The 144,179-nt window shown below is 41.3% G+C and overlaps 4 protein-coding genes across 7 annotated transcripts; all 4 read left to right on the top strand.

The window, feature by feature from the left end:
• The first annotated feature begins 9,680 nt into the window (after window positions 1-9,680).
• Window positions 9,681-17,987, top strand: LOC121876772 (histone H2A.V). Its single transcript, XM_042382156.1, has 4 exons — window positions 9,681-9,758; window positions 9,906-9,983; window positions 10,160-10,273; window positions 16,651-17,987. The coding sequence occupies exons 1-4, from the start codon at window positions 9,756-9,758 to the stop codon at window positions 16,840-16,842; spliced, it is 387 nt and encodes a 128-aa protein (XP_042238090.1). The 5' UTR covers window positions 9,681-9,755; the 3' UTR covers window positions 16,843-17,987.
• Window positions 17,988-29,796: 11,809 nt separating this feature from the next.
• Window positions 29,797-82,721, top strand: LOC121876760. Of its 2 annotated transcripts, XM_042382135.1 has the most exons (7): window positions 29,797-30,196; window positions 49,553-50,202; window positions 51,940-51,957; window positions 78,173-78,271; window positions 79,128-79,292; window positions 79,780-79,889; window positions 80,281-82,721. In XM_042382135.1, the coding sequence occupies exons 2-7, from the start codon at window positions 50,088-50,090 to the stop codon at window positions 80,773-80,775; spliced, it is 1,002 nt and encodes a 333-aa protein (XP_042238069.1). In that variant the 5' UTR covers window positions 29,797-30,196; window positions 49,553-50,087; the 3' UTR covers window positions 80,776-82,721. The 2 variants fall into 2 exon arrangements, with proteins under 2 accessions (XP_042238069.1, XP_042238077.1); XM_042382143.1 differs by lacking the exon at window positions 51,940-51,957 and having other exon boundaries at window positions 29,798-30,196.
• Window positions 82,722-96,186: 13,465 nt separating this feature from the next.
• Window positions 96,187-105,345, top strand: LOC121876749 (4-galactosyl-N-acetylglucosaminide 3-alpha-L-fucosyltransferase FUT6-like). The gene is made up of 7 exons (XM_042382124.1): window positions 96,187-96,220; window positions 97,816-98,182; window positions 100,979-101,075; window positions 101,542-101,677; window positions 103,088-103,804; window positions 103,923-104,162; window positions 104,359-105,345. Exons 2-6 carry the CDS (start codon window positions 98,086-98,088, stop codon window positions 104,109-104,111), a joined length of 1,236 nt encoding a protein of 411 aa, XP_042238058.1. The 5' UTR covers window positions 96,187-96,220; window positions 97,816-98,085; the 3' UTR covers window positions 104,112-104,162; window positions 104,359-105,345.
• Window positions 105,346-106,471: 1,126 nt separating this feature from the next.
• Window positions 106,472-114,886, top strand: LOC121876733. 3 transcript variants are annotated; one of them, XM_042382095.1, is made up of 6 exons: window positions 106,472-106,572; window positions 109,388-109,617; window positions 109,898-110,115; window positions 111,543-111,584; window positions 112,041-112,151; window positions 113,953-114,886. In XM_042382095.1, exons 1-6 carry the CDS (start codon window positions 106,556-106,558, stop codon window positions 114,046-114,048), a joined length of 714 nt encoding a protein of 237 aa, XP_042238029.1. In that variant the 5' UTR covers window positions 106,472-106,555; the 3' UTR covers window positions 114,049-114,886. The 3 variants fall into 3 exon arrangements, with proteins under 3 accessions (XP_042238029.1, XP_042238036.1, XP_042238047.1); XM_042382102.1 differs by having other exon boundaries at window positions 106,498-106,572; window positions 109,391-109,617; XM_042382113.1 differs by having other exon boundaries at window positions 106,500-106,639.
• Window positions 114,887-144,179: the final 29,293 nt, after the last annotated feature.

Genomic DNA, 144,179 nt, shown 5'->3' with positions numbered 1-144,179 from the left:
CATTTGTCCTGCGGCCTAGTGTTTGTTTACGAGGTCGCTGGTACAAAAAAATCCACTATCGCTCCGGAGCGGGTGCAAGCGCAAACGTTTTACTCTACTTCATGTAGAAATGTTAGCGAGCTGCTGGTACAAACACATTTCCTCTTCAAGGGAGTGTTGGTATAAAAACATATGTAATAATAATAATGATAATAATAATAATAATAATATATTTTTCACAAAATATAGATAGTTCTTCTGTATGATTTAGGTGCGTGTGTGGGGGGTATGTGTGTATGTGTATTGGTAAGGCTTCAGGGGCGGATCCAGGAATATCAAAAGTGGGGTCCAAGAAGTTGTGGGTGAGAGAACATGGCCAGCACAGTGTGCCCACCCAGCCGGGGGATTTGTGGTGGGGAGCTACTGTAAGCTCCCAGAAAAAAAAATATATATATATATATATATATATATATATATATATATATATATATATATATATATATATATATATATATATACATATATATATATATATATATGTGTGTGTGTGTGTGTGTGCGCGCGTACATATTTATGTGATATAAAACGCAATAAGTATGGAAACTCATTATTCAGACCTATAAATACATAAACATATTTTAAATAGATGACACTTTCGAAATGAAAAAATAAACTTGTACAATACACTAATCATGTCTGGTATAGCATTGTTGGTGTCTTCAACTAACCGTTTTCACTCACACAAACAACGTGGTGAGGATTATTGGTGTAAGCGACCTTGGACCGTAAACGCACGGGGATTCGAACTAAACAATCGGATTAGGGGCCAATTGCAAGAACAGTTATGGGTGTACGACGCCATTTACGATGACCTCATTGCCCTGATCTCTTTTCAGCAATATCGCCTTTAACACATGGAATTCTGCACTTTTCGAAGATTTGGAGGAGTGTCGAAGCAAGTTTCCTGTTGGGAATTATTAGCTTGTACTGTACTCAAAATATTGAAACTTCGAGATCTCTCCAGAGCTTCTAAAAGGTGTCTCAAATGTTTCATTGTTTTCATTATTATCATTTATTGTGCAATTTTATTTACCATGTTGATGAATTGAATTACAGAAGACATGGTGATTCGTATGTGCAGATAAACAAACACTAGCAGTTATTCCTCTTAACGATCTAGGTATGGGTAAGGGGGTACAGTATAACGTAATTTGACTGTATTGTGTAGTACAGTATATGATACGAACCTAACCTAACCGGCATCGTTAGGTCATGTTAGGTTGGTTCGTGTGTCGTATGCAGTTACAAATAATAAATAATTCAAACTTTCTATTCACCCCCCTCCCCTGATGAATTCCCCCTAAATACGAAGGGGTAATATTGGTTACGGAAAGCCTCGCAGATCTTGCTGGGTTACATGCATAGTGTACCAAGTTATATCGAATTCAACTCATGTTTGTTCAAGATAACACGTTCACAAAATGGCCAGATGAGCACAGACACACACAATCGTCTTTATGCGTACTAGTACATACATAAATAATCTTTTATCTTGTCATGTATTTGAAGACAGTAAAAGAGATTACACTATGAGACGACAAGACTGGGATCATGTGACGGATTAGTCATCCCAGCTTATTTTACCTGATGATTAAACACCCTAACATTGTGTTCTGACCTCACTAGGGGAAAGGTCACGGCAAGGTTAGCTCCCGAGGGATAATTATCAGATATGGCCAGTGTTATGTGCGGTCTTGGGTGTGCGAGTTTGTTGACCAAACTGGAGTGGCCCATGGAAGAATTGGCGAGGGCCAAGGAAGAAATTGAGAGGGCCACGTTGGAGAACCTGAAATTAAAGGAAGAGCTGGCGAGGTTAAAAGGGGAGACGGGACAGGGAAAGCCAGTGTCTGACAAAAACTCAAGCGAGTGGAAGGTTGTGAGGAGTGGGAAGACGAAGCTGGTGGTGAAGAAATACACCAAGGATACGACAACAACGTCAACAACAGCTAAGTGTACCAACTCGTTCAGTTCCTTGATAGACGAATTGGACGTTAGTACAGTCAGGGACAGGGATGACAGGGAAGGTATAAAAACTTTACTTGTTGGTGACTCACAGGTAAGGTACATGGACAGGGCCTTTTGTGGTAAAATCAAAAATAGGATGAGGGTGTGTTTGCCAGGAGCTGGGGTGGGGGATATAATTGACAGGATGGACAATATCTTGTCTGGTAATGGGAACAAACCCATTATCTGCCTCAGTGCAGGAGGCAATGATATTGGCCGGTGTAGGAGAGAGGAGCTTCTTGATAAGTTCAAGGCAGCTATAGATCGTATTAGGTCTAAGGGAGGGATCCCTATCATATGCCGTGTCCTGCCTAGAAGGAGAGTTGGCAGTGAATGGTTGTCAAGGGCGGTTGGTGTCAACGACCGTCTTGACAGATATTGCAAGTCAATATCTGTCCCATTCATTGACAACTGGGACAACTTCTACGGCAGAAGGGACTTTTATGCTAGGGATGGGGTGCACCTGTCTCAGGATGGGGTGGCAACCCTGGCTGGGTCTCTAGAGGGGGCAGTTCAAAGGATATCGAAGTCTTTAAACTGCTAGGGGAACATATGGGCGCGGGGGTGGGGGAAACTGCAGTGGGAGCGGGTAAACAAAGTAAAAGATTACAGGGAAATAGTGTTAGGAATGATGACAAAACTAAATTAAACAGGGAGTTTAAAACTAAACGCGGTAAAGGGAGGACTCAGAACAGTAGAAGTATGAGAAACAAAATGGATGATATTAGGGCCTTGGTATGTACCGAAAAAATCGATATAATAGCATTCACTGAAACATGGATCAACCTAGACTCACGTGAGTTGCCGGTCGAATACCAAATTGCGGGTTACAAATTGTTCCATACCGATAGGCAGGCCAGGAAAGGAGGCGGAGTAGCAATCTATGTTAGGGATAATCTGAAGTGTGAAATAAATAAAGAAATAAAAACCGAGTGGAATACAGAAACAATTTGGATAGAATTAAGCGACGGTCGGGAAAAATTAATCACAGGAGTAATATATAGACCTCCCAATCTTGATAGAGTCAATGAGCGACTTATCTGGGATGAAATGCGCAGGGCTTCCATACACAACAAAGTCTGTAAAGTAGGCGACTTTAACCTTGGCCAAATAGATTGGACTGACCTTACGGGTAACTCAGAATCAGAGGATTTTCTCGAGACGATCCAGGACTGTTTCCTAAGTCAACATATAACCGAACCCACACTGGGTAATAATATACTCGATTTAGTTCTGTCGAACAGAGAAAACCTCATTAGCAATGTCGAGGTAGGGAACGAACTTGCAAACAGAGATCACAAAGAAATTAGATTCCAGTTAGATTTTCAGGGCAGAAGTAAGGAAAATTCCACTGAAGTACCAGATTTCAGAAGGGCAAACTTTGACAGTTTAAAGAGGCAGCTGAGAGAGGGGGTGTCGCGCTTGGCCGTGAACCTGACAGATGACTCAGACCTGATAACGAGATCTGTGATTGCCGAGTTCCACGACAATTTAAATAATGAGTTACTTAATGCACAAAGGCAGAACGTACCATACAAAAAACTCAGATCAGACAACAATTATTTAAAGAACATCATTGGCCAAAGGAAGGCTATAGGTAGAAGGATAAAGCGTGGCGAAATTTACCTCCAGGATTATTATAAGATATTGGCGAGTAGGGTTAAAACCGAGATAAGGAAAGCCAAGAGGAATAATGAGGTAAGGATAGCAAGGGAGGCGAAGACAAACCCCAAAGGATTCTACCAAATGTATCAAACTAAAACACGAGAAAAGATTGGACCAATACGGTCAGATACCGGCGAGCTCACTGATAATGACGGAGAAATTAGCAATAATTTAAATAAATATTTATCAACAGTTTTCACCACTGAAAATTTAAACATGATACCCGAGGCACCGACTCTATTCAGAGATAGTGAAGAAAACAAATTAAGCGAGATATTAGTGACTAGTAACGATGTTAGTAAGCAAATAGACAAACTATAGCCTAATAAGTCACCTGGTCCCGATGACATATTTGCCAGAGTATTAAAGGAATGTAAGGAAGAGCTTAGTATGCCCTTAGCAAAGTTGTTTAACATGTCCTTAAAAACAGGTGTAGTACCAGAATCCTGGAGGATAGCGAATGTAATACCGATTTTCAAGAAGGGGGATAGATCACTATCCTCTAACTACCGCCCAATCAGTCTAACATCAGTAGTAGGCAAATTACTGGAAGCATTCATTTCAAACTCTATACGAAATCACCTGGAGAAGCACCTATTGATCAATGATTCCCAGCATGGCTTCACAAGCGGGCGTTCTTGTCTAACTAGTCTATTAACATTCTTTTCATCAGTTTTCGAATCGGTGGACGAGGGGCACAATTATGATGTGGTATATCTCGTCTTTAGCAAAGCCTTCGACAGAGTCCCCCACGAAAGACTAATTAGAAAGGTAGAAGCACATGGCATCAAAGGTGACATCCTTAAATGGATTAGGGCTTGGTTACAGGACAGGAAACAGCGAGTGAGCATTAACCGCACTAAGTCCCACTGGAGCAAAGTCACAAGTGGAGTTCCCCAAGGCTCAGTACTTGGACCATTATTATTTATTATATACATAAACGACATAGATATCGGCATAGACAGCAACATAAGTAAATTTGCTGATGACACTAAAATAGGACGTGTTATTAAATCTGACGAGGACTCCGCAAAACTACAGGAAGATCTAAAAAAAATTTTCGAATGGTCTGAAAAATGGCAGATGAAATTCAACGTGGACAAATGTAAAGTACTCAGTATAGGAGATGTAAACAGGGAAACCAGATACCAGATGAACAACGATGCCATAGACAAATCCGACTGCGAGAGAGATTTAGGAGTAATGATAAGTAGGAACCTTAAGCCAAGTAAACAATGTGTTTTTGCTCGTAACAAGGCTAGCGAGGTCATCCTAAAACTGTATCTTGCGCTTGTGAGACCACACCTGGATTACGCAGTTCAGTTCTGGTCACCGTATTACAGGATGGATATAGAATCATTGGAAAGAATTCAGAGGAGAATGACAAGACTAATCCCGGGCATTAGGAACCTTGAGTATAGAGACAGGTTAAAGCATCTTAATTTGCACTCCCTCGAGAGACGTCGAGCGAGGGGCGACCTGATAGAGGTGTATAAGTGGAAGTCAGGGTTAAACAAAGGGGACATTACAAAGGTACTCAAACTATCCAACCAGGAGCGAACTCTTAACAATAGTTTTAAATTAGACAAATTTAGATTTAGGCGTGAAATAGGTAAACACTGGTTTGGAAACAGAGTAGTGGATGAATGGAACAAGTTACCAAATATCATCATTAACTCGAATACGCTGAATAGCTTCAAACATAGGTTGGATGCTTATATGAGCAATAGGGGTTGGGTGTAAACGGGACTGCCCAGTATGGGCCAATTGGGCCGCTGCAGTTTCCTCCATTCTTATGTTCTTACCTGAGAGGATTTGGTTAGGTTAGGCGAGGTTAAGTTTGGTAAGGGTAAGTTAGGTTAATTTGGTTAGATTATGTTAGGTTAACGTAAGGGTATTTAATCATCAGGTCAGGTGAAATGAACTAGGGTGCCTAATTTTCAGGTGGTCCTAGGAAAGATGGGGGTACATACAAAAATCCCGTACCCTCGTGTACTTCATAATGCGATAAAATAACTGGTCAACACGTCTCAGAGGAAATGACGCTGAGTGAAGGTGGCCATTGTGAACTCTACATCACTGTACCACGTTAGCCACCTTGGGGGGTAGGTTGTGTTACATTAGGTTAGGTTAGACTAGTTTACTATAGGTATGGTTAGCGTTAGGGTTTTTGATTCATCAGGTGAAATCGCAACGTACCTGACCTGACCTTACCCTCCTAGGAGTCACGGTCAAGTTCTTATGGGTGTGTGATCCGCTTGTGTTACGTCAGCTGTCTCTCAGTGAGTCAGGTCTCACTATTGCCCCACATAGGTTAACCCCCCCGTACCCTCACCCTCAGCTGTGTGGACTACTTGTTTGTTGCCTCAGGTTATAAATCTTACTACTCTTCAACAACAAATGGCTTTAAGCGCTGATTCTAGGTTATGATGTATTACATACTGTGCTTCATCAACTTTGGCTTTAAGCGCTGATTCTAGGTTATGATGTATTACATACTGTGCTTCATCAACTTTGGCTTTAAGCGCTGATTCTAGGTTATAATGTATTACATACTGTGCTTCATCAACTTTGGCTTTAAGCGCTGATTCTAGGTTATAATGTATTACATACTGTGTTTCATCAACTTTGGCTTTAAGCGCTGATTCCAATTTATGATATATTACATACTGTGCTTCATCAACTTTGGCTTTAAGCGCTAATTCTAGGTTACTACATAAACGAGACTGCTTACTTTGTACCTTGTATTTGTTGATACCAGTGTTTGGTCGCCTTGCTTTTCTTAAAGATAGGCAAATAAATACAGAAGATAGATAAATCGATTGATTGGTAGGTAGAGACTTTGATCAAAAGATATAGATAACTAGAATCTGTAGATTGCTCGATAGATAAATAAGAAATGCATCATTCTCGTAGTCATGTTGACTCTCGTGCTCGGCTAAGCACTCCCGCGTCTCCCTGGCACCGATGTGACCTTAGTGCGACACTACGAGGTGATCTAGTCAAAACTTTACTTAACATTGCATCCTCTCTACGCCACTGATCGGCTCGTTAGCCGCTTGGGCAGTCGGTCACGTCTCTTAAATGTAGCTGGCAGTAACTTTCCAGTCCACTGTGCGCACGGCCTCTGGGACAAGTCTATTGGTTGTCATTGATCCGATCCGCAACTCATGGTGAACGACAGGGAAACCTTTTCGTTGTGCTATGTATTTGTACTTAAATATTATTATTCCTTCGTTTTTCTTATTACTCATCCCCCTTCTCCTTCCTTTCTTCCTCCGCCTGCTATTTATCTCCGCGTTCCTCCACTTTCCTCTGCGTCATCTCTCCAATAGCACAATAATAGACACTGCATGAATGTTTTAATGGTGCTATTTTATTTGGTAACTTATTCCACCCATGTACATACATCTGTTTCCGAACCAGTGTTTATCTACTGCATTTGCTTCCTTTATATAAATTTATCTAATTAAAGTTCAAATTTACTTATTCTTTTTTGATACGATAGTTTAACAACTTTATTCATTTTACATTTACTTAATCGTATCTTTCATTTCTACAGATCATGTTGCCTATGAGCAGCCCTCAAGAGAATTATGTTACAGTGTTTAGACAGTCTAACTGTTTATGCCCACGTCGTCTACTCCCATTTGGTTCATATTAAATGGTGTAAAGCTGTAGCCATCACCATCGCTCTTACTGAAGATCTGAAGAGAGTATATTCCCTTAGGAATATAATTATCTTTTGCTGCAAAATAATCATTATGTTGATTTGATAAATTATCCCTAGATATTTAAAGTTGGATGTCAGTAACCTACTGACTATAATTATATAAATTGTTTTCTTGAATAATCTGGTGTTATCGAATTTATCGCACGATATCGTGTAAGGCACAATGGGCTTTATGTGTATTTTACTTTCCGGCCGCTTCGTTACGCCACCGTCGCGGGAGGCTAAACAATTTAACATTGATTAAACTATCCTTCTGTAGTCTCACACTCCTTGATCATACTCAGTCGTCCAAAACAATTCTCTATAGCCTTACTTTAATTCACGTGTATTGTATATTTTTTACATATAAAAATACAACCAATTTGCTCTTTTTAGTGTGTATATAATTTTTTAGACTATTTTCTTACGTTCAGACCCGGTGACCGTGGTACATTTAACAAGTCCACAAGTTGTGGGTAATTTCACTGTCTTATTTAAGATGTATTTTTTTTTATTGTTTAAGCCTCCTCTAATAAGCCTAAATTCCTGCCTTTTCTGAAAGCAGATCATGTCTTCTGTAAACGAGGGGTGTCTCCCCCAAGTGTTCCACAACACTGCCGATGTCCAATTCTGGCTTACCATCAATAAATTATATTTCACTAAGCCGTGGCTGACTCTCTTGTGGGGTAAATTATATGATTCTTGGATTACTTTTTCCCCCTTTCTCCTCTTCCTCGTTTACTTTCTATTAATGGTGAACGACGTCTCCCGTGTTACTTTCCTCCTTCGTCTGCTCCATGATAAACAGTTTCTTAAGAGCGCATTTCTCTCCTTCAAATCAGCAACAGTCTGCTTTCCTAACTATTGTTCCTTTCGGCTTATCTAATCTTGATACAGGGTATTTTCTCCTGTGCTGCCAGTCTTTACCAATCTTTACTTCCATGCGACAAACCTCATGTTGTGTTTGGTAATCAGCGTTACGTTACTGCGATACAGCTGCTATTGAAGTGAATTTAGCCGAGTTTGGTGTTCATCTACTTTCATTCTTCTTACAGGGAGCATACACACACCGTAAGCGGCTTCTTTACACGCATATATGCACACTGCAAACGTCTTCTTTACACACATATACACCCATGCTGTAAACGTCTTTTTTACACACATACAGTATATGCACATACACTGTAAACATCTTTACATACATACAGGTTTGAAGAAGTTTTTGTATTACTGAAATTGCCTGTTTTTTATATTCTTCATAAGTACCAGGTATACGTGTTCTACCAACTTGTTAGTACAAGTATACAGACTTTGTGATGCCTGTTAACATTATCTTCATAAATAATTTTCCTATATTTATTCTTTATTGCTGTTTTATATTAGGTCAAGGGTATGTCATATTCATTTGTATTAATTCTTCACTTATAGAAGTGCCATCTCCAGGTTACTGCTGTGAATGGACAAATGGCATGCGCCATTATATATCATAATTACTCACGTGTCAGTTTATTGTTTTCTTTGTGAACTTTGTTTTTCATGTTCATTCTCTATTATGTGAAGCCATACATAAAAATAAGTAAAACCCCAGCTTTCTTGGGTTCTCAGCGATTTATATCGAGTTTTTGTTCATTGCATGTGCATTAGGCACTGCCTATGTACATGCCGAATCAATGTGAACTTGTATGATTTTACCGAATAAATATCTTTATATCTCTACTCATGACCCATAACGTGTAGATAATGTTTGTAAGGGTTGTTAACTATAATGCTATCCATCTTGGGTTACACATGCATTGCCATTTGGATAGAAACCTGTATTTTTTTATACCATGTATTCCATATTATTGTCATTTGACTGCGCAGTCTATGACTGGATGTTAATCATACAAGGCTAAAAAGTTTATTGAACCCTATAATACTGACAAATCAAATATGGTAAATAAGTTGACATGTGAAATACACGATTATTAGACGGTAACGTAACTGAAATCCCGTGTATTTTTATTGTGTGAAACTTAGATCACCTTAAATCACCTTTTGGCTCATACTTCAACATTACTGGATGAATAAGTAAAGTAAGAATTACTATTTAGTAAATTTGGCGGGAATATTAAGCCCATTTGGCGGGGAAACTTGGGAGTGTTGTACGGATACCCAGCAGCGGGTTATTCAAAGTTTCCCCGGGAGTGTATCTGATTGGTCAAACTCATCAAACTCGCTCCGCTGATTGGCGCATTTAAACCTGACGTCATAGCGCCGGGCCAGTAAAAAAAGACGCTCTGCGCGCGCCATCGGTAACAGTTGTGATAGTGCAGTGGTAGTGAGTACAGGCATCATGGTGAGTCCTTGCGAGTTTTTATGAGAGATACAAGTGTTATTGGGATAAAACCTTCACTGTGCTGTAGAAGGAAGTGTGGTGCGTACACTGGCAAAGTTTGAAGGCTCAACTCGAGGTTTTAACTGGTAAAATGTTGGTTTGTTTCAGGCTGGTGGTAAGGCAGGCAAGGACTCCGGCAAAGCGAAAGCCAAGGCAGTGTCACGCTCTGCCCGGGCGGGTCTTCAGGTTAGTTATCGATTTTTGCCAGCCGTCTCGTCCAAATTAACTTAAAATTTATATTTATATTATATATGTTGTGGAGAAATTGGCTTGATCTAAGATAAATCAGGCGAGTGACGTTTAACATGGCGGCATGGAACATGTTTACCAACATGGTGTTTAACCCTGACCCTTCGTTTCAGTTCCCTGTGGGCCGTATCCACAGGCATCTCAAGAACAGGACGACGAGCCATGGCCGCGTCGGTGCTACTGCCGCAGTCTATAGCGCTGCCATCCTCGAGTACCTGACTGCTGAGGTACAGTAACCCTAGCTCTAGTAGTGTTGGTACTCCTGAAGGGCGCCCATGGTACCGGCATCTTAAAATTTAAATAATTGTATTATAAAACTCTTGTTCTAATTACTACTTCACTTCAAGAATAATTGACATGTGATTTTTCCTCCTGTAGGAGTATGGTAGCGTTGATTGTAGTTATTTTAAACGGCGCGGTCGTTGATGTGGAGGACGAGTCCATTGTCCCTGAGTGGTGTGGCGCGACGTTGCCGTCTCTGCCTCCATAAATGCGCGGGAAAATATAAAATGCTTCCCGCCAGAAATACATGGGATCAGATAATTGTCTCCCTCCAGTAACGTGCGGAAACATTAAATTGTTTAAAGTGCCATATTTCTCCACGTTTGGGCGGGGAACTATATGGTAAACAAGTATTAAATAGTTGGGTTATACTGTATGCAGTAATGTGTGGTTTGAATTCGAACTGTTGTGTATCGTCAAAACTTAACCTATTCTGGCCAAAGAAAAAGTACATGCAACCACATGTAAACCTTAGAGTAACGGGCGACCTTGTTATTTTTTGCCAAGTTCCAAATATTTGCTGCCAAAATGGTTTGGCATTCACCTTCCCATACGAATCCTATAGTTTCATAATCCTTTTGCTTTGTAGGCATATGTATTATTCAAACGGGGTGGCTGCTTTGATGATCTTAAGCAAATGTCGGTAGATGCTAGATTTGTTTTTAAAATAGGCAATCTTAAGGGCAAGAGGCAGGAAATCCCCTCATATACAGTATTGTATATTATTAACCGCTCAAAAACGGTAAAATTATCGTTTCGGTCATGCACCTATTTGGAATTCCTTCAATGCACGTATAAGACCCTTGGAAAACCATAATTTCAACCTACCTAAACTAAAAATTCAAAATTTTGCTGCATGACCAAACTATAATAATACCTCAAAAACCCCAATTCATTGTATCATGAATTGTTGCTACTATGCATGAGGAATCAAAGAAAATATTTTGGCAATTTATCCTATATATGCTAGACTACATTGGGTTAATATGTAGGACTAACCCGCCGGGGCTGCATAACGCCGATGCAGCCATATCGTCTGTCCAGAAATGCCTCAAATTTCACCATATAAAAGTAAGTTCTTTCTGATTAATGTACTGGGGAAGTTAGGTAAGTTTGGCTGGTTAGGTCTGTTCTTCATAATCACAAATGTTAAGCAGCGTTTATTTAAAAAATATCCACTTTTTACACATATTTCACAAACTACAATATAATAATGAAAATCTGGCATTTTTATGATTGTTTTCAATCAAATTCGCCGGTGGGTTAGTCCTATATAATTACCCTACATTGATTAGTCCTTGGTTATATTATGACACTAATGAACATGACTATTATCTTGTGTTAACCTCTAAAAATTCGTTTTTATCCCAATTTCCCTAATTTGTATCGAGATATTTTTCTGGTGTTTTTTAATTGCCCCAACCTAAAGGAGAATTTATTTACAATGTAGTACCTTCATGGTAAAGAAGTGACCAATCGACTCAGATTAGACAAAATTGTATTACAGTCTTGCCATTGAAGGTGTTAAACTGAAAAGAGTAGTTGGTTTATTACAAGGAAATGTATACCGAAGTTTCTTTCCTATTAGAATCCATTACAGGGTTAATATTTACGACTAACCTGCGGCTGAGTTATTTTTATTACTGTTTATTTTCTTTATTTTTATAAGCGAGTTCTGATATGATGACCATTTCTTGTGCAAATTTTTTGTTTCATAGACAATTAGGCGTCCAGGTGAGCACTATTTTGTCTTCCTGGCGGTAATGAGGCTGCACTCTGGTGCTGTACTAAAGGCAGTTTCATTTTCAGCGTGACATGTGAAGGTTGTCGCCAGTCTTATATGGACGTAATTTGCGAATTTAGGGAGAGACAGCAAGACCCTTCAATTATTCAAAAACCACGGCATTGTTCCTTTAAATGAAGACTGTCCACTGTCGGAATTCCTGTGCTTTCAGACTGGGAAAAAATTTATTCATCACTTCCTCAACGCCGTGGCTCAACGTTTCCTGCCATCACAATAAATAACATTGCCGCCCGGGCTTCATAAGCATTGGTGCGCCTGCATCATCACCCGTCCAGAAAATGTCTCAAATTTCACCATATCATAGTACGTAAGTTCTTTCTGCTTAATATACCAGGGACTCCAGGGTGCAGAGCCCCCGGTGAGAAAGTTGGGCAAGGTTAGGTAGGTTTGTTTGGTTAGGTCTGTTCTTCATGCCCACAAATGTTAAGTAACGTTTATTTTAAAAATGTAAATTATTTAACACATTTGCACAAACTGCAACAGTGTCCACTATAAAATAACAGTGAAAATCTGGTGTTTTTATAATCGCTTTCGATCAATTTCGGCTGCGGGTTAGTCATAAATAATTACCCCATTACAATGCCAGCTTCCAGCTGCAAATGGAATTTTGGTAATTGTTGATGCCTGACCTGCCGGCAATTATTCATAGAAAACTGGAAAAAAGCTGCAATTTCACTGTTTTATGGTGGACACTCGTAGTTTGTGTAAATGTGTTAAAAAGTGGTTACTTATAATTTTAACCTAACCTAACCTTAGTTGAAAAGAAAAACGAGCAGCAGAAGCCACGTTAGAAGACCTCCCCAACCTAACCAAAGAAACCTTGCTTAACTTAGTAACCATGGGGCCCCACTGCCAGCATATTAAACAGAAAGAACTTGCTATGGTATGGTGTAATTTTAATTTTTTTGTGGACGTGAAAGCAGCCGCGTGCACCTTGCAGCGCATGAAGTATACTGAGCTTAGGCCTCAATCAGTGTGCAGCACTAGGGTGTTTTGAAATACTATGTCAGTATAATTGGCTGTACATCCTTGGATGAGACATCATTGCCACATTACCACAGAAGACAAAGTAGTGTGCACCTAATTATCTATCAAGCAAAGCATTTGCATAAGTGTCACACCAGAACTCTCAGATGAAGAATATAGTAAGAAAATAAACAAAATTAAATATTGCGTCGATGGGTCAGTCATCAATTTAGCCAGATTATTTCTCCAGAATTAGAAGTCGGGATTTTTAGTGTAATGGTTTGGAGGTTTTGCTTTAGGTTAATATTCTGGCATGTTAACCTCATTGTAAGGTATATATTGTTTGAATGTTGGTATCATTCTTGTAAGTTTAAAACCAAATATACTGCACAGATATTGACACAAAATCTGGTTGATCTAACTTGGAAATTAAATTTCTATCCATAATTCAGTGCTATTTAGCAGATATTGCTGATACTGTTAAATTCATCAGTCTTCATGTACACGAGGTAGTCAAGGACTAAAGTTTTGGACAGCTGCTCTGATCCTACAGTAGTGACCTCCGCCAATGGGGAAAATCATGAGTTAAAGCAAGATGATATAAATAAAATAAGTTAAAAAAATAAGATCAAATTAAATAATTTGAAAATCACATGCACAGGTCACAGTGTGCAGGGGGTCCCCGACTTATGAACGGGGTTAAAATTTACAGTACAGTATTTTATTTACGTGATGACTTATTTTTTACTTCCATTTACTCTATTTTGTCATTTTATTCTTTTGTCTTAAATTGTGTGATTTTAGATTTACTGTATATAAGGACTTAGGCTATGATATTGTGGGATTTTAAAGATTGTTCTGTAAGTACAGTATGCACATGTGTTCCGATTTACGTACAAATCTGACTTAGGAACGGAACTTGTTCGTAACCCGGGGACCCCCTGTACTGTAGGTTGTGTGGCTGTTCATAACTTAGTCCTAGAGTGTAAAGTAATGGTACGGTACTTGGATGTTGGCATATGTTTTACTGTACTGATACATAAAAAATGATATATCAGTGACGTGTGAAGTGCATATACCTTCTACGTCTGTAAATCTTTAAATATAATAACTTGAAATGATGAAAATTGGATCATGTATACATCTGTAATTTTTTTGTACTGTAGTAATTGTGAAACATGCTTAAATTTTTTGAGTACAAATGCATGCAGCGATGCTGGACAACTCGTACTCGTCAGAACATGTCAAGCTGTACCCAATTTACGAGACAGTTTGTACCCATGTATATAGTGTATTGCATGTTGTGGATTTCTCTTTATATATATAGTATAAAGAGAAATCCACAATATGCAAGAAGGAAATTAATTCCATAAGATCAAAATTAGAATGTTCTTATACACTGATGAACTGGATATAGTAAGCAACAACACCCAAGAAGTAGATACGTTGGCAACAACCTTTAAGGAAAAGGCAAATTCAACAGCACTTTAGATAAATGTAGGTAAGACCAAAATAATGATCATGGAAAGAAACCAAAGGCAAAACCAATGTAAATTATAGCCAGGATTGGAGCCAGTAATAGATGCCACTAGTCTTCTGGTCATACTAAACGAAGATCCTTAAGAAAAACAAAGCCGAGAATTTACAACACAATAATATCCCCAGCTCTTAGTAACGGTTGTTAATCATGGGATACATTTCTGCAAATTTGTGAGGATCATTTCTAATGCCATCATCCATTTGGCAGCATTCTATCACTACTCTGAACCGATTGTGTAAATTTTTATATGCAACCATTCTAGCCTGCAGCCCGCATAATATAGACTTTGTCATCAACATGCTGCTTTTGTTGTCTAATTGTGGTTACTTTGTATTCTGCAGTACAATTTATCTTGGGTACGAGATGACCCGAACCCCTTAGGGCAGTATGCGATCACTTATGTAAAGATGTGTACTGGTAAATTTGTTACCACAGTGATTTGGTGGCAGTTATGGGGTAGGATCTATACAAAATCAGTCACAGTGGGAATACCTAACATTCTATTTGCTGTACATTACTATACAGGTACTCGAAATTTACTCAAGTGGCATAATGTCACTAATACCATCCATTCTGGTGAATAAAATTTTTAATTAGTTTTAGCCGGATTGGACCAAAGTTTAAAAAAGAAATAGGACCTGCTAAAATTTGACTGGTTTTTCATTCAAAGCACCCAGAGGCCTGTTTACTGTTATTAAATTTAATGGAAATTGTAAATCAGATCTTGAAGTTGATTGTTGATTGTTTGCTTACAGTACAGTGTATATTATGGTTTAAGTTAAATTTCTGCCCTAAAACTAGATTTACCCACAGCTCTGTTCTTAGAATTGTGGATGCAAAAATGGGTTTTTAAGAGTGAATGGTAAAGCTATTCCATATGTATAGGTCATTACATGTAAAAAAATTGTATTCTTTAACCATATCATTTTTATGCCAATAAATGTCAGTGGTCAAATCTGAAAAGTTGGTAAGAAGCTTTGTTTTCTGACAATGTGTGCCTGCCTTCAATGAGAAGCAGTTGTCAATACAGTATTAACTTTACAGTGAAAGCAAAAGTTGGCCTTTGTTTTACAGGGATACGTAACAGGTCATGTATTTTGTTTCCCTGTGATAGAGGCTGGGGATATTAGCAAGTTAGTCTGTCCACAATAAGTCTCACAAGTTTGCCAAATCGGGTTACTTCAGTGTGTGCAATCTTTTGTTGTGGCTGGCTTGGTAGGTTGGGGGTCGCAGGGTTTGGTCGTGTACTTTTAGTTGCCAGTTAAGTTAATTTCTTCAGAAGTAATTGTGGTGGTCAGATCTGAGTTTTGAAGTTTAGTTGGGTAACTCAACAAGATTTTATTATCCTGCATTATTTATATACCTGGAACAGTACAGTACAGTATACTGGATCTGCTTATGTCCTTTTTAACCTGAATTTCATGGTAACACATTTAAGGAAAGATTTTGTTATCAGGAAATACTAGGATAATGTACCATGGTATCATTTGGGGGGAGGCATTACTTTTCAAATTTTGGGTTACAGTACTGTATTAAAAATATAAATATTTTACAAACTGTCAGTGTGAAGAATATTTGTTCCTATTGTATAATGTATCTAATAGATCTGAATTATTGTGGTTGATTTTTTGGTAACATTGATTACAACAGTGTGTGGTCTATCATAAGTTATATTAATCAATGGCTAGAAAGAAATTTTAATTCCCATGCAGATTTTGGGGCCAAAAAAAGTACCAAAGGTCATAGGCGTATTGAATGATTTTCTGTGCAAATTGTTGAATTCTCCCAAACAAAGGTTATTATTTTTTAATTTTACCAAACAGGTACAGGTATAATTTTTCTTGAGTTTGTTTTTGATGTGGAATTCTCTAGTTTCACTTTTGGTTCCATACAGCTGTTGCATAGTTTTGTTTTTATAAGGTGGTTGCTTTATAAGTAGTTTTCATGGGTGTTTGGCTGAACATGTGTGTGTGTGTGGTGAGTCACATCTCTAATATCCTTGTTATTTGCAGGTTTTGGAGTTGGCTGGTAATGCATCCAAAGATCTGAAGGTCAAGCGTATCACGCCCCGCCATCTGCAGCTGGCTATTCGTGGTGATGAAGAATTGGATTCACTCATCAAGGCGACCATTGCCGGTGGGGGCGTCATTCCTCACATCCATAAGTCTCTCATTGGAAAGAAGGGCTCGCAGAAACCTGTATAAATAAGCTAGTTATTAAATGTGCCCACATTTGCTTTGGCCCAGGGACTTTACTACCATGGATGTGCAATTACTGTACTGTGTTTGACAATGCTTGTTTGTGCGTCTGTGGCCAAGAAGGTCCCTGATTAAGGGGGAAGGCCATTAACCCATTTGTTAGTGGTGGCCCGTGAATGTGTCAGCAGTGAGACGGTCATGGATATGGCCTTGTGTGCGTGTGCGATCATTAACAATCATTGGCTTCCCCAATGTTAAATATCCCTAAAATCTTCATCTTCTGTCTGACAGGAAATGGGATAGGTGTTTATGGGAACCAAGGAATGAAAATTCTAAACTTTGAACTTGGTGTTCAATAATGTATTACAGTAATTTGTTATTACTGCAAATTTTATTTAATGTACTGTACAATATATTTTGTCATGTTGCTTCTTTGTACTGTACTTGCAAATCAGTATATTCTGCATTCATCTGCTAAGTAAATTAAGGAAATGATAATGAGATTATCAATACTATAGTGAAAGAATTTGCTTGCTCTTTCTTAGTTTTTGTAGTTTTTATAATAACATTACACCATTTAATAAGGACATATTGTCCAAGTCAAGAAAACTTGACTCCAGGCAGACTGGCTAATTGTTACGCAAGTCACTAATGAATGGGTTAAGATTGTCTGCAATCCAAGTGGCCTACCTCCTGACCCTCTCCCCCATTACCCATCCCCAAAAGACTTTGAGAGTTGCTCTACCTCTTAAGAAAGAACTTTTTTTTTGGACACTGCCTGAAGGATGTGAAGCTTGGTTGCAAGGGATCAAGTGGGGGTTGTTGCATTGCTCAATAGTTTAGCCAGAAATGGTTGTTCAGAGTTTTGCAACTAAAAGGTTTTCCATATTTTTCAAATATTGCTCTTAATACTTTTAAATATTATTCAATATGATTTGTTTTTATCAGAGCTTTTTATTGTGTTCAGTTTTGATCAGAACCCAAGGAAGTGAAAGGGAAATCCATTCCTCATTTCCTAGGATCTAAAAAGGTGTCGTGTATTACTTGATAAAGTACAATTTTCAATGTTTTGATAAAATGTAGAGTAAGTATCACTATACATATTGTAATAAGTGCATTCTCTACAATATAATGTATATTCATTTTTTAAAGGTTGTATTTTTTTTAATCCTTGGTCCATTTATTTTTACCCTTTTTCTTTCTTTTTTTTAAGCATACAGTAGTTATGTAAAAGTGCACTCCAAAATGTAGAATATTTATATTTTGAATCGAAACCTTTAATTAATATAACTATAAATACTGTACATGTTGGAAGAAAATTTAGTGCACTTAGAGGTGTGTGGAATACTTTTTATTCCAGTGCCATAAAATGTAGGAGATTTGGTACCTGTCTATGCAAATCAATGTTTTAATAACTTAAAGGTTAACACATGGAAATTGGGTTGTATTTGTATTTCATAAAACTGATAATCAGCATTTTCAACTTCGTCAACCATATTTATAGTCCCATTGACTAAAACTTGAGTGTAATGGGAGCTAAGTATGTTTCAGCGCTAAATTCAGGAAGATTGTGATCGCATTAGAAGTGAAGTGCTAGTTTTGCAACTAAATCAAATTATTTACAAAGATTTGGTGAAAACTTGATATTTAGAAGGGAATTATGAGATGCTGTACAGTTCATAAAATTCAAGTGATGAACATTTGGACAAGTACTGTAGCAGTTGTCTAGATTACTGAAAGGGTGCAGTATTACCAGATGGTACAGGTAGTAGATATGTAAAGATGAGATGGTAGATAAAGTTACTGTAAGGGTTTTTAAGGAGTTGGTGAAAATGACTATTAGACTGATTCATTTTGAGAATATTTGGTCAGGTTGGAGGGATAGAGAAGTGTTTTTGTCAAACTGGGCTGAAAGACCATTGGATGCAGATTTTAAAATCCCAGTTAAGGAGGCAGTGAGTGACAACCTGTGTTTACCAGTATTGTACAGCACAAGTAGTATTACCACATTCCCCCCAAAAAATTTAAGAAAAATTTCAACCACGGAGATGCAGTACTGCATAGTATTCCTATCTTAAGTCTGAAAATACCGTTCTCAGGTAGGTAAATGACCTACCTGGGTAGAATTGCTGGTGTAATAGGCAAGTCAAGCTTGCATAGGAATTTTGATTGTTCATTATAAAATACAGTGAAGGAACTCTGCATCCTTGGAGGGGAATGCAGTACTGTACAGAAATGCGAATGTGTCTTAAAATGGAATTTTTCCATTATACAAGATAACCGTTAACGGATCATCTAAAGAATCATCGCCCCCAGCTTATTTCACCTGAAGATTAACTACCTTAATGCTAAGTTAACCAAACTTAAACCTATTCTATCCTAACCTAACCTCATCCTCCCAAAATAGTTTTAGGGTGGTCTAATCTTTAGGTGAAATAAGCTGGGGGCAATGATTCTTTAGATGATCCCCTTTAACAAATGATTATATTTTAAAGGGTGAAATTTATTTATATAGTTTTCTGCATCTGAGTTACAATGACATTGTTCCCTTGATATGCAATTTAAGTATCAAAGTGAATATAAATGGGTATTTATCTTTGGCGGCTACTATGTGTGCAATACATCAATGCCTATACTGTAGTGGTACTGTATTATTAAGGAAGGTTGGTGAATATCCTTGATTTAAATAATTTTTCCAGGGATATCGCATTTATTTGAAACCGGAACTTAATGTGACTGACATGTATGATGAAATCACAAATACTGTCAAGATAATATGTAACAAGCAGTTTTGTTTTTCTCATGTAGGAGAATAATTTGAGTTGGCTGTACAGTGAAGAAGTGTGTAGGAGAGGGACATTGATGTGAGAGCTACAGTAAAGCTTGTACTTGACTGTTATAATGTTGATTTAAAAGGATAGAGTAGAATGAATTTAATTAAATCATCAGAATTTAGTCAAAGAAAAGATTCATTGGTTTTGCATGATGAGCTGCTGTAAGTAAAACAATACAGTATTAATTGTGGAAAACGGCCACAAAAATGTTGAAGGTGGAGTGCTGTATAACTTCAATATTAATTTGGATTCTTTTTTGTGCCTCCAAGTGTTAGATGAAGGGTGAGGTAAGTAAAAAAAAATTGTTCTCTGCGTACTATTGTTATTCTTTTATAATAAAATATTAAATGCATAGGGGAATGTATTTATTGCACAGTATGCAGGCAAACCCCGGTATTCGTAACCCCGTTTATCTGCAATAAATTTATTGTTACCACGTTTATTCGCAAATTCTTGGAAGAAAAAAATTTGAACCGGGCGCCTCAACCGTAGCGTAGGACAGCATGTGCACATGTATACACATTCCTCCGCCATACGCTCCCGCTCGCCTCGGTCTCATGTTTTGTGTGATCTCGCAAAGCCTAAGCGACCAGTTACTAAAACTCCCAGCAATGTTGCTAAGAGATCACTTGTGGCATTTACGTTGGACTTGAAATTGGATATCGTAAAAAGACATGAAAACTCCAGTGAGAGGAGGCTCTCCCCTAATGCTAACTTCAGCAAGCAAGCAACACAGCACATGAGAGGTAAATTAACAGTCTACGTTTAAAACTTGCCTCGCATACCTATGCACATAAACATTCAAACACACTCAGACATGTAAAGTATACTGTACTTGTAAACATACACGTCTAATAAATTCCATGTTTGTTATTGATGTTTATTTGATATGCCCTTGTTTCTTGATTTATTTTATTATCCCCCCTATTTACATTTATTTCTTGTGGGCGAAATTGCTCCGCTATTCGCAACGAGTTTCATGCCCGTAACCTTTGCGATAAGTGAGACAGCCCTGTACTGTATAAAAAAGGGGGGGGGGGGTTGGGTGAAAATTAGTCAGATTTTGGATAATGCCAACCATATACGTACTGTAATTTAACCTAACAGTTTGAAAGTTATAGGTGTTTTATAACACTAATACACTCGTATCATTTTCTAGTTTCTCTTCAACCACTAACTATTTTCTTTTATTTTGTGATAACACTTTGCTTTGATACAGCTCATGCAAAGTGAAAGGAAGGTAGGTGACATAGATTAACACAGGGAAAGTAGCAGGGACAAACGGATGATGATACTTGCAAGGCTTCATGAATTGGAAGTATGATATTGTATAGTGTTTGGAAGATACTGTAAGGGAGTGCTAATTCTGATTACAGTGTGGTACCTCAAGTTTTAATTGTTACAGTATTGATAAACCTCCTCTAGATACATGTACTGTACCTTAAACTATATTTATATTAGATATGAAATTTACAAATACATTATCAAAACCGATATACAGTACAGTAGGTTTTTTTTTTCTCAAATTCATGTAGAGAAAATTCTGTAGTTTCAGACTTTACAATAATCCTTAATTTTTATCCTAATGCAGTGATTCATAAACTTTTTTTGCCCCTAACCCCTGCCGCTCAGTCGAAGAAAGTGACAACATCCCGTTCAGAGTGAGAGAAGCGTGAGGCAATGACGGCGCGTGCCTCCCTCGAACCATACCCCCTGAGGCAGCGAATCACAATGAATTTCCCATTGCTATGTCACAGCTCCTCGGCCAATCCGCGCTCCCAGATGCTGCCTCCTTAGTTTTGGCGCGTATTATAGCATAAGGAGGTTTAGTGTACGTTCTGCTATGTTTGATAACTTTTCGGCGTAACATTGACATTATTTGTGTTCCACGGGTGTGAGAAGTGCTATGCAATATCTGCCCGATATTAGAGCAAGACTCGAGTGAGGCCAAGCTTTCTGGTGTGGGTTCAGGAGCCCATTATTCCTGAGCGTGTTTAGTGGTGCCAGTGCTCACGTGGACACCCCAGTAATGCTTGGTGATAGTGATTTTGCTGCTGAATTTAGTGTTGATTGTGGTGATACAAGTGCTACTGGCGATGGTGCAGGTGACGTGCATGAGAATGTTGGGGAGCCTAGTGTTGGTGGAGCACCACATGATGCAGATTGCAGGGGTCAGGAGCATACCCCCAAGGCCCCATAGAAAAAAAAAGGCAGGACAAGACAGCGTAGGGTTGATGAGTGGGCACAGGAGTTGCCAAGCGTAAATGTAATTTGATTATGACGAGGTCATTAAAGTTATACGCACTCCTCAGGATTTATGTAACTTTAACTTAATATGATCTTCAGGGATAATAAAACGAAGAAACTAAACAAAGTAAGATTGTAATACTATTATCATAATACTTTTTACCAAAGATTATGCAAACTTTCTCCGACTTTGTATTCGTATGTTAATTATGTTGGGGGGGAGGGGTGAGTGTAGTGGTGTTTCCTTATTATTACACACTATTATACTTAATATTATAAATCTTTGGCTAATAATAGGGACGGAAAGATAAATACTGATAGGCAAATGAGTTTTATTAATTCATTTTATGGGGGGAGGAGGTGGGTGTAAGACGAGTGCTGTTTTTGGTGATCATTAACTTGCTTTACAGTATTAGCTTACAATAATAATATAAAATTTGCAGAAAAACGCAATTATTGTAGGTTTGAAGATCAAACAATTATACATCACGGGTAGTTATTCTCATTCAACTCGTGAATAAATAATAACTTAACAGTTTTCACTGTTCACTAGGAGAGGGATTGAGCTGCACGATAAAAAAATGAACCCTCTAGCTTAAAAAAACAAAAAAGTTATGGTTGTTTGAGCTTCGAAAAAAACAATTCTCGGCTTCTTGAATTGGTGCTTCACCCCCTTCTAATGCGGAGCGCCCCATATACAATATTGTAATACACAGAGGGGATATTTGGATAAAGAGTCACACAGTTGTTTACATTAAATTATACCTCATATAATATATAATTTGATCTCCCAGACCATTGAGGGGCATCGGGGACAGGAACCACTTTGTTGATGGTGTAGGCTGTTTGGATTTTTTATTTTTTTTTTTACTACTGGTGCAAACACTAATTTTACTTTTATATACAAATTTCAAATACAGCCATTTAAATTTATCCATTAATGTCATCAAATATCTGTAGTCAGAAAAATTACACTAGAACCTCACTCATTCAAAGTACCAGCTAAATTGTAATTTTTTTGTGGGCAAAAATACTGTACAGTACGTGTACAGGCAGTCCCTGAGTTAAGACCGTTCGACTTACCATCACCCGCACTTATGAACGGGATCCCAATACATTCAACTCAAAAACTTGTAATTAAAATCCCATTTTTTACATTATTTTCATCATTATATAATGTTTAACATCACTTTATTTACATTATTTGTTATGTATTAACCTAACCTAAACTATGGGTCCAGGAACTTATCCCTGTTGTAAGTTGGGGACAGCCTGTACTTGAAAATTTCAGTTTTTTACCTGATGAACAGATTACTGTACTAAAATTTGTACAAAATCTCTCCCAGCAGGTTGGAACAGGCATTTCCCCTTTGTGGGCCTTCTAGGGTACCATATAACCCTAACTGTACTGTTCTACTTGCCTCTTACACTCTACATCTTAGTCTTTCTTTTTGTTAATTTTAACTCAACACCATTTCTAGTGACATTTATTACAATTTCACTAATTTCTACCTAATTTTTAGAAAAGGTGATTTTTAACACATACTGAAATAACTTAGTAACCATTAGCACTGGCATAGCAGTCATATGGAACTTTTCCATGGTGCAACAAGATGGAAACACACCTGAATATTTTGGCATCAGTACTGTCTAGGCCTACAATGAAAGCAATAGCTGGTTGTACAGTTGCATACAAGACATAAAGTATTTTTAGTGTTAATATAACTTCACACGCACCGGTTGTATGTTACCTGAAAAAAAAATCATTGGGGCTTGCATGGCAGTCTGTGCTTTACCACGACATCATGTGCCTACAAAGTAAAATTTGGTTTTTATGAATACTATTACTGTTAGCATAGCTCTACATGTACCATTTCTATGTTAAGGAAAATAATGTTTATTGACAAAATGTTGGCTCAAATTAAACATGGCACTGAAGTTAATTCATATTCTACGGGTAATATGAATGGGGTAGAGCTCCGAGGATGTCGAATTAGCATGGTTTGAGTGTAATCAGAAACAAATATAAAAAAATATTGAAAATGTTATTGTCCTTCATTATTTTAATCTTATTAGACTTTGTATATTTGTCTAGAGCTATAATTATTTTTTTTTCTATACTGTATCAGGTTTATGCTCAACATTAAAATACATCTTTCCCAAAAGGCATACACATTTAGTAAAATAGAAACCCATACAAATCAGAAATAAAGAATAGACTGAACTTGTGATCATTATTTGTCTGGGGTTTATGAGGACATGGTTTGTGAGATTGTCTTCACTGATGGATTATGCCTGTACAGATAGTACAGCATAGCCATATAAGGACCGCTTCACACTACGCTCACCTCACTTCTGCACTTCCAAACGGAGGCGTGAAAAAACACGCCACATGTTCTAAAATTCTTCCTTTGACAATGGAGTACTTCAGATGAGCATGTTTTCCCTGCGCGTCAGTCTGTTAGGTGCTGGAATTGCCTGTGATTATTTTTGTCAGGTATGTATTTTTAAGTACGTACTGTATTTGAGTATTTTGGTTATATAGAAATATATATTGTATTAAACCATATACTGTACTGTACTACTGTATTATACCAAAACATTTTATATATTGGAGAATATTACAGGACGTCATGGCAGTCCATCTTGATACAGAATAGACTCACTTTTTATAAGATTCTTGAGAAAATTCTTTGGCTTGTTCATGCCATAAATCCTCAAAGTGAAGGATGATCCCTATTTTGATAAATCCAGAGTAAGAATTGTTCCTATACTGTACTTTATCTTATATTGCAGGGACCAGAGACTCACTTGTAAATTATCTGAAATTAATGTGTGCATTCTAAAGCAGTTTGTTAGGTGGTTAGTATGATTACTGTACAACTAATAGGAAAAGGAATGGATATGGATTTTTTTATACTGTGGTATTAAACCATTTTGTTACATCTTGAATGGTATCGCTAAAGCTCAAATGAGCCTACATGTTTAACCAGATACCATTTTATTACAGACCCAACTGTGTATGTTGATATAGGCTCTAGATATGCTAAATAAGTTCCTAATATTGTCATACCTTCTTGTAATTAAATATGGTCTTATCATCTGTGAGACAGGATTTTGTATGAGTAATGTTTTTTGTTAGTGTGATAGTACGATAGTTAATAAAGGACACTTTAACGAAAATGTAAATACTAAGGACTCGGCTGTGATATGAAGTTAAACTTACCATTCATAAGAATAAGTACATTACTGTATCAGGTCCCAAGTCATTCATCAAACAAATGTCTAGAAGTGACCTGGCACAAAAGTGGGTGTGCACCTGTTTGAGCCTAGTGTGAGCTTTTGTGACTAACTTTTATGTGGATATCTTACCCAGGTTCCAAATTTAGTTTTAAGACTCGAGAGAGAATTTGCTAGAAACTACTGTTTTGCATGAAATATGGTCTTTTTTTTTTTTTTTAGCTATTTGAGTTATTCCCATTAATTTGTTAGCGTTAATCAAGTTTATGGTCATAATTAGTATTATGAGTTACTGTAATGTGGAAATTTGGGGCACCATCAAAATCACTAAATTGGGATCTGGGATAAACAATAATAAATTACCTAGTAAGGCACCTCATGGGGCACCCTTATTTCAAACAAATTTAATTCAAATTTCTACTCAGCATGTGCTACAGTCCTTGTAGTTGTAAAGTGCTTGGTGCTTCCCCCCGTTTATGTATTACAGGTATTCAGGTTTTAAGGAAAATTATTGGAGCTAGTTATTAGACTTGTTGAACTATACCGTATTCTGAATTTGAGATCTTTTACTGGACATTGAAACAGTGAGGATTAAAGGACCTGTGAATTATGTGCTTTATAAGCCATTCAGTAATTAGAAAAATGACCATGCAGTCCTTGGCATTGTCACACCTGTAGGAGTAAATTTTGAAATATTTTCCTCCAGCCCAGTAAGACTAGTGCATCGAAATTTGCACTAACCTGTCTTACAAATTGGTGTATTTTGGATGTTATGAAAGCATTTAACCATTTATAAAGTTTTGATCACTGGCTACCCCGCATATGCCACACTACTGTACTGATAACATAACAATGTTTGAATTTAGTGTCAGTGTAATGAAAGTAATTTATGCATGTAAAATGGCTAGGTTCCCTAAAATATCACACGAGCCAAACCAATACCATATACACTTGAACTGTTCCCTTGTTCCACACATACAACAGGTCAGCCAATCAGACACCATCATCCTGTTTGTGGATATTTGGTGTGAGTACCGTACAGTACAGGTATACGATAAGTAGCTGAGACATGATTAGGAGATGGACCAGAGTCTTAGGACTGTACTGTACAACACACCCCAATATAAGTGACAAAATTAGCTTTTTCAACACTAACAAATTATTAATCCATTGGGTGTTCATACAAACTTTCACTGACCATAGTCTTCACATACAGGTACCATGTAATATTAATTTCAATCCCATTTAAGATAACTGCATACTGAATATCGAATTGACAGGATTCATTTGTACCAGAGATAAGGAATATTTTACCTTTTTACTTTTATCCTCTTCATCACCGATTGGCTTGTTAGCCGCTTGGGCGATCGGGCACGTCTGTTACGCACTGTTGGCAAGTACTGGGCATGCACTGGCTCCTGAATGTATCTGAACCTGCTCCAGTGCTTATAAGTCTGGTCTTGAAAGAGCTCACATTCGGTGCCGTCACAAAACTCTCTGGCAGATTGTTCCAAGAATTCATAACTCTCACTCCGAAAAAGTTACCCCTCACAGTTTTCTGGACTTGTGGCTTCTTCAACCATGAGCTGTGACCCCTTGTGGGGCGAGCGTCCGCCAGCTCCAGGTAAGGGCACTGGACTGAGTAGTGCCCTTTGAGATGCTTATACACCTCGATAAAGTCTTCTCTTGCCCGTCTGTTGTTTAAGCTAGGCAATTTCAGGTGTTCTAATCTCTCTGGGTAGCTGAGGTGCTGTAGTGCAGGCACCAGTCTGGTGGCCCTTCATTGGACATTTTCAATCAACTGACAGTCTCTAGCATATCTCGCAATGGCCCGAGAACTTCAGCTCATTGTCAACGCACACGCCTAGGTCCTTTTCACATTCAGTCTCCATTAATGCAGTTTTATTTCTCCTGATGATTGAATACCCAAGTCTCTAATGCTGACCTCACCTTATAATATGACCTAACTAGCCTAACCAAACCTGCAGTAATGTAACCTAACAATCTAATCTAACATAATCTGACCAAGCATAACCTAACCTAATCCCCCCAGGTATCGTTAGGATGTTTAATCATCTGGTGAAATAAACATGGGTTCCCAATCTTCATGGGCTCTTCACTGAGAATAAAGTTATGAACTTACGTATTTGAACGATTATACATTATAATGAAAGGTATTTTATGAGCGTGTAGGTCTTAACTTATTTTTCTTTCATAATCAACAAAGATATTTAGTTTTAAATAATAATGTAGCTTTGATATTTACGAATCTTTGCACTACATACTACATCATATTACAGATAAAAAGTTTGTTAAAACCGGACATGATGTTCATTATCTAAGTTTTCAAAGCGGGACATTCTTGCAGTAGGTTGTGTACAGCTCAAAAGCAGGAGAGTAGTTGGGACGTCTTTGTTTAAGTGATTTTCTATGTGGTTTCGTTGAAGATCGATCACAGTCTTTGTTGTTGTTATCCATAGAATATCGACTGTTAGTAAACTTAGGAGACGAATATATTGGCAAATTTTCTTACATATTCATAATTCTATACATATACATGAATATACACCTGAGAATAGATTAGGAGGTGAGTGACACGTAGATGTGAGAATATCTCTTTACAGACCAGTTAGTCTCAGGTGTGTGGGAATAACTTGGTGAGCCGGTCATCGTGCAGTGTGGGTCCGCGTCACCTGATACACTTACAATATTCCTAGTGCCCCTTCATACCCAGACAACCATCCCTAGTGCCCGAGTGAATAAACGTTACCTCCCTAGTAACGTTAATGTCTCCTAATACAGTATCTCTCCTCTAGATGGGACCCTCTAGTACTGGTGATTTCTCCTGTCTAGATTAGATCCGTGTTGGCATAATATTTATACTGAAGGATACAGTCTGTAGCTATATACGCAACCTCGTTCTCGTACCATTTCTCTTCTAGACTGGACCCTTTGTGCCATAGTACAGTACTTGTTGGCATAGTACCGATATACAAGTAGCCTCATATTATTTACTGGTGGCGTCCCTTGACTCGACTGCACACTCGTTCGGTAAGTATTGTGGTAGGATGTTGTAATCTGGTGGTTATGTCATGTCATTTGGTATGTATGTGGCGTTTGGTTGGCATATGGTATTATGTGGTAGATAATGTGGTCTGATTTCTTGGATATGTGGTATTTGCTGTGCATGTGGTGCTATTTAGTTTCTTTGTGGTGTTATTTGTTGGGTATGTGGTGTTATTTGTTGGGTATGTGGTGTTATTTGTTGGGTATGTGGTGTTATGTGATTGGTATGTGATCGTGTGTGGTTACCCCCCATCCCTACCCCCCTAATTTGATTGGTTCCTCACTGCCTCCGTAAATAACGTTGGAAATTCCATCCTCCAGGTTTTCACGTTTATGTTGTTTTTTGTATTAGGTAGATTTCCGGGGAGTGTTTGTAGTGAGTCACACATGCACTAGTGGTCAGTAGCTGGGCCAGTGACACCTCAACCTCACCCCCTCTGTTGTTCTGTACTGTATGTATGTAGTTAGATTTGGTTTGACTGAAAGAAAAGCTAGGTTAGGTTAAAGTTATATTGAAAAAAAAATGTTTTTGGTTAGAAAGGTTAGTTGAATCAAATAAGGTTGGGTTAGGAAAGGATAGTAAGTATTGGTGAAGGTTAGTTAGAAGTTAGTTAACCTTCGTTGAATTTGGTTAAGTTGGTAACATAAGATGGAAGTAAATTGGGTTAGGTTAAGTTTAGAATGGTTAAGTATATATACTGTATATTTATTAAATTTTGAAAGGTTAGGTGAAGTTCACTTTAGTATGGTGAAAGAATTATTTAGATTTAGGCGTGAAATAGGTAAACACTGGTTTGGAAACAGAGTAGTGGATGAATGGAACAAGTTACCAAACGTCATCATTAACTCGAATACGCTGGATAGCTTCAAACATAGGTTGGATGCTTATATGAGCAATAGGGGTTGGTTGTAAACGGGACTGGCCAGTATGGGCCAATAGGCCCGCTGCATTTTCATCCATTCTTATAAGAACATAAGAACATGTTCTTATGTATGGTGAAGAGATAATGTGTGTATGGTGTAGTCTTGAAGGTGCGTGGTCAAGTGAGGTCTGTTTTCCTCTGTTTTATTGAATCTGAATTAATTTCTACCCATTTTGTAGTGTGACACTAACAAAGTTAATAAACTCCCCATAAGTTTATTTACACCCGTTTACGTTGAGATGACTGTGTTACCATGTATATTATTAATGTATGGTATTATTTCACTTGAAAATGTTGTTGTTGTGAAAGACAGGCAGCAAAAGACCACACTCAGCGTGCATCAACCGTAGACTAACTATTATTTCTCATTCTCAGTCGTGGGCGCGGTAGTTTCCAAACTTTCGGATCGTAATTCAGTATGACACTCTTTCCGCCTCCGGCAACACAGGTGTACTAAGACTAACTAATCATAGGTTGCTCTGGAAATGTCAGTCATTTGCAATACTGTATCTGTGTTTGGGGCATCAAGGTGAAAGTTCGGTGCGAAGTGGAAGAATTGTAGTCTTTGTCAGAGAATGTTGAAAAGGCAAAGCGAGGAAGGGCATTGAGCGTTGTGCGCGGGGGTCTGGCAGCGGGGCGCTTCACCTGGACGGCCACAGGTAGTGTTGGTGACGGCGTCGCTAGCAGTCAGTGTTGCCTCTGTGATGTCCGCCTGGTGCATGGTGAAAGTTGTCCAGGGTTCCTCCTTACCTGCTGGAGTGTTCTGTGTGTGTGTTTAAGTAAGAGTGCCTGATGCTCAAGGGTTCAGCTGGTTGAAAGTGCAGCTTTAGAGACGTGCCGTGGTGTCCAGATCAAATGTGTGCGAATTTGAAGGAGTCGAGCAAACTACGTAATTTTTAAGAGGAAGTTGTGAGGGTAGTGGTGGCCTCGCCTGCCATTGTTGAGGCAACGATAATATCCCTTCTCTAACTCCACGGGATACCCAGAGAAGAGGACCAAGACGACGGCATAAACTCTTCATTATTGACGAAGGAGCGCTTGTAGTGGCAGGTGAGTTAGCGTGGTGGTGGGTGTTGCAAGTCCGGCCACACACACACACAAACTCACACCAGCGCTTCTGGCAACTTCCCCCAGACACAGTTGAACATCTCGACCGCTCTGGACACCCCGAGACAACCTGTACCACCCCTGCCTGTACCCCCCTGTGTGTGTGTGTAAAAACAGCCCTCTGTGTGTGTATGTAACAACACCCTATGTGTGTGTGTGTAAACGGCTACCTGTGGATGTATGTGTGAACGACCCCTTGTGTGTATGTAACGACACCCTATGTGTGTGTGTGTGTGTGTGTGCGTAAACGGCTACAAGGTTCCCAGGGGCATTAAGGGGATTGTAATTTACAGTCAGGAAATTTTGTTCCATAGCCCAAACGTCCGAATACCGTGTATGACCCCGTGTGTGGATGTTCAGTACTCCTTGTGTATGTGTGTTTTCTGGTTATCTTGAAAACGTCCACAATGAATTGTGGTATTTTTTTTTTCGCGCAGTGAGCGAATTTCGATCTTTGAGCCTAACACACATCGTGTCAAGGGGTGTAGAGATTGTGGCAGTGTATGTATACCCTGAGTTGAGGAAGAGGGGGTGGGGGAGGTCACACATATTACTCCATGTACAGTATATTGGGACAAGAAGGAGGGGGAATTCCAGTTTTTAGGGCACCATGACCTTTCGAGTATCGCTGATGGCAAACCCTTCTCGTGTTGAGATTTGCTACGGGGCAATGTTTTACCTATTGTGTGTGTGTTATCAAAGTTCAACGTGGCCTCCACACAACACACACTTCTCTACATATAATCAATCTCACAACCCCACACCCACCCGACCTAACTCGCGCTCTTGCCCACTCAATCCCACTCACGTTCTCAGTCACTCAAACCCCACGCAACACCACCACCTCACCACTGCACTTCTAACCCTCCTCTCACCTAGCATCCTTCCTCATATCACACCCAGCACCCCTCCCCACACCCAGCACTCCTCCCCCTACACCCAGCACTCCTCCCCCCACACCCAGCACTCCTCCCCCCACACCCAGCACTCCTCCCCACACCACACCTAGCTCCCCTCTTCACCCCAGCACCTCTCTTACACTACACCTCCACACCCATTCCAGCACACGTGTTCGTTTCACTTAATGATTTTTGACACGTGCTGGTGTAGTGACGGTGTACATGATGAGGCCTGGTGAGGCCTCACTCAACGCTCTCTCTACCAGAACGTCCTAAGGCCCGTACCTCTACCGTATCCCTACTTGGGATGTGAATGTCTGTCTGGCTGACTCCTTTAAGCTACGGTATAAAGGTGGATTCTAAAAATATTAAAATTTCTTCTTAACTGTAGATTTGAGATGATATATAAATTGCCATATAGATTCTCAGTGCATCTTACAATAAGTTTTTTAAAAATAAAGAATGAATCTACTTACCTCACTCACTCGAACCGAGACTACATACTGTGCTTAGTGTTCTCTTGTCTTATGTATAGGGATAGAACTACTGACTGCTACTACGCAACTATCGACCATGAGTGATTGGGTTTAACATTATCAAGTTCATTAATCATGAACATTAAAACGACTAAAATATTTTGAGTCACAATGAAGTGACGTGTGTGTGCAGGCGTGTATACCCGTGTTTTACTGGAAATTGTCGTGTCAAGGTTATCGTGTCGGGTTTGAAGTGAGGTAGAGTTGTCATGACCTCGTACTCAAAAGTTTAAAATGATGTACTCAAGAGTTAAGACATCATACTCAAGGGATTAACACATCGTTCTCAAGGGATTAACACATCGTTCTCAAGGGATTAACACATCGTTCTCAAGGAATTAACACATCGTTCTCAAGGGATTAACACATCGTTTTTATTGGGTTGACAAATCACATGAAAAGAGTTAAGCCATACTAAAATGAGTTAAACTATCGTGTTCAAAGGCTTAAGAATGTACTAAAAGGGTTAATATATCACACTAAAATAAGAGTATCGTTCTTAAAGAGTTAATATATCGCTCTCTAAAGATGAAAGCATTGTACTCTAAAGGGCAAAGGCATCATAAACAAGGGATAAGATATAATACTCAAAGGGTTAAGGCACCGTGGTCGAAGGGTTAAACTCTCCTATTGGTATAATTAATAGTACTCAATAGGGTTGGTCTCGTACTCAAAGGATTTAGTACAAAATGCGTTTGGTGTTTATTATCTCAAGAGTTCTGTCGACACGAACCAAACAAACGTATCCTAATACTATACCAACATGATTCTTGTTTCAGAGTTGTGTTTACAGATGAGTCACGTACTGTACTGCCAGCTAGTGGTCGTAATGCTAAACAATTATGGAGTTTCTTGGTACACGAAGGGTTGTTTTGGTTTCGTGAGGTCGTCGTACCCAAGCGGATGTTATTGGGGGAGGATGTTATTGTACTTAAGGGAATATCGTACTCCGGGGGATGTTATTGTACGTAAGGGATTATCGTACTCCGGGGAATGTTATTGTACGTAAGGGATTATCGTACTCCGGGGGATGTTATTGTACGTAAGGGATTATCGTACTCCGGGGGATGTTATTGTACTTAAGGGATTATCGTACTCCGGGGGATGTTATTGTACGTAAGGGATTATCGTACTCCGGGGAATGTTAATGCACTCGTGAGGATATTATGATGCAGTGAAGTTGTTATCGTCGTAGCTGTAATAATAATAACAATAATAATGGTATGCCATTTATTACCGTATATAGTAATTAATAATGAGGGAGACATGAGCGTATAGGAGAAACCAGGCCAGATGTTGAGACACGTGGAGGTCACAGGTGTATACAGGTGAGGCAACATATGTGTAGGTCACAGGTGTACGGAGGTGTGGGCGAGTCATCATAACACTCCCCCTCCCCCCTTTACATGCCAACACAAGCCTCTGGACAAGTGTTGTATGTAGTGGTCGATAGGTGTTACGAGCGGCACGTGATAGCTAATGTTTTTGACAGCTTAGTCATGTGTAGCGCTAGAATAACACATACGTAATTGGTGAAGGTGAATTTATTTTGAGTACATTATATATAAAATGTAATGTAGTGAAAGTGAGTATATATTATGCCCATGGTGTATATTAAAGTATATTTATATCATGTGCCTTGACCTGTTGTTTCTGAGTGTGTGTGTGTGTGTGTGTGTGTGTGTGTGCGAGAGAGTGCATAACATGTACACTCAACATGTCATTCTACTCAATGATCATCAAGAGTGTAGCAGTGAGAATGGCCGGAAGAAACCTCGCTGCTACGCGACCATTACTGCCGAGGAATTGTTCGTGTAATTGAGGGAAAACTTTAAAACTTGAATATTGTTCCACTTACAGCGGGGAAGGTGGTTATGAGTGACTGTGGGTGAGGGGTGGTCTCCTGGTGGGGGTGAGGAGTGAGGGCTGGTTTCCTGGTGGTGGGGGAGTGGGCCACCTTGGTGTGGGAGGCAGCCAACAATTACCGCGATTCTGCTGCCTTCTGGAAAGGGATCAAGCGACTGATGGGTTCCACCTCTAGCACGGTCCCTTACCTGCTCAACCAAAACAACGTGAAAATATTCGAGGAGGAAAACCAAGAACAACTACATCGGCGATATTTACGGAAGGTCTTTACCATTAGGGAACAGGAGAACGAGGACTTCGACAGGGAGTTTGAGGAGGACATTTTAAGTCAGTTGCAAGACCACCAGCACCTGCTCCAGTCGCTCACATGGACTGACTTCATTAGACTGGTGGACCATAGCTCCTACAGATGTGTCAGCCGTCATAAAAGGATTTAAAAACAAATCACCTGGGCAAAGCCATATTAACAAGAAGATCCTGGCGCAACTCCCCGACAACATGATAGAGAGGCTTGGTCATACCTATATATGCAATGCCTGCCTCGCCTCTGGATACTTCCCTAAGAAGTTCAAAATTGCCGTTATCCGCCGCATACCAAAGGCAGGGACGCCTCCAAACAAAGTTGAAAACTTTCGACCAATATCGCTCCTAGAGGTACCTGCCAAAATCCTTGCAAAAATAGTAAACACGCGGTTGCGGATGTATCTAGAGGACGAAGACGTGCATAAACTCCGCCAGTTCGGCTTCCGCCAGTACCGAGGCACATCCACCGCCATAGCCCAGACCTTCGAGCAGATTGCCAACGCCATGACTGGCCGCCTGCAGTGCAACGTAGTACTGAGGGACGCCAGCAAGGCGTTTGATAAAGCTTGGCACGCGGAGCTGCAGTATAAGATCATACAACTGGGGCTAACCGAAAACCTGACGCGCCTGCTGTGCAACTTCATTACGGACCGCAGAGCCAAAATCAAGATGCAAGAACATTTTGGAGGTGAATTCTCACTCTCGAGCGGCGTGCCTCAGTCATTGTCTACCAATGTAACCATTGTGCAACCTCATCCTAAATCCTAAGTTAGTTTATTTAGCCAACAAACTCTGTAATATGTAAACCAAGGGGTGTCGTCCCCCTCTGTTTAACTCATTAAACTTCTTTTCCAACCTTTCCTCCCACGACTATCTGCCGTGACTTCTCTATCCTTCATGTCTGGCTGTGCCTTGAACCCCAGCATACCTTCCATCCTTAACCCCACCTTAAAAAAAAGGGTGGGGGGGGGGTCTCCTGTTGGTGGGGGAGGGGTGGTCTACTAGTGGTGGGGGTGAAACTAGGATGTGGTGCAGGAAGGTTGGTCCATGGCAGCCTCAAGGCAAACCCTGTGAAAATGTTACCAGCGGCTGATGGTGGTGATAGTTAAGTAGAGGTGGTGGTTATATGGTGATATAGTGGTGTTAAATGGTGGTGGTAGTAGCACTTACGTATAGTAGATAATAGTGGTGGCAGCAGTCAATAGGTGTTAAGCAGATACTGTATATGTCTTAATGAGTGATGGGTATAGTGGTTAGTGTTGTGATGGTGGTAATGGTGATTATAATTTTGGTGGTGGTGTTTATGGCGGTAGTTATGATGATGGTAGTGATGGTGATTATGTGGTGTTGGTAGTGATGGTAATAGTATTGTTTATTATGGTGTTGGTAGTGATTAGTGTTTCTTGTTTTGGGGGTTTCTTAGCATCCCAGGATTCTGGGACAAACCAGGATATTTCCCGGGATCCCGGGATTTCCCGCATCAGGTGATATTTGTACTAACTAATGCTATATGCTAACCCTATACTTCATTAGTGTAGTATCTGTAGATTATTTGATGGGCAAATGATTTGATAAATTATATTACACTAAAGCAAAGTTCTCTTTATTAACTTGCATACTGGTGTAAAAATAGGTACATAATATGGTTAAACAAGCAAAATTTTGATTAATCTCATTCCGTTAGCCATAAAAGAAACTCGCAGACATTTGGAATGGCATTCAAAGTTAGCTATTATAAAAAATAAGAATTCTATATTTAATGCCATTTGGAAGCCACATTCTACAAAAACCTAAAGCGAACACTTGAATGACCTGTGAAAAAAATAATAGCATAAAATCATTTGTGCACACAAGCCACACAGTCGTGCACACATCAAAAGTTGTTCATGAAATAACTCTTCAAGAAGCACAAACAGTCAATCTCATTCTTTTAGCCACAAAAGAAACTCAATAATATTTGGAATGACATTCAGAGTTAGCCATTATAAAAAAAGAATTATTCTATGCTGTTTGGAAGCCCTACTCTACAAAAAAAAATTAAAGACAACACTTGAATGACCTGCGAAAAAAAAGGAATAGAATCATTTGCACACACAAAGCCATGCACACACTAATAGTTGTTCATGAAATAACTCCTCAAGAAGCACAAACAGAACAAGGCTCACTGATTGCAGTATTGACTTAGTTTTGTAATAAATAGGCCAGCAGCTGAAAGTGCCCTTTCGGCTTCGACTGAAGTTGGTGGTACTGAGATGAGGGCCTGGAATAGTTTCTCTAAATTATGTGATCTCTCTCCTGTTGCCTCAAACACATCGAACTCTTTCCTAATTTTACATGGTGCAAATCAGAGATAAGGAATAACAATAAGAATCCCGGGATTTGAACCAAATTCCCGGGAAAAAACATAACCACTTACGCCCTGGATTCATCCCGGGAAGGAAACCCTAGTAGTGATGGTGTTGGTTATGGTGGGAGTGGACATCAAAGAACCCTTGTCTTTGCTTTTTCATGACATGAGGAAGAACGACCAGTTAGGGTGAGGAGACAGTCTCTCTCTCTCTCTCTCTCTCTCTCTCTCACCTGAAGTAAACCTGTTGAGTCACTTGTCTCTCTCTCTCTTTTTAGATGAGCGATAAGTCAGGTGTGTGACTGCAACGAGAAAGTTATAATTACTATCTTGTGGTTGGATAGGATATGACACGAAAATGGAGGGAATATGGAAGGTTAACTGTCTGAATGATAAAATTAATAATAATATTAATAACCTAACTCTCGCTTCAGGTTAGGTTAGGTTTCTCAAGAATCATTCACTTATCGGCCATCACAAATGATGATGTGACGAGATTTGGCCAGACGGTTCGGTTTTTTATTTTTTTGTCAGCTGAGGACTAGAGGGTGATGGGGGCTGACCTTAGACTACCAGAGGATGGTGGGGGCTGACCTTGGACTACTAGATGATGGTAGGGACTGACCTTGGACTACTAGATGATGGTGGTGACTAACCTCGGACCAAGATCAGCCAAACTAAACAGGTTCTCTTGGGGTTAATTATTTGGATCAATAGCCATGCAAGTCTTAGGTGTAGTGAACGTTCCCTAACAACTAACCTCAAGATAAAACACAGACCGAACATAAGACATTAACGTTACACACTGAGAGACTTATTATAACCAGAAACATTCACTTAAAACCTGTTCGGGAGACAAATTTATGGGTGTGGAATTTCTTGAAACATTTCCCAATCTTTTTATTATCCTCTAATGAACAACGTATCTAATTAAGGTAAATTTTCAGTTTTGGTGTACGTTCTTAAACAACTTTAATTATTGGGTATGTTCGTCTTTAGAATGTGTGTGGGGGTTTTGGACTCCATGGTGGTGATGTGATGAAGGAGGAGGTGCAGTGTTGGGGGATTGGTGGTGGAGGAGGAGGTGCAGTGTTGGGGGGTTTATGGTGGTTGCGGTGAGGGAGGAGGCGCGGAAGAGGGGGGGGGGGAGAGAGTTATCTGACCTTCTCGACAACATCACTCTTGCAAAAATTACGTGTTTGTACGATGAACTACGTGACAGAAGTGCATTTTGGTGAACTGGATGCAGTGAGAGATGAAAGAGTGTGTTAATTTCACTACATCATCCCACGTCATTGAAGCACCATTACGTGATAGTGTGTGTTATATGGGTGCGAATAGGGTGAGAGATTCGAGTGTGTTGGGATATTTGTTTCATATCACTCTTGGAAAAATACACAAGTACTGGATGAATTTTACAGGTGAAATAAGTGAACTTTCTTCCACTTAACATTCCTTCAAAAATCCGTGAGGTGTTGTAGGTGCTGGTGGTGTGTTGGTGATGCTGGTATGTTATAGGTGTGGTGCTGGTGGTGTGTTGTAGGTGTGGTAGTGTGTCGTAGCCTTGTAGGCGTGGTGGTGGTGTGGGAGAGAAGAAGAAGCAGCTGACAGCAGAACCAGAGTGCCTAATGCCTAAGAGACATCACAGAGAGCATAATAATTACTCCTGGCCGTAGTGTATAGAACAGTACCTACCACCACAGTATACTTACCTATGAATAAGGTGACCCGAATATGGTATAATTAAATAGTAAATTATAGACCTTTGTTATGTTGAATCTCTCTCCTTTTGTGCTTAATATGGTGACCGCCTATCCTTATCTGGCTGATGGATAAATTCTTGGCATGTTGGAGGGATGTGTTTGTTTGTTTTGTGCGGCATAACATTTCTAGGTTACCCTTAGGTAGTATGTGGTGGGGATGTTGCAGGCGGGCGGGGGGTCACATGTTGCCGAGGTACACCGTCCACACACCTTGTTTCGCATACATATTAAGGACATACTATTGTTATTGGTAGCTTAACCTGTGTCGTCGAGGGTCCAGGTTGTCAGTGGTTAAGTGAGATGATTATTATATTGCTTGTGACTGAAGGCGGAAGAATGCATCGGTGCACCTGAAGATTAGACACCCACAACTTAATTCACTTGATGAATTGACACCCCCCCAACGCTAACCAAACCTAATTTAACCCATATCCTCAGCTCAATTTAGGTCAGGTTAATCAAGTGAAATAACCTGGGGTGTCTAATCTTCAGGTGATCAAATGCACCTAACAAAACATCAGGGGGGGGGGGGTGTAAATAGATGTTTGATGAGTCTTGGTCTAAATGTGTGGTTATTGCAGGAGTTACAATACCCTAAACATCGTAAATAGTTTTCAGTGTGGGATGTTCACACTGTTGTTAGCAGTTTTTAAGTTTGAACTGTAAACAACGGAAAATGTCAGTCTCATTCAGTGTCGCAAGCCAGTGATAAGTCAGTCTTTTTCTCTCTGTCTATATACCTATCTGCCTGTCTATCTATCTGTCTGTCTAATACTATTGCCGACCTATCTATCTATCTATCTATCAAGATTATAGAAGCCTCAGCGAAAGGGGGAATAATCTGGGACTGATACAAGTGTAGAAAGTAACAAACAGGAAGTGCTTGTAGTGTAGAACTAGTAGAAATACCCACAAACACACACTGTAGAAGATGGACATTTAACAAGTACTGAGACAACTAGTAGGGAACTCCACATACTGAGTACTTGTTGGTATTAAACAAAGTGAATTTTAAGACACACATTGAGTCATAAGTGTTCACATTAATTCACTGTTCGTATTGGGTAGTGGTTATTAATAGAGACAGTATACACTTAAGGAGTAGCAGTAGAGGGCGTGGATTGGGCGCGCCTAGTGACGCAGCAGTAGAGGCTGTACGCAGTTGTATACGCCACACCTGGAGCGGGGGGGTACAAATGAGTTAAATCCGGCTGGCATTAGTGGACGTGGCCATGGTGCGGGTGTGGGCGTGCGTGTGTACAGTTATTAAAATGAATTTGTCGGGATCACGTGAAGGTTAAGCACTCCAACTTATTTCACCTGATTATTTAAAACCCCAACGCCACCTGGGGTTTAGGTGAGCGATACGGTGGATAATATAATCGTCACGTGATCCAATTGTCGCACCTCGCACTAACCTCCCAGAAATAACAAATAAGCAGTAAAGTGAGACCTCGCTGATTCGAAACTCTTATTAAATTTTCATGGTAATTTTGGTCGTTTTTATTTTTAAGTCAACGTCAGGCACAATCATACATCATCTATTATGTGGAATATACGATGGGTGAAACATTGTGTCTCAGCATCTCACCAACACAGGACTCGGGGATTTTGTGCACGCGTCAACATATATTAAGCTACAGCATAAGAATAACGGAGAGAACTTTAAGAAATTATTATGTACTTAATTTGTCTTTTTAGTTGATGTTAAGTGATTGAACCTAGTCAGGTCAAGGAGTAATTTTGATGTAGTTTTCGGACGTTATATTTGTGTTTTATCTTAAGTCTGCCATTTATGTGTTCTCGCACGTCCTCAGTTACGAGAAATGTTCACCATGCGAACCTCTATGGCTGAACCCTGGCTGTCACATGTCATGACTACTGAACACTCCGACAAAGACGTACAAATATAGGTATAGAGAAGGCAAAGGTAAAGAGAAAGTACGAGTATACAGGTATATTGATTTTTAATTGTTGACATTTAAAAAGTTTGGAGACAGTGAGACAGTATCACCTTCAGTTGTTCTTCTCACCGATTAATATTGTGAACTGAGGAGATAGTGAGACAGTGGTCGCCCCAGGTGCTAGGCTAACTCCAGTCGTTACCCTCCCATGACATTTAAGCATTTACTAGTAACACACACTGTGTTGAGGAAGATGGACTCCATGAGGCAGCTCTTCAACTTAGACGTAGGTAAATTATGTTGTTAATTTAGGTTCTTCAACTGCCAGGGTTATTAAGTACCAGACACAGGTGATGGAGTCTTACAATGTACCTCTTAGAAATTAAAGAAATTGAGTGTGTCAGGACCGTAGGCTGGGGGAGGTGAGGAAGACCTCAAGGCCAAAACAGTTTCACTCTGGACCCTCATGTTGTCGTGCAAGCTGTCAAGCTTTGTCTTTGCCGAGGGACTTGGATTTTGTGAGGAGTTTTGGATACTGTGGTTAGCAGTGATGCAGAAGTAACAACTCGAGGCGCCAATTCAGGGGGTCGATGCTGTCTCTAGGGCCTGAAGTCCAATAGCAGCCACGAAACACGCCACAAGGAAGATTAAAAAGAACTCAACAATAAAAGGGAAAAGTGGCCAGTTCTGAGACAGCCTTGAACAATAAGTGAAATTTACCGAGTAAGAACGGACCTAACAAGTGGATCTAAGCTTAAAATAACGTCCAAAATGGCATAAAATTTATGTTAACTCCATGACTTTACCTAGTGCCTGTTAGGAGACAAATTTAATATACAGAATCTCAGTGAATCCCGATCCTGTTTAGTCATGATTCCAGTATCAGAATTCTAAAACACCGTTCACTGAGCCACACTGCCTGCAGCTCCAAGGGTTCACACGTGTTCAGTGTTGCAACCACTACATCGTCTAGCCGAGTCGCCATCTACAAGAGTGTGCTTCTACTGTTTACACTTTCACGCTTTGTAATTCTCGCTAGTATTATGTCCTTCAGTATATTAACTTTTATGGACAGGCAACCTGGGGAACTGAACATCAAGACTACCGAACGTCTCGTACACAATACACAGGTGTGAAGAGATGGTCTCTCACAAACGCGTAGAAGGGAAGATAGTCAACTGCTCTTTCATACACACTGTCGGGAAAGCGATATGGTGGACCTCTCCTCAACACACACACACACACACGGTCACACCACAACCATTAGTCTGCTGCCTGCAACGTCATTCAACACTGAGGCGAGGAAGAAGCAGTTAGGTGACCGCGCTAAATAAGCTTTTGGAGTGTAGTACTGGTGGAGGAGGAGCGGTGGTAGTGATCACTTATGGCATGATTACCCCTCGTTTGTGACCACTTTCTGAAGCGTTATATCCGCTGTTCTTCCCTGTGTGTGACCGCTCACCTTGTTTGTGAAGTTCTCCCTTTCCCCAAGTCTGTGACCGCTCTTGCCTGGCGTGACTGATTCTGCCTCGCTTTATGACCAGCGAAGAAGTTTATTATACATGCGATTTGGGACCGACGCGTGCCTTGTCCTCATTAATAATTCGGGGTTTAGGGTCCACGAGCCTGGAAGTGTAATATTTTTATTAAACCTTTCTGTCAGCAACGAGAAATCATTTGCTAGTTTATGTAGAGAAAGAAAGATAATTTTTGTTCGTGTGTGTGTGTGTGTGTGTGTGTGTGTGTGTGTGTGTGTGTGTGTGTGAATGCCATAACTCGAACAATCAGATATGAATATTCATGAGAACTGGTTATGGATGTTACCCAACAATATACGGGACGAGATAATATTTTCTTTCCGTGCTTTATGAATTGAAGACTCGTTTTGTCTATGGCTGTGAAGGGAATCAGCACCCATACCCTCAACTTCTTCTTCTGTTATTATTAGTATTCACGACTATGAGGGAGGGCCACTTACAGTTACACAGGCAGCCTCGTATCTTGTGGTCTGGCGCCGTTGGGTTGCCTAGACTGTGGTTTTCACTGCAGGTTACATACATACAGTCAGCTATTGTGCCGCCTAGACAAATGCAACAATCATGCCGAGGAGCGACCATGATGGGCCGGAAATCAGACGTAATTACAGGTTCCTTTGCGATTTTTTCCCATCGGAATTCACCAATGGTCAGTTCGTGAGGTTTCTGAAGAGGAAGCAGCAAACTTTGTCGAAGTTGTTGAATTATTTTACTTTTATTATAGAATTCAAAGATTGTGTATCCAGTTCTTTCCAGCTAACTATAATAGCTATATGAGGCACAATAGGAGTGTGTTGATTCACGGATGTTGTGTCACAGGAACATAATTGTAATGATACTGTGGTGTGTTTCTCCTTCCTTTGGTCCTTTGTGTTTCTCATTGTTCACTTCATAATGTCTTGTTTATTGTTCTGCCAAGACTCCTGCTATTATGGTATATTTTGTCTTTAATTGTCCGTGTTTCCTGTATGTTTTGTATTTGTTGTACCAGCGTGTGTTTATTTATTGGTTCATTTTAGCTCCTTACTGCATATCTTTTACGATGTGACTAGTGGCTGTGTTTCCTTCGTGTGTGAGGGATCTTTGTCAAATGCAACTGAATGAATCCTATCACAGGTTCAAAGTGTGTGTGTGTGTGTGTGTGTGTGTGTGTGTGTGTGTGTGTTCTCCAGCAGCCACCCACCCCTGACATATATCAAAGGGCGCTCGCGTGTACAGACGTTTGAGTGAATGTGCTTGGATGCCTGATAAAGATTAAAACCAATATCTAGTTCACCACATCACTCACAGGAGGCTCACAGCATCCACAGGAAACTCACTCTTACTAAGAAAAAAATAGGTAAATTGAGGTAAACGCCATTTAAATAGATTTGGAGACATTTAAACCACCAAACAATGGATGACCCAGATATCTCAAGGTCGTGTGACGTCACCGCCCAACCGGATGTGACGTCACGGGGCCCATGCGAGTGCCGGACCTATGAGAGGGTGTAGCCATGGAGTGTAGCGGGGCGTGCTGTTGTGTGTAAGGGTGTACTGTCACTATTGGTATGTTCATTTTGAGGTTGAAGAGGAATTCGACTAGGGTGTACCCGTTTGGAGTCCACTGGGGGGTGTAGTCTGCATATTTTTGGGTGTAGGAATGTAATGAAGGAAACCTGGCGTGTGTTCAGTACAGTTTAGAGTGTAGTTACTGTACCACTGGTGTATGTGTGTTGTAGGGTGTAGGGTGTAGTAAGCGAATGTACTGTTAAACAGGTGTAGTTTGGAAGCTGTAATGGTAATGGAGTTGTGATGTGGTGGTTGTAATGGCGATGATTATAGATTGTGTAATGATTGTAATTATGGTGATGGCTGTGATGATGATGATGATGGTGATTGTAATAATGGTAGGAGTGGTGATAATGATGGCAGCAATGGTATTAGTTACATCACACCTCCTTGACTTGCATCATCCTCGACCCTCCCTTCCTGGACGAGTCACTCTCAACACTTTTTGCTTATTCCACCATCATCGGTACTTTACACCTTCTCTTCACTGCTTTCACTCACCCCCATCCTCCCCATCATTCTCCACGTGCCCTGACCTTGTTGTATTGTCTGCCCGCCACATCCTCTGTAGTAGGAGAAATTCTCCTCGGCTCTTCCAAAAGGTTTCCACTGACAACCTCAGCGTAACAATCAGCTCCACCAAACCTTCTCTAAGTTTCCAAGTCTCCAAATTTTTCTTATTTATCACTTTCTGCATACGCCGAACCTTTGATAGTAATCTGAAGTTGAAAATGAAAGTCTCTCTCTATAGTTGCGCGTGATCCAGGTATATGCTGATAACCACAAGGAAAGAAGAAAACACGAAGTTCCCAAGCGCTTTCGTGTAATTCACATCTTCAGGGGTGAGTGAGTACAGACTGTACTCACCCCTGAAGATGTGAATTACACGAAAGCGCTTGGGAACTTCGTGTTTTCTTCTTTCCTTGTGGTTATCAGCATATATATATATATATATATATATATATATATATATATATATATATATATATATATATATATATATATATATATATATATATATAATCATAAATTGAAAAAGATTAGCGTAGAAATCCATATCGTTTATTCTGAATGACGTTTTAAAAGATACGTCATACATTTAAATAAAAAGAGATTTAAAAATACTGCACACGATACGAAATTGCACGTGTTGTAATATAGGATACGTGTTTTTTTTTTATTTCTCAACCTTTTCTTTACTCTGATGATGATATACTGTAGTTGTTTCAAAGAGCAATTGAAAATAAACGATGGGTAATTTCCACACTTGCAACTTGTCTCATAATAAAACACGCTGATGATGGCGTCACCTCAGCCAGCTAGGCTACCTCAGGCGCCAGACTTGAGAGTGCTCCAAGGTATGATTCACCTTCGCCTGTACTTACTTTCATATCTACTTTCTGATTAATTATATTTCTTATTCACTTATTAACTTGCCTAGTTCCCCATTTATTACTGTCTTAATATTTTTACTTTTACAATTTACTACCTTGCAATCTGATTTACATATTTCCTCGCCTACTTTCTTTCTAATTTTCTTACCTACTCACATCCTTAGTACCTTCCCTATCCTCCTCGCCACATGTCATCTCACCAGTCCGGCTATTTTGTGTAGTGTACTCAACCATGTGTTGGAAGAGCTTAACTTTATGTCGCTTACGGCATCACGTATAGGTCTTAAAATGTGTCATGTCATGGCTGATAAAGTAGCCCCTGTAGTCTTAAACAACCACATTTAGGTTAGTTTATTTGTGTTCAATTAGTTCAGTTTACATTTAATTATCATTCTTTGCCTTATGGGCGTTGCAATGTCACTGGTGGTAAATTCGATAATAGCTACAGTTTTTACTGTTTTACTCACTCGTGTTCTCGTTATCCTTACTAAGTTTTAAAACTGGACGACCTTGAGTTGATTTACAGCGCCTGTAACAAATTGACACTTCTGATTTTTTTTTTTGGGGGGGGGGTTATTCCTTGATACGCCCTTGTTCGCGCGCTCAGTAGTGCGTATAACCTTCGTCACATATCGAGTAAGAACGGTAACAAGCAGGTACCTCGATGTATTATTAGGGATTACTATTATGCAACTACGATAAAATGCGGAATTTAAAATATTAATACTAATCTAACATATTATAAATAAGGAACTAAACAGAGACACGGATCAAATTAAATGAACTTAAGAAAAAATCACGGGAAAAAGGTAGCAGTAAAAATGTCACCTAACGTAGCCGAAATTGTGACTTTTCTTCTGTGACTTTTTTCAGGTCACCAATTAAACACGCAAACATGGGGTGCTAAGTAAGGTGGCCAGTGATGATAAAAAAATACCGGCACCAGGACAGCTAAGCCATTGCATTTATATTTCTTAATCAAATGACTCGAACCTAACGTAGTCTAACCTAACAATCCCAGAGTAATTTTGGTTAAGCCAGGATAGTTTTGGCTGGAGCTTGGTAGCTTTGGTTAAGCTTAGGATAATTTAGGCTAGGTTAGGATGGCTTTGCTGAGGTTAGGATAACTTTGGTTAGGAAAAGGTAGCTTTGGTTAGGTTAGGTTAGTTTTGCTGAGGTTAGGATAGTTAAAATAACTGGTTAGGTGTGGGTAGTTACTGGTCTGGCCAGGATAGCTCTGGTTGGGTCAGTATAGCTGTGGTTGGGCCAGGATAGCTCTGGTTAGGTCAGGATAGCTTTGGTTAGACCAGAATATCTGGTTAGGCCAGGATATCTCTTGATTAGATCAGGATAGCTTTAGTTAGGTCGAGATAGCTCTGGTATTTAGATTAAGTTAAAGCTGGGCTAGATTTTCGCATGTGGACGGTGCTGTAATGTATATCTAATTGCCATCTAGATCTGAATTTAATTTAAGACCATTGGTATATAATACGAGTATATGTTCGCTCCTGATTTGATAGTTTAATTACCTTAGTTATATCACCTATATTTAACGGTTAAATTTTAACCCCATCTTTTACTTGGACGGCGGTGTGGTAACTTGACACATGTGGTTAGCGCTAGTTTTATACTCGTGGGTGGCGCTGTGCTAGTTTTATACTAGTGGGTGGCGCTGTGCTAGTTTTATACTCGTGGGTGGCGCTGTGCTAGTTTTATACTCGTGGTGGCACAATATGGTTTTATACTGAGTGGGTGGCGCTGTGCTAGTTTTATACTCGTGGGTAACTGTGCTAGTTTTATACTAGTGGGTGGCGCTGTGCTAGTTTTATACTCGTGGGTAGCGCGCTGTGCTTGTTTTATACTCGTGGGTGGCGCTGTGCTAGTTTTATACTACTAATTGGGTGGCGCTGTACTGGTTTATACTCGTGGTGGCTTTGTGCTAGTTTTATACTAGTGGGTGGCGCTGTGCTGGATTTTATACTCGTGGGTGGCGCTGTGCTTGTTTTTATACTCATTAGGTGGCGCTGTGTAGTTTTATACTCGTGGGTGGCGCCGCGCTGGTTTATACTAATTATGGGTGGCGCTGTGCTAGTTTTATGCTCGTGGGTGGCGCTATTGTGTTTTTATACTCGTGGGTGGCGCTGTGCTAGTTTTTATACTGAGTGGGTGGCGCTGTGCTGGTTTATACTCGTGGGTGGCGCTGTGCTTGTTTTTATACTCGTGGGTGGCGCTGCTAGTTTATACTCGTGGGTGGCGCTGTGCTGGTTACCTCACTAGTGGGTGGCGCTGTGCTGGTTTATACTCGTGGGTGGCGCTGTGCTTGTTTATACTCGTGGGTGGCGCTGTGCTAGTTTTATACTCGTGGGTGGCGCTGTGCTTGTTTTATACTCGTGGGTGGCGCTGTGCTAGTTTTTGCCTTATACTAGTGGGTGGCGCTGTGCTGGTTACATACTCGTGGGTGGCGCTGTGCTGGTTTGCTTATACTAGTGGGTGGCGCCTGTCTAACTGGTTATACTCGTGGGTGGCGCTGTGCTTGTTTTTTATACTCATTGGGTGGCGCTGTGCTGGTTTTTTTATGCTCGTGGGTGGCGCTGTGCTTGTTTTATACTCGTGGGTGGCGCGTGCTAGTTTTTATACTGGTGGGTGGCGCTGTCGGTTTTTAGCATACTAGTGGGTGGCAACTTCAATGCTAGATTTATACTCGTGGGTGGCGCTGTGCTTGTTTTATACTCGTGGGTGGCGCTGTGCTAGTTTTTATACTCGTGGGTGGCGCTGTGCTAGTTTATACTAGTGCTGGGTGGCGCTAATGCTTCTGTTATACTCGTGGGTGGCGCTGGTAACAGTTTTTTATACTAATTGGGTGGCGCTGTGCTAGTTTATACTCGTGGGTGGCGCTGTGCTTGTTTTATACTCGTGGGTGGCGCTGTGCTGGTTTATACTAGTGGGTGGCGCTATTGCTAGTTTTATACTCGTGGGTGGCGCTGTGCTGGTTTATACTAGTGGGTGGCGCTGATATAGTTTTATACTCGTGGGTGGCGCTGTGCTGATTTTTATACTCGTGGGTGGCGCTGTGTGCTAGTTTTATACTTAAAGTGGTGGCGCTGTGCTAGTTTTTATACTCGTGGGTGGCTGTGCTTGTTTTATACTCGTGGGTGGCGCTGTGCTGGTTTTATGCCACTAGTGGGTGGCGCTGTGCTGGTTTATATCGTGGGTGGCGCTGTGCTGGTTTTTATGCTCGTGGGTGGCGCTGTGCTAGTTTTATACTCGTGGGTGGCGCTGTGCTAGTTTTATACTCGTGGGTGGCGCTGTGCTAGTTTTATACTAGTGGGTGGCGCTGTGCTAGTTTTATACTCGTGGGTGGCGCTGCGCTAGTTTTACGTACGGCTTTCCTGCTGCTCTTGCTGACGTGGCCGCTATTGACGAAAATCATTGATTCGAAGACTGTCTCCCCCCCTCACGCCATGAGCAGCCAAGCTCAATGTGACCAGATAATGGAAACTGTGCGTGAGCTGAGGAATTGATATAAGCTAAGGAGATCGTGGTGTGAGAACTAGGCTATTCGTTGTCTGAAGGTTAGGTAAACTTACTTTTATGATAATTTTTAGGTTAAGTTTTATTCAAAGTTAACTTACTGTAGGTTAAATTAGTTTTAAACGTGGTTATGTTAGATTTGGTGTTAGATTAGGCGAGTGTACTTTTTTAAGGAAGTTTGGTTTGGTTTGGTTATGTTAGGCCTGAAGTTTTAGGATAAATTAGGTTTGGTTAATTTCTAGATTACGATAGGTTAAGTAAGGTTAGGATGTAGGTTTAGATAACTTAGTATAGGTAAAGTTGGTAGGTTAGAGCAAATTAAATTTAATTATTAATTGTTTTGATTAGATTAGATTCGGTTACATTAGGCTTGGTTAGGTTTGATAATGTTGCGTTGTTTACGCTAGATTGTGTATACATTTTAGCAAACCAGGGTTAGTTTAAGGTGAGTAAACAAGTTAGGTAATGTTAGATTAAATTAAGTTGTAAGGTAGCTTAGGTTAGGGACCAATGAACTGTCGGTATATGGAGCTGTAACTATAAACTGCGTGAACTGAGATATTGGAGTTAAAAGCATTTGTTTTCATATACTGTGGGCACGACTCGGTCGATAAATTAAAGTTTACCCCGGCTGGTGTGGTTCTGGGTTTATTTTTTATTTTTATTTTAGTTAATATGCACCAAAGATATATAGGAGTAAAAACTAATTTAAAAATTGCGGACCCAAACAAACCAACACTATTATAAGTTACAGGGCTAAGGGTTAAATTATCTGAGATTATTTGAAATAATTAAGGGATTATTAAAAAATAATCCTAGGATTATTTTAAGTACATGGTATTCCTGGGATAATTAAAACTCGTCTTACGCAAATACGCTTGTCAGCTGGACTAAACTCTTGTGTTGAACAGGGTTTGAGCTGAATATGTTATCTACGCCGTGGTTGCAGCACCCAAGGCTGCCAGGGGCCCTCTGCGGGGTCTAAGGGTATTTAGGGCTCTCAGCAGGGTGTAAGGGCACTACCCAAGGCAATGATGTAGGAGGCAAGGCATCCCGCTGGTCGTGGAATTTCATAATTTGAGATATTTCTTATAGGCTGACCCTGAGGTGTTGTCTCCACTCACTATTATCAAAGTTTTTTATTGTGTGAAAAACTGACGCAGTGCTGTAAATCTAATTGACTTGAAAACATGAGAAAACTGTACCTGCACCGCCGCAAGCGATACGACTGATGGTCACAGTGAGGAGGAGTTTAGGAGGAATGTGGAGGGAATGGATGTTAGTGAGTTGTGTCTATAATAGCGAGGAACGTGACAATAAGCTTGTTGACAAGTTGAGCTCCTTCCTCGTTATGTCAGTCCACGTTGCTACCAAGTTATGTACGAAACTGATTGGTATGTGTGTCACCACCTTTCACTTACACACACACACACACACACACACACTGTTCAAGGATTAATAACATACTATATATCAATAAGTCAAGTTCTGGCTGCACCTGGTCAACACGCGCCTAACCAATATTTTCTTTTTACTGACAGCCGCGATACAGAAACGCACTCCTCATTGCCTTTTGCCATGATCTTTGAACACAATGAAGAATATTATGAATCATCATGTCAAAATACAGGAATATAGTACGATGGATTGATTATTTTTTCTTTCTGCAGGGTCGAAGTGTCACACCGATGGAGAATATGAGAGTGGAGGCGTGTTGACCTTGAGTGTACCTGCGTCAATTACTAAGAGGAATGTACCCCGTGACCGGCCAGCCCCGTGCCCACCCTGCCTCCACCTTGCTGCACCAGGGCTAACAATCTCTCTCCTCCACCCAACCACGATAAAGGATTTTACTTTATCCCCGTGCATGTTGCGGGTTGAAGAAAGTGGTAATGTGGATTGGTTGATAAGATTTAGTGAAGAACTGCAATAACCAGTGATACAGTGAACCAAAAGGTCTAATAAACCTTAAAGTGAATAGCTGATAAAGTGGCTGATCAAATAAAAAACTGTGCCTTTTTTTAGTGAAATAAGTTGTGTTCAACAGTGTGTAGAGGAAGTGAACGGTGATTAACGGAGGCCGTATAATCTGACCAGTATAGCCACATGCACCAGCTGCTGCTGCGACGCCTACAAACAGGCCTCCCTGCTGGAGGCATCAAGGCTTCAGGGCGCCCTCCTGTTGGGTGCCGCTAGGATGTCAGGATGGAGCGGGACAGACGAGGGCTCCGTTTGTCAGCTGGGGGTGCGCTGCTCACACTGTTTGCCTTCGTGGCAGCCGTCGCAGCAGCTTCCTCCCCCAACTGGGCCTCCTTCACCGGTAAGTCACTCACTTCCTGCACCTTAGCAGTAGCCCTGATCTGGTATGTTTACACCAGATTCTCTATTAAGTGGGTAAGTTGGTGTAAGTGAGAGTGGTCGTAGTGTGTATGGTGGGTGGGCGGGCGTCACAGGGTCTGCTGGCGTCTGAAGGCTCCGTCTCTTCGGGATGTTGGACAGTCATTGTTTGATGGACCCTTTCAACCCCCCTTCCTCCCCCCTCCTCCTCCTCATCGAAATACCACACTAAGGTGTACATCCCAGACTTAACTTACACTCCGCAGTGCATAAAACAAACCCCACACAATACACACCTCACCTGCGACGATAGAGTACAACATGTCACGCTGTTGAGCATTGGGTATTTGTTATGTTTAAGGGGCCATAGAATACTGTATAGACATGATGTGAAGGGCCAGAAAGAAGGATGAGAAAGAGACTTAGAAGGACAAAGGGGTAGAATAAATAGAAAAGGGAAGACAATTAGGGTTAAGTAGAAGGATGAACTTTTAAATATTATAGGAGAGAGTTTGTGAGGGTAGAGCGATGGCAGGATTAGATTAGTTCTTGTGGTCTGGCAGAAGAGAGAGTTGGAGGTCACCTGTGAGGAAGGGAAAGGAGTAGGATAGCAGGAAGAGGATATAGCACAAGGATCGTTCATAATGGAAGGAAACTGACTGAGAGAACAAAGAAAACGAGACTAGGTTGAGGTCGACAGGAGAGAGGAGTGGAGGGAGGGAGGGCGAGACAAGTTAGCCTAGCGTGTTCTTAACCAAGCTGGAATTACTATTTTATGGAATTATAGTCTGACGCCGTCATATTACAGTTAGCCAGTTGGTGTAAATTTGATGTTGTTTAGGTTTTACAGTGAAATTTTTGTTTGGTTAGATATTTTTGAAGTTATTTTTGTAGTTTTGTTGGGTTGGATATTTGCCAGGGTACGTTTGGTTAGGTTAGATTTTGTTAGGTTCGGTTAGTTCAGGTTATTTTTGTTGCAATGTTGGATTGGTTTAGGTTAGTGTTAATTTTTTATCAGGTTAGGTTTTTTATAGACTTGGATGGGTTTGGTTAGGCTATAGGTTAACTTTTTCTTAGGTATTTTTGTATGGTAGGTGATGTATTTATTTTTTGTTAAATTAGATTAGGTTTTTGTCAAGTTAAGATACACTTTTGTGGGCTTAGGTTAAGGTTCTTACCATAGATTAGGTGATTTGTTAGGTTAGATTAGGTGAATTTTTAGGTTAGATAAGGTTAGGTTACGTTAGGTTAGATAAGGTTAGGTTACGTTAGATTAACTAAATTAGGTTAGGTGAATGTAACGGCTCCCGGACGTGCGTCACACACACACACACACACACACACACACACACACACACACACACTGAGGAGACGAGAGCCTGTGTCGCTGTGCATTATTACGGACGGCTGTGACGTGTTCTTAAAAAGTCCTCTTGTAAGTGTGTGTCCTTGGTGAAGAATATAGTTATGTACAAAATTATATCCATCCCCGTGTTTCGAGTGCAATGTGTTACTTCCTAAAGGGACTTTGGAAACATATAACATCAAGGTACTCCAACTATAAACATCAAGGGACTATAAACACATACGTCAAGGGCTTGGTAACACAAACATTGAGAGACTAAACACAAACATTATCGGGCTTTGTAAACTTCCTGTATGTATTGTGATGTTATGACATTTGTCTGTGCCATTCTAATACACTTATGTTGTTTTCCAGTATACACTCTTGGAACAGGTTAGTTTATTATGAATTTCACGTGTTTATTAGCACCCACCTCATAAGTAATTCACCACACAGAGAATGTCCAATGGCATTGCACGTCTAATATCCAAAACAAGATGTATATTGTAAAAAATCTGCACGCTACAATCCACTTTTTTTTCATAGTAAACTGCGAGTGCATGGTTAGAAAATTTGAAATGATAGTAATATATTATTGTGTATGAGACAGTTCTTGGTTTACCTCGAGTGAAACTACTGTCGCCACTTCTATCAATGTCATGTAGTGAAACTCGGCCACTTTCCCCATATGAGGGAAAACAGTGTGGATTAAACCTGCTGTCACTGACCACTGTACCCTACCAAGCTGATAACTTAACTAGCTCGCTTTTATTGAGAGGGGGAGAAATAACCTTCTTATCAAAGTAGATGTACTTGCAAAATCCATCTCCAATTTGGTTAATGGAGATTATACGAGTATAATTGACAGCCATACATACAGTATAGTTAGCTACGAGGCTAGGCCCGTGAAAAGTTACATCAATTATATATATTTTTTCAGATAAAGGTGCAATTACAATAGAGTACATGAAACATTGAAGAAAAATAGCCGCTAGTCTGCCTGTGCGACGTAGCTGTTCCTCCAATAAACAACAACCTGTATGGAGTTTACAAAGTCTAATGGTAGCCAAACGTGTATATAGTTTGTAATAGAGGATCATTGGCGTGGACAATTTCACCAGAGCGAAAGATTCTACAATTCCAACGTAAATCTGAGAATAATTTCATGCAACTAGAGATTCTTTGGTGAAAGGGTTGAGGGGTGTCCATAGTGGCTCTTACAATGTAGGCGACGCCCAAGGCTAGTCAGATAGGAAAGCAAATACTGTTATACTAGAACCTAACAGTGAGCAATAAAAAATAAATACAAGAAAAACCTATAAAATTTTAGATTCAAATTGATAGTAGAATATCTTGTAGCCGATAATTAAAGAGCGGTAATACGGTAGCGTATTTTAATTGGTCCATTATACCTACGGCTTATCGCTCAAAGATAATTTAGTTTATTGATTATATAAACTGGTAATTGTGGGTGTGTCATATACATTAATTACAGGATTTTCGTTCATATTTTTCAGCTGTAGAGTTTTAGCTGAAAGAGCTTAAAAATGAACGTCTTGGTGTGGTGAGGGAGGAGGAAACAGTGCGCAGCAGGGTGGCTCAATACACAACACGTACCACTGGCCCGTATCCAGATTCCCGCAGTTTTTGTAAAATAATATTTATCTTCTAACTGATACCAAGAGAAGAGACCATGTTGAGGTAGAGTCTGTGAAAGTGTTCAAGTGACATTTTAGACGTTTTATGTATGCTTTAGCGAAACCTTTGAGATATGACAGTCACAATAGCAACAACGCTCTACTGGTGTATTTGACCCCACAGGTTTTCCTCTTTCAAAATTTTGTATACATTGTTTTTACATATAGAACACGACATGCAGCGAGTGTTAGGATGAGTAGCTTGAGATCTGTTGTTGTATCCGGTGTAAAGTACTGTACTGTATAATGCAAGCTCTTGAATTCCTGTTGAAGATGACTTGAATAAAATTTCTTAGTATTGAAACCTGATTTTTGTAATAGCTTATGGTAGTTTCTATTTTTTTAGTTGGTCTTGTTATGATCTTTCATTGACTTACTTCCTGAATTAAGTCCACACGATTTTTTTTTCTCTGTGATAAAAGTCAGGGTTCGCTCTAAAATTATTTGTCTGTTATCTCCTCATAAGGTGTTTGGGATTGACTGGTATAATCCGCCGTGAACCAGTTAGGTTACCTGATCAACAGCTTCCCGGGCAATGCCGAGTTGATAGTATTCTCTATGTGGTGTAATCCATGCGGTCTTCGTCTTTCACATCGGAGCTGCCACCTGGCGCACTTCCCTGTGACACCCCTGCGCCTTTTAGTGTGACACCCCGCCCCTCCCTGTGTGACACCCTCTGCGTCTCCCTGTGTGACACCCTGCTCCTTCCTGCACCACGATTTATTATCATTATTATCCTACAACTTGTTCTGTTAGCGCCCTGCCTCGGATCATGCACGCTCCTCCTCATTTGTATGTACCCTCTCCTGCACCCAGCCCGCTACCGCCGCTGCACACCACCGCTTAATTACGGCTGTACAGATCTTGCGTTGTGTGTAAAAGCGTCACTAGCCTCACCTTTTAGACCCCGACATCTAATCAGCTTGGATGGATTTAGTTCAAGGGTGTTTGCATATTTACTGTGATTTAGTGTTATAGCTTAGGTGTGTGTGTGTGTGTGTGTGTGTGTGTGTGTGTGTGTGTGTGTGTGTGTGTGTGTGTGTGTATGGTTTTCTGTTCAGTACTCTACAGCGCCGCAGTACATCTCCCCGGCTGCTTAACAGTCACCAGAAGAAGTCATCCATTGTCTCGAGAGGACCACCGAGATCCCTATAATAGAACCAGGAGGTTGAGACGACTGGGCGGGAAGGAAGAGGTGTAGCCGAGTAGGATGGAGCAGCAGTCGCACCTCGTCACCTGTCTTCCTCTTTTCTATTCATTATCTCACATTCCTCGGATTAGTCATGAGAGATAAAGTCGAGTCATCATAGTTGTTTGTCATTACCAGGCATTGTTGATGGACCTTGTTGTTTTATGCATGACTCCCCCCACCGCCCCTCCCAGGCTATGATCTTCTCACCTGTAATTATGAGGATGAGGGAGTGGAGAAAATGGTAAAATAATCCACATTTTCTGTTACGGTGACGTTATAGGGGACGACTGGGCACCTGCACAAGTTGTGATGTGAGGTGGCTGTCTTGTTGGTGATCATACAGCAGGTGTTGGTGACTGTGGCAGGTGTTAATGACTTATGACAGTATGGGAGGTGTCGCTGGCAGTGTGTTGTGACAGGTTTTCGCGGGGTGTGGGTGTCTCGTGTTGATGTATGATGGACACTTGTTATGAGAGTTAATGTAAGGATAAGATAATAACTTACTGTCTTAGTGTTAGCTATTGAGAATTTACTTATCGACTAAGGTTCGACCATTTTGTCTTCCTTACTGTCCATTGTTATCGAGTCATGACGCTACACCACCAATATCAGTCATTTTTAGTGTTTTCGTTATATAAGTGACTTTTTCTTAGGATAGAAAAATGGTGTTAATTATTAAAAGAAAGAAAGCGTACATGTAACCGTAGCGACACTACAGCCGACAGCCACTGAACATTTATAACTGTTATGTTACTTTTTATATGCGTAACAGTTATGAAAGTTCACTGTAAATATATTATTCATTCAGGGTTTTTTTTTTTAGGTATATATTGTGTGGTTAAGTATAGCTTTTGTTTATAGCTGGTGAACACTGTTGTTTGTTTTAAGTTTATGTCATTAACAAATATCAAGAAAAATACTATAATACGAAGAAAAATTGGAGAAATTTAGTTTTGGTCCCAATACCTCTCACCTGTAAGACCATGAAGCATAGATAACGGATATTGGTAAAGGTTTGAAGGCTGTTTTGTCCTCACTGTTGGCTTTGTTTATTGTGTCTATCGTAAAGTGTTTCCAAAGTAGTGAAAGTTAACAGCAGCCTGAATCACTATCTACCGTGAAGTGTTCCCATCCATACTCCCACATCTTGACCCCTGACCTTTGACCTTCGAGAGTCAGGTCGTCAGAATACAATGGGTTGAGTGTCAGTGGCAGTGTCGTTATTGAAGAAGATTTCAGCTACTTGATGGAGTCATACACATCACGTGCCTCAGCCTCTGGCCTTGGTACTCTTGATAATGTGAGTCAGTAACGTTGAACAGTTGTACCAGCAGGTGTGGATTATAATGTGTGTCGTCAGTAGAGCAGTTGTAGCACCTGGTGTGGTTTATGTAGCACATTTGTGGCATCTCGTAGTAACAGTGTGACGTCATGTAACGACAGATGTGGTTATTCGTACAGCAGCAGGTGTGGTATTATGCAGCAGCAGGTGTGTCATTATGCAGCAGCAGGTGTGGCATCATACAGCAGCAGGTGTGGCAACATACAGCAGCAGGTGTGGCATCATACAGCAGCAGGTGTGGCAACATACAGCAGCAGGTGTGGCATCATGCAGCAGCAGGTGTGGCATTATACAGCAGCAGGTGTGGTATTATGCAGCAGCAGGTATGGCAACATACATCAGCAGGTAGAGACTATCACTTTTGTGGTTCTGTAAAAAAAATTCGCCTCAAGGCAGAGTTGACAAAGTACAATACTGTTGAAGCGTAGTCAAGCCATGAGACGCTGAAACAATCACCGTTTTAAAGTTTCATTAGCCAACACATACAAGAGAGGCGTTTACTGATGGTCTAGTTTATCTCTATATGGGCGAAATGGAGCCTTATATATGTTAAGTCCTTATGGAATAAAAGTAATTGCGTAAATGTCCCAGTATATTGAGAGAGCGGCCTTGAAGCGAGGCTGGCACGGGTTTGACGAGAATGTACAGATATAAGAACGTAAGAAAATAAGGAGTCTGCAATAGGCCGGTTGGCCTGTGCATGGCAGCTCCTGTCGAGAGTTACTACCACTCTCTATCATCCATGAATCTATCTAGCCTCCTTTTGAAACTTTCCAGAGTTCCCGCACTTACTACAACGTTGGTAAGCTTGTTCCACTCGTCCACCACCCTATTTGTGAACCAGTTTCTTCCTATCTCCCTCCTAAACCTTGAGTGCAAACATATTTCCTATTGCCGTATTTTTGGGAATAGGGGAAAACTTTACTTTCTGTTTCAGAATATTTTCCACATGTGTGTATCGTCATTGTCACCGTCGCAGTGATTCACGTAACACCAGGGTGGACATGCCCTGACAGTGTGTGGGAGGGAGGTTGTTGTTGACAGAGGGTGTGTTCCTGAGTGAGCATAAATAAAGGTGCGTGGTGGTGCTTGGGTCGTTCTCATCATAAAAAAGCTGACATACACACATTGACACACGCGCGTGATGTGGCTCTCAATTGTTATATATCATCTACGAAGAGAACACCAGTTGGTCCACATACCCCCGCCATGAGCCAGCCCGCATTTGTGACCATCAAGGAGTTACGGCAAGTACCCTTGACCTTTAGCTAGACACTCGCTCAAGTCTCGGTACCGTTTAGAACGTCGAGACTCCGTTTATACGATCCACAGTCACAGGCTCTTACGGTGAATAATGCTCGTAACTGAAGCTGTATCAATGTTATCTAATTGGATGACTTCAGTTAAACCACGAATTAAACATAAAAAATAGCACCAAGATTACAGACTCTAGATGAGGTATTTAACACTACCGGCGCCACACAAACTACAGATTTTTTCAAAGATTCTCTATGTAATTTCTGTATTTAGTTTAAGTCAACCAGGATCACAGTACAAACTACGAACCTTAGAGGATCTGGTCTCAGGTTCTGTTGATTCCCCGTCATGTTTCAGCCACTCGTCCCTCTACCCACTATTCTCAAACGCTTCCACAGGGCATCGAAGCTCAGGGTATAACTCAGTGATAAGGAGTTGGCTCTTGTTGGTGAAGGGTTAAGAAATGATGAGATATGTAATTTAAGATGAGGGGGTAGTTGATGGTGAGGCTTGGTGTGGTGAAGTATGTGGTTCAGGGGTCGGGTCCAGGGGTCGGGTCCAGTGGTGGCGGCAACACACTTTGGGGGGAAGACAATAGCCTTGACCAGGTGCCACGCTAGTAGTAAGGTTACCTTGGGATGACCTTAGTGGCTGGTTTGTGACATCCTCGGAATAACAGAAGGGAAGAAGACAAGATGAGGAAGGGGAGAGACGTAAGAGGGATGATGAGAAATTCGAATTACTGTTGGGGAAACCTAATTCAGTGATTCTTAAATGTATTTTATTTAACGCAGTGTTGAGTTTCAATGGTGAGCTTCCTCTACGTGACCTCACCACTGAAGCTTCCCTCTGTGTCGTAATACTTAATTTAATAAATCTTTTGAGTCAGGCTTCCCTCGTTAGTTGCCCTCCCTCGCCATCCTTGAGAACCTTCACACCTTAAATCCATTCGTTCTCTGACACTCACACCTTCCCTTCTGTCACTCCTTCTTCCACTTTTACTGAAACTTTATTTACCCACATGATTTAAGAATATAAACTGTACATTAAAGATCAATACATGGGTGAGCTAGAGCTGTACGTCCGTTGAAAATGCATCGAATAAACACATGAAAAGGATTCTGTTGTAATGGTGTGTGTGATGCAAGACGGTTGTGAGAGTCTGTTTATAAATTTCTCGTAATTGATGATGTAAGAGTGTACCTTAACTGGTTGATTTAAGCCCAAACATAGAAATTATGTCAACTGTATACAGAGACTCCTACCTTCATTAGGTAGGTTCGCGTAGTGCTGAACCAGAATGAATCTACACAATTCTTGGAAACATTGTTAAGTATATACCCTATGTGAAGTAAAGTGGGTAAGTCTCACTGTAATTATGATGGTATTGTGGGTGTCATATTTTATGCTTTAGTGCAAGTCAACCAGTAAGGTGTATTCTTATATCACCAGTTACGGCGAAGCTTCAACGCATGAGCGAGCCATTTTAGAATCCAGGCCTGAGGCTCACTGGCTAGGCAGTCCACCACCTCACACCCACCACAAAAAATTATAACCAGGACTCGATAACCTTCAACGGCCAACATTTTAACACTAAAACTAAAGCTATTTTCCACTCATTCAGTCTTTGCTCGGAAGAATGTTTATTACCCAAGAATGTTATTTTAAAGTTTTATTTTTTGTCATGGTCTCTAAAGGCTCCTTCCTACCTTGGTCTGTGTTATTTTTTCCCATTAAATTTTCCCAGGTTTTAATACACATACACACACACACACAAAGGTATATACAGTAATGTGTGTGCCACTGTTAGAATAATAATGGTGTAGACTGGAGGTGACACATCAGGTGTGTCACTTGTGGTGGAACGACTACCTGCTGGTAATGAGTAATTAATGATGGGTGTGGGGTGTCTTGTTCACTCTAAGGACACGTGTGTTATGTTCACTCTGGAGACACGTTTTGTTCACTCTTGGGGCACGTGACTTTGTTCACTCTGTGGACATGTGTGTTTGTTCACTTTGGGGAAACGTGTTTTTGTTCATTCTGGGGACACGTGTGTGTATACACTGGGGACACGTGTATTTGTTCATTCTGGGGACACGTGTATGTACACTCTGGGGACACGTGTATTTGTTCACTCAGGAGACACTATGTCCCCAGAGTAAACAAGACAAGTAAATTAAGTGATAGTAAATAGCTCTGACATCGAGTAGAAACATCCATACATAACCTTAGCTAACCTAGCCTAACCCCCGACCACAGGTAGCACTAGGGTGTTTAATCATCAGGTGAAATAAGCTCTGTGGGGGGGTGATAAACTTGAGGTGATCCATATCCTGATTGGTGGATTAAGTTACCTGGGCTACTGGACACGGCGTAGGGGGATGCACCTGACGTAGAATAAACTCGTCAAAATTCAAGTCTTGGCACAGGACTTTGTTTACTGTGGCTCAGGGACGTCAAGGGTTAACACTACAGCTTTGAGGAACCTTTGTTTGTTTCTTGTGTGACTCCTGTTGGTTTACACACACAATCTCGTTATGTTCATTGCTATTATTATTATTATTATTATTAGTAGTAGTAGTAGTAGTAGTAATGACAAAACAAGAAGGCAAGCATGAACCCCGCATGCTTCCCTGTTTGATGCTGTAAACGCTTTGTGTAAAGGGGTACATAATTAGCTACCAGTCCAGGGCAACTCTGAAGAAAAAACCTGACCTGGAACCTGTGTAAATAGCGTGGCACTGGCTCTCAGGTGTGTTTCCCCACCCATGAGACGAGTGACAGTGTGTTGTCTTACCCACTGGCACGAGAGAGAGAGAGAGAGAGAGAGAGAGAGAGAGAGAGAGAGAGAGAGTGCGCACGTGGGTACAATGGTTTCCTGGAGACTCACAAATCAAGGTCTATAGACTTTGTCGCAACCTAGCCAATTTGCTTAGGTTAGGTTAGGTTAAATCAAGTCAGCTTAGCTTAGGTGCAGCTTACGTCGACCATTTCCCCTTAGCTGACGACAGGAGATCAACAAGTGAACTCTTCAAAGCCACAACACAGAAAGACGGTAGCTGAAAGTGGCACAAGACTCCCACAGAGACGCCACCAATCGTTACAAAGACGCTGCTCGTTTGTGAGTACAGTTATAACGAGCAGAGTGGCACTGACACTACCGTTGGAATTCACTTGTTATAAAACCATATTTACTGAAAGGGAAAGAATGGCAGACAGACAATCTTGAGTATCTTAACAGACTTAATCCTTTGATTGCGATGTCTTAACCCCTTGAGTACACAGACTAGACTCCCTCATCCAGAACACAGCAATATCCTGGGTAAATCCCGGCTTGCGACATAGGTCCTCTTGTGACGTCACTAGGAAACAATTGGGAATTGAGAAGCGGCTGCAGGAGGAAGGGGTGAGGAGGGGACAGTAGTAGTAGGGGTCGTGGAGGAGGGGGGGGAGGGGAGATGGGCTGGTGGTGGGGGTCGTGAAGGGAGGGGAGGTAAGGTAGTGGAGGTCGGTCAGTATTTGGGTCGTGGACTCTCACTTTCACCACCCTCCCTTCCTCCCTCCCTTATCTTCGTCTACTTTCACACTGTCCCTCTTCTTCGTCCTGCCTCGCCCCAGGACGGAGGTGGGGGGGCTTGCCTTCACTAAGAAGGACGTCTTCCTGTTTCACCACACACACACTGTGACGCCTCGCCTTGCTATGTACAACATTTCCTCTCTCTCGTACCCAGTTGTACCTACACTCCCTCCCTCTATCATACCTGTATCATCTGTATTTGTACCCACTTGTATCCCAGCTGGACCCTCCCTCCCCCACCTAAGTGTGCTGAGCCATAACTGTGGGCCAGCGGGTCAGGTGGTACAGCTGGGACCACCACACACCACCATCTGAAGAGCTCTACTACCAGAGCTGCTCCCTCTCACACACACACACACACACACACACACACGCGCGCGCGCGCGCCTGTATATTGAATATGGATCAGGGATTTCAGGAGTACACGTTGTTGAATTGATATGGCGTTCACATCAATGGGCAGGATGTACACACACACACACACACACACACTCATGTGTTGTCATCAGTAGCTTCCTCTCCATCGCTGCTTACCACCTGTCGCTGGCTGAGGAGAAACAACACCTGGGGAAGAGAACCATGTGTGGTGATGGAGGGGGAGGGTGGAAGGGAAGGAGAAGCAATGGAGGGAGAAAGGGAATGAAGGTGAAATGTGTGCGTGCTGGGGAGAGATGTTGGTAGTGGGATGATGGCGGTGATGATTAGAGGGAGGGGGAGGGCCGAGAGTTAGGTCAGTGTCAGGGTTGTGGGGAGACGAGGATGATAAACACCACCACAAAACTTACTTATCTGGGGTGAAAGGTGTAGGGAGGGGGGGGTAGGAGGCTGGCCAGTTAGAGGAGGAGGATGAGTCAGAGTGAGGAAGGTGGTGAAAGGATGGAGAATGTTTGGAGGAAGAGGACTGGTAGTAGGGAGAGGAGGAGAAGGAGGAAGACGATCACGAATAGGAGTAGAAAAAGAAAGAAAAAGAGGTAAAGGAAAAGGAGGCATAAGAATAGAAAAAATAGAAGGAAGAGGTGGGGGCGGTGGAGGTAGTTTTGCCTAATCTGTGTATAGTTCAGTGAGGTCCCGCATGACCTTTGAGATGTTGTTAACTTGTTATTGTTTACTGCCTCCCACGTCACACACACACACACACACACACACACACAACAGGGTACAGTGACGGTGACAATAAAATTAAATGGATTCAACCTTCCCAATGCTGACTGGCATTTGCACTGTCTTTGTTCAGTCATGTTTGTAATTAATTTCTCTTGGTACTGTTGTTATTGTTGTTGTTACTACTACACCACGACTACTACGTTTTCTACTTCTTCTATTAAAAACATAAAAAACATAAGAAAATAAGGAGTCTGCAATAGGCCGGTTGGCCTGTGCATGGCAGCTCCTGTCGAGAGTTACTACCACTCTCTATCATCCATGAATCTATCTAGCCTCCTTTTGAAACTTTCCAGAGTTCCCGCACTTACTACAAAGTTGCTAAGCTTGTTCCACTCGTCCACCACCCTATTTGTGAACCAGTTTCTTCCTATCTCCCTCCTAAACCTAAACTTATCCAACTTGAATCCGTTGCTCCGAGTCCTATCCTGCTCGGATATTATAAGAACTTTATTTATGTCCCCTTTATTGATTCCTTTCACCCACTTAAATACTTCTATCATATCTCCCCGCACTCTTCGTCTTTCTAGGGAATGCAAGTTAAGTTTCTTTAACCTTTCCTGATTTGGAAGGTTTCTAAGTCCTGGAATCATTTTTGTCATTCTTCGCTGCACCGACTTTAGTGAATTTATATCCATTCTATAATAGGGGCACCAGAACTGAACCGCATAATCGAGGTGCGGCCTAACTAGCGCAAGATATAGTTGCAATAAGACCTCTGCACTCTTGTTACTTACACTTCTAGATATAAAACCCAATACTCTGTTTGCCTTATTTCGAACATTAACGCACTGTTTTCTAGGCCGTAGGTCCGGGCTTACAAGTACCCCAAGGTCTCTTTCACAAGTCGACTTCTCAAGGCTGATGTTGTTAAGGCTGTATACATTATAAGTATTTGTTCTTCCAATATTAAGTACGCTGCACTGGCTGGTGTTGAATTTCATTTGCCATTTTTCAGACCACCCCTGCAGTTTATTTAGATCCTCCTGTAATGCATTAAGCATCCTGCCCCGAATTAATTTGCCGCTCTATTTTGGTGTCATCCGCAAACTTGCTTATGTCACTATTACTATTATTGGTGTTACTGTAGCGTTCGGTCTACAAAGATATCTATAGTCTAATCTGACCTGATCTGACCTAATCCAACCTAACCTAATTTTTTTTGAGACCGCACGCTACAGTAACACCAGATTATTATTATTATTATTATTATTATTATTATTATTATTATTATTATTATTATTATTATTATTGCTGTTGTTGTTTTATCATGTAAATTTATGTAATAATTGTGGTTGCTATTGTCATCTTTGTTTTGTTGCTCAACTGATTGTATTCTTGAGGGTAAACTACATAAGTTAACAATAAGTATTCATAAAATATATGTATTAAGTGAAACAAAAATATGTATGCCCGCATATTTCTAGCCGCGTTTCTCTATCTAGCCCAAGGTCTATCTCATGAGCCAGTCATGTAGGTAGGCGCAAGGTATTAGACTATACCTGTTGTCGTTTTATACAACAGGGAACCAGCGTACATTTGCTTTATTCTGCCAGGGTGTAAAACGGGGCGGGGCGGGGTGGGGTGGGGCTGTGAGCGATGAATTCTGGGACTCGGGGTGTTGTCAGTGGGTGTCACAACAGGCCAGGTATACTGTGTTCCCATGACAGCCCCGAGCTACCTTAAGAACGTCTCCCTCACTAGGTTAACAAACATAGAGGCGTCGTATAATTAGCTCATGGTCATGAAACACTCCCCGGCCTTCAACGTGCTCTGCGTCAAATGTAAACAAAGGCGCTCCCTCTCCTCCAACCAACGCTTTTTCCCTCCAAATGTTGCTGTTGACACTCCAAATATTATGTATATGGATGACATCTATATATAATAAAAACAAATATTTCGTGATTATGCTCCGCCAATTAAGTTTATTTTCCCGCCCAAATATTAAATACATACTTGGCGGGAGTAGAGAAACAGCTGTGCCAAAGTGGTGGTCCTTAACACTGTATACAAACACTGTCAGACCGAGTGATGAGGTCTCTCCTGCAGGTGCACCACACAGTCTGTTTACTCTGACTCCTGAACCCACGTGTAGGGGGGAACCTCGAGCCTCGTATGGTGCAGGTGTGGGGGAGGAGGGAGGATTATGCAGGTGTGAGGGACGGGGGGAGGGAGGATTGCAGGTGTGAGGACGGGGAGAGGGAGGATTGTGCAAGGTGTGGAGGGACGGGGGGAGAGGGAGATTACGTGCAAAGGAGGGACGGGGGAGTGAGAGAGGATTATGCAGGTATGAGGGACGGGGGGAGGAGGGAGGATTATGCAGGTATGAGGACGGGGGAGGAGGGAGGATTATGCAGGTGAGGGACGGGGGGAGGAGGGAGGATTGTGTGTGTGAGTGACGGGGGAGGAGGGAGATTATGCAGGTATGAGGGGACGGGGGGAGAGGGAGGATTGTGCAGGTGTGAGTGACGGGGGAGGAGGGGAGGATTATGCAGGTGGAGGACGGGGGAGGAGGGGAGGATTGTGCAGGTGTGAGGGACGGGGAGGAGGGAGGATTGTGCAGGGTGGGAGGGACGGGGGAGGAGAGAGGATTATGCAGGTATGAGGGACGGGGGGAGGAGATTGTGCAGGTGTGAGGGACGGGGAGGAGGGAGGGATTGCAGGTGTGGGAGGGGACGGGGGAGGAGAGAGGATTATGCAGGAGGGAGGGACGGGGAGGGAGGAGGATCACGAGAGAGAGGAGGGAGGAGGAGGGGGGATTGCTCACCACCCCCTGCCTCAATGATGACTTGAGGGAGGGAGGAGGGGGGATTGGCCTCACCTACCCCGCCTCTCGATGATGACTTGAGGGAGGGAGGGAGGGAGGGGGGGGGAATTGCTCACCACACCCCTGCCCGATGATGACTTGAGGAGGGGAGGGAGGGAGGGGACTGGGAGGGAGGGGGGGGATCAAGCCTCACCACCCCCGCCCTCAATGATGACTTGAGTGGAGGGAGGGAGGGAGGGAGGGGGGGATCAAGCCTCACCACCCCCGCCCTCGATGATGACTTGAGTGGAGGGAGGGAGGGGGGATCAAGCCTCACCTCCCCCGCCCTCGATGATGACTTGAGTGATCAGAATTTCTCGACCGCTGTGATAAATTGACTTACTTAAAAATAATAGTTATAGATCTTGTGAAATTTGTCAAACTCTTACGGCTGTCTTGAACCTTATTAGTTATTAAAGCGGATCACCTGAAGATTAGTCCTTCAGCTTATTTCAACTGATTATTAAACGCTAACCTAACCTAACCTAACCTAACCCCTTCCCTCCAGGTAGCGTTAGGATGATTCTTCTTAAAGTGAACCTGGTGATAAGTGTCCGTCTCTGGTCAAAAGAGAGTTTCAGTTTAGTCTTGATGCCATTTATAACAATACTCTTGTACAGTAGCGTAAGTCAGTCAGATGTTAGCGAGGAAATTTAAAGAAAATCTCTCTCTCTCTCTCTCTCGTGTGTGTGTGTGGTCAGGTCAGGTCAGGTCACTTTTAAAGACAGATAGAGCTTTCTTACTACCAGTTCAGGGAGGCTACATTAATTAACGTGAGGGTGTTTGAGTACCATGACCCGTGTTACGCCTACTGAGTGGCCCTCTGCTGTCTCAGTGGCCCGCCCGCCCCTGACCTTTCGGGCGGACTAAACTTGACCTACTTCATGAAGGTAATGGCGGAGATATGACTGTACCGACCTACGCTGGATCATGTACGTCCAGGGTGGCGGTGTACGTGCACTGAAAGTATGCATGTAGACATAATACATTCACACGTACACTCCTGACAAGCTAGAACACACAGACGCTCACACACACACTAATTGGACGGAAGATTATGAATGGTTATTACCAGAAACGTCACAGACACGCTATGTTGCTGGATCCGACTCTTGATTGGCTGGTTCTTGTGGAACCTACAAAGCTGCTTCTTTTGGTTGGCTGGTATTGTGTGACGTCATAAAGAAGAGATGGCTTCTGTTTGGCTGTGACTTGCCAGTGACGTCACAAGGAAATCTTTCAGAAGTCTTTATTGGTTCAGACTCATTGATCACGTCACATGTCGCTGGCCATGTTGGGGTCTTGTATAATAAACAAGCTCTGATCTCATGAAAATTAGGAACCCCCTCTTGTTTCCTGATGATTATACACCCTCACACTAAAGGGGGAGTTTGGTTAGGGTAGTATTGGGTATTACAGATGAAAGGGTGTTATAGTAGTAGTAGTAATTGCATCAGAAGTAGTAGTAATAGAAGTAAGTCGTAGTTGCATCAGTAGTAGTAATAGTAGTAGTGGTTGGCCACGTTACGTTGTTGTTGTAGTAGCAGTATTCGTTAAAATGGTAGTAGTCATAGTAGTAGTTACATCATTAGTAGTGCGTAGTAAGTCGTAGTTGGAGTAGTAGTAGTAGTAGTACCGGTAGTGGTAGTAGTGCTCAAGGTCACCAGGGTGGCAGCACAGGTGACCTCAGGGAGAGTTGGAGGTGGGCCAGCGGGTCAGGGCGGCTTGGCCAGTCTTTATTACAGAAACTAGGACGAGGAGTCTCCTAGGTCCTGGGGAAAAGAATGTGTCGTATGCAAATGAGGTGCAGATGTCTACTAGAGTGTGTGTGTGTGTGTGTGTGTGTGTGTGTGTGTGTGTGTGTGTGTGTGTGTGTGTGTGTGTGTGTGTGTGTGTGTGTGTGTGTGTGTATTTCTATCTCCTCTCAGACCACTTTAACCTAACTTAACCTTAACCTAACTTAACCTTAAACTAACTTAACCCTAACCTAACTTAACCCTAACCTAATTTAACCCTAACCAAACTTAACCTTAACCTAACCAAACTTAACCCTAACCTAACTTAACCTTAAACTAACTTAACCCTAACCTAACTTAACCTTAACGTAACTTAACCCTAACCAAACTTAACCTTAACCTAACCAAACTTAACCCTAACCTAACCAAACTGACGGATTTAGTGCGAGTGTTTGGGGGATCTGGTTACAAGGGTTAGATGTGTGGGGGGGGCAGGTGATAACGGTAACACCTCTACCACCTCCTCCACTTCCTCCTTTCCTCCTCCTCTACCACTACCTCCACCACCATCTCCACCTCAACCACCGCCACCTCTGCCTCCACTTATTCCACTTCTCCTCTCCCCCACCACCTCCTACACCACCACCTCGTCCTCCTCTCCTCTTCTTCCTTCTTCTCTTCCCCCTCCTCCTCTTCCCCCTCCTCCACCTCCTGTAAGCAAGGAGACAACCAACCCCTTAAGCTGGTGTTGTCATCCCCCGTCGGCCAGTGTGTGTGTGTGTGTGTAGAGAGATCAGTGTCATGCACACACACACACACACACACACACACACACACACACACACACACACACACATACACACAGGCTAAAGAACAGTATCGTGCCAACTAAAGGCTCCTGATATAACCTAACTTAAAAATCGTTACAGTACAGAAAACTAAACTTGAATTGTGTTTCTATGGTAAAATCCTCCCTCTACTGACGTCATAAGAGACCTGGTCAAATCTTACACGTGTGATTGATGATCTCTCGGGTATAAAATATTTCTCACTAATATCGATTTAAAAAATGGGGGTTTATTCACCACTCTAGTACCCACTGTGACGTTATCAGCCACTTGGGAATGTCAGACACTTTATTTGGTAGTTTATATTTTTTTTTGTCGTTTAATTGTGAAAAAAGTGGTTCGACGTCGTTACTTGATATTTGAAATTTAAAGATATATCATTTATATCCGGCTTGCTCGTTACTAACACCGCTTACAGAAGTATAGCTTTTCAGTGGCGTTGTTATTGAATTTTTTTTTTTTGAGAAGGTATGCTCGTAGTATTAAGAAAAGTAACTTACACTAGGGTGAAGCTCTGCCAAATGTTGCGGGAGGCCGGCGGTAGTGGCGGCAGAAACACGTGATAGTCAGCAACAGATGGAGGTCAGCCTTGGTGCTCTCCTCCTGCTTCACTAAGGTAACCACCACCTGAATAATGTTGGTGTATCTTAGTTATTATTATGACATCTCGGTATTTGTGTTTGTATTTTCTTGTACCTGTATTTGTAGATGCAGTTGTGTCCTGTACTTGCATAATAATAATAATAATAATAGTTAACGGTTTATTAACAAATACAGCAGCTTTGTACACTACCTACGCCTATCCTTGTATCTTTACTTGTACTGTATTTGTACCTGTACTGTACCTGTAACTCCCCAACAGTGATTCGAAGTAGCAATGAATATACCCATGTAAACACGCGTGCTAAGTGCTATAACCTGTTACTGTCCATACACGCCACAGTTAACTTGCGTCTTGTACGATATATAAACGTATTTGAGTCATGCTCTATATATTCATTCAGTTAATTTAAATCCTGGGCAATATACACGCAGTTAACTTGTCATACACTATATACACGCAGTTGACTTGTCATACACTATACACGCAGTTAACTTGTCATACACTATACACGCAGTTAACTTGTCATACACTATACACGCAGTTAACTTGTCATACACTATACACGCAGTTAACTTGTCATACACTATACACGCAGTTAACTTGTCATACACTATATACGCAGTTAACTTGTCATACACTATACGCAGTTAACTTGTCATACACTATACACGCAGTTAACTTGTCATACACTATACGCAGTTAACTTGTCATACACTATACACGCAGTTAACTTGTCATACACTATATACACGCAGTTAACTTGTCATACACTATATACACGCAGTTAACTTGTCATACACTATACACGCAGTTAACTTGTCATACACTATATACACGCAGTTGACTTGTCATACACTATACACGCAGTTAACTTGTCATACACTATATACACGCAGTTAACTTGTCATACACTATACACGCAGTTAACTTGTCATACACTATATACACGCAGTTAACTTGTCATACACTATATACACGCAGTTAACTTGTCATACACTATACACGCAGTTAACTTGTCATACACTATACACGCAGTTAACTTGTCATACACTATACACGCAGTTAACTTGAATCATGCGGTACACAGAGACAGTTAAAGAAGTGGCGCAGCGGTTCATCAGGTGGGGGTGACATGTAAAATGGGCACGTCAATGATGCCTCACATACCCTACATGCCCAGGCCAGTGATTATGCTGAGGCTTGTTATTTATACCCTGGTGGCGTCTGACGAATGATGACCCCTCAGTGACGTCTGAGCGTGTCTGTGTGTCAGTCGTAGTGTTGTAGGGTGGATGTAACAATTGTAGCAGCCAAATTCAACCCGTATTTGATTAGTTTTTATTTAACACATGTAGTTCCTAATCTAACTTGACCTTACTCACATAGCCAAATCTAATTCAAATAGTCTAATTTTATCCCACAAAAAATAAATACCCAGTATCCTAATCTAACCTAAATTGACTAACTCAAAATGCCTAAACTTAACCAAAATAGCTTAACCAATTCCATATATAGTAGCCAAGGGTACTACTACTACTACTACTTTTTTTTAAACGTGGCCTCCAGCCTCCCCCAATAGCCACACCTTCGCCACCATTTAATTACCTTAATATTAAATATCCTAATACATAAGAAGCTATCCTATTTGTGTTAAATTAGTTGAGCCGCAGATCTATGCGGCATTCAGTGACTGTAGCCTCATAGTCGATATCTGCAGCAGTTGTCGGAATTGGGGCAGAAGCTCTCGTTCCCCTGAGGCAGAGCAAAGCCGACCGAAGGAGAGAGAAAGACAGTCGACATCTCACCCAGGCTGTAACAAAACTTCTGGGCTGCTGCTTCTGTTCGGAGATCACCTCCGCGAGTCTGGCGTAGAAACATCTTGCACTTGGTCCCATCCCACCAGAGGTTGTGAACACTAGAGGAGTGAAGCTGCCTTGATCAACGTTTTGAATTCTCTCCCCATATGCCCTTATCTTGTCGTTCTCGTTCCTCCTATGTGCAGCATCGAGAGCTAGGTTACGGTGACATGCGGCCATGGGATCAAAAATCCTGATGTCGAAGAAAGCTCGCTGTCCCCGCGTCCAGAATCCTCGAGCACTGACGTCCACACGGGCTTCGTTAGATGTGTTTGAAGTCCTGTGTTGGAAGATCTCACCATCCAATGGAAGGAGGGTCGGTTCTACCATGACATCCCGGCAGATTTCCTTCAACATATTTGCTGTGAGGTCCCTTACCTCGTCATGCCTCATGCATATGAAGCCCCCCTTCTTGCAAACCATGGCGTGATCGCCATCATAGGAAGAGCCACACACGCATTGGGAGGGCAAACCTTCTACTGGCCGACCGTACCTTAGAGCAATGGCATCTGTAAATTCTTGTTTGTTAAGACTGAAACCATTTGCCCTTATCGGTAACGTAGTTAGCCAGTTCGAGGCGCCCACCTCCTGCGCTATAGCTACTTTTTTTGTCAAATTTTCTGGAACCAGCAGCAATAGTTGCTGCAACATGTCATTTTGGCAGTGCTGCCGATCTGTTGTAATGGACCTACGGATCTTATTAACTTCGCTGGTGTCCACTTCCCCTGTTGCATTCTGGGCTATTATGTGGTCAGTGAGGGCTGCCGTGAGCTTAAGTGAATTTTGATGTTCAGAGTCAGCAAACTCCTCTGGATTAGTTAGTCCCATCCCTCCCAGTCTTGGTGGAAGTGCAAGAAGTGTTCTTTCTGCTAGGGTTAAGTCGTGGTGTTTCACTAGTTTGGGAATGAACTTGACACTGATTGCTTCTTCCAAAGGGTGGAGGAGAGGTCGGATCTCAGGGATGGTACGCATCAGGAAGTTCCAACGATGCTTGACTCCATGTGTGAATGCTGCAAAGGCCGCATGTGGCTCTGTGTTAGCAATCTCCGATAGAGCATGGATTTCGCTCACCCACTCATTCACTTTTCCCCCTACGTACTGGGTCTTGAAGTCCGTAGTGCCAATTACCGCGCCTAGATGTCTTTGGCCGTCCTTAGTTATTTTAACCTCACTTTCGCCGAAAACCTCCACAGCCCGATCATAATGATCTGGCTTCACGATGAGGAAGGATTTGCTGGCGTTAGGGTGGTACCCTATATGTGGACCTCGCGATGTTACCAGGTCCCACCACTTTTTGATGTCCTCCACTTTTCCTGCTCCTGTGAGGTCATCAGCATATGCCACTTGTTTGACCCCAGTTGTTTCATACTTTATTTCTTGTTGGAGCACTGATAGGCCTATTGCATACATTGCCATTGCAACAGGGTCCCCCTGTGTTGTTCCCTCGGTCGACTGTAGGATGGTATCACCTCGTAGAGCCTTGTTGTTTACTATGTAGAGGTCTGAAGGATTCCTATACGAATTTTCAACATACATCGCAAAGCTAGGACACTTGATCTTGATGTTGTGCAGTGCAGCCTTGCGGTTAAGTATGTTGAATGCGTTTGAAGCATCCACCAGAAGAACGGCCTCACAATCACGCTGCTCAAATATCAATCTCATGGCGTGAATGGCCGCCTCCCCACCAGCCTGGTGGCCAGCACACACTTGTAGGTTCCCTGCTGCTGCCCTGACATCATCCTTTACCACCTCCATTATACACTTTCCGATGATCCGCCTCAGCACTTCCCCCACCCCTATAGGTCTACATCCTGGATTCTTTTCCAGAGGAATAAGGCGGCAGGCCGTCAGAGCCTGGAGGTGATGGCAGCAAGAGGATGCAAGCTTTCTTGCAAGGGTGGCAATGGCAATGCAGAGTTCGCTTGCTACAGGGCCAAACTTGTTAGTGCTGAGGATGACTCTCCAACCGTTTGCATCCAGACCTGAAGGGCCGGCTCCTCCTCGAGTCTTCAGTGCCTTTTTCCACACCATCTCTCCTGTTATTTTCTCGAACAGGACAACATTTGGTGGGATATAGTCACCCTGGAACCTGATGCCTTCATCTTCACTTGCAGGGGGATGTTTCTCTTTCAATAGTTTTAATGTCGCACTGTTTATTGGCATCACTCCACCGGAGGATTCATGTGTTAGAGATCTTACCGCGAGAGACACTTTTCCCACACGCATTTTGTTTCCAAATTTTCTTGCCACGTCATCGGTGTTTTGCTTTCCGTCACCCGTAGATTTTAGTCTCTCCTGCAGTGTTCTTGCTTCACATAGGAGATCATCTAGGGCCCCAGTCCGCCACATTGTCGATCTTCTCTTCATTGCTGCCACATTTTCTTTGTGCTTAGCCTTTGTGTGTGTCCTCTGACAAAATAGATGTGGTATTATTGCCAGTATTTGAAGAGCTAGGGGGGCGAGGAAGCGGTCCTGAGTGTAATCAGTCATGAAGAAAGTCATCTCCCGAATCATTTCTTTGGTGGCCGCACACTTGGGTGGTTCAAATAAGTTAGCGGGCGACCACTTGACAATTTCTGAGTAGGTTTCTTTGACCCATACGCCTGCATTTTCCATCGACATGCCTTTCCACTGAGGCGGCAGTCTCTCATTCTCCTCCTGGACACCTACTACTGAGGGAGCAGCATTTATTAGTACTACAACTACTACTACTACTACTACTACTACTACTACTACTACTACTACTACTACTAATAATAATAATAATAATAATAATAATAATAATAATAATAATAATAATAATAAATGGCTTCGTTACTCGTTATGGCTACTTTTATCTTCAGTACCAGGATGTCAACACAAAGCTCATTACGTTATTGTGTTCTTTATTTTACAAAGGCACTCCCGAGGGCCAAAGTCATCCAATACTGCTTGAATGTTTGTTTATATCTTCACATCACTTAACCCTGACCACTTCAGAGAGACGGACACTCACCAAAGGCAGGAATACCTGTAGCCTAGCCTTGGGGAGGGGCGCGCTCGTGGCCATCACGGTGGTCGAGTGGCATTCCTGGCTCCTGCTGCTTCTACCCACTTCCCCAGCCCACCACCACCATCAAAACCCGATCCTCACCCTACTCGAAACACCACCCCCCCTACTCGAAACACCACCCCCCTTACTCGAAACACCACCCCCCCTACTCGAAACACCACAACCCCCCTCCCTATAACAAACCCGACCTACCCACCCATTCAACCACCCACTTGAAACGCCACCACCAATGACTCTCCCTAAAGCCATCCACTCGAAATGCCATTCCCGATAGCGCCATTGGCCTGTTATGGTATTGGTATTGCGAAAGTCACTAAAAATTGGCATTTCCTCGAGCCAAGTTTGGTATAGGATTTAATAGCCATTTCTAGATGCCGAGGATAGCGGATGATGAATGGTGGAGGTCTGGGCTGGTGTAGAACGTATGGTGGAGGTCTAGGCTGGTGTAGAACGTATGGTGGAGGTCTGGGCTGGTGTAGAACGTATGGTGGAGGTCTGGGCTGGTGTAGAACGTATGGTGGAGGTCTGGGCTGGTGTAGAACGTATGGTGGAGGTCTGGGCTGGTGTAGAACGTATGGTGGAGGTCTGGGCTGGTGTAGAATGGTGGAGAAACGTATGGTGGAGGTCTGGGCTGGTGTAGAACGTATGGTGGAGGTGTGGGCTGGTGTAGAACGTATGGTGGAGGTCTGGCTGGTGTAGAACGTGTGGTGGAGGTCTGGGCTGGTGTAGAACGTATGGTGGAGGTCTGGGCTGGTGTAGAACGTATGGTGGAGGTCTGGGCTGGTGTGGGAACGTATGGTGGAGGTCTGGGCTGGTGTAGAACGTGGTGGAGGTCTGGGCTGGTGTAGAACGTATGGTGGAGGTCTGGGCTGGTGTAGAACGTATGTGGAGGTCTGGTGTAGAACGGGCTGGGCTGGTGAACGTATGGTGGAGGCCTGGGCTGGTGTAGAACGTATGGTGGAGGTCTGGGCTGGTGTAGAACGTATGGTGGAGGTCTGGGTTGGTGTAGAACGTATGGTGGAGGTCTGGGCTGGTGTAGAACGTATGGTGGAGGTCTGGGCTGGTATGGTGGAGGTCTGGGCTGGTGTAGAACGTATGGTGGAGGTCTGGGTTGGTGTAGAACGTATGGTGGAGGTCTGGGCTGGTGTAGAACGTATGGTGGAGGTCTGGAATAGTGTAGGATGTGTGGATAATGGCCAGGGATAGTGTGGATTTAGTGAAGCAAGGTTAGGTTAAGGTACGTCACATTGGGTTAGATTAGCTTAACTTAGGTTAGGTTAAATTACGTTACGTTGAGTTGGGTTGGGTTAAGGATCTGTCTGAAACGTGTTGAAAGTACACTTTAGCCACATAACTACTGTATGTTACCGGCAGGGCACCTCACCTAACTTACCTTAAACGAGAATCCCTAACCAAACCTAGCGTAAATATTATTATTTTTTAACTCCCCACAACAAAATGCTTTAGTGTGTGTGTGTGTGTGTGTGTGTGTGTGTGTGTGTGTGTGCGACTCAACCAGGAACTCAATTCTTATATAATGACTACTCAGTGTCTGTCCGGGTCAGTGTTATTGTCTTGCTGGCGTCATATCATGTTTAGTGACGATTGTTGAGGCCTCTAATGAACCTAACCCAACCCAACCCAACGTACCCTATCTCATAACCTACACTAACCTAACCTATCTCATTTTGGTCCCATTTTGGTTGTATTATAATTTTTTTTTAGTAAATAGATAACTGAAATAGTTTAACATAGGTACTGAAATAACCTAACCTAACCTAACCTAACCTAACCTAACCTAACCTAGCTACTGAAATAACCTCGCCTTGTAGCAGTCCAGAAACCTCTGTATTGTGATGGTGGTGTTTACTGTCTCTATTACTAGTTATTATATTCATCGACGTCACTAGTGTGTTCATCCCGAGTAGGAAACGGTGACATACATCCTGTGGTCGTCATTGTGTGTAACCCGGATTTTGAGTGACTGTTGAAATTTCCTCCTTCCTCACTGATATACTTTTGACATTTGTCTTTGGCGAGTAGTAGAAATATCCGTTGAATTACACCACTGATATAAGGTGAACGAGATGTACGAAGTGAAATTGAAAGAAAAAAAAGCGTGGAGGTTTTTACTAGTTACGTTAACGAGATATTGCCCATGAAATCTGTAATTGACTTTTGTAAACATATTCTCCAGATAATTTTGAGTTTTAACGAGACAAATTACTTTTAGTTTTAAACAATTGGTCTTGAGTCGGATGGGCTAGTGGTGCTACTACATGAATGTACCCTGGGCTAGTGCAATGCTACTTCATGTACTGTACCTGGGCTAGTAGCCTTGTAGTGCTACTTCTTGTACAGTCTCACCCAAAAGTTCGTTAACTCTCCAAGCCAGCTATTGCTCCACTGCCTTCTTCAGATGTTTGAAACTATCTCAGTACTAACCAGAACATGAAACCGATACGAATGAATCTAAAGGTTCGAAATAAAAAAAATCATACATCTGAAGCAGGCAGTGCAGCAATAGTTGGCTGGGAAAGTTAACCAACTTTTGGTTGAGACTGTACCATGTGCTAGTCATGCTACTACATGTACCCTAGGCTATTGGTGCTACTACGTACTGTATATTGAGGGTTAGTAGCTTGTGGTGGAGGAAGTGGCAACACGGGAGCGTGGAAGGTGTGCTGATACATGACAGTCGGTCACTTCCGGAGAAAGCAACTTGAAATTCCGACATGTGGTGGCTGTGTTCCCAGGCTGCACTGTTGCACGATAAGAATTATTAAAAACATTAATCCTAAATCCTTTCTTCGGGTAGTGTCTTATGGAAGCTGTGTCAGTTATTTTTAATTTTGATTGTAATGTTGGAAAGTACTTGGTAATCATAGTGGTGATTTAATGTTAGCTCCAACACTAGTCAACCAATATCTTATAGGAACACAAAGGAAACACAATCAAAAAGAAAATGGAGACTGAAAATGCGGAACTTCTATTACCAGAACCAGATTTTGTTATCCTTCCCGCCAGAAGCATTGTCGGGTCTGGAGAGGTGGACGTTGAGCAGCTCGATTGAATGTTCTTACCTCCCAAAGCCAGAACCTCCGTTGTTTGGGAGAAATATCTCCTGCTATAGAGATATATGAAAGTCCTGTAAATGCTTTAGATTTCTCGTTGTGGTTGAATGGAGGTGACTGTAAGCAGAGGATATGACTAATGTATTTTTTCAATATATTTTTAGTGTTGTAGGTTTAATATATATAGTTCCCATATATATTTCCCATACACCATCCCATAATAGTTAGGTGTGTCTTCAAGTGGTGTAATGAGTGCAGGTAGCCACTAGCCACGATAAGCAACAGCAGGCCTGGGACGTGACGAGCTTGGCAACTCAACAGCACAAACATTCATTGCGTTGTGTTCACATGTGGGTGGTGATGATGCCCAAGTCTGTCTCAAAGAAGCATCTCCACTTAAACTCGCTTGTAACTCAATGTTTTTACTTCGGTAACCAACAAATGACCATTGCGCTTGTCAGTAAAATTACCCGCTTGTTATTCATTACTGCTGAAAATTGACAATGCACACGGGGAGAAAGGAAATGCTTCTTGCGTATCTAATGAATAGCATCAACATTATGAAGAATTATACCTATGTGTCATGGCTGAGGTATGTGACCTTGTGGCTCCACACCCTCACCTCTCACCCAAGATGACCTTGTCTTTTTACAGCCGACTTTTGTGTTTCCTGCCCCAATAATTATATAAGCACTCCGCTGGGTGACCGCCCTTATTTTTCACACTTAATATTATTACCCGTTCATGATGTAGAGTGAAACACATTGTATGACCCTGACCGCTGACCTTTTGCTTCATAAATTACACAGTTAATTCTCCCAAGTTTTCTTTATTTATCTTAAAGTATTCATGAGTTTTTGTCTCACGTAATAGGCCTACTAAAATCTGGAGATACGTTGTAAGGGATTTTTAGGGAGACTTCTGCAATACCTATTGATCTTATTTACCTAATGGTAAATGCAGTGCCTGCACACATGGTCTCCTAAATGACGATAAGCGAATGTAAGGTAGAGTCTAAGTGTAAAGTTAGTTCCACTTTATGGACATTACTTTTATTTCTGTAAAAAAAAATGGTCAATGAGCTACTTTCTTACATTTCCAGTAATTAGGGGAAAAATCAACATCGAGTTTTAACCCTGACGATAGAAAGAGAAATGCACTTTTGTTTCCCAGATTTTACACCTTGGTAATATGTTCCAATTAATGCTTTCGCAGATTAGTTTGAAGACTAATTATAATACAGTGCTGTATTTGGGAACACTTACCAGGAATTCGAACGTCATTCACAATTTGTAATGTGATGATTTTCACTTGATAGGAATGTTTTCGTTGTGATCTACGTGAATCATGACAAATTCTTGTGTCCGGAGATGTAAGAATGTAACCAACTGGTAAAGTTTCGCCAAAACACATTGACTTGGTAACCCCAAAAAAAAAAAAAAAAAAAAAATATATATATATATATATATATATATATATATATATTTATATATATATATATATATATATATATATATATATATATATATATATATATATATATATATAAATAATAATAATAATAATAATAATAATAATAATAATAATAATAATAATAGAACCACATCGAGACTATGTAGACTAATTTATTTAGCTCCAGTCATGGACAAAATTAACCTGCGATTCACTGTTTTAAAGATCTAACATAAGCCTACAGTGTTGATGTTATGTTTAAATTCGCCATTAGTCATCATTTATGTTGTGTTTGTTTAGTCTTCATTTAGAGTTATTGATCTGGTGTGTTAAGATTCATTAGGTAATACTCATGAGTTAAATTCCATTTACGATGTTTATATTTATGTTAACTTTAAGTTACCTGCCTCTCTTATGATACATCACCACACATCTCCTTACGGGGACTATTTAGCAAAAATCTGTATCTGTCTGTATTATATTTTATTACCGTATAAATCCTCTGAGATTATTATAATCTAGGCGGCCGAGTGGATGCAGCCCTTACCTGAGTTACCCCCGATCTTAAGATTCACTGGCTCGTGCCCAGGGCACCCCAACTTCACCCAGCTGTGAATGGTTATCCACTATCCTAAATTACAGATAGGGTAGAAATAACAGTTGGGTGTAATGCCAGTTACACTGCCTCCTTGTGTACCGTAAAAAGGCTAATCTGCAGTGTGATGTATCCACACTGCCTCGGTAGGAATATATTTATATATATTTGTTTTTTACATTTTTATGATATAGTTAATGTTCGGGAATCACCGTATCTACACTATGTATTTCAATCTGTACTGTACTCTCATTTTATTTTTGTAAGTTTCTGATTATTTGCCTACTGAAGGTAGCAAAATGTCCATTAACTTTTAACCCAAATATGTATTACTCATTTGAGTGTTGTCTTCACAGGCAGCATGAGTGGGTACTTCGGCCCATGGAGAGTATGTCAGTCTGGCCAGTATGGCATCGATCATTGTGTGGGCCAATCCTCTAGACTCCAAAGAACATGTATGTACTCTCAAATTATTTACTTATTGTACTTACGTATGTCCTCATTATTTTTTTTACTTAAGTGTTAGAACAATGTTATGACACAGGACGCTACTCATTGTGACACAGGACGCTACTCATTGTGACACAGGACGCTACTCATTTATTACTGATAAAACTTATTGCTTTACTTCACCAACCTGTCGGTGCACTAAGCTACACTGACATTTGTGTGTATTGAGGTATGTCAAAATTTCATCTGACAAAACTCAACGGACAAATCTAACTTAGCCTAACTTTAGTTAATACTGTACTGTATTGTGGCACCTAACCTGCCCGGTGAGTTTTTGTCCGTACACCGCAGGTGTTACAGCCGTGCTCTGTCCTGCCAAAAATACCTTGGCAGTAGTTATACCTTACTGTACAGTACTTATCCCTTTAACTAAGGAAGAATGTTTGGAGTGAAACCATATCACTGTTAAAACTTTGTCACAGTACATAAAACAGTTATCTTTCTTCTTTCTTCCCTTCAATACTTGGTGTTTGGATAATGAGTTTTTTCTTAAACGTACCTTGTAGAACTAGGCTTTTTCAGTTGAAGGTTGTCACAAGTAAAGTAATCGGTGGTCTTAAATGGATTCAGATAGTTTTTTTTGGCACAGTTACCCCACTTTGTAAGTCTACTCACTTGCTCTACTTGCCACATTCACTATAAATACTGTAGTTACCTGAAACTTATGGTTTCCACCCCAGTCAAACCAATCACTTTATTGACACATACCGTACCTTCCATATCCACTCAAGTCACTCCGTCGGTGAGATACAGGAGCTCTCTGATAACAGCAACACCTTTACCCTGAGATGTACTCCACAGGGGCATCGCTGGTGGCTGGGTTGGGGTCAGCGGCATGTGCACTGTTCCTCGGTGTAGCCATGGTGATGTGCCCTCTGCTGGTCATGATGCACGTCACGTTTGTCAAGGCGGTGATCAAGTTCCGCCATGCGACACTTCTCAAGATGGTCTGTACAGCCGCTTCAGGTAAGTCCTTCCCGTCTCTCGTACTATCATCTGGAAGGTGGGATTATTTAAATCATTGTCCTTAAGTAATTCACCATATATGTGTTAAACCATCATCCTTAAGTAAACCACATACACAAAACCGTTGTCCTTAAGCAATTAACCTACCATCTTATGTGTTACATTTAAACCATCAGCCTTTTAATTCACTGTTCTTAAGTATTTAAATGAAACCACCATATTGAAAGTGTTAAACCCCAATCCTTGAGTAATTAAATCACCAACTTATGTGTTTTTACCACCACCCTGTTAAACTGCTATCCTTGAGTAATAATTAAAACACCATCTTAAATGTTAAAACATCAACCTGTTAATGTGTTGGTGGTTTACTTAAGGATAGGAGTTTAGCAGGTTGACATAGTCAATGAATAATTTCCACAATACTGTACTGTATATTGAAAATGTTCTGAAGTGCCCTGTCTCACTAACACGAGGACTTCACCAACAGTGCTGTGTGGAGTCATCAGTGTACTCTTCTTCATGTTGGAGGTGTTCATTTTCCGCGTTGGCCAGCAGTCTGGCCTCTACGTCATACTCAGTTGGGCCTTTATATTACAGGTAGGTCCTCCTGTGGCCCCCAGACCTCACCAGAAATGTATAATGTACTTTTCAATGTGCTTCATGTAGTACTGACAATACCGTACCTCACATGTTATATACTCGTATATATACTGTAATTATCAATGTACAGTATCTAATCATATCTTCTGTCCCCAAACTTTCATTTAATAAATTAGGTTCATTATGACTGAAGCCTTGATGTCTATACTGTATACAGGTATTCAGTAAAAGATTGTTCTGTATTTTTCAGTATTTCAAGGACTGAAGTTCTAACAAATCTTCACATAATATATTTAATTCTAAAAGTATAAACAGTAATCATACCTTACTGTTGTATGTACAGTATTTAGTAGTAGAGTACACTATCAACATCTTTAATACTTTTCAGGTGATGGCAGTGGTTATAGGTGTGGTGGCGGGTGTGGGTGCAGGAATAGAGTTTGGGTGGTCTCGCAAGCTTGGCGGGGATCCTACAGTATACAATCGAGATCCAGAGGGCAAAGCTGCCACTACCATCTCCAACCCAAACTTCAAGGACACTGGCAATGGTCATGCACACCATAGCAGAACAGGAAGCAGAGGCAGGGGTAGCCAACGTGGGGCACGAGTGCATCGCAACTCCAATGGAGTGGCAATGACACAGTTGAGTGGTCAGCCATACATGATCACAGCCAATGGAAGTAATGGTCACGTTAGAGCCAATGGTGTAGTGGCCTTTGACCCAAATAAAACTCCGCTGAGGTCTTCCCTCAGGAAGCCCAAACCTGCCCCCCCAGAAGATGCCCCAGATTCCTCCATGGGTATTCAAAATTTGGCCTTTACTCAGTCTAGCCCAGTGCCTAAGAAAAAAGTCCGAATCCATACACAATCCACATCAGTGTAGAAATGCTCAATTCATATTTTGTATAGTGCTGCAAAGTTTATACTAAGTGCCACCAGCTCTTGGCAGCTAAATACTACCTGGTTCATACCAAACTAGTGCCACCTATTCTGTAACAGATCTGTGCCTGTCAGCTCATGTCATATCAGTTTTGGATGCCTGGCATAATTAGAGGTGTACTGTACTCATGTTAAGTTTATTGACCCACCCCGGTGATATGATGATACAGCCCAGTGAATGAACTACACACTGATTGTGTGTAAGAGCATGTGACCTTGTAACTTTTACCGGTACAGTACACGTGTTAAACGTAATTTTTGAAAGTTGTGTCACATAGATTACAAGTGATTAAAATTTTATTTTGTTGGAACAATATTTTTATTTTACGTTATCTGAATACTGTATTACAATATTTTTAGCAAACCATTTGCCAGAAACTGTTCTGAAACACAGCTGTTGTGTAAGTGTTACATTGATATATTGCTATCAGAGCTTTGGCTAGTGGTAAATAAACTTTGATCACAGAAAGAATACTGCCAGTCATGGATGTACTGTGCGCCCACAGTTGTGAATGTCTCCAGGCTGATTGATAAAAAATGAGCAAGGAATCGCTCAAAAGTGTTCATACAGTACTTGAAAAGAAAGTGAAAGAGGTTTTAGTGACAGGCTCAAAACTAAATTGTTGTTGATGGTTATAAGACTGTTTGATTCACTATTTGCAATGCAACACTAATTGAGCCATATTATTAACAGTATACTTTATCTATATTTTCATAGTGGCTTTTGTAATGAAACCATTGGGGCAGCTGTACCCATGAACAATCTGTGCCAAGATATTATAGGAGGGACAATATTCTGTCAGCAGTGCCCATGGGTATCATAGGTACCCCCTACTGGTGCCAGTTGGACATTATTGCTATTGGGACAAATGATATGAAAGTTGTAAATCACTATTATACAGTATATTCACCTGAAATCTTGTTGTTGGTTATAGTATTTTGAGCAGAGTCAAGAAATTCAGGTAATATGTCTATGGAAATATTATTTATAAGGAAAGGAAGTATCGGAAAGTTATTAAGTGATCAAGTGCTCACACACCACATCACATAACACCACATCATCATCACACCACATCACATAACACCAAATCACATAACACCACATCACATAACACCACATCACACCACACCACATCACACACACACACTCACAGAAAACTACTCACACAAAACCACTCGCACCAAACCACACACACACTCACCCAGTGATCGTACTGTACAGTCCTGTATCGATTAATCCGGATTACAACATTGTTTCTCAAATTTTATTCCTTAATAGCAATACTTAATAATAATATTCTTGGCAACTCTTCACAACAGGTCAAACTCAAGCACATGTTATAATTTTGTTAAATTATGAATTTTATATATACAGGTACTCCTCGACTTACGACCTACTCGATTTACGACCAGCCGGACATACGACTGCCGCAGTCGTATAAAATATTTTTCAATTTACGTATTTTCGAGTCCCGACGTTAGTGATTGCGCTGTGTACTGACAAAATTATCGTTTGTAATTAACTTTAAATTGCTGGCAAGCTTAAAAGTGAGAGTTCTCGTGGTGCTGAGAAGAAAAAGAGACACCCATTTTAGATTTTCTATGCATTATTTTCGCATTTTCGACCTACGACCTGGTCGTCGGCCCCTAACCCCTTCGTAAGTCGGGGACTGACTGTACTACCCAAATTAAAAAATGCATTGACTTGTACTGTATAGAAAAGCAGCTTTAATTTTTTAGTTTGTACTTTTAATAATATGTAAAGATATAAATAAGTATTAACACCTTATTATTTTCATTTTATTGTTTTGGTAAACACCATATTTATTGTTATGAATCTAGAACATATTTTCTAAATGTAAATCTCCATGATTATATTTTAGTTGATCAGAGATTTATGGCGTATATACCCTTTCATTACTTCTGACTCGTTGATGCTCACTTGTCATTCGCAGATCTTTTAAGGACATTCCCATACAACCAGATCAAGGTGTTGAGGGGATGACAACCTGAGGTAAGGACTGAAGGGAGTCACACAATACTGTATACTGTACAATGACTCACCTCACGCACCCAACACCACCTCGGCAAAATATACAACGGAAAAGAGGAAACAAAAATGTAAATGAAATCAATTAATAAATGATTTTTCTGCAATTTATTTACAAATGGGGGTAAGGCATGGTTCTGTAAGGGATGCATAGAATAGCTCCTCACTTGAAGGGTTTTGAAGTACTGTATGTAGTGATGTCTTAAGTCAGTATAGTAAACTGTACTGTTATAAGGAGCATTATTTGCTGTCAGATTCTTCCAAGAATATGATACTGTTCCGTCCACTTGTTGTGACTACACCCTAAGGATCAAGGGAGGGAGTTGTGGAGTGTTTTTTTCCCCAGGTATTTTCACAAGATCTATTCTAAGGATGTGTATATATATATTTTTTACAAAAAAATTGTTACATTATGAGACACTGTATACAGAGGTATAAGAAGTGTTGTGATGATCACCTACTTACAAAATATTCCCAAGTGTATGTGACAGGTGTATGTGAAGTACGTACGGGATGAATGTTAGGTGTTATAGTTTATACTGTTTGTTTCTTTCTTGTAGGTGTAATGTGTTTCATTACTGTATGTGTTGCACATATTATCTCAGTATAATGCACACTACTCTGGGTTTGTTAAACAGACAAGAGGAATTAATAGTACTGTACCTCTATAAGCAAAACGATAGTTTGCCATATGTAGATAATTTTTTATCACTAACACATGAAGTTGAAAAATTACCTTGTTCTTATCTTTCAGTTCTTACCTTTCAGCCTCTTATTATTAGGACTCCCGTAAAGAATCAATCTGAAACATTAATAATAAGTGGTTTCCAAAATACAGTACAGGTTGACAATCCTTTATCCGAAATCCTTGGGGCCAGAGGCATTTCGGATTTCGGAATTTTTCGGTTTTCAGAATGGTTATTTATTTATTTATTTATTTATTTATTTATTTATTTATTTATTTATTTATTTATTTACTTACTTACTTACTTATTTATTTATTTTTTATTAGCCCACCCGGGCACAAGTCACTGACCCACATTGGGGCCCGGGGGGCGAAAATATAATAATAATAATAATTATTCATAGGTCTAGGTCGTGTTTCTCACTTTTGATTTTTTTTCATTCGTGTATTTCTTTATTATTATTATTATTATTATTATTATTATTATTATTATTATTATTATTATTATTATTTTATTAATATTACAGTACTGTATTATTGTTACTGTATTATTATTATTATTATTATTGTTATCAATATTATTTTATTTTGGTGTATTTTTTATTGAAAATTTTATTTACAGTATAGTCTGGATTTACGCGGTCAATTGAACCCGTGGAGGTTCACGTAAAACACTTAAATGAAATAACAGAACATATGGGATTAATTGAAATAGAGACTGGGCCGACCCACAAATTCTACTTTTTCCGACACAATACGTACGTTGTAGTAAAAATAACATCTTAATTTTATGATGGTATGCACACACAATTAATAATTAAGAGAAATATCAATAATATTAGGTTTTTTAACACTTACGTTAGTAGAAAAGCTGGGTCGGCACACGTGGATGGCGGCTGGCTCCGAGGCAGAGGGCAGATTAGTTGCCCTCTGGTGAATCACTTTCACTACTCGCAGAGGTTTGCAGGGCCTCCCAGACAAACCCCTCAAAGTCCATATCCTCACTGTCACTATCACTGTCTTGGGCTGGCTGTGGTTGTGATGGGTTGCGGGCGAGGAAGTTCTCAATACTAAGTTGACGACTAGCATTGATGTTGTCGAGATAGATCTGGATATACGGCTCCATAACTTTTGACAGAAGGTTATTAGACACTTCATACCGGTGCTTGTTTGGGTCGTTGTCAAGGATGAGCTTAATTTTCTCCCCCCAACTCGATGATTTCCTTCACATTATCATGGCTTGGTCCAGGTTCAAGGCTTTTCTCGGGTGGTGGGGGTCCCGCGGAAGCCATCGTGAGGGGAATAGTGGGCACAAGAGAGAACTGTATACGCGGACTGAAAACAATGAGACAGGCCCGGCTAGGTCAGCGACTTCTACCCTCTGGTGGCAGGGCACGTCATGTTACATTAGACCAATCACAGCTAGCGGCGGAGGGAATGCGTGAGTGGTAAGGATGCGTGGCCCAATCACAGTCCGATATGTCATATGACGTCAGCGATAACGTAAGAGCGACCTAATGCACACCACTCACCGCGCCGCTTCCCCCGTATGGTCAAGATTGGACCGTGTGGGTAAAAAATGGCGCGGCAGTCTGGACCTCTCCAGTTGCTCGCCGTGTAAATGACCAAATTTACCGCGTAATTAAAACATTTCATTCTGGCAAGGCACCACGTAAACAAAAACCGCGTAAATCCAGACTATACTGTACTATGAATAATTATTATTGTAATTATTATTACTATTACATTTTCGCCCCCCAGGCCCCGATGTGGGTCAGTGATCTATGCCCGGGTGGGCTAATCCCTGTTTAAAAAAAAAAGAAAAAAGTTTTGCCCCACAAAAAAAAAAAAAAAACTTTCGGTTTTTAGAGCTTTTCGGTTTTCGGAATTTCGGATAAAGGGTTGTCAACCTGTACAGTAGTATTAACTCCTATGCATGTACGGTAATATTTCTAGTGTAGAATATTTTCCTCTGCATCAGAGACAAGAAAATTTTCAAATGATAATATTTTTATTAAGTCATGTCAGGTGTTTAAAATGAGGATTATATTTTTTTTTTTGAGCCTGTTTCTGTGTGTACATAAAGAAGACATACAGTATATCATGCGTCTGTGGCCCTAGAAGTCAATGTCATGACATCATTGAAACCCTAAACTCAAACAAGTACAAAAACTCAGATGTTGTGGACATAATTATACTTTATACAGTACTGTGTAGCTCCCCAACATCTAAATTTTTGTACTGTAATATAAATGTTAAAGTTGGCATGTCAATTGTTTAGAGATCAATAGACACTATAAAAATTTTCTCTACTCACACACACACACACGCACACATAATGCAGTGCGAACTCATACACACACATAATGCAGTGCTCACTCACACACACACATAATACAGTGCTCACTCACTCACACACACACACACACACACACACACACACACACACACACACACACACACATAATACAGTACAGTGCACAAGTTTCAGAAATAGTATCATGTCTACTTTGAATCCCCAACATGAACTCTTGAGAATCTTGTTGAATTTTGTGTCACACACCAGGAGGAGGAGCTACCTCATCTCTGCTCATTCTCTTTTTAATTAAATTTTTGTTGGTTTGGCAAAGACATTTGCTTACCTGTGACTTTACCTTCAATATTGTGCTGTACTACAAGTCTTTCAAATCAGTTGGGGCCAAAAGTAATGTTGCATTACTCAGAGTCAAGGGAGGTCCTCTCTGGTAGACAGTTTATAGGGGTTCATGTTGTGGAATCCAGTACTGTACTTTATTTACAGGAGAGATACATTATATGAATGAGATATATAAACTTGAGTTAGGAGATGGTCACATCACCAAAAACATGATTGCTACATTTGAGGACAGGAAGATGTGGTTGTGTTATTACCCGAGTAGTAAAGTCTTGAAGGAGTCCTGGAGAATTAACATAGACATTCCATAATTTTTTAAAGATATTTTTCAGAGTATTCATATACTGTACATGTCTAACACTACCCTCTTCCCTGCATCATAAGTCATTACAGTCTATGATACTTAGCCTTATTTTCCATCATCATCTTTATTAAACCTCTTCATTTCTCTATGTTGACTACCTTAATGTCATGTTCTGCTATCAACACAGTCTTTTAAATCAGTTGGTCAGTCAGTTACTGAATAAATATCTATTTATTTACAATCATCTCATTATTTTCTTCACTTTAGTGTTAAGTGAGTCAACCTGTTGGTATGGCCTTGACAAATTCCTCATGATTTTATCTCCCACCAAGGTCCAAAGAATACAAGCTCTGGTCACTTGTGGAAGAAAACACAACTACTTGCGCATGACGTCATGCACCCCCGTGATCCAGCTCAATACAGCACACATTGAAAGTATACAGACGTGCATGTGATTCCTTTATTTTCTTAACTGTTTGCAATTGTGAAGTTTAAAGTGGGATTATAAACATGTGAGACCATCCTCAGTAATTGTGCATTGTATGGTTGCTCCTCATGCAAGAAACACATGTTTCCCCAGCATGTAGAAGTGAAAATGAGATGAGTTTACCTCTGCGGAAAGCAAGATTCCATTATCCCCTTCACTTTAGGTATGCCAGTTTTAATATTTTATTTGGTTAATGCCAGACAATTTTATTTAGCTCAGAGGGGATCCCCTACTTAAGTGGTTAGTACAGTATACTATCTCTCCTAATGTTAAAACAGTAATATGTAGTGTACATTTTGAATTTAGTGTACTACAGTATTTGAGAAAAATATGAAAAATTATCCACTTGGTCAACCAATACCAAAACATCTAGTAAGAATTAAGGAAGGTTATGTTAGGTTGCAATTATCTACAACATGAGGTGAGACAATTAAGGTATTGTATAACTACAATATTATTCTGAACTAGTATAACCAAAGTTATGCAAAAATATTACTCTGTGCTGCTCCTCCAATTAAATTATGTGTGATATACAGTATACGGAATTGAGTAGTATAAACAGGGCAATGAGTGGTTGTGCTCACCTGAGTATAATAGCAAAACTTTACTGTTGTTTTCAATACGATTACATAGCTTATTTAAATGCTTGCGATCCATACTCGCTGCTTCAAATCTTCAAATGCCATCACGAAGAAAAGGCCCTAAAACCTGGTAAAGGAGCCATAAATATACTGTATTGTCATCAGATATTGCTAAGCTTGATTTATTACTTATTGAGGTAATGTAATTACATATTTTGTTTGCTGTCCTTTTTTTTCATAATTTATGTGTTAATCACATAAAGTAGTGAGCAAAATGTCAAAGTAATGATGTGTCTGATGATTGTATAATGAATAGATTTCCAGATTTTTTATTTAACTGGTGTATTATTTCTGTATGAATTTTATTTAGCTATATAATAAACTTTTTTTATAGCAAGTCTATCAATATTTATTGCCTTAACAGGATTTATATGACCAGATGATAATACACTTCTTTTTAATCGTATGTGTTGTAGTGTGAAATACTGCAAATACAATTTACAGTATTGGTATGTAGGTGTCAGACTGAGAGGGGGGGGGGGTGCATCATCAAGCTCAGCCCACATGTGCATAAGAAGACCTTTTATTCTATAGACCTTGCCACCCACTATGATTTTCTAACATAATTTTCTTGCCAGCTAAAACTTTCTCGCCCATTATGTCAACCCATGTAAAACTAACTTGGGTGTGGTGAAGGTCTTACAGTTGTAAGCAAACTTAAAATTTTTCACACATCATTTATTAATTTTTATAGTACAGTAATCAGGTGTATACTGTACAGTATATTCAGGTACATTTTTTATTTTACTGGTCACAGTCTATGAGCAGGGGCCATAATGAATTGTAAACTCAAGACTTTAAGGGTGTCATATCATTGGGACTCTATAGGGTGTTGTGTAAGATGCTCAAACTCTTGTACATGAAGACCAAACTTTACCATAGCTGATTTTCTTCATCCCATCTATCTGGCCCAACATCTTCCATATCATCGACACTCCCTCAGCTCCCAAGGTTCTCTTACTGTGCCTCCCTTTATATAATACACTAGCCCTGTATACCAATTAGAAAGAAAGTTTATGTTGTGAGAATGAAATTTGCACTACTGTGAAAGTTCTCAAACTGTGTTAACATACAAGACCAGGGTCAGGGTGCTCAAAGTTTGGATGTTACATTTTCTTGTTATTGAAGATATGAGAACACATATAACTGGCTTATTTAAAGTTGCAATACAACCATAACATCTAAAATGGTATCAGAAATGAACTGAACCTGTACCTTAACTAGATTTGTTCTACACCATATAGGGGCAAAGTTAACATACAGAATCTTTGTGAATCCAGACCTATGTAACTGAATGAGTCACTTAATAAACCGTTTTTGTTGTGTGTTTACTTACCTCGAGAATGGAAATTTAGATCTGTTGAGATCAGTGTTTTGGTATAATTATACTGTAACTGAATGAATGTATATGACTTAAGCTGTATTGCTCTTGAACACAGTGTAACAACAATGTAAAGATGTTGAACAGATATTTGATTAAACTACTGTACGAGTTAAATGTGTATAGTCATTCACACTCGATTAATTCTCTGTTGTGAACAAATTTTGTGTATGGAAGGTGGAAAAAAGATTGTAGAGACACTTTAATTTACATCTGGCTGCAGATGGGCCTCAATGGGCGTAGATATGCTAGAGTGTCCATATCTGGAGCTGGCGGATGCCCGCCCCACTAGGGGTCACACCTCAACGTCTCATAGTTAAAGAAGCCACAGAAAATTGTGAGGGCAAACTCTTGGAACAATTTGCTAGAGAGTGATGTGATGGCACCGAATGTGAGCTCCTTCAAGACCAGGCTTGACCAGCACTGGAGCAGGTACAGATACATTCTGGTGCCAGTACATGCCAACAGTGCATACCAGAGATGTAATTGACTGCTCAAGCGGCTAATGAGCCGAGCAGTGGCGAAGTGGATAAAAGTAAAGTACAGTAAAAGTTTTTTTTTATGTTGCTGGTGAGTGAAATTTATCGGCATCCTGGTCAGAGGAGAAAGTGATTTTCACAAAATTGTCCACTGTGATGTGTTCTTGTGTTAGTGTGGTGGTGTCTTTTGTGTTTTCTGGTGTAATTCTGCAGTGTACTGTTTGAGTTTGTGCGGTGATGTTATTTATGTGGTCTAAGATGGGTCTGTGTTGGGTGGTGTTTTTTGGGTGGAAAATGTGTTCCCAGTGTTGTTTTAATGTTTCTGCTACTTCATCTGGCTCTCTGACTCGTCTACCATTAACTTGCAGATAATCGAAGGGATGCCGAGATGTCCCCCTCAGCTTGGCAGTTGTAGGTATTCGTGGTATAATGTTGTCTAGCACTCAGGATGGATGGAAACTCTAAGGTGGTTTTCTTGTATAATATAAGTTATATGATAGACAGTCTGGTGCTGGAGGTGCCCTGTGGTGAGGAGCTGCTCAGTAGAGACGTTCGGTGAGTAGCGTGTTGAAGGAGGAAGATGTGCAGGAGCTTCGTTAGAGAAGATGTTGCCTGTTGCTGGCCTCCTGGTTGAATGAAAGCTGGACAGCGTGGAGCTTGCTGGAGGAGGTGTTGCGTGTTCAGGAAGATGGGCAGAATGAGAGCTGGTTGGTGAGGAAGCTCAGAGAAGGACAGCTGGTGGGTCGCCATGCTCGCTGGCGGGAGCGAGGACCGCCAGGCAGGCGAGGAGAAGCGAGGGCCGCCAGGCAGCGGCGGAGGAGGAGGTGTTGCTTGTTCAAGAAGAGAGACCAGAATGAATCTCAATGGAGAGACAGAGCTTATATACCCAGCAGCCATGAGTCATGTTGGGAAAACCCGAGAAGTAACCGGTCTTTTGCTCGGTTGCTAGGATACGATAGCATCTGGTGACGCCGCTCGCTTGCCGCTAGTTTCGTTGCTAGGGAAGATGGTAGCAGCTGGTGGTGCGGCTATGCAGTTGTAGGGGAGAAGTCCACTACACAGTCCTTTGCCAGAACTCTCAAGGGTTGTGTGTCCTGTGCTTCTGGGAGGCCTCTTCGGGACTTGCCCAGTTCACTTCGTGGTCGTGGTGGAGGTTGTGGATGATACGTGTTCTTAGTGTGGTGATGCCTGCTTATGCTAGTGTGAGGTTTTGTTTGCTCTGTCCATATTGTCGTCTCTAGCAGTGTAACAGATGTTATATTCTTGTAGAGGGTATGAAGGAGTATATTTATTTGTATTGGTGTTTTGGTATGTGTGTATCTGCTGTGGTGGTGATTGTGTTAAAAATTTGTGACCATGTTTCCTCTATTTTTCCTGTGGGTTGGTATTCGAGGTTGTGTGTGTACAGTAGTGTTGTTCAGTAAGTGTGGATTGAAAAGCATCCCAGTCTACATATTGATATTGTCGTGTGGGTGCTGGGAGAAGGATGAGGTTGTTGGAGAGGTGTAGTGTGATGGGTATGTGTCCTGAGTCTGATCAGGGGCCTGGTGAAATGTAGTGTTGAAATTGAAGGGCCAGAGTGTTTGTGATGATGATATCTGAGGCGTCTCTGCCGTTGCCAGCAGAGCATGTGGGGAAGAAGGGTCCAGTGTGGTAGAAATTTTTCTGTGACCAATGTGTGTAGTTGCTGACCATGGGGATTGGTGCGATTGTGTTAGAATGTTGTGTGTTTTACGTTAAGGTCAGCCATTAGAATTACAGGTAAGTGTGTGTTGTTAAAGATGGAATTTAAGTCTGTGAAGGGAATGTATGTGTTTGGCCTCGTGTACATTGTGCAAACAATTATTTGGTAGATGATCTGTGTAGCTTGTTTGATTTACTTGATATGATTTCGTGGCTGTCAACTGCTGTGGTTATTATGGCTGGAGACTTATGAATTTGACCTTTTTATCGTATTTTTTTTTGGGGGGGGGGTCACTTTCCATTCTTCTTGATCTTATTCTTCTGGGTCTTGTTCTTTAGGTTCTTGTTTCTTCATTTCTTGTGGTTCTTGTTCTTAACTTCAAGGAGAGCCTCCTTGTAGCTGATCTTTTGAGATGGTGCTTTGGCTACCCTGCGCTCCTCCCTCCACTTGGGACGTTCCCAATCAGAGGAGTGAAGGTTGCCACAAAATGCGCATTTCTTCTGTGTTGTAGAGCACGTGGTGTGCTGGTGCCCCGGTGGTCCTACACGTGGCACAGACCTTACTAGTGCAGCACTTCTTCACAGGATGTCCATATCACTAGCACTTGTAACATCGTGTAGGTCTTGCACCGTAAGGCTTAACTGGGGTGGTCTTCCATCCCAGTTGTACTTCTTCTGGGAGTGTGTTCGGGTAGCTGACTAGGGCCGCATAACTGGTCAGCTTCCTTAGGATGTGAACTTGGTCACCAATCAATTTGGCTAACTCGTCTTCGTCAAGGTGTTCAATTTCGGTGTGGGAGATTACTCCAATCACCAAGTTATCTTCTGTACAAACTATGACCTTGATTGGATTGTAATTGATCCAAAGTGTTTGGCCTTATATGCAGGCCGTGCATGCGCAGTGGTGACTTCGGTAGGCTCCATCCATTCTTTCTTGCCACTCTCTGTGGACTTGTGCTTGCTGGGTGCTGACTGTGGCTTCCGCCCACGGGGGTCTCGGGGTCGTTGCTAGGATCTTCTGGGGGTCTCTGTTGCTTGTGTTGCTGATCATTTACTACTGGCGTCATTGTTTATATACTGGTATGTGCACTATTTGCATACATTTATTGTACTGTATATGTAATTGTCTGCATACCTATATTGTTTATATACAGGTATAATGACTAAGACCAACAATAAGTTATATAAAAATGCACTGGTATAATGTGTATGTGGTTGGTATTGCATATTTACATGAATAATGAATAAGGCCGATAGGTTGTATGAGAAAGCAAATTAATTATTTGTGAAATTGTGTACAGTGTACAGTACACCTTGTAACCATGCTGCCTTCCCAGCAACAAGCTGCATTGTACATCCAATACAACATGTATACATGAGAGCACATTGTGAGTTTCCTTTCTCCACCCCATCCTGAGTGTGAACCAAACATCCTGAACCCCACAAATGGTGACTCCCGGAGATTCGCACTCACACAGGATGGAGGAGAAACTGATCACGCTCCCAGTCTTCAAGCAACGTGGAAGACTGGATTATCCACACAGAAGCAGCTCTCGTCGGCTCTACAACTACTGTCTCTACACCGCAGGTTAGACACCCTAGAGCAGCACTGCTTCTCTAAGCAGACACCAGCTCCTCTTCCTGCCCCAAGCACCACGTCCTACCGACCCCAGCACACCCGTCCTGCCTCAGACGCCGCCCCCGGCCTAGCAGTAACCCCTGCCGCCCCTGATGCGGCCTCTGCTCCTGACGTGGACCAACACACCCGTCCTGCCTCAGACGCCGACCCCGGCCCAGCAGTACCCCCTGCCTCTTCTCCTGACGCGGCCCCTGTTCCTGAGTGCGGACCCACACACCCCTCTTTTCTCCCTCAGGTACTCCCTGCTAATGTCCTGCACCCTGCTGCTGTCGTGGACCCAGCTGCTGTCACGAGCCCTCATCCGCTTCTGCTGACGCAGCCCCTGCTCCTGACCCAGGCCCACACACCCCAGCAGGCGCATCTGACGACTCTGTACCTGCCGTGAGGGAATCACAACATTCATCGCCTCCACACATCCTTTTTCTCCCTCTCTACTCCCACAGATATTGTGTATCTAGACAGTTGTCCCCAGCGACCGGCTCATCCACGCCATCGCCGTTGTCTCACATGAGGCATGCACTGCCCATTCTGCCTCACATGTGCTATGCAACCCTGCAGACAACAAGTCTCCTACACCGCCTGGAGGGAAGGGGGAGTATTGTAGTGGATTTCTCCCCTGCAAACGCTGTTTTTCGCTGCGTAGCCGACCCCACGAATTCCACAGTGTGTGCCTCGTGGTCTAGGTCAACCAGCGCCGCCATACATCACGGAGCGGGGGTCAACTACTAAGCCACGCCTACCCCCCACTATTTAAGACCTGACCTCGTGGTGACCTTGTCATGATCGTGATAACGGCTAACCTGAAAACCTTAAGGATTCATATTATGCTCAAACGTCCACAAAACCTTCTGAGTTCCCCAGTGGAAACGTCCCCCGTTTTCTCTGTTTCCCCGTCTTTGTTTGTAGGGAACTTTGAATATAATCCACGGATTTCGTAGCAGACGCTGTATGTTGGGACCTGTTGCCATCCAACCCTTTGTAATCAATTTAATTTTGCTTTTGATAGCTGAGTCAGAGCATTGTTAGTGAAGATAATAGTAGGGAATGAAACTGAGTTTATAGTCTCAGTTTCAACGTCAGAGGGTACAGTAAATTCATTCATCGGAATAGAAGTAGGTGGACTCCCAGGCCTATTTTGAGTGAGGGCGCCGCGGGTATTTCTACCGTTAGTGAGTGCCCGTCCCTTCACCCATACAGGTCCCTAACGCAGCCTAGGCCGTGTCTGTAGCGTGGAGGTTGTATCCACTATGTCTGGGGAGATGTCCGAGGTCCAGTAGGATCAGTTACCTTCGTGAGACCCGGCCGTCAGACACTTCAGACTACCTATGGCCTCCATAGCTGGCTCGTCTGGCCCTAACGCTCGGCCTGCGAGGTGACCCCGGATCACCAAGCCACACACCACTACCAGCCCCCATCATTGGTGGATGAGTGTCTAACTCAGGAGGGCTATTTGTGTGGTGGGATTAATCCACTGGGATCTCCAGAGTTCGTCGGAAAGTACCCCATGGTGGCTGGACCCCATGGCTGTTGCTTGAGTATCACTCCTGACGACTGAAGGTGGCAGTGGCAGTTGCCCTGGTCTTTATGGTGCTAAGTGACTATAAGAGTTGTGTGTTATTGAGTATGTCCACCCAGTAGTGGTGTATGTTGAGCCTGAGGGCCTAGTACTAGATTTCGTCTGTTGGTACAAATAAATTCTTTCTCCTAATTTCATATTAATGTTTAAATAAATTTTGTATTTGTATATTGTGTCTATTATTTACCTACAGTATTTGCCGTTATTTCTTCCCTATTGCTCGATACTATCATTACATCTACCCACGAGCCTCCTCTCGTCACGCTACCAATGGTAATAAGTATGAGAGTAAAAGGAATTGTTACTGGCACACAGAGGCCCTCATAAATGGTGGCAGTAGTGGCCCTCATAACCTGTCTCTTTCTACCTACACCAACCAGCCAGCAACACCTCCTCCTCCGCCGCTGCCTGGCGGCCCTCGCTCCTCCTCCGCCTGCCTGGCGGTCTTCGCTCCCGCCGGCGAGCATGACGACCCACAAGCTGGTCCTCCTCTGAGCATCCTCACCAACCAGCTCTCTCTACATCACGCTTGTAACCATGCTGCCTTCCCAGCAACAAGCTGCATTGTACATCCAATACAACATGTATACAGAGAGCACATTGTGAGTTTCCTTTCTCCACCCCATCCTGAGTGTGAACCAAACATCCTGAACCCCACACCGGCACAACACTTTGCAGGTTGTTCGAAGAGATTTTAGCTCTCACTCCAAAAAAGTTTGCCCTGGCAGTTTTTTGAACTTGTGGCTTCTTCATCCTTAGGTTAAGCCCTGTTTTTCCATAGTATAGTATTTATAAAAAAAACCAATTGTCATTCATCCTTCTCCGACACCAAAAAAAATGTAGCTTAATAAATAGTAGTAGTTTGCAGAGTTGCCAACTTAGCGACTTTGTAGCTAGATCTAGAGCTTTTTGTTTTTTTCTAGCGACATTTTAGAGCGATTTGCGACTTGTCGCAAATCTAGAGATATCCACAGAAATCTAGCGACTTTCTGGATACTTTTGGACTGTCCATGAAAACTCAGTTTTCCTAATTTCGAGCCATAATATATAGCAACGGGGTTACAGGGACAATAAATAATAAGAAAAGTTTAATACATTTGAACGGGTCGTGGTACAGAAGGAGGGACACGTCTATTTCCTGATCACTTGATGTCAGCCCGTCCATGCATTTAACACCCTAAAATTGTGGTCAGAAGTGGCAAATTACAGAGATGCGACCGGTGAAAACCCTTACCATGATCTGGCTGAAATTGCACTCGCTGCCTTATCTCTTCCGCATTCAAACGCAGATGTAGAGCGCACATTTAGTAATATGAACTTTGTGAAATCAAAATTGCGCAACAAAATGAAACTATCGACATTAAAGGCAATTCTTACAATAAAGTATGGGTTAAAAAGACAGAACACCTGTTGTGCAAGTTATGAACTTCCTAGTGATATTTTAAGAAAGATAGGGACTGTGGAGGCATACAGTTACAAGAGAACCTGAACCAAGCACTTCACATGCTTCCAGCTCTACATTTGTTCACACTGCCGACGACTACGGAGAGGACTGGGATGCAATTACTATTGAATAATAGGTAAGTGTGCACATTAAACTTTAAAAAAAATAATTTTTATTTTTACATAATGCACTTTATTTATACTCCGTCCATTATAGTCGGCATTATGAAAATATTATTTGCATGGAAGATTTAGCGACATTTGGCTACTTTTAGGTACCAGCCTAGCGACATTTGAAAATCCGAGTTGGCAACCCTAAATGTATCACTTGCCAATTATCGCCTAGCGGCGAATTGACGCCATACAGAGTAAGGAGCGCCACCTCCCTTGTGTACATATCTGTTTATCTAGTAAATAGAACCTACGAAAACTCTACAGGTGTTTGTGTTCGCTTCTGTAGATAGAACTTGATACCCAGAACACATGCATGGTGCAGTGTGTCATTATACTGGACCATTATACAAGTGAAGTGTAAAGTTTGTGGCAAGACCGGCTTATGGACCCCTGCTTCAAAGAATTTATAGCAACTTTGAGCAGTGTCAGTGACAGTGATTTTCTGTGAAGTGTATAGTGCATTGTGTGTTTAGTGCCATAACTGTGTGACCTTGTTCTAAAGGATTTCCAAGGTGTAAGGCATGTTCAGGGCATGCGTGAGTAGAGTTCATATCACCCTCCTCTGAGAGGGTGACTGACTGTGATCGCCTCCTCTCCCTCACAGCGAGACACTGCTTGAGACGCGCGCACACACACACACGTACGAACACATTGACTGCGGCCATTCCATTATATATATTTTATATATATAATCTACTTATCTGTGCATTTAATTAATTTTTTGTCTCAGATCTTGTTTATCCGACGGGCTGACCGGTCAACATTGATTTAATACACAGTACACAGATTAAGTTATTATGTCTCGTGCCTTACGCAGTCGTGGAGCCAACGCCTGGATGAGTCAGTCGGATGACAGCTCGGCAGAGATGGATGACCAGGCTGAACAGGACGCTCCAGCTCCCACCACATCGCGCAGCCCTTCACCTCGATCTCCAGCGTTGTCTTCAGAGATAATTGCTTTAATGAAGTTTATGAGGGATGAAAGGCGTCACGACTTTGCTACAAGACGTGTGGAGGACGAAGAAAGAAGGCAAGCAGAGGCAGAGAGAGACCACCAACGGAGATTGGAAGACAGTGCACGGTTTGAAGCTTCTGGGTGTTGTATATAACCGTACCCTTATGCTTCTGGGTGTTGTATATAACTGTACCCTTACGCTTCTGGGTGTTGTATATAAGAACATAAGAAAATAAGGAGTCTGCAATAGGCCGGTTGGCCTGTGCATGGCAGCTCCTGTCGAGAGTTACTACCACTCTATCATCCATGAATCTATCTAGCCTCCTTTTGAAACTTTCCAGAGTTCCCGCACTTACTACAAAGTTGCTAAGCTTGTTCCACTCGTCCACCACCCTATTTGTGAACCAGTTTCTTCGTATCTCCCTCCTAAACCTAAACTTATCCAACTTAAATCCGTTGCTCCGAGTCCTATCCTGCTCGGATATTATAAGAACTTTATCTATATCCCCTTTACTGATTCCTTTCACCCACTTAAATACTTCTATCATATCTCCCCGCACTCTTCGTCTTTCTAGGGAATGCAAGTTAAGTTTCTTTAACCTATCCTATGCTTCTGGGTGTTGTATATAACTGTACCCTTATGCTCCTGGGTGTTGTATATAACTGTACCCTTATGCTCCTGGGTGTTGTATATAACTGTACCCTTATGCTCCTGGGTGTTATATATAACTGTACCCTTATGCTCCTGGGTGTTGTATATACCTTTGTTATACAAATTGTTTTTATTTTGTTTGGACCCTTTGTAATTCATCATAGCAAAATTTCTTATTTCAGAGTTTGACCTTTTGTTGTTCAGGTCAAGAACGGTGAAGAAAAAAGTCAACCGGAATTTACGAGTTAATATAAATGATTTTAAATGAGACATTGTAACGGAAGAAAAAAAAACACATCAACTAGGTTTCACTATAAGATAAATCAGCTGGTGATATTCCCACAACTTCTCCACAACCCAACAATCTCCACCACAACCCTGCAGCCTCCACCATAGCCCTGCAGCCTCCACCACAACCCTGCAGCCTCCACCATAGCCCTTACTCCATAAAGATGAGCCGGTCGTTGAGTAAATTGAAGCTGGTCCTGCAGGCCGGTGCTGTGGCGACCTTTTCTTTAGGCTTCCTCGTCTTGCTACGGAAAACACGAGGTAGGTTTTTTCCTCACTCACTCACCTCACGTCTAATAGGCTTTTTTTTTCCATTATAACAACAACAACAAATGACCTGTTCTGATGTATAATTGCACCTGGCTATTAGAGCGGACTACACTATATGATGATATTTAGTACTTTACCAAGTTTATAAAGGGGAAGGGCGGAGTCTTTGAGGGGTAGGGCTTATTTCACCTGACGATTACACAACAAGAGGGAGGGGGGAGGTAAGGTTAGGTTACGATACGTTATGATAGATTTGGTTAGGTTAGGTAAGGTTAGGCTAAGTGTATGTTAGGTTAAGGTTCATTAAGCTAGGTAAGATTAGGTTAGGTGTATACTTGGTTAGGTTAGCGTTAGGGTATTTAATCCTCCGGTGAAATAAACTGGGGTGCCTAATCTTCATGTCATCCTACTTTTTACAGCTTTGGGTACAGTACTCTATCAAAGGCTTTCTCATGTTCAACGCCATCTACAGTATACCGATGCCGTTCTTTTCTCATCTCTTTTGCAACTAACACTAGTACTGGCTAGTGATAGTTGTGAGCAGGTCTGTGCCCTTCTGAGGGCCGAGATAGTGAAGGTCAAGGACGAAAACTTTAAATTAAAGGAAGTGATTGTGAGGATGAAGGAGGAAGACACGAGACAAGGAAAACCCGTGTCTGAGGAGAGCAATGACCAAACTGGTGGTATGTAAAGACACCAATGAAACGACAACGGCTGTGTTCTAACTCTTTTAGTCCTTTGATAGACGAATTGGACGGTAACATAGTCAGGGACAGGGCTGACAAGGAAGGTGCGAAAACCTTAATTGTTGGTGATTCCCAGGTACGGTACCTGGATAGAGCTTTTTGTGGTAAAAATTAGAATAGGATAAGGGTGTGTTTGCCAGGAGCTGGGGTGGGGGATATAGTTGACAGGATGGACAATATCTTGTCTGGAGGCAATGAGATTGGCCGGTGTAGGAGTGAGGAGCTCCTTGATAAGTTGAAGACAAACAGGAACAGGTTAAAGCATCTAAATTTACACTCTCGAGAGAGACGTAGAGTGAGGGGCAATATGATCGAGGTGTATAAATGGAAGTCTTGGCAGGGCTAAACAAAGGTGATATAACAAAGGAACTCAAACTATCCAACCAGGAGCGAACTCGAAGCAATGGTTTTAAATTAGACAAATTTAGATTTAGGCGCGAGATAGGAAAACATTGTTTTGAAAATAGAGCAGTGGCTGAGTGGAACAAGTTACCAAATATCACTATTAACTCGAATACGCTGGATAGCTTCAAACATAGGTTGGATGGATATATGAGCGATAGGGGTTGGGTGTAAACAGGACTGTCCAATATCGACCAATTGGCCCGCTGCAGTTTCCTCTATTCTTATATCTTGAAAACGAATAGCGAGTCCATTGTCCATGACAGCTCTTTCAGGCAGCAGAAAACTTCCCCATGTATCTCTTCCACAAAGGGCATTCATACACCACTAAGCTCTCCTGTACAGTTCATATATGAATTTCTCCTACACTAATCATCTATCACGTTCACCAACATGGAGGTAATAAGCTTAATATATACACTTAGCATTAGGTGTACAGTACACGTAATCTAATAGGTATGGAAAGGAGGGAGGGGTAGAGAGGTGGCAGGGGGATGACAAACTTTGCAATCACGCGAGAAAACATTATTATTATTATTATTATTATTATTATTATTATTCAGGTGGACCAGGCTGTGGTCGAATATTTTCAGGTGATTTGGCCTCAGTCCACGTGGTACAGTATAGTCAGCTACCGTTAGTCCACGTGGTACAGTATAGTCAGCTACCTTTAGTCCACGTGGTACAGTATAGTCAGCTACCGTTAGTCCACGTGGTACAGTATAGTCAGCTACCTTTAGTCCACGTGGTACAGTATAGTCAGCTACCTTTAGTCCACGTGGTACAGTATAGTCAGCTAACTTTAGTCCACGTGGTACAGTATAGTCAGCTACCTTTAGTCCACGTGGTACAGTATAGTCAGCTACCTTTAGTCCACGTGGTACAGTATAGTCAGCCTACTTATAGTACGTGGTACAGTATACCTTTAGTCCACGTGGTACAGTATAGTCAGCTACCTTTAGTCCACGTGGTACAGTATAGTCAGCTACCTTTAGTCCACGTGGTACAGTATAGTCAGCTACCTTTAGTCCACGTGGTACAGTATAATCAGCTACCTTTAGTCCACGTGGTACAGTATAGTCTTTTAGTCCACGTGGTACAGTATAGTCAGCTACCTTTAGTCCACGTGGTACAGTATAGTCAGCTACCTTTAGTCCACGTGGTACAGTATAGTCAGCTACCTTTAGTCCACGTGTACAGTATAGTCAGCTACCTTTAGTCCACGTGGTACAGTATAGTCAGCTACCTTTAGTCCACGTGGTACAGTATAGTCAGCTACCTTTAGTCCACGTGGTACAGTATAGTCAGCTACCTTTAGTCCACGTGGTACAGTAGTCAGCTACCTTTAGTCCACGTGGTACAGTATAGTCAGCTACCTTTAGTCCACGTGGTACAGTATAGTCAGCTACCTTTAGTCCACGTGGTACAGTATAGTCAGCTACCTTTAGTCCACGTGGTACAGTATAGTCAGTTCCACATGGTTTTGACGAGTGTCTTCTCCGCCCCTCCCATGGTCTAACACCTAACTATCGGCACTTGTTTCCATTCTTTTCGAGTTGGTATTGTTGTTACTGTGTGTTTATCATGGTGAGTTGATCATATTGGTTGTCGTGAAGGCTAATGGTGTTTTCTCCTGCAGATGCTCCACCGCAGTTTGAGGACGAGTACTTCTCACCTCTCATGTCCGCCTACCGTGACGCTGTTCTGACACCCTCCCCAACCACTCCTACATGCAGGTGAGTACACACACACACACACACACAGAGCAGGTGGCTCAGAGGGTGTAAAGTTAAGTTATTTAAGCCCACCTGAAAGATATAAGAGAGACTATATCAAGTATTAAATCATTACCGGTACAGTATTGAGACACACCAAACCCCCGGCAGCTTGAGGCCAAAAGTTACCATCCACTCATTCACTGATTTATTCATTCACTCAATGAGAAATGTTGAATAGTGTTCACTCTTTGGCTCATAGAAATTATATATATCTTGCGCAACATTTTTTTATGAGTTTGTTGTATAACTCATTAGGTTAGGTTAGATTTGCTGTATTGAAATCAGGTATTGAAATAAAAGTATCTGTGAAATGCAGATGGGACTATATTATAAAGTATTCACCTCACCCCTCACTCTTACCCCCCATTTTGTCTCACACAACTACCATCAACTGCTCGTTAACACACCTGTTTCTCTCCCTCAGCTTCAGGTCAGGTGAGGTGCCCACCTTTCTCTTGTGGTCAGAACCTTTCGACGAGAAATTTTGGGATTCCCAGTTGACCCATATCAAGAAAGGCCTGTGTCCTAAACCCTGTAATTTCACCTTCAACGTGTCCCAGGTATAGTAGTGTGGAGGTACAGTAGTTTGGAGGCATATAAACAAATAGATAGACAAACAGATAAACAGGTAAATTATTCAGTAAAATCGTCATACAAGTTTACATTTAGCCCATCATGTACAGTCGCTCAAAAAAGTATCTGAAAAATATTGTTCATGTCAACATGACACATCGGACGGATGTTTTGGGGAAATGGTAAGGGACCAGGCGTAAAGGTGGTAGACCAGCATATCACAATGGTTGCTATGTAATAAATAATACGTTTCCTGCCGTTTGTCATTAACGTGTTTCATATGAATATAATTAATATGGTTATATCAACAGGGAATGACAGTCTAAAAAGACATCATCCATGCTTAAATGCTGACTGTATCCATACGTAGCATTTGGTATGCATACATGTATTAGATATCAGGGTATGTTATATGAATAGGTAAGGTAAACAGTAATGGCATCTCACGTTTATTGAATTAATATTTGGTGTACCCACCTCCCGCGTCCACAACACTATTCAAGCGCCGAGGCTGGTGCCACCAACTCTGCTGGCAGATGTTGTCCTTCCCACGCAGGTTTTCCCACACCTGCAAGGCTCAATTAATGACCGTAGCGCGACTGCGAACACACACACACTCACACTGTAATGGTTAGAGGAGTTGAGTGAGAACGTTATGTGGCGGTTAGTCACACAACCCGGAACTTGTTTGTCATCCTCGTGAGAGTTGAATGAACCTCAACTACCACGTCTCCACCCACTCATCCAACCACCCACCACTCATCCTAACACCCACCACTCATCCACCCACCCACTACTCATCCAACCACCCACTACTCATCCAACCACCTACCACTCATCCAACCACCCACTACTCATCCAACCACCCACTACTCATCCACCCACCCATCACTCATACACCCACCCACCACTTATCTACCTAGCCTACATCCACCGCTCATCCACCCACCCACCATCCATCCACTCACTTTACACCCACCACCCATGGTCACCGCCGGCCCCGTAATCCTCAACTCACGCCCAACGTCCACCCACTACCAGTCACTAATACTTTACTACTTTTATTTTTAATTATGGCCGCCAACTTCCCGTATGGCCATACCTTCACCATTTTTTACTGAACTATCCTAATACAAAAACATCTACCCTACTACTACTACTATTACTACTACTACTACTTTAAATGTTATACTACTACTACTACTACTAATAATAATAATAATAATAATAATATCATTCAGGTATACAGTACAATATTTAAATTAGTTACATCATTTATGAAATATAATGGTTTATGCTACAATATATAACATATAATAAAATGACTGTAACTGGTGTTTTCAAGATGTAATGTACTACCTTGTACCCAGAGTAGTGTAGTACAGTGGCTGTTACAGGTGGCTCGTGTCGACGCTGTGGTGGTATACCTACGAGGTGTACGAAGCAAGCAGCGAGTGTTGGAACAACTGGCGCCCAGGGACCCTACCCAACCCTGGATCATCACTACCTTCGAGGCACCGCCCAGGGCCAACAGCATCCACCATACAGATTACCGCTCCCTCAATGGTGTCTTCAACCGCACGATGCTCTACCGCAGAGATTCTGACGTCATGGTGCCTCATGGATTCATCGTGCGTCGTGATGAGGCAGAGCTGCTGCCTGCCTCGTGGCGTATCCCTCCACTGCCACACCCAGGAGACTGGCATGCACGCAAGCCTATTGTCGCTTTTATCTCCAACTGCAAGGCCAAAAGCGGCCGTCTGGAGTATGTACACGCCCTTCAAAAACATATTCCTGTTGATGTCTACGGCAGGTGTGGTACTCTAAAGTGCGGCGAATCAATGTACGTCAAGCATCAGTACGACCCGACAAAATATAATTGTTTTCGAAAAGCTGGCGAGACTTATCTCTTCTTTCTAGCCTTTGAGAATTCCCTCTGCACTGACTACGTCACAGAGAAGCTCTACAATTTCCTGTTTTACCCGATGGTGCCCATAGTTTTCGGCTCGGCCAACTACTCAGCTCTCCTCCCACCTAACTCCTACCTCGATGCTCGACAGTACGCACCAAAACAACTCGCTGCTAAACTCGAGTTCTTGGCGAATAACCCTGAGGTATTTCACACTTGTTTATTCCGAGTATGTTAGTGACGTACACCTAACTTAAGAAACCAGTTTCTTTCAGTGTCTTTACTGTGAGTGTGCCTGAGAACAGTATATACCTATATTACAGGAGTACCAGAAGTACTTGGCCTGGCGAGATTACTACCAGCCTTCCACAGTTGGCGGGGAGCGCACACTGTGTCACCTGTGTGTTCGATTACACGATCCCAAGTTTTATGAACATCAGGTTATAGAAGACTTTTATGACTGGTTCATGAGCAGATCTGAACCTATAGATGGTCACGGAAGATGCCAGTAAGTGGACAAATACCCACAACAGCTGGGCTTCTATTCCATCTCATTGGTTCAGGTGAGACCTTTATAGACTACGAGTTGAATATATTAATTGTTTTGTGTCAACAAGTCATGGCTAAAAACGTTGTGTCCATTTTGACGACTCCCGTATTATTATTATTACTATTATATACTGTACAATTATTATTATTATTATTATTATTATTATTATTTTTATTATTATGAACCGTAAATATTATCCACATTAACAGAGTAACAACGGGAAGCCTGCAACAGAGACAACTGAAGGCCATAGTCAACAGAGAAGTGTTGTGAGTGCTTGCATTTATTTATCTTACGGGACACTATTCATCATTACCAATTCAAGAGTCATCAAGAAGCTTAATATTGGTAACAGTGATTAAAGACTCGTGCAATATTGCCAGATCAAGATTCCTCGAGAGGTTGTGTTTTATCAACAGTGATTATGATGGTAACTGGTAAGATTCATTCATAGTTAAGTAGTGAAACGTTATCATCTAAGACTTGTCAGCGTCCCGGGAATCTTAACTTAGGCGCCCTTAATACATACAGTTCAAATACAATTGTTATATTTTATTTCATGAGGAAAAATTAAAAAATTAAGAACAAAAGAGTTTATACAGGTAAATTCATTACATCACATGTAACTCACTTCAAACCCAGGGAAACCAGCTGAAACCAAATGACCAACCAAATATTGGCTTCCCTGTGGCATACCTGAGGAGCCTAGGGGTGGACTATGGGGTACTGTAGGGGTAAGTTCATTTCAAAGCGGGAAGTGGGTATCTTGAGTGCATTTCAAGACAATAATGCAATTTATATATAGAATAGGTTAGATAGAAAGTAATTTCGTTGTAATGGATAATAATTGATTGAGAAAAGCATTACAGGTTACTAGAAAATAAAATTTCACATTCATACATCGGATATGATCTATACAAATGCATCAAATGGAATGAAGTAAGACAAAAGAGTAAATATTTCATTGTTGGTACAATTAAGGATGCACCGGAACTTAGTGCCGGCCAGAATCTCAATTTTTATGAAGTTTGGGTTCCGGACGAAACTTTAGAAAAATAACCTGCCGGAACCGGAACATTTTATTGTGATATTGGTGACTGTTTCATGAATTAAAACATGTTTTTATTATTGTTATTATGTTCAAGACTTTTGACCCCGATTGTACATTTAGATAATAATAATAGTTATTTATTTACTTTATATATTTAATTAACCAATAAAAAGTAGTCTGTAAATGTATTAAAATGGGGACAGTGATGGACATATCTCTTCAAGTTGTGTAAACACTGCGTATGCTACTATTACTGATAAGAGGAAATACCGTGGGGTACGTGATATTGGTTCACACTCAGAATGGGATGGAGAAAGGAAACTCACAATGTGCTCCCTCTATACATATTATATTGGATGTACAATGCAGCTTGGGGGGGTGGCAGCGTGAGTCCAAGCGTGGTGTAGAGAGCTGGTTGGTGAGGGTGCTCAGAGGAGGACCAGCTTGTGGGTCGCCATCCCATCCCATCCCATCCTGAGTGAACCCAGACAACCAATACCCCACACACCTTTACGTACAGCCTTCCTTTACCAAGTATTGCCAGGTAAAATGGCGAGCACAAGACCCAGGGTGGGGTCGGTGCATCTTTGGCTGACTGCACACTCACAGATGGGTATCAATACAAACAACGGTAAACAGTAAATAAGATAAAAAAAAGACTTTATAGCCCAGCAGCTCATTTTCACTGGAGCAATTTATTAAAAAATCTACGTAGGCATTCGTGTGTACCACCGGCAAGGCCGTGGGCTCGTAACACGTCTTGCCCGTGGCGCCCACACGAGAATAACCTCCTTCTTTCCTCACACAGCCAAACTGTGGAATGCTTTGCCTTCTTCTGTGTTTCCATACTTATACAATTTGTCTCACTTTAAATAGCTGGTTTTCCGGCGTCTTTGTGGTGTAGATTAACACAGTATAACATTTTTCTTCTCTATTTTCAATTTCTTTCTGTTCTTTATTTTCGCCCTCCAGGCCCAGTTGTGGGTCGTTTGACCTGTGCCCGGGTGGACTAATTCCCGTAAAAAAAAAGAAAAAGAAAAAAAAAAGCCGTTTCCTCCACCAATGGTAAGAGTGAACGCGTGTCACTCGTTTGTTTGTTGACACTTTACCCGCGTTCTGAACTTCTGACAGTCCACGGCTTTATCTCCGTTACAAAATACCTACATTGAAATTATATGAATAATCATTAAAATTAAATACATATATATTGTTTATAATGTTTAAAATTATAATAACTTAATTATAAAGGAAACGTACCAAAGGTGTCGAGTACAATATATATAAAGAGAGAGAGGTGAGCACTCGGCTGAAAATGTTAAGAAGCTGGGTTTAATATACGTTGAGTGCCACTGTTAATGTTTTATAGTCTCAGGTAAGGGTATATAAAGACATGATTCACGAGAGGTGCCACTGTATCATTATAAGGCTTAATATCTGAAGTAAGTTTTTCTATAAGTTTCTTAATGATGTATTGTGTTGAATTGGAACGAGAGACATGTTTTGGTGGAATGGTGTGATTGTAAAGAATGCCAAGTGGATATTTTACCAGGAACCAAACCAGTGCTATTGTCAACATGAATTCAACATGCTGGATATCTATATTATCAACATAAACCAGATATGGTGACAGACACACCTCACCCCTCTCATGTCTTCCAGCCTCCCTCAACCTCAGAATTTTAAGACCATAAGCACTAACATATACATTAAAATTGAGATATGATTTATTACTGTGCATAAATTTTAAATTGAAACTAATCATCCTATTCTAAACCAAATTTGTGTATCGAGGTGGTTATACTGTAGTAGGTGGTTGTAATGTGGATCAGGTGTTGGCCATAATTACATATGATAAATATTCGTTTTATACCAAACTTGATTTTTTGGTAGATTTTTACTTTCGGACAACACGGTTATCTTAGGAATTTTATCGTTGTAATCAAAAGTTTTTAGACAATTCTAAGACACTTTTCTTCTATAACGTTTTCCTCGCAATTGACCTAACCTAATCTCTTAAGAATTGTCAAGATGGTAAATATTCGATTAATGGCTATGGCTCCTTTTTGTTATGAGAATAGTGTTTTTTGGTGTATTTAGATGTATTTCACTCAAATCTGACCTTTATTTTTTTGTCCAATGAGCAAATTAAAAAATATATATATTAATATACTGTATATATATATATATATATATATATATATATATATATATATATATATATATATATATATATATATATATATATATATATATATATATATATATATATATATATATATATATATATTTGTTTTATTTTTTTGACAAAATTCACTCATGTCCACAAGAAATGAAAGTCACATTTGAATGAACACACCTAGATACACCCCCCAAAAAAACTATTCTCATAACAATTTCAACTTCCAAATCACTGTTGAAACCTAACCTTACCTAACCTAACCTAACCTAGATTAAGAAACAAATACGAAAATCTTGCCGCAGCCATTAAACGAATATTAACCGTCAAAACTACCACCATTATAGTAAAGGTAAAACTCCTAAGATTCCTGTGTTGTCCGAAAGTAAAATACTGTACAGTGATTTTCTATTATCAGAATAGTTTTTTCTTGTGCGTTTTGATTTGAATGACTGTGACCTTTATTTTTGGGGTAATTCTTATTTAATGAGATACAAGGTCCATAATATGCACAAAGTAGGCAGAGCTTTGGAAATGACGGAAACTGTGGGGTTAAAACGCACAAAAAGCGCCAAACAAAACCTTGAAGGACTGACCTAACCTTTTCTAATGTAGGAAAGCCCTAGTTCTAAAAAAAAAAAAAAATTAACCGATAGCAGGGGAAAAAGTGATTCCATTATTGTTTTCACATGTTTTTGGAGTTTAGGTCACGAGGGAGCCATAGCACGAATGATTATCGATAGATGAAATTTGTACGCATGCTTAAATATCCCTAGAGATTTGAACTCTCCTCTTACTGGTCAAAGCAGATCATGTAAAGTTGACGGTCAAAGACATTTGAATATAATATTCCGTGAAAATGGGTTTAGTGAACTTAAAATCCATCAATACTGTTGTATTTTGGTTGTGTCTAGATCAAGTCCACTAAACATAATCACAATTCGCAGCATACGAAACCAGGTTCATAGAAACGGTGATTGCTCGTCCATTGGATAAATAAGGTAAGAATTTTGTTGAAATGAGTTGCAATATACGGTAGGGAATGTTAGGTCCTCAAAAGCTCTGTTTTGTTTTTGTGTGGTTTAACCCCATATTTTCATCTTATCTTCAAAGCCCTGCCCACTTTAAAAGGGGTAATACTGTATTCCATAGGTAAGCTTTAGCCCCCAAAATAATTTCATTTTCATTCAAATCAAACCAAACACATGAACTAATTTAGTGATAAAAGATACAGTTGGGCATAAACAGAATTTTTAACTTACATAGTATATGGCATTTCACCATAGACCATAAAAGCTTGATTACCTCATGAACATGACCTAAACTACCTAACCAAGCAAGCCTAACCAACCTAACCACAAACACTAGTTTTATTGTATTCTAATATTCTAGAAAATAAACTGAAAAACAGTGCTAAGATATATGATAAACGACTGAATTTCTGAAGTACAACCCGGCTATGTAAAAGGAAGGTTCATAGGAAGGGTGGGAGTCAAACCTGAAAGCTTGTGCACAGAATATACAAGTCACCTGATGGTTGTGGGTTATAAAATGGAATTTCAGAATCAGTTCCTTAATTTGTTCATCTTATTATTTTACTGAATTCATTGATTTACCTGATTATTCTTTGAATGATTTAAGATTATATTTTTGTGTAATTATACATTTCTGACTTTGTTTAGTACAAAGGCTTTTTATCAATTTCAATAGATAAACCTTGAACTTATTTTGTCAAGATGAAGAATCATTAATTCTCTTTCTCTGGTATTTTGAGATCTGTTTGTTGTTTGATACTGGACAGAGGTAATTCAGCAGCCTGATTCTTGAATTGTTTATTCCTTTTTGACTGTAAGGCAGGTTTTCCAGAAGCTTCCCCCTTGAAAGTGTACATCAAAATCTGTTTAGGAAAACATGAGAAATTATTGTAGTTCCTTTTCATTGCCATGGCATTATGTTAGTGCCTAGTCATTCAGTATTTTATAAAGCTGACTGAGAGTGTTGTCTTGTTCAGTAGACTTACCATGCCCCTGTCTGGACGTGATGCTGTGGTTCTGTGTGTGTTGGTGTGCTGTGTGCCGCTGCAGCACTGGCTAACACAGCATTCATCTGTCACCCCAGACGAGCGATCAGCTGAGGTGTACAGGCTGGTTGAATACGCTCGCTTTGTGGCACAAAAGTGGCTCTCAACAGCTTCATGGAAGGATTGGCTCCTCAGTGTTCAACTGAAGTATACGACTAATGGTACTTTTCCCTATTGTTGCTTTGATTCAAAATGAAAAATGAGGAATGTGTGATATGTTTGTATGTTATGACATTTGAATATACAGTAAAAGTAACTGCTATTGCTTTATCTTCCAATTTTTCTAAAGTTTATAATACATTGCCAGAGTTAGAGGTACAGTATAAAACTCACTCACAAGGTTTCTCCATCAGTAGATGTCCACTCAGAGTTTTAATGTGAATAACAAACATTTAATTCATATGAAATCCACATTGTAGCTTCACAACTTACGATTTTCAGATTATAGTCACTGGTACAACTTGGACGATGATGACCCAGAAGGTGAGTGTCCTGCCGTTGAAGTGTGGAACTACCTCTTTCCTGACGGTGCTTTTGGCATGTCCCCTAAACCTCGCAACGTCCGCCCGGAAGGAATGAAGTGGCGCATTGGCCAAGTTGTGAGGCACAAGATCTGGGGCTATAAGGCTGTTATTTTTGGCTGGGATCCCAAGACTAAGGTAGGCATTTTTTTTCTTCATATATGTGTTCAGAAAGATCAGATTCTTTAAAAGTTGTGTTTATGGCAGTTCTGTAAGATGACCAACACATGTACAGGTACAGTGTTCAGTGGGAGGTGGTTAATCAAGGTATGGTTCTAAAACTCCTTGTGATAAACTCATTTTTGCTAAGATTGTTAACATTTAAGTGGGAGAAATTAGTACAAGACTAGAATATTATCCTAATATATATATATATATATATATATATATATATATATATATATATATATATATATATATATATATATATATATATATATATATATATATATATATTCATTAGCCCAATAAAGCACGCGGACTTCTACATACAATCAACACCTCAACCCACCAGGATTCGAACCCACGGCACACAAGCCTATGACTGTGACCGGGGAACGCTAACCACTGGACCACCAGGATACTAAAAGCAGTCCTAGACTTTGTTATATTTCACACAAAGCCTGTTCAACGAGCTTATGGCACCGTGAACCTCTAATGGGGACCACCCGTATCACTTAGGTGGTCAGAGTAACGTTTTACCAAATCCGGCTTCGAAACACGTGGTGGGTTTTATTTACTTGGTGACCTTTTTTTTTTACTTTAATTTTTTTGTATTTTGTCATTTTATTTCTTCTTTTCTCTTAAATTAAGTGATTTTAGATGTATATGAGGACTTAGTCTCTAATATAGTGTGATTTTAAAATTTTTTCTGTAAGTATGGTATGCACATAGCATGTGTTCCGACATAATGTACAAATCCGACTTAAGAACGTCATCCGGAACAGAATCCGTTCATAACCCGGGGACCCCCTGTAAGTCCTGTAATCGAAATAAAGAATATTTATTAACAAACTCCAACATTAGATATTGAAAATACAGGAGAAAACAGTCTTGTCCAGATTAGTACAGTGGATTTTACCCTATACTGTACCAGTGTGTGTGAGAGAGGTGCTAGGAAGTTCGTAAAGTTAATCCTCTTTACTATAAGATACATTATTTACCTCCCTTTAAGTGCTTAATCAAATCCTGTGTTGTTCAACCTCTTTCATCTCTATTTCGCTGTTTGGCATATCACTAGCTAAATGACAAAGGCCTCATAAGCCATAAAGCAAAACTAAAGCCAAGGAATCCCCATTTGGCTGAGTGAAATTTAATTTTTTTTCTTTTTTTTATTGAGAGAAAAAATGTGATGATTGAATGTCAGAGCTTCACCAAGTTTGAGGTTAGGTGATTTAAGTCACATGATGCAGTAAGGAATTTATCTTGGTGATCATTTTATTTTTTTATTTTTTATTTTTTTTTAGACTGTTTTGTAGTAGATATTTCAACCATGTGTTGCTAACATGGCCTCTGTTCTTGGCCATATACTGTGGTTTATAAGTTTGGTTGTTTGGTTCTTACAGGCACCAGAAGAATGGATACAGAAGATGCACCGAGAGAACACAGTGAGTGCCATGACTTATTAATTTTTTATATCTAAAGAATTAAAAGTTCAGAAACATAATATTTTTTTATATACAGTTTTGCCATATCTCCCCTGACCGTGTCTCTCTCATCACTTTGAGTTTTATCGGAGGAGCATCAACGAGAATCGGGCAGAAGGAAGTGGGGCTCTACACTCAAGACAGTATAGGTTTATGGGAGAGATCTTATTCATAAATTAAGGAAAGTTGCTCTTAAAATGATTCATGTGTGACTAGTATTAATCCTTTCACTACAGGGATGCCATATTTAATATTTTATTTGACTAACGGAAGACGATTTTATTGGTCTCGGAGGGGAACCCATAAAGAAGGGGTTAGCATTACTCAAGAGGTCTGAATGCAAAATTAACCTCTTATTGACCTTATTAATGTACTGTATTTAGTTATCGATTTATTTTTTATTTTTATTTTTCATAGCACTGGAGAGAGCAGCCGAATTATGCTTTACTGGTGGACACTGACCAGAAGGATATTGTACAGATTACCTATGTTCCCCAAGAAAATATATCTCCAGTTACAAATCAGGAGGTAGGTTTTAGCATAAGCTGTTGTTATTGTGGTGTTTGCAGTATAATTATTAGCCTTAACTTAAGTGACTGGGAATAATTCAAAGATCAGCCCAACTTCCCCACTATTCCCCTGGGATCTGAGAAACCATGACATGCACAGTCCATTCTTCATTTGTCAGACTTATTCAAAGTGCGGGAGGTAGAAGGAACTGTAACCTTCCTGAGTCAACACCTCTACTTGCCTCTACCTATTTTCAGGAGAAGCTAAGTGACTGATCTTCATCTTCTGAGCATTTTTTATTCTTCTCATACAGTATATAGCTATGTTGCCCTGGCTGTAAAAACAAGGTATGAGCATTTTAACTTTACTTTGCAAGGATGTAATAAATCAAACAGTCTGACAAAGGTGTAGTGGGTGTGGTTGTTGGGAGCCGTATTCCATCCACCGTAACACTGATAATCTGTTTGTTATATAGGAAATGGTTTTTATTGGAAGTGCACTTCATCCCCAATCTCTTAAGAATCATTGGAGTGGTGTTGGTGGCAAATCAGGATGTGTGGCATATTGGAATAGGTTTGGGGAGCATTTTCCTGCCTGGGGGTTTATTAGGTTTGGGAAGAATAACATGGATCCCACTCGACTCCTTGGGATTTTCCTCAGTGGTTGGCTGGTCATGAGGATGGGTCTGTCTTCTGATCTGTGATGAAACTTGACCAGTGAGGAATGGATCGTGCATTAGCTTTAGTTTCTCATGACATGTTAGCTCTAATTTTTAATCAACAGTTTCCAGTTTCAGCTTCTCAGTTAGGTCTGCTGTGGGGAAGTTGGGGCTGTTATTTGGATCAATCCCAACCACTGAAGTTAGGGCTTTCTTGGATTCAAAAGCCTGTGAGTTGAGTGGGGCTTATTTGTGTCATTCTTCCAGACTCGGTTATACCTGTAATATAGGACTGAAGGATCACTCCCTCATTCTTATTTATAACTACTTTTGGTCTCTTTACTAGTGACTTTAATTACCAGATTTATAACTTTGGTAACTTCTTGTGATTGGCACTCTGAAACGAAACCCAATACTAGACCTTCCGGAATTATCGACCATATGGTAAACCGTCGTTGGGCCGGGTTCCATTATGACAGCATGCGAAACTGTGGAGTTGTTCAGGTGTTTCGGAACAGCATGGTATACTGTATTTTACAATACGAACAAAGAATGACATAATGTGGCATTTGCCCAAAGTGAAGTAGCAATGCAAATACAGATTCAAAATTCGTTTGCAAAATAATCTTATACCTTTACTAGATCCGCTAATTCTACCAAACATATAATGCATTCCAATATGGCAATTCATCCACTTCCATGATTACTGTGATGTGTGAAACATTTAATATAACATACAGTTTAACTTATCTAGATATACTGACATTTTCCAGTCATATTGTAACAAAGTAATTCAATACTGTCAATGAAATAGCTAATTTCGGCCTACGAAATTAAGTACGAAATTTCTCATATTTGCGAGACAACGGGAATGTTCAGTTGGGAAATCATCAGACCCCACCTGTACGGTAGTTTTTTTGCCGAGTGTACAACTGGCGAATTAATTATGATCATTATATTGTAGTTTTTCTTCAACCAGTATACTTTGGGTCAACGTGAGGGTTGCAGTGTAGAATAAGAACCCTTTTCGGTGTGTTTTGTGTGTCGAGGTTGAGGCTGTTACTTGTTGAAGATGTGGTTCTTCTAGATTTCTAAATGGTGAATCAATTACTATGTGCTGTATTTGCTGTCTAAAATAATAAGGCTCTTTTTCTATTGTAGGTTCACCATCCGGGCTTGAGTCGGTATTTTGATTATTTTGATGGAGCGCAGTACATTCCTCGTCCATGGTTGCGAGCGGTGTATCCTAGGGACTGATGACACTCTACCTATAAGCAGCCACTGAGTTTCCACAAAGTTGGCAAGATTCTGCTTAGTTTTAAAATTTGTGAAGGGGAAACAACTATTATAGTTAGTTGTTCTGGCACCTTTATGGGAAGGATATTATTCCATGGGTGGTCCTTGTGCCACTAGTCAAGTTTGTGTGTTTTTTTTATGATACTGTATTAAGAAATGTTTTATTGTTAAGGTCTTTATTATGCATTAGGAAATACTGCAGTCTATTTTTAGAGACAGTGTGCTCCAATCTGTGATAAATATGCATGAATGTATACATGATATTGTAACTGAAGAGAAAATATTGTAAACATAGTAAATACCAAGATAGAGAAATGTGCACGTATAGAATATAGTACAGTAACAATAAAAAAAATCCCTAAAATATACATCATGAATATCCAGGCATGTTTTGAAAATATTTTAATGTCGTAGTTGGATTGTATTCACCTACACTGAGAGAATTTTTAAAACCTTGCAGTAAGTGGTTTTTTTTAATGATTATAGATATTTTTTTGTGCTGAATCGAAAGCTGATGGATGACACTTGCCTCTTTTGAACACTGTGAGATGCTTTGACTTTTAACACCCACGATAATAATATTGATAATAACTTTTATTCAAGAAAATTGTCATAGAGGCTTACAATTGGATACCTAGTTATATAGTATATAAACTAGGCAGGTTATAGGTATACAATTCAGCATGAATATAGACAATGTAGGTATATGGTGCATGTAGGCCGTGGGAGGACAGTACAGTATACAGTACAGTTTCCTATGTACAGTAGCTAAAAGAACTATCTGTGCATACTTTGTGGGAAACAAAATGAGACCATGGATGATAAATATTGGTATGTGAGGGCTGTCACTAGTCACACTTAAGATTTCGGAGCATATCGACCCCCACCTGCAAAGATAGTTGTTTTAGCTACTGTACCTAGACATTGCAGGTATACAACACTGGTAAACAATTAGGCAATTAGACCAAGGATAGCCAACAAAGCTGTTAAGTGCTTATACTGTATTGTATCGCCTCCATATTATTATTTTTTCTCTTGTAGGATGTTAAGCCTATGTTCAGGGACAGAGAGAAAATTAAAGAAATTATTGTTGTAGATAACATTGAGAAGTTTTGGGCAACTTTATGGATGTATGGCTGAGGTTGTGAGGCTTCAGCTCTTTACTACAGTTTGTGTAAGGAAATTGTAAGTACTATTGAGTTTAGTGGTGAACAGCTATTAAACCACACACACAATTTGTTATAATTTGGAAAATGAATTTCACCTTGGCAGAATGTGTAGTGAGAGTTTAATTACTGATACAGCCCAATGATTACTACAGTACAGTATTATATTTTTAGCTATCTATTTTTATTCATCATATCACCACTTATCAGCTTACTAGCCATTCAGAAAATTGGTTTCTTCTTTGTTACTTTCTCATGATCTTTATTGTCCAGTGTTAGGACAGTCGGAAACCAGAGTACTGTAACATGGAGAAAACCTGCGGTATTTGGTAGGGTCTTACTGGATAACACCCTTCTCACATCTGACCTGAGCAGGGGATTGAACCCTGTACACAGTGACCAGGGGTTAATATAAGGCCTTACTGCTCCACCTGTCATACCACCTGATGAAGCAAGTTAAGTCATGAATGTTATGAGATAACAGATGTAGGAAACAAGTCTTAAGATATAAAAAATTATCCAGCTATACTTGTTACTCTGAGACTTAAAAAAATATGTTCAGATATTTATGTATGGAAGGTACCTAATCCCACATTTTGGGACTGGGGGATAATGTTTTCTTTAATTCCATATGCAGTATAAAGCTACCTGTATGTACAGTACAGTACAGGCAGTACTGTATTATCAAACTGCATTGTAAGGTACATATCTAATTTATTTATTTACCAAGAAAGCATACAGTATATATTTTGACACCAATTTGATCATTATATTTTAAAGTTAATGCAGAGATGTAGGTGTTTCTTTATTAGACAACCTTCTTGGATTTTTTTTTTTTTTTTTTAGGATACACAAGGAAATCAAGAGGCAAATATTTTCTAAAGTTATCGTATTTAAACGATTAATAAATTAGTCCTTTATCCATTTTCTAATAATGGATTAACATTTATTGTACCTTGAACATTTGACAACAGGTAGATGGCATTAATAACATGTCTGGGGGGTTTGGGTTCTTAGCTCAAAATGTCTCAGGTTGCCGATGGGGGATAAGTGGCATTGATTAGATTTGGATTCAGCACAAAAAAAAAAAAATATAACCAAAAATGATAGCCATCTTTAAATGAGCACTTCCTTAAAAACTGAATGTGTTTTGCTTAATTGGTAATTTGGGTAAGAAAAGGCATCGGACCGTAATCTTAATTTCTAACTAATTCTAAGGAGAGTAAGTTGGTAAGGTAGAACAGTTTGTTAGACCAAATATTAAGCATTTTCATTGCTCAGGTCATTCCCTCCTATTTCATTCTTTAATTTTGCTGTGATTGTGATAATACAGTACAAGTACAGTACAGTACAGTACTGGAGTGAAAGTTCTGACATTCTCTCACCCTTATCACTAAAATTTAATCGTACATATTTGTCCATAATATATAATGTAATTTTTGCATCTCACCTTTAGTCTGTAACTCATTATTAAGTTCAGTATTTATAAAGATGAGAAATAGTCTCAGGTAACTCTCCTTATGCTGTCGATGTGTCATCATCTTAGCTACTGTGGCTGCATTGTTGGGTGAATGTTACTTTGCATTAAGATTTGATTTTTCATGAGTGATATGGTTGTGGGAAGGTTGCTGGCACCTTATCCATGATATGTATGGTGTATGGGACCCACTTTATCTTCATTGCTCCTAACAAGCTTCCTGGTGTATGGGACCCACTTTATCTTCATTGCTCCTAACAAGCTGCCTGGTGTATGGGACCCACTTTATCTTCATTGCTCCTAACAAGCTGCCTGGTGTATGGGACCCACTTTTTCTTCATTGCTCCTAACAAGCTGCCTGGTGTATGGGACCCACTTTTTCTTCATTGCTCCTAACAAGCTGCATGGTAGGACCCACTTTATCTACATTACAGGGTACTCCTAACAAGCTGCCTAGTGGGACCCACTTTCACCTTCACAACCAGTTTTAATGTGTGAGTGAAATTAACTGCATGTTCAAATTTGGTCTTTCATTATCAGTATTGAAGAAGATGCACTTCACATCCTCAGTACTCGTACATAAAAAGTTATTAGTTTTATATTGTGCTCACCCAGGGGAGAATGTCCCCAAGAACTTTCTTATTTTCTGTTGTAAATGTGTCTCAGACTCTTTAGGGAGGTATTGCCTTTCTTGTGTTGGGTGATAAAGGGAATATTTAAGTTGACTACTTTAAAGAATTGTTTTTTTTTGGTTTTTGTTTTTTTTATTGAAATGTGATGACTGTTTTTCACAAAGCCAAAGCACAAGATTTCAACAATGTTAATGTAATAATGTTTGTACAAATATATTTTCGTCCATACCTTTTTGGAGTTTAAATAAAACCTTGCACATTTATCTGTATAATATGTTTGCAGACTTCTTTAGCAAAATTTACAGTGTTATCACAGTACTGGACCAGGTCCGGTTCTCAGTGTCCAGGGATGAATTACTGTACTGTTGACATTATAAAGGCTGCCACTCCCTTTGAAAAATTATGAAAGGCAGATTTACTGTTCTGATGACTGATGAAGTGTGTTCCTTAAGTATGGTGTACTTAAAGTTTATAATGACATAAAAGTATAACTGTGGCTAATTGTAAATGAGTGATGCCTCCTAGAAACAAGATTTTAATATCTATGTTTCTGAATTATACTTAAGGGTATTGACACTTTGTTCTGAGGAATTTTGCAAATGTACTGGATTGAGGTCAAGTCATTTATACCATACTCGTATTTCTTACTGTACTGTATACAGTTTATCTCTTGTCTTTTCTTATTCATAATATTATAGTGATATCCTTGTTAGCTGGAATAATTAGTGCAAAGTTCTTTCAGGAATAAGAAATTTCCGGGTAAGGAGACTTACTCTCTCAAACCCGGAAAATTCCCACATCCCTGGAATTTTTCTGGGTATTGGAAAAAGTTTCTCTGTATTCTCCGGAAATTGCTCATTATTTCATCCACGGAATTTGCTCCCAGACCCGGAAAAAAAATTGGAGAGACCCCGGAAGTTTTCTTAAAATTTTCCTCCGGAGTATGCACCTGATTTTCAACCTCAGAAACTCATTCGCAGACCAGGAATTGAGAGAAGGGGTTCATGTAGCGTCACAGAAGTGGATGAGGGCTCGTGACAGCAGCTGGGTCCACGACAGCAGCAGGGTGCAGGACATTAGCAGGGAGTACCTAAGGGAGAAAAGAGGGGTGTGTGGGTCCGCACTCAGGCGCATGGGCCGCGTCGGGAGCAGGGGCTGCATCAGGAGGAGCGGCAGGGGGTACTGCTGGGCCGGGGGCGGCGTCTGAGGCAGGACGGGTGTGCTGGGGTCGGTAGGACGTGGTGCTTGGGGCAGGAAGAGGAGCTGGTTGGTGAGGATGCTCAGAGGAGGACAGCTTGTGGGTCGCCATGCTCTCCGGCGGGAGCGAGGACCGCCAGGCAGGCGGAGGAGGAGGAGGTGTTGCTGGCTGGTTAGTGTAGGTAGAAAAGAGAGAGGTCACCACGAGGTCAGGTCTTTTATAGCGGAGGTAAGGCGTGGGTAGATAGTTGACCCCCGCTCCGTGGGCGGCTCTGGTTGACCTAGACCACGAGGCACACACTGGAATTCGCGGGGTCGGCTACTCAGCGACAAACAGCGTTTGTAGGGGAGAAATCCACTACAACTTATCAGCTGACGAAAACTGAACGAGATCTCTACGGTTTCCACCTCCCCTCTCTCTCAGTCTCTCTCTCTCTCGTCATTACAGTTTAATGTTTTTTTTCCGCGGAGAAAATGATGGAAGCTGAAATTCCGGACTTTTGAAGAATTTAAAAATTTCCTTCCGGATGAAGATTTGGAGACCTAAATGGAGGACATGTCCGGGAAAACACGGACGTATGGCAACCCTAGAGGACATGGAAGAAGGTAAGTACAGTACAGTACAGTATATGATTCAGGATTTGTTGTATAGGTCATGTAACTATTTATCTTGCATTCATATTTTTTTGTATGCTATGAAAAACGTATACAGTACAGCAGATAAAAAATACATACATAAAAACTTTCAGACTTCTTTAGTATTCAATAAAGTCGATGGGTTGCTTTATATAAAATGATTGTCACGTTATCCAGTCATTACAAGCCATAATGCTTGAGCTATATTGAACAAAATTATTCTTGCATGACTTTCAGCGGTGCAGTCATTTGCTTTGATGAAGAATAATGTCCAACTTATCATGATAGTATACAACATTATTGTAAATGCGTGAGAGTAATTTGATGATAGTACCAAACGAAATAAGGGAATTATTATGAAATGTGAAGATATGATGTGGAGTGTTGATTAACTGAACACGATATATGAATGATATTGAGACGTGTAGAAAATGAGATATGATAAGAAAGGGGAATGATAAAACAAAGAATGGAGAGTGAAATTATAATAGAAAATATATTGATAAAAAAATCTACAATTATTTGTCTTATTTGGTATATGTGATTTATTCAACTGTGGATTCTGTTTTTAGTGTAGATAAACACCGAATCTTAAGTACATTAACCTGGCCTTCTGCACATGTCTCTACCTGTATGTTCATCTATCATTACCCTCTGTACAGCCAATATATCTTTTTGTGCCGATACACTGTAATACATCTCTCCATATCTGACATACATACATATCTGTTTATCAATATGCACATATATTTTACCTATGTCCAGTACATCCATGTATACCTCAGTGTAACTTACTCGTCACTCGGTCATCGAATCCACGAATTCCACCCAGCAACTATCCCTTTTTTCCGTATACCTCTCCAAGGACTAAAAACACAAGTATCTTATCCTTGTACCTATCGGTGTCTTAAAACCCCCCACCCCTGGTCCTAGCCCCTAGCGTGCTGGCAAGGACTGAAGGCGCTAATTCACTTCCTCCAACACTCGCCGCTGCTGCCCTAATTGTACCTCCGTCATTATGGCATAACTGACCCAGACGCAAGACTTTCATGGCGGAGAAAACCCTGTTTATTGAACCCGACCATTCAGAACAGCTAATGACTAAATTGGCGTCATTAAGTCGATCCTTTGTGATGAGGATTGGCAAAGGTGTAGGCTAGAGTTTTTTCAAGACCAATACTGTGATCAGCTCTCCATGATTGCGAAAATCCGTTTTGTATGGGTTCAGAATCCCCCCTGGCCTTACTCAACACATGGCGTGGGCGACAGACCCTCACTCTCTGTCATCCAGCGGGTAAAAAAGTGACAAACCCGCCAATATTAGGTGCAAGTAATGAAAAGCGTTTCGAGTTCGAGCAAAGATACTCTACTCAAAATAGGAAAGCCTCAGCTAAAATTTTTATTTAATGTGTGTACTGAATGGTTCCAGATACCTCAATAAAAGCGTCTGAGACGGTGATGTGACGCCATGAGTGATATTTTTTTTTACGTTTTCCATTTATTTTTAGACATATCAATCTTCATTTATGTATGCATGTATGTATACATATAAAGAGAGAATGAAAACCATACTGTATAATTTCCACTGACTCCATAGCCTCAAAATTTTAAATGAGTTCAGAAATTAAGACAAAATCTCTTCTCTTCCACCATTATCATACAATTACTGCAAGGGATGAATCACCTGTCATGCCGTTACATAAATTTTGGGGATAAGTAACCTTGTTTTCAATAGAGTTCTTGGCTATTAAAAGGGATTCTTATTGTTTATCTTTATTGCAATAAACAAACACAAAACCAAAAATTCAAGTTGTGTCTTGGTTAGTCAGGTACTGCATTATAAATATTTTATCTAACATGCGACATGCAAATATTAACATTACCATAAAAATAACATTAATTAATAATATATATATATATATATATATATATATATATATATATATATATATATATATATATATATATACATATATATACACACACTATGAAGGAAAAAAGCACACTCGATAACTTCTGTGCAATTCCTCGCAGGTCTTCACGAATATTCTGGGAATGTCAATGCCATTTTGCCATCTGTTACACCTGTCATTCGTATCCAGTGAGTCGGAGTGACTGATGAAGCTGTTGCCTGCCATTTGAAATGTATTACAATATATAACTGCAAATTTTTCATGTAACTCGCAAGAGGTTAATTATTTAAGTTACCTGTCTCTGTCATTTGGAAACCAATAAAAATGAAAATGTGGATGTCTATCCTTTCTCTTTTTTGCAAATAACGCAGTGATGTGATCTACCTGGTATGTTGAACTGCGCAACCAAAAGTTTTGGCTACAGTCACTACAGTGGTGCCAGTGGGAAAAATCAAAACGTATCCACAGAAGTACTAAGAAGGTAAAAACGTATCCATAATCTTCTAAACTGAAACAAAAAGGATCCACTTTTTTCTTTAATAAAGTGACGAGTTTCTTAGTATCTATGCCAACAAATTTAAACTGAAATTTAATGTTGTCATCAATAATTTTACCGATTATAAAATGGTTATTCTTGGCTGCAGTCCAAGATTTTAAAAACATGCAAACGTGACGTCATAAAAGTACGACTGTAAGGCCATCTGGACTACATAAAATGACGTTACTGTGCCTTGAGGTCTGAGCTAGTATTATTACCGACTATTCTACACTCATCCCTGTCTTGTCCCTCACACCAGCAGCCAATCAGCGTAGCCTCGAAATGACGTCAGCCAATCAGCGTCTAGTGATCGTCCACGTGTTTAATGTTTACATCATCTTGTGAATCGCGTGTCAGACCTTTAACTCTCCTCGTGTATTTTAGGTTTACTGTTCGTGAATAATGAGTTCCACAGATAATCAGCCAATGGTGTTTGGATATTCACAGAAGCGTATTCACGGAAGCGTAGGAGGCGTGTGGAGAACTGGTTTGGCGTGACAGCAGAGAAAAAGGAACAGAAGTGAAACGTACTATATTAGATGGAAAACTAAACCTGTTGCTGGCCGTGTTGTGTCTGCATGTGCTTGTTGCTGCTTCAGTGAGGTAGACATGCACAAAATTAAGATTGTTTTTGACAAGTTTTAGGCTGTAACTGACTTCAGCCAACAAAATGTCTAACTGTCTTAGCTTGTGAGCTCATATAGTGTGAAACGCAGCTGCATTATGTATGGGCCCAGCAGGACACTTAATTTTCTTCACCACCAACCCTCTCACACCAGGACGAGCATCAGCAGTCATTGTAAGTGTTTAGACAAGTATTTGTAGAGTAATAAGAACCTTCATGTGATAATAATACACATTTTTCTTTCGTATTATTTGTTTGTGTTTATTGCAACATTTCTGGCCATATTATGATCCATAATTTATGGTAAAATACCTACCAAATGAAACCTTGTTCATTAAAATCAAACGGCATTTGGTGAAATGCGCTTTTCCAAGTTGAAAACTTTGACGCTCGATTCCTCATTAAAAGGGGTAAATTTATAGTTTGTCACAATTACCTTTGGACCATAGATTTTTTTCCCTTGGTATTTTGTGTGATTCATTCGAATTTAACGTTCATTTCTGTCGGAAATGAGTCGTTTTGGAGTTATAACTTCCCATAGAACCTGACCTAACCAACCAAAAAAATCTACCCAACCTTAGCCGTTTCCACCATATTAAACAGAAAGTATTTATTTTGATATTTGGTACCATGAAAGCAGCTTTGTTGAAGCATCATGGTGTAATTTTACGTTTTTTTGTGAACGTGAAAGTTCAATTTCAATTGCTTATTCCTTGATAGAGGAAGCGGGATCCTAGTGCTGTCACTAGGTACCCCTGTACAATGACACCAGAAGCATCTGGCAAGTGTGACAAGTATATACAGTATAAATATTATAAAGGGGCTTACTAAAGCCTAAGGAAGGAAGGATATTCCTTTAACACATAATCAATATTATTTACAAAATATCTGGCCAGTATGGGGAGGATCATCGTGTCTCCGTCAGGGGGTCGTGGAGTGGTGGTCCAGCAGGCGTCACGGAAGCGTTGTGTGTGGGGACATCTTAGGAGGTAGTGGATAAGGGTGCTGCTGTCGGGTCTTCTGCATAATGCACAAGAGCGTTGCTCAGGGGATGCGGGGATACCAATCTCCCAAGCAAAGTCATACCCAATGATGATACGGGCAGCAATCACGTCCCCTTTCCGCGACCCTTTCCCGTAGACGTACGAGAGGTCAGGAAGTTTACGGAGGACATCGTACCAGGTGGGCGGGGAGTCCAGGGGGATGGCTGCTTCCCGAGCTTCTCTCTGTTTGCGGCGAATTTGGGTCCTAATCTGTAAGAGTGTTCGAGGAACAACGTAGTCAGGTGTGGCCTTGTTGCAGCCAGTCTTAGCAAGGCCATCTGCTGCCTCATTCCCCAAGATACCGACATGACTGGGTATCCATAGGAATGTCACAGAACGGCCTGCATCCTGAAGTGTGGATGTTAACCCTCGTATTCGGAGGATGAGGTCCTTATTTTCCCCTGATCCAAATGCGATCCCGTCGAGAGCAGACCTGGAATCGCAGCAGACAAGCAAGGGGCAGAAACCATCTGCTTCTTCCTCAGCGAGAAGGGCAGCAAGGAGGGCTATTAGTTCGGCCTGAGTGGAGGATGCCCTGTCAGAAACTCTGAGGGACAGTTTGATAGGCTCAGGGGCATCAGGACGGGAGATGTAGACACCAGCCCCGGCCCTACCTGTAGCGGGGTCAACAGAACCATCAGTGTAGAGGACGACCCTACCTGGGGACCAGTGGGCGATCCTGGAGAGGTGGAACGTGAAAGTTTGCTCAGACCGAGCGGGTCAGTTGTAAACTAACAGACGACATGCGACGATTGCAGATTTACGTTAGTTTATTACGTGAATTTACTATATCGGTTAATAACCATTTGCGACGGAAGTGGTATTAGAAAAAGTTGTTCCTATTTACGAGATATAACTAATGGTAAACACAAAATTGCTCTAACCGAGTTAGGGCTGAAACTGCAATAATACGAAAAAATGTACTCTTCACTCTTACACAACTCTTCATATTGTATATGTATAATCTTACTGCTGTAAAAGATGTGTTATATACTATGGTGGTCGTTACTCCTCATCCACAAGAACCCTGTCGCCTCACTCAACCTAGCATCATCCAACACCAGCATGTCATTCTCCAAAAAATACCTTGCGCATGATCTCCATTAGTTCACACACACAGCTGTATACTGGATGCCCTTACTCCGTACTTTCACCATGTCCGTCATCCCCTCATTGCACATCCTCCGTTACGCCAACTAAATTATACATTTCTTTACTAAATTTTCACTCAATATACTGTATATACTCTTATCACCCGATTCTCTCTCTATCCGACACATTTCTTAAACTTTTTTATTTATTCACTGCTGCTTCTTATTTACGTTACATATTGTTCTCAAACACGTCAGTTTTGCCACCTCAAAATTCCTCACTTCTGTGAATCTGTTTCTTCCTGAAGTGTTACATTTACTATTGTGTTTTTATTCATACACACACACACACACACACACACACACACATATATATATATATATATATATATATATATATATATATATATATATATATATATATATATATATATATATATATATATATATATATATATATATATATATATATATATATATATATATAGCATGTACTGTGAATGCTGGAGAGGTAGAAGCACATATTCCATGCACTTCTGGCTCGGGAATTTCTGTCATAAATTGTAAATTAACCATTACCGACCACTACCTTATCCCGGCTCTGTAATACTACATCCGCATATCATAATTATATAATTGCAATTACGAAAATGTAATAAGGAAATATTGTTATGTAATTCATAATTAAGAATGTTCCGCATTAATATTCATACTTTACGAACCCTGATTATGTTTTACGTGTAATTATAAGTACAAGCGAAGCCTTCATGTGGAGGGGCGAGCACGTACTGTGGGCTGGAGGGGTGAGGGAGGGATGAGGGGCCTCAGAACACTTTAATCCAAAAAATTACTGAACAACTAAGGCCTCTTTTGCATCTGCTCTTTGAGGTTTGTGTGTACTGTGTGTCTGTGTCCTTCTAGAGATCCTTAACCTTTCCCGTGTCCCGGACGATCTTACATCGATACTGACTGGGCGAGTTAATAAGAACACCTTCAAGTCTTAGTATCAAAAGTCAAGATCACAGCTAAAGGTCAGAGGTCAAATATAGCGTGGGGGGGGATATAATTTATTGGAGCCTAGTTTAATCCTGTGCTATTATTGTTAGTCCGCTAGCTACTCCAAGTGACGGACAAATTTTACAGGAAAGGAAGGAACAGTTAATAGGTAGCATTGTTTACCGGCTAGTGATAATGGAAACTTGAACGTTGCTAGTACAGTTAGAATACTTTGACAAATACTGACTGTTTTTCGTTCACCCGCGTGTTGGTTATACGGACCGGGACACAATGTATCAAAAATATATTTGGATAAATAACCGTATTTCATTATTTCGTTGAGATTTTTTTACGTTGTATTTGTGGAATATTAAATGCTTTTTTTAATTAAAATCGAAACAATAAAAAAAAATATTATTTCCACTCGCCTGCAACACGGCGACCAGAACAAGCAATGAATATTTAGTGGACGATTTATTTCTCTTGACAGTGACAACCTCATCTATATTTTTTACATGTTGGCAGGTCAAGTATTTGATTTATCCAGTGAGATGAAACGTATTGGATGACAAGGCTTTCTTCCGTCTATGGATGAGCCTTACTGGACCTCCCGTGAGACCAAGATAGTCACAAGGGTTAGAGATGACCAGTCAGTTATCAACACATCAAGAATCCATCCATCACAGGCGTTTTGTATTTAATGTAAGTGTAATCGGTGCACTTTCCCGACGTGTAGGTACCCATATACAGCTGGAAGGTCTAAAGACAGAAGGCGAGCGTTGTATCCGGGGTGTAATTATGGTTGAAACAAAAAAATGAAAATGAAACCAACGAAACAATGGGTTAATAAATTCACATACTTTAAATAAAAGCGTTTTTTTTTCCGACAAGTGATGGCTAATTCAAATATCTCGACGTACTGTAAAAGTCGGACGCGTTGAGGATTATGAGAGGTGTGACGTCATACGCAGCGTATCTTGTGGTGGTGGCGTGACTGAGGCTCGTAACCCAACAGGATAAACCTCAAATCTTTTTATAAGGAGTCGAAAATATGCTGCCTTGAATATGTGCAGCATTACCCTACATAACAAAACATCATGTGGTGAAATTGAAAAGTCTAGAAAGGAAGATTAACACGACACAAAAACACGTACACTCACATTATTATTTATTTTTTTATTCTATGTGTAATTACCGGTACAGTTGTTGACTCTAAGGATTATCTGAGTATTCGTGTATATTTCATAGCGATTCTCAGATGTCTGTTATGGGAAGCCAGTCACACACACACTTAGTACACACAAGAAAAAAGAATAGAACAAAATTTGCCTTAACATTATTTTAGTGTATCATAAAACCTTAACGTAGGCACTAAAACCATTATAGCGAGGAAGAACTGGTGTTATACCTACTAAAACTAGGAGTCACGCGATCTGTTCCCCCGCTCAGTACACATGTTCGTAAGCACAGTAATGACGGCATTAAATAAGGTCAACACACTATTACAGAAATGAAAAAAAACTACAGAGACTAGCCCGCATTATCCCAGAGGGCCCCACCATCAAGGAGAACAACAGTGTTTCTTAAGTCTGGTGGTTTGTCCTGAGTCAACAGAGGTTTTGTGTTGGTGGACGTACGCCGGTGTACCTTCTCTACCACACATGGTTTCCTGGCTGTCTAGCGGTTAGTTATTTTGTCCCTCCTTCTTTTACCGTCTTTTTACCAGTTATTTTCTACTTTTAGCTGAATTTAGGAGAGGAATAAGAAGTTAGTGTCATGGTACAGTATTGATCTTATAACTATACGTATCTTGACATTTCCAGTATTACTTTATCTCAATTAACTGGAAGGAGGTTTACTTTAGGGTTATTTACTCATGGTAGACCTTCCATAATGAATACTTCTATCTAAAAATAAAAGAATGAAATGTTACGGAGGATACGTAGAAGGAGAGAACACCGTGTCTGATCTTTCTTTCTCAACTGTGACTGTACCGTAATTACATATTTGCTAAGACTACGCTGGTGATATGAGTTCCAGCACGGCCTGATGGTCTCATGAAAACCCGCGAGACTTCATCAACTTTTCTTTCTTTTTTCTTTTCTATTTAAAGAGTTTTATGGGGATGGAAGGTGGAGGTGTTGAGATTTTTTTTTTTTGGGGGGCTGCTGGACTAGCACATACACACACACATTACTACTACTACTACTACTTTGCTGTCACTCGGAATCGAGTATGACGATCATCCAGCTATGATACAATGATATGAGTTATTAGGAATGTCACCTAGGTTGGTGAGTTTTGAGGTGACTAAAGAGGCCGATACGGGACCCGCAGCGTCGTTCACATTCGTTGCACATGTGGAGGGCTCCATCTACTGTGGGAGGGGCGGTGGCAGCGTCTTTCCGACGTTGGCGCTTATCTGCCTCGGTTTGCAGTCGGGCTAACTCGAAAGTATTGACACCTTCTCGTGTGGTACTCCTCCAAACGTTACGATGTTTAGTAATCGACTCCCAGGTGAGGGGGTCGATTTGGCACCTTTTCAGGTTTGTCTTAAGACTCTCCTTATACCTTTTCAATTGCCCGCCAGCGTTACGTTTACTATTCGTTAGATGACTGTAAAGTAGCTGCTTTGGCAGTCTACTGTCGTCCATGCGGGTAGCATGGCCAGTCCAACGTAGTTGTTCATGGATAATGGTAGCCTCGATGCTCCTACAGTTGGTGTCAGCAAGAATGTTGGCATTTGTTCTCTTGTCTTCCCAGCGAACTCGGAGGATGGAACGTAGGCTACGTTGGTGAAAGTTTTCAAATGCCTTGAGGTGCCTCCTGTACTGTATGTGACCCATGTCTCATTGCCATATAGTAGGGTGGGCAGGACCACTGCTCGATATACGTGCAGCTTTGTGGATAATTTCAGCTCCCTGCAGCTGAAGACGCGATTTCGTAGTCCGCCCAAGGCTTGAGATGCACATCTGATCCGATGCTGAATCTCTTCATCGATGTCTGCGGTGGACAGGTTGGAGTCGAGATGCCGAAAGTGGGCAACTTTAGAGAGTGTAGTACCGTTAAGCTGGATGGATGGTGGAGGTGTGTCTGAACCAGGGGCAGGTTGAAAGAGAATCTGAGTCTTAAGTACATTCACCTCAAGGCCGAAGTGTGCATACGCGTCTGCATAGGTGTTCAGTATCTCCTGTAGGTCGTGTTCAGTGTGAGCGACAAGGGTGAGGTCGTCTGCATACTGAAGCTCAGTAATGGAAGCTGCCGACACCTTTGTTCTTTCCTGGAGTCGTTTTATGTTGAAAAGACTCCCCTTCACCCGGTACTCGATGTTCACCCCGCTGGCTAAATTGGCACTGGCACGAGTAAGGAAGGCAGCCAAGAAGATGGAAAAGAGAGTTGGTGCCAGTACACATCCTTGTTTAACCCCTGTTTGGATGGGGAAGAACTCTGACTGGGCGCCGTTGCGCAGGACACTGCCGTTCATGCCGTCATAGAGTTGCCTTACAATGGTGATAAAATTTGGTGGGCAGCCAAAACGGCTGAGGGTCCACCAGAGGGCTTCCCTGTTGATCGAGTCGAAGGCCTTGGTTAGGTCGATGAAAGCCATGTACAGATCACGGCGCTGTTCTCTGCACTTTTCCTGTATCTGGCGGGCAGCAAAGATCATGTCAGTGGTGCCACATGATGGTCTAAATCCACATTGAGATTCTGGGAGGAAGTTTTCCGCCTCAGGAAGAAGTCTGTTTAGGAGAGCAGCGAGATCCCACGGTAGTTGCCACAATCTGACCGGCCCCCTTGTTCTTATAAATATTGACAATGGAAGCATCTTAAGAGCATGGGGGATTTCCTCCTTTTCCCATATATTCTCCAGGAGAGAGTGGAGACGGCTGGTAAGTAGAGGTCCTCCTGCTTTATACACCTCGGCTGGGATACCTTCAGGCCCTGAGGCTTTGTTATTTTTCATCTGTTTGATGGCAGTAGCTATCTCATACAGGGATGGAGGATAGCTGAGGTGGGTCAGCTAAGGAAGCTGAGGGATCTGCTGGGTAGTCAGGACATGCACATCGGTGTTTCGGCTGAGCAATGAATGGTAGTGCTCTTTCCAGCACTGAAGGAGGCCTTTGTTGTTTTTAATTATGTGGTTTCCGTCAGTTGAGGGAAGGGGGGCTGCGCCACGAGTGACTGGCCAATAAAATGTTTTAGTGGAAATGAAAAATTCACACATCTTGTGCTGATCGGCAAGTGTTTGTGCTTCACATGCTTTATTTTTAAGCCAGTCGCTCTTTAGATTGCGAAGTTCCCACTGGGCTGCCGCTTTCTTCTTGCGAAAGGTATCAGCTTTGGTCCGAGACTGAGGGTTGTTCTGCCAGTCAGTAAAAGCAGCACGTTTATCATCAATGAGTACTTTGATTGCCGGGTCATTTTCATCAAACCAGTCCTGGTGTATTCTTTTGAACTGGCCGAGGGTCTATCTGCAGGTCTTTGTCATAACAGTATTAAGAGTTTCCCCATTCGGCACTGGAATTCACGTTGTTCGCTGTTGGGTTGCTTATAAGCCCATGTTTGAGCTGCTCTCTGAAAGCATGTGCTACTGCTGGATCCTCCAGACGTAGAGTATTAAAACCTCTTCTGGAGGCTTGCTGCCTTTGCCGTTTTGGGGCAACGTGAAGTGAGAGCTTGGATCTGACAAGTCGATGATCAATGTCACAGGGGTCTGAGCCACGCATGGCACGGGTGATGAGAACATCTCAGCGATCTCTTCTCTGACAATGATGTAGTCAATGAGATGCCAGTGTTTGGATCGTGGGTGTTGCCACGATCTCTTGAACTTGTCGGCCTGCCTAAACAAGGTATTGGTGATAGTAAGGCTGTGAGCAGCACACTTGCTGAGGAGGAGTAGGCCATTGGGATTACACCTACCTAGTCCATTTCTCCCTGTGGTTCCCTGCCAAATGTTAGCATCTCTGCCAGCTCTGGCATTGAAGTTGCCAAGGAGCACAACCTTGTCTTCTCTGGGGATAAAGGTTAGCACTCTGTCGAGGTCGGCATAAAAGGCTTCCTTGATGTCATCCTCTGCATTCAGTGTTGGGGCTTATGCACTGATGAAGAAGGCATGATGTGAGTGATTCAGTGGGACTCGAAGCATCATGAGACGTTCGTTGATCCCAATAGGCATTTCAGTTAGCCTGTGTAGGATGCGTTGACGGATGGCAAAGCCAACTCCATAAATGTGGTTTCTCTCCACAGCAGGCTTACCCTTCCAGAAGAAGGTGTAGCCAGACCCCCGTTCTGTGAGTTGGCCCTCATCTGCGAGCCGGGACTCACTGATGGCTGCTATGTCGATGTTATACCTAGCCAGCTCTTTTGCCACAAGGGCAGTTCTTCTTTCAGGACGGTCATTTGTGCCAGTATCCAGAAGGGTCCTGACATTCCATGCAGCGACCATAAGAGGTTGTATGATTTGTTTTTGTTTGGATCTGTGATTTTGATTGTGTTTTCGACCGCATCAGGATGACCTTACTGGGTGCGGTTGCCCACACGAAATATTTATATTCGTATATTTGTTTACTGTTTTAGTCGCTGCGTTCAGACAATTTGTATTAAACTGATGACTTAAAAGTGAATGTTTAATGATAATGATGATGATTGTGATGATTGTTGATGATGATAATGATCGATAATGATAATTGATGACGATGATATATCAAGACTAGAAATTTTGTTTTAAATACGACTCTAAAGGACTGAATATGTCAATTCTCTAATCAATAAATAAAATCAGACCTACCCTAAAAAAAATTAAATATCAACCTGTTACTATATATATATATATATATATATACTATATTTTTTTTGGGGGGGGAGGAGGTCGTTTACTAATTCATACAATCTTATTCTTTATGGTCAAGAAAACACAGGCTCTTAGGAGGAGTAATTTAATTAAACTAGAAGGATTTGGCCATCAGTGTTTCTCTAAAGCAGCCGAGGAAAAATCATTTGCTTCCATTAAGAATTAGACTTGAATGGTGAAAGAGAGAAGCACCAGAGATTACCACAGGGAAAACTTGTCTTATGCACATAGGTAGTGATGGTGTGGGTGTGTCTGTGAGAGAGAGAGAGAGAGACGAAGGGAAAGCGAATTGGTGAGGAGTGAATTTGAAAGGAAGATAAATGAAGAAAGAGTAAATTGAAGACAGATAAATGAAGGTAGAGGGAATTGTGAAGACAGATAAATAAATGAAGAATGAATTAAAGACAATAAATGAAGGAATAGAGGAGAGAAAGAGCTGGCAGCAACACGTATGATAGTCAAAGCACGTAAACCTAAAGACCCAGGCTATAGACCTTAATGATTAGACTGGGGGTGAAGTGGTCGCCATTAAAGTAGGTAAAAGGAGGGGTGAAGAGTTGACTCGAGTAAATTGGTAGGTGGTGAAAGGTGGAGTAAGATAAAAGATGGAGTAATGGTAGGTGGCTTAAATTGGAGAATGGTGATTGTGAAGAAAAAAAATCATACCTAGTGTAAAGTTGGCTTGTACTCCGCCATACTAGGCTTGCCAGTTAGGTCGCGTAAATATTGTCGTAAAATGAAGTAAATATGTAAATAAAAAGAGTAAATGACATTATGAGATCAACATTAGGTCTCATATAAACACATACGGTCATAACGTTGCCTTGGTCACTGTTATGGATTCGTTATCAAAAGTGGTGGATAGGATTACGCTATCATAATCGTTCCTTAGTTATCTAGATCTGTAGTTCCGTATTTTTTGTTTCTCTTATTGTTTTTCTTATATATTCTGTGGGTGAAATAAATGTTTTTTGCATTGTGAGTTGCATTAGTGAACTAGAAGCGGTTAAAAAGACGAAAATAGAAAAATAAGCTTACTAGCTAGTATTTGGACGGGACTGATTTAAACTGTAAATAACAATTACTTATAAATGACACATACCAGGAGACAGGGTTCTCTCTCTCTCTCTCAGCCTAACTTATTTCGAGCACGAGGTAGTGGTGGTGGTAGTGGCTGTGGAGATGGTGAAAAGGATGGTCGTAGTAATAGTAGTAGTGGTGGTGGTAGTGGCAATGGAAGGGAGAGAGGGGGGGGGGACGGGTAGTGTGGAAATGGTAGTGGGTTATGGTGGGTAGATAGGTATACTGGTAGGTGGATGGGTCACGTTATCAGCCCCCCTCCCTGTTATATATATAGTAACAGTAATATTGATCCACACGCACGCTAGGGAACATGGGGCCCCCTTTAATAATTACGTGACGCATTGATATCCATTTAAGACGGCTATGACAAAGTGATGTATCTCTCTTGATATTTTTAAACCGAGATTACGCGCTTGAAGACTTTAGTTGTTCAAATATACTAATACATTATAACATCAATGTCCAACACATCATCAATATAAACAAAAGAATGTCTTGTGTCGTTTCCGGTCCAGTATTTGTTGGATCGAGGAACATAAAGTATACAGGATTTTTTTTTATTTGTGGGGTGATTATGGGTGAGTTTAATGAGGTGGGTCGGACATGCGAAGTGTTAAGTAGAAGGCGGGGATGTTTAAGTGTAAAATTCGCGCGGTTTTCATTTTGGTTTTGTTTTCGGACACACACACTGTCACTCTCCCTCCTTCGCTCTCCCTGTCACGTTCACTCACCCTCCCACACACTCCCAGTCCTCTCACTTTACACTTCTCATTACACATTGACTCTCTCGCCAATTCATTGATTGCTACTCATTCACTTCCAGATGAGAAGACAATGGCAGGTAAACAAATTGCTCCTAACAGAGGTGGATAAGTGAAGCACCTCTTTGTATTTATATTCAGCGACATACATTTGAAATCCTATTACACCTCCGCTTCTTTTTTATCATTATTATTATTATTATTATTATTATTATTATTATTATTATTATTATTATTATTATTATTATTATTATTATTATTATTTATTTATTTATTTATTTTTTAAATCTGATATATATAGATGATGAGGGGAAACTGTAGTAGGTTAAGTTATTAAGCCACCTATTGTTGTAAAGTTTGCATTTGCTTCCTATTGGTGTTGGTGAAGCCACTGTCACTCATTAAGTTGTAAAGCCACTAAGCCACCCATTATTTTGTAAAGCCACTAAGCCACCCATTATGTTGTAAAGCCACTAAGCCACCCATTATGTTGTAAAGCCACTAAGCCACCCACTATGTTGTAAAGACACCAAGCTCCTCAATGTTGTAGAGCCACTAAGTCACTCCTATGTTGTTAAGCCACTGAGCCACCCACTATGTTGTAAAGATACTAAGCCACCCACTATATTGTAAAGCCACTAAGCCACCCACTATGTTGTAAAGCCACTAAGCCACCCACTATGTTGTAAAGCCACAAAGCCACCCACTGTGTTGTAAAGCCACTAAGCCACCCACTAGAGCATCAGCTAACCCGTGTATAATCTTGTTTTCTCTTCTTCTCTCTTCTCTCTAGTCTCTTCTCTCTATCTCTCTCTCTCTCTCTCTCTCTCTTATACCTTTCTAAATGACCTTCCTGTCAGCACAGAGAGAGAGAGAGAGAGAGTTAAAAGTATTGACAAGACACAACGACTATTTATGTTATTCTCAGCAACACAAAGGCGATGAAACAGAACACAAACATGATAAGAATAGATTCGTTTAATGTTTGGTGATCACGCAACACACCCTGACGGCGGAGGTGATGTGTGACTGTGTGGTGACGTAAGATTGTGGCACCCGAGTCAGGTTTCATTTGTTTTCGTGAGTAGATGGATGTTGTGTGAGTGTTAGTGTATAATTTACCTACGTTGAGTTGCAGGATTATATGTATAGATATTTCAACACACACACACACACACACACACACACACACACACACACACACACACACACACACACACACACACACACACACACACATTCTTCACTCGTTCGTTTAAACAGAGCCAGTCAGTCACGCAGATAAAGGGCCAGACAGTCGTATAAAGTGAGGTCACCAGTCACGCATATAGGACCAGCCAGTCACGCGAATACTCGGTCAATCAGGTAAACACTGGCTCACCCTGGCTGTGTGTCCCGTTAGGAGCATGTTACCGGTGTCGTACAAAAAACTATCAAATGACGTATATTACAGGAGAGGCATAGTCCCACAATCATTACACCTGGGTACACACACACACACACACACATAATTATATGAGTCGACGGTTCGCTGTAGTGGTGAAATTATATTGTATATATAATCCAATACACACACATACACGCACACACACAGGAGTCAATGGTTTCATGTATATATTTATCCTTACGTATATATGATGGCCCTGTGTCTGAGAACTTGTGGCATACACCTCACTACACACCCACACACAACTTCCCTCGGCAGTAGACAACTTAGTGAGTACTACTACTACACTCTGGGCGGTCTCCTGCAGCAGGGAACCCGTGGCGTGCAGCGGACCAGCCCCCCTGGTAGGCGTGCCCGACGCAGGTGTGAGCAGGGCTACGGCAGGTTGGGTCGGGCGGGGCCGCCGAGGTGCTGGCAGTCACCATTGAGACGTGGACGCAGACGGTCGGGTCGTTCCCTCTCACTCAGTCCCCCCCTCTCTCTCTCTCTCTCTCTCGTGCACCGGGATATATACCTTGGCCAAGTTACTGATCGCTGGGCCTCGCGCGAACACCCCTTCCCTGGCTCCACCCCGCGCTGGCAGCCTCACTCAACAAACATTAACCATAAGCCATTGAGGGGCGCTCTTTACACTCCTGCCTTACCCAAAGCTGTATTTAATTGCTCGTAAAGTTCACAAACGATGGATGAACTACCAAGTTGTCCCTCTCGATAACTTTATGCAGATCTATCTCGTAAGTTAGGAAGGTAGTAAATCATGACACAACACGCTGGGCACCTTCTGTAGTTAGTAACTGAGACAACACTCTTAACGTAGGTACTGCACAGTTGTCATCCATAACGAATTCCTCTACCAGGGGGGTTAACGTCAGCAGGTCCTGGGCTGGTCACCTCAACCTTCCTACCACTGTGCTGACTGAAGCATCTCATTAAAACTTGGAATATCGCATTACCACCAACAGAGCCAAAAAATATCGCGGAAAACTTGAGAAAATGGGACGTGTGAGCGAGACTTCATCGCCGCCATGGGGAGACGTTACCGACCTGTCCTTCATTTAGGAGTTGTAAACGTCGGCGAACGAGAAACAGACAGTCGCGGGGCTCACAGTAACAGATCATGGCTCCTCCTAAGTATGCAGGAGGTGGATATCAATAACTTGAGGAAACAAACAGCAGTAAAGCACGATCAGCAGACAGCCAGCGGGGCATAAAGCAGGTGATCCCGGCCAGTAATCAAGGGACAGTGAGGGCTACTTCCTTGCCCGTGTGGAGAATCCCCTCCCAACTTTCTGAATCTCGTTGGAGAAAGTGATTTCAAGTGGAAAGTTTCGGGGAAATTGTGCAGAAAACTTCTCAGCGAGGCCTGTGCGGAGTTTAAAGTTTATATATTTTACCTGGACACAAGAATTATCTCCCAGGTGAAGGACATTACACGCCCACAGGTCCATCCGTCGCGGGGCACTGATCAGGTCAGGGCGGGTCACGCCCCCTCACCCCCCCACACACACACCACACAGGAGGTCTCAAATATGGTGCTTACCTGACCACCATACCTGAATAACACACACACACACATACACACACACACACACACACACACCTTGCAATGTCCATCAACCAGAATCAAGAAGGTTGTGTCTGACGAGCATTGCCACGGCAGACGGTGCTTAAAGAGACGAATTCTACCGGAGCGAACTACCTGCTGCGGTGTGCGGAACAATGACCTTCCTGTCAGTCTTCTCCTGCTGTAGTAGTAACAGCAGCAGTAGGAACAGGAGCATGTTAGTAGTGATGATGGTGGTCGTGGTCGGGTTGGGGTCAGGTAGCGAGTTTCCTGATCGTGAGTGTTGCGACTCTGCCCCTCCCCCTCCACCACACTACCACACCGTCACCTCCACCACCACCACCACCACACCACAAACTCCAACATACGGTAAGACAATATTAAAAAAAAAAAACCCGATAAAAACCCACAAAACCAGAGAAAAGATTATCAACCAAATTATATGACTCTTTCCCCCCCCACACAAAACCATGAATAAATTTATCTAGCCCGCGTTGCCATAGAGAAGAAGGAAAATAAGCAAAATTTAATCCGTTCATTTTCCAGATTAAGAAATGATAAAGACAATAGGTTAAGGTAGGGTAGGGTAGGGTAGGGTAGGGTAGGGTAGGGTAGGGTAGGGTAGGTTAGGTTAGGGTAGGGTAGGGTAGGGTAGGTTAAGTTAAGCATAGGATAGGGTAGGTTAGATTATTTTAGGTTAACACGCCCGTCACACTATGTCACACACTACGCCATACCACGCCAAAATACGTCACACTGTCACATCATACCACGTCACAACAGGTCACTGCACGTCACAATACTCAGAATCATATTATGTCTTCCATAAACCGCGGATTATCGTCTAGAACCATTTACTGTGTACAGAATATATTAGAACTTTGTAATACATGCTAGAACCTTTTCATCTATCTATCTATCTATCTATCTATCTATCTATCTATCTCAAGGTATCTTAATGTTAGCTTGTGTGTGTCTGTTATTTTGGGCCAGAGATTAGATCTATCATGATAGGTTAACTAATGTCTCTGACGTAAGAGAAGATTTGGATATAATTGGTTATTTTAGCAGAATGTGTGACGTCAGGCAAAGATTAAGCGTTGTTGGTTAACGACTCTAGTGACGTAAGAGAGAAAGATTATGTATAAGCTGTTTGGCTATCGTCCAGGTATGTTTATCAAAATTCTCCGCCGTGATTGGTTATTATGAGACGGGTGCATGACGTCATGGAAGACTTTTGACCAATCACTGTTAAGGAAAGAAGATCCAGAGCTTTATTAGCCAATGACAAAAATAAGAACTCGCGAAAAAAAAGAGAAAATATCACTGATTTTATTTTAATGTCTGGGAAAAAAATTTGTAGCAGATGTTTTCACTTTTAATAATTTGGAAGTACTAAAGTGTACTTATATATGTAGGTACACACAGGTAATTAGGATTAACCTGTCGTGTGTGTGCGTGTGTGTGTGTGTGTGTGTGTGTGTGTGTGTGTGTGTGTGTGTAACGAAAGAATGGATTTTTAATACTTGTGGTAACCTTAAGTGTATGAACGCTTAGTGAGTGGTGGGGTGGGGGGGGCAGGGAGGAGGGAGGGAGGAGAGGGAAGGTGAGAGGGAAGAGGAAGGGGAGAGAAGGAAGAGAAATGGAGAGGGAAAATGAAGAGAAAAGAGAGGAGGAGGGATTGTAATAGACCAGATACACACACACACACACACACACACACACACACACACACACACACACACACACACACACACACACACACACACACACACACACACACACACACACACAACACACACAGTTTGTAATCAGCATTTTATGTTATACCTGTTTAATATAACGTTGTAATATACTTGGTAATTAAATTATTGCTCTCTCTAAAGACATCTCATCACCACCATCTTAAAAGGAACGTTGTCTCTAAAGGAAGATCATAAGTATAGTATAATGCTGGCGAGTAATAATGTACCTCCTCCCTGGTGACGCTGCCGAGAGTCTAATAATTTTCCTCGTCGTTAGAGAATATTATAGGCAGCTTCTCGTTTTAATAAGTCTCTCGTGGTTGTTGGTTGAATCCTGGCGTGTGGAGAAGCATTGGTGGGTGGAGGTGGAGGTGGAAGAGTAGAAGAGAGGGAGAGAGGAAGAGGAGGTGGAAAAGGAGGAGGTTTTTATTGTTTTATTGTATATTGTCTTGGTCAGTTGAGAGAGAGAGAGAGAGAGAGAGAGAGAGAGAGAGAGAGAGTTAACACGACATACGGTACTGAAGTAAACGAGTGAACGTTCCTTACACACCTTCTCCTCTTCCCCCCCACCCTCCCATCACGTTCTTCCTTCTTTAGAGACGTTCATTTCTCGCTAACATAAACCACCACCATACCGTACTGTCTTTTGGCGTTCACCTCTGCCGGCTAGAACGTTTCACTCTGTATATAAACGTTCAATTCTTGATATTACTAACGCTCCCTTTCTCTCCTCTCTCTCCTCCTCTCCTTGCCGTTCCACCTTCTCTCCCCCTCTTCTTTACTCTCCCTTCCTCTCCTCCTCTCCCCCTCTCCTCCTGACTTCCCCTCCAAAAAAACAAAAGCTGTTGCCCCTACTTTGTGTCCTGAGATACATGAAACAATATCTAACAATATCTAACAATATCTAACAATATCCAACAAAATCTAACAAAATCTAACAATATCCAACAAAATCTAACAATATCTAACAATATCTAACAATATCTAACAATATCTAACAATATCTAACAAAATCCAAAACAATTGATCTTTTAATAACACGAACGAAATCTGAGGATAAAATCGGTATTCATGTCCCAGGATGGATTTACGATTTTGATGGATAAGTCAAATGAGCATCTTTCTTTTGTTTTTATGAAGTAAACAAATAGATTATAAGTTTTTATTTTGTATATATAAAGAATTTGTTTTTATTTCCTAATTGTAATGAAGTTTGGGATATTATTATTATTATTATTACACGTTTTAAAGTGAAATATGCCGTTATATGTCAGTAGAGTTTGTCATCAAGACGTCTTTATATATACTGTACACATACATACATACATACATACATACATACATACATACATACATACATACATACCAGCAATGAGTCAACATCTAGCTAAATCATTCGTCACTTGTAAAGCACCGAACACTTAACACTTAACACTAGATACTTAACACTTGATACTTAACACTTAACACTCGAGGCCAACATGGTTAAAATATCTGCCACTTACTCACGAAATAAACACTTCACTACTTACCTGCTTCACAAATTAATTAACAATCGCACCTGAGCAAGAAACTGTGTTATATTACGAGAGAGAGAGAGAGAGAGAGAGAGAGAGAGAGAGAGAGAGAGAGGCCACATCTTCCAGTCTAATTAATGCAGGTTAGCTCCCTCTCTCTCCTTGCCTCAGTCTATTTAACAAACCGCAAATTAATACACACACACACAACTGTTGCTCTAGTCGGTTATCTCTCTCTCTCTCTCTCTCTCTCTCATTTTCTCTATCTCTCTCTACTAAGTCTTCATTATAGTACACTCTCTCTCTCTCTTACCAGCTCGTCAAATCAGATTTTTTTCTTACCGTTTCAAGTTGTACCTTAATTAAAATCGTATCATTTCGAGGAGGAGGTTAAACCGATGTGTAGGAGGTCACCTGGTTTGGATATCTTCAGCCTTTCACGCTTTAATCATCTACTTCCACGCCTTAAAATTCTTCCCCGTCACACTATAAAAATTTTCCCGTCACACTATAAAATCCATGAAAATAAACATTGGAAATTCTTGTTAATGGTATACTACGCGTTAATTGGTGGTAACAGGTGGTAATTACGCCTAATGACTTCCGTATTGCCCTGGTAAAATAACCGTCACGATGGTTTATCCGGGTAATACGCATGTGGTTGCTGGTCTGTACGTCATCGGTGCGTCTTCACTAATGTCATCAATTGATTTACTTTTTGTGGTGATTTTTTTATGTGTTTTTGTTGTTTATTTTGTCTTCCTTCTTCAGGTGTGTGTTTGTGTGTGTGTAAATAATAATAATGATAATAATAAATGGTTTATTAATAGAGTTGCTGCCGGTGGCTGAAAATATACAGACTTACATTTCATTTAGACATAATGATATAATGTGCGTTCAATACATTTACAGGGCTGTACAGTACATAAATCAGGAGTTGTTTATTATTTTAACAATAGATGGGATGGTGCTGTTCTTATATCTATCGGTGTGGGCTCTTATGGGCTGAATTTTGTTGTAGTGGCGGACTGCGCGAGGTGGGTGGGGGGCTGCAGGTGGCAGGAGGTGGCGATGACGAGGGTGGTGCATTAGTTGGCTGCCAAACCTTTCCAGTGCTTGGTGGTGGAGGTCACTGAGGGATGGCATTTCCAGGGTGGAGAGAGCGTTGGTGTAGCCAGAGTATTCTGCACTGAGCATGATTCTGCAGGCCCTTTTTCTATACCTTCTGTAGCTGACCTTGTTGGATGGAGTTGAGAGAAGACGACCAGGCTGGTGACGCATACGTTAGTTTGGGGAGAATAAAGGCATTGTAGATGGTCCTCAGCTCTGGCGTGGGTGTCCCAAGTGACCTAAGTCGTCGTAGCATGTAGAGACGGTACGAGGCTGCCTTGACTGTGTTATTTACATGGGCCTTCCAGTCAAGTTTGTTGTCTATAGTTACACCCAGGAGTTTGGCAGACTGCACCAGCTGGAGAGGATGGGCACCGACTGTGACTGCTGGGGCTTGCACTGGAGTGGTGGCGGTATTGATGTGCATGACTACAGTTTTGGTGTGGTTGATGGTGACCTTGTTCTCCGTAGTCCATGCCTGTAGCCTGTCCAGGGTGCCTTGTAGCCATGAGTAGTCTGGTGCGGTGTTGTCCACTGTAACCCCCACAGTGCAGCCATCCACATACTTCCACCTGTGAGGAATGTCCGATAGAGCGTCGTTGATCAGGATGAGGAAGCACAGTGGTCCCATCTTGGCCCCATGGGGAACACCGCAGGTGAGGTGTTGGAATGTGGAGACCGAGCCCTGATACCTCACTGCCTGGCGACGTCCACTCAAGAAATCAGTGAGCCATGAGACCAGGTTGGTGGGCAGCACCTAGTGCAATGGCCTTTGTGTGTGTGTGTGTGTGTGTGTGTGTGTGTGTGTCAAGATTTCCACCACCCATCACACCTCCCACACACACACCCTTGATCACACGTCCTGGATATAACAAAGCCTCGACCTACAAACAGTATCGAGCTGGCTTAAAGAACCTTAGCCATAGTCAGACATAGAGACGTAAAGAAGAAGGAGGAGAAGGAGAAGGAGGAGAAGGAGAAGGCGGAGGAGAAGAAGAAGGAGGAGAAGGAGAAGAAGAAGAAGAAGAGGTGCTTATGTATGCAAATCAAAGTAGGGAGGTAAAGAAGAGGGAAATTTTAGGCTTTTTTGGGGGTGGGGGGGTAAATTCATCAAAACACACACACACACACACACACACACACACACACACACACACACACACACACACACACCTACCTTAAACGACGACTTTACACAGACCACCACAACGACATGCTCCCCTCACTTCTCTCTCCCTATCCCTCTCCCCCCTCGATAAGCTACCTCACCCCATCTCTCTCCTCCCCTCACCCCATCTCTCTCCTCCCTACCCCTCAATAAACGACCCAAGACCCCGAACGACCTAAGGGACCACCACAACGGCCCTCTCACAGCGACAGATTAGCGTCGATTGGTTCGTCTGGTGTGTCCTCCTCGACCAAGGGGGTGGAAGCGGGGAGGCGGGGAGAGGACGGTCAGTAGCCTTATGTACGGTGGTCTCTCATGTGCTATCTGGAGGCATCGCTGGTGCTACGACTTCTCCCTCCCTCCCTCCCTCCTCCCTCCCTCCCTCCTCCCTCCCCCTCCCTTCCCCCCTCCTCCCTCCCTCCCTCCCTCATTGCACTCCCACTCCTCCCCCAAAAATTTTATGCGTGTTGTGTAGGAAACAGAAGAGGAGGTGAGGGTGATGTGTGCGTGTGTGAGAGAGAGACTGTGTTACTCGGTTATGTCCTTGGAAGTACCATTGGATCGCCCTGTTCCACTCTTTTCCACCGTTTTCTCTAACCTCGCCCCGCCCCACCAAGTTGTTTCGGGTGAGATAGACTCCGGACTCAACCTGCCTCGGGATGTAAATAGACAGGATTTAACCTTACTCTCTCTGACCATCTCTTCATTCCACCCCGCCCGCCCGCCCCGCCCCGCCCCTGATTTCACGCCTTCCCATCCGCATCCCTCTGCCGTGGCCCGGCCACTTCAGCGTCTCATCTATCGGCTCCTTGCCCCCATCCACCCGTCCCAAAATCTCCCCAGCCCATCCTGTCGGTCAAGCCACCCACATCACTTCCCATTATGGCTTAAACCAACTAAAATCATGAACTATCTATGGCATCCCACATTTACCATCTCGCCCCTCCCCGTCCCGCCCCTCCCCGTCCCGCCCTCCGCCCCTCCCGTCCCGCCCTTTAGGCTATGACTCGTTATGGCCACCCCCTTCTGCTGCCCACTCCACTCCGCCCCGCCCCGTCCTGCCAGGGTGCACGGTCCTGGCAGCTGTAAAATGATCGATGCTGACACACCGACATCTCCCCGATCACGTGTGACGATGATGTTGGTGGGGGGGGGGAGGGAGGAGGGAGGGAGGGTACTATGAGGGGGAAGGAGTGAGTGAGGAAGGGAGGGAAGGAGGGAGCGTACCATGAGAGGGAGAGAGGGAGGGGTCAGTGACGCTCAGGCTGTGGTACTCCCTCCCTCCCTCCCTCCCTCCCTCCTTCCCTCCTTCCCTCCCTCCTTCCCTCTCTCCCTCCTTCCCTCCCTCTTTCCCTCCTTCCCTCTCTCCTTCCCTCCTTCCCTGAGCCATAACTCATGCCTGGTGATGGAGAGAATCTGGGGTGAGTGGCTTAAGCCTTAATGGTGAAGCTGTATTACCTGGCTCTATTATCTGGCTTTATTACCTGGCTTTATTGGCTCTATTGCATTTTACTACTAACCGGACTCTAACTCTACTAACTTGAATCTATCCGGCTAACTCTACCACCTGTCAGACTCTATCCGGCTAACTCTAATACCTGTCTGACTATAGGGCTAAGTCTACCAACTGTCTGACTCTATCCAGCTAAATCTACCACCTGTCTGACTATCCGGGTAACTGCCACTTCTCTGACTGTATCCGGCTCCACCCTCTAATGGTAGTGGTAGTGATCAGCAGGAGGAGATGATGATCACCTCTGATGAATATTGATGACGGTGCTGATGATGGCCGCTACCTGACAATGCTCCTTTGTTTATACACCTAACCTAACCTAACGCTAAGCTAACCTAAACTAAACCTACCCTAACCTAACCTAACGCTAACCTAACCTGAACCTACCCTAACCTGTACCTACCCTAACCTGAGCCTACCCTAACCTGAACCTACCCTAACCTAACCTAACGCTAACCTAACCTGAACCTACCCTAACCTGAACCTAACCTAACCTGAACCTACCCAAACCTGAACCTACCCTAACCTGACCCTACCCTAACCTAACCTAACGCTAACCTAACCTGAACCTACCCTAACCTGAACCTAACCTAATCTGAACCTAACCTGAACCTACCCTAACCTGAACCTACCCTAACCTGAACCTACCCTAACCTGAACCTACCCTAACCTGAACCTACCCTAACCTGAACCTACCCTAACCTGAACCTACCCTAACCTAACGCTAACCTAACCTAAACCTACCTTAACCTAACCTAACGCTAACCTAACCTAACGCTAACCTAACCTAACCTCAATATTTTCAAACAAACTCATTTACATACGATTTACCTGCCTTGCTTTTTAATTAACACAGCATTACAAGATTTACCTGTATTGATGTTGGACTGTGATCGTCTTTTGTGGTAATGAAAGATTATAATGAGTTAGTTGTTCAGCCTCAAGCAGTTAGTTACTTACTGAATGGTTTATATAGCGGGAGAAATGAGATAATTTGGTTATTTAAATAAGGGTGGGAC

The sequence above is a fragment of the Homarus americanus genome, unplaced genomic scaffold (assembly GCF_018991925.1).
Source record: "Homarus americanus isolate GMGI-L3 unplaced genomic scaffold, GMGI_Hamer_2.0 scaffold33468, whole genome shotgun sequence".
NCBI lineage: Eukaryota > Metazoa > Arthropoda > Malacostraca > Decapoda > Nephropidae > Homarus > Homarus americanus.
The sequence above is the reverse complement of the archived record's forward strand: the minus strand, read 5'-3'. Positions and strand labels throughout refer to the sequence as shown.

Excerpts from the sequence above, each read along its gene's own strand:
- LOC121876772 (XM_042382156.1), top strand. Across the intron at positions 9,984-10,159 it reads CTGCCCGGGCGGGTCTTCAG|TTCCCTGTGGGCCGTATCCA; the intron begins GTTAGTTATCGA and ends CCTTCGTTTCAG. Across the intron at positions 10,274-16,650 it reads TCGAGTACCTGACTGCTGAG|GTTTTGGAGTTGGCTGGTAA; the intron begins GTACAGTAACCC and ends TGTTATTTGCAG.
- LOC121876760 (XM_042382135.1), top strand. The coding sequence starts at position 50,088 with ATGGAGCGGGACAGACGAGGGCTCCGTTTGTCAGCTGGGGGTGCGCTG. Across the intron at positions 78,272-79,127 it reads CTCTAGACTCCAAAGAACAT|GGGCATCGCTGGTGGCTGGG; the intron begins GTATGTACTCTC and ends TGTACTCCACAG. Across the intron at positions 79,293-79,779 it reads GGTCTGTACAGCCGCTTCAG|TGCTGTGTGGAGTCATCAGT; the intron begins GTAAGTCCTTCC and ends CTTCACCAACAG.
- LOC121876749 (XM_042382124.1), top strand. The coding sequence starts at position 98,086 with ATGAGCCGGTCGTTGAGTAAATTGAAGCTGGTCCTGCAGGCCGGTGCT. Across the intron at positions 101,076-101,541 it reads CCAACCACTCCTACATGCAG|CTTCAGGTCAGGTGAGGTGC; the intron begins GTGAGTACACAC and ends TCTCTCCCTCAG. Across the intron at positions 101,678-103,087 it reads TCACCTTCAACGTGTCCCAG|GTGGCTCGTGTCGACGCTGT; the intron begins GTATAGTAGTGT and ends TGGCTGTTACAG.
- LOC121876733 (XM_042382095.1), top strand. Across the intron at positions 109,618-109,897 it reads ACTGAAGTATACGACTAATG|ATTATAGTCACTGGTACAAC; the intron begins GTACTTTTCCCT and ends TACGATTTTCAG. Across the intron at positions 111,585-112,040 it reads AGATGCACCGAGAGAACACA|CACTGGAGAGAGCAGCCGAA; the intron begins GTGAGTGCCATG and ends TATTTTTCATAG.